The following is a 143,818-nucleotide window of genomic DNA, read 5'->3' as shown; positions in this document are numbered from 1 at the left end:
GACTGATGGAGAATGCCAGCTTCTTACACCCACAGGGATGCAGACACAAAGGGGAGGAGCTCTTACCTGAGCAACCAGATTAGTGATGTCTGTGTTACCTGGGGGTTGGATTTGGGTTTGGTTTGGCTTTGTCTTTGGACACGTGCCTAAAACCAGGGGCAGAACTTCCCTCCAAAGCCTTGCATTGCTGTCTGGCAAAGCAAAGATTCCTCCTCATCACTTCCCGCAGTTCCCTTGGTAGAAGCAAATTCCCAAGGCAGAGGCAGTACATGGTGTGCGCATGTACTGGGGGTGGCAGTGCAGAAATGAGTAAGCAAAGCACTGCCTCTTGCCCCGAGCACTCGAACATGCTGTCCCAGTAGCAGGCACACATCAGAGGTGGGGGGGTAACCATTGCTCTTTCCCTACCAGGCCAAAGCTGTCTTTAGCATCTGCTTTCCCACCCTCTCCATCTCCACCCTCTCGTCCAGGGCATTTGGACAGAACACTGTTTTGGATGGGATACAAGAGACCTTTTAAGGGTGTGGAGTTTTGCCTTTATAGCTGCAATTTACTGGTAAAACTTGCCTGAATTATGCAGCCTTTTTACAGTGAAACGGGTTCAAGAACCTCTATTTTTAGTCCACCTCTAAACAAGCGCAAGAATTACTGCCGGCTCCTCCTGTGCTCCTCTGTGGCCCTCTAACTCACCAGGGCTGTCAGCTTTCTGTGCCAGGTAGCTCTTTGGTGGCAGGCACAGTGAAAGAATCAGGACTGTTTAGTCCCAAACCCCCCCAAACCTGCTTCTACAGCATCAGTCTTCTTGTTCTGTCACAACAAGCCATTAACTGATGTTAATGGCCTGTCATGACAAGCCCTTAACTGAGGTGCCATTAACTAACAAGTCCAGGCTGCTCTTGGAACAGGGTGGTGAGAAGCAGGCAGGCTTTTAGAAGGTGGTTGACCAGGAGGTAAATGTAACCACAGAATACAGGGGCATTGAGGAGCGTGTGCCTGGCCTGTTTGCACATGGAAGGGTTTGTGCACAGCGTGTTACAGACGTTTAAAATGCACATTCCTTGATGGGAAGAGCTGTAGTTGGGAACCACTTGCAATCACAACAAGGACTCCAGCTGACCTGTGGATATGTTAACTGTGGTAGAACTCCTTGCTCCAGTGTATCTGTTTATATCAAGCATGTATGTGCTCTCCTTTTGTTTATATACACATTCACATGGCATTGATCCCAGGGAGCTTGTGATCTAAGCCTAGCAGTAAAGGATGCTGACTGTGGCGTGGGTGGGAATGGCTGGAAAGAACACGGAAGCCCCCCCTTAATGAAAGATAGTGATTACTATGAACCTGCTGGGCTAATCCCTACCTGCATTGCCTCTCTCTGTTTAACCCCAGCTCCAGCAGGTATCAAACAACCCCACAGCACCCTTAGAGCCAGCTGCCCCCTGCTCCTGTGAGGCAGGAATGGTGAGCTAGACTTCAGAAACAAGGTTATTACCTCCACAGCACACACATGCCTCATCCCAACCCACCTGTGGGTTCCTCATCAAGGGCTGAAGGCCCTACTGCAATTAATTAACCTCCTGATATATATCCCCTTGGAGAGCAGAGTTTGTAGGCTTTGCAGAAGGCATGAAAGTAGTTCTAGGTCTGCCTCTTGGGTGTACAAATGCAAGTTGCTTGGCTTCATGCTGCTGGCTTCACCACTGAGGCTGCAGACCCCCATGACTGAGGATGGTGACCTGAGAGATGGTAAGTCCCAGGCAGAGGGATGCTCAGTTTTGGATGGTCAGACTGTGTCCAGGGTTCCTTGTGTGTCATTGTCACCTGATGTAGCTTGGTCCAGAAAGTTTTGAAGCCCAAGTGGAGAGGCTTTTAAAGTGAGTAGAGCAGGACCTATGCAGAGCTATGGTCTTAGGGGGCTGAGATAGGGAGGTTTTAACACACAGAGGAGGTTGGTTTTACATTGACATGGCTCCTGAGGGGCTACAGCCCTCATCTGCTTTCCATTGCATGTAAGTTGTGGAGAGCTACATGGCATCGAGCAGGTCCCAAGTGAGCTCTTGTGCCTCCCTCTGCCCTTCCTGGGCCCATAAGCAGCTCCAAGAGCATGAAAGGAAGGGATAGCTTTTTGTCCCAGCTCTCACAGCCCAGCCATGCCCCATACCTCCCCAAAGGGATGCATCTAAGGGCTGGGAAAGCAACAGACATCAGCAGGGTGCACTCCCCCTATCCCAGCCCAGCTTGACACAATGCAACCTCAGGGTCTGGAAGCCCTGGGAGTGAGTCCAGAGTGGATGGATGCTTCCCACTGAGCAGCATTGAGGCATCTGTTGCTGCTTTTCTGCTTGAACTCTATTCATCTGCAGGCTGAAATGGGAACCAGCTGGTGGTTGTTTGGGATTGAGTTTGGAAAAAAACCACTTTCTGTAAAGCATTATTCTGTTTGGAGTTCCTGTTTCCTTTCCCATCTGTCTGAGGAGCTGGGGTTGTCAATCTCCCACTGTCCATGTGTCCTCACTCGCGGCATGGCTCCTCCGCTCTGGGTCCCAGCGTGCAGGCACGTGTTTCACCCCGGACTGTTCACAGAGGGGCTTGTGCAAACCCTTTGTTTTTTGGGGTCTGTTCTCCTCTGCTAATGGATTCTCCCCTCCTGCGTTTCCTAGGTTTGAGTGAACCCAGAGATCCGAAAGCAAAACAGCCCTGAAACACCATCTGCTTTCACATCAAACACCGCGCTTCCCAGCCAGCCCACTTGACTCCATTGCAGTCTGCAACTGTGAGTTATCACTGGCACCCGCACAAAGCGGCTGGTGGTGTTGGTGGTGTTATCATAGAATGGTTTGGGTTGGAAAGGACCTTAAGATCACCCAGTTCCAACCCCCTGCCATGGGCAGGGGCACCTCACACTAAACCATGGCACCCAAGGCTCTGTCCAACCTGGCCTTGAACACCGCCAGGGATGGAGCATTCACAACCTCCCTGGGCAACCCATTCCAGTGCCTCACCACCCTCATAGTAAAGAACTTCTTCCTTATATCCAATCTAAACTTCCCCTTTTTCAGTTCTAACCTGTAACCCGTTGTCCTACCACTACAGTCCCTAATGAAGAGTCCTTCTCCAGCATCCTTGTACCCTCCTTCAGGCAATGGAAGGTTGCTCTGAGGTCTTCACACAGTATTCTGAGCCCCCAAAGCCTCTGCAAAGGTGTGGAAACATGAGGCACGAGACCAGCTCTGAAACCGAGGCAGAGCACACCCAAAGGCCTTTAGCAATCTCTAGATTCAGTTTTACACCTTTCTTTGTTTTCTGTGGTTGACTTTACAAGAATACAAAACTCTGCCTTTTTTGGTTAAAAGGAGAGGCCTGATGCTGCTCTCAGTTGCACCAAAATAAATCCGGATTTACTTCATTTTGAATATATGCTCGAGTTCTGCAGAAAAGGAATGCTTGGAATGCTTCTGTGTCCTCTCTTTGGTTTTCTCCTTTCTCTTCAGCTGTTGGCAGTGATATAAAGGATTTTCTCACTGGATTTCTCATCTTTATTAAAGAAAGTGTGGCTTTTAAAAGTAATATTCCACTTTCTTTTGCAACTTCTGGTAGTCATGAACACCTCTTCCACAAGACAGCATCATTGGCTGTGATGCCTTTCAGAGGTCTTCGCCGTTCTTCCTGGGCGCTTCTCATGTTCTGAAGACTAGAGGGGACTTTGATTCCTTGTTCTGACAATGAATCTCACCCAATAATTTCTGCTTCAACATTTCTTGGTATGTAATGCATTTCTGCGCTAAAGACTAAACAGCCTTTTTGTTCCAAGACCTCAAATTGTGGCAGCCCTACCCCATCCCCGCGTAACTTGTTCTAACAGTTAATGGCTTTTGTTAAACAGTGCTCCCTATAGTTCATTGGAATTTGCTTGGATTCAGTTTCCAACCACCTCATCAAACGGTATTCCTGGTTTTTCTCTCTCTGCCTGATTAAAGTGCCCTAATCTTAATCATTTCTTCTTGTGCTGGCAATTACAGACAGTGCTCAAGTCCCCTTTTGACGTTCTGTTGGATAAACATGGGTTGACCTTCTTAGGTCTCTTGCTCAAAGTCTGTTTTCCAGATGCTGAATCTTTCTTGGCGTTCTTGTCTCAACTCCTTACAATTCCTGTGCTGTTTTTAAGTGTGAACACTGATATACAACCACACATTGCTCTTTTGATGCCGTGTTAGTAGCTTCTGCTGCTCTTTCAACAGCACTCTATACTTCAGTGCCATGTCTCTGCTATTACATGATACTCTCCTGCTTGGATGTCCAAGAATCACGTATGTCCTGATGACAGTGTCGTGTTAAGGGATTGTTTAACTGTCTACCATGACCCTTGGGTAGAGTCAGATCTGTAATGATCCCTTATGGAGATGCTGCTTTGCAAGAGACTGTCTTCCATTGTACACACGTAACCATCCCCATCCTTTGCTACCGTATGAATGATCCCAGTTTGGATGAATTGACCGTATTGTACCAATGAACTTAACATGCTGGGCAGTCTTCTAGGTGAGCCTGTACAGCTGAGCATGCTCCTTGTCTTTGCAAGCATTCTTAATGGCATGTGTTTCCTCTGAGCAATACTGGCTTTGCAGATTGCTCTTTGGATAGGAGAATGCCAAGTGAGGCTGTAAAATGCCTCCTGATGTAAGCATAGTGATACAGTTTATCTACATTAAATAAACCAGTGAGCTCACCAACTATGGAACCAAACAGGCTTTAATAAAACCTGGTCCCATAGAAAGATATGCACATTTTCCAGGGAAAAAGGGGAATCTCTGTCTCTGGAGATATTAAAACTGAACCATGCAACTCCCTAAGCAACCTGGCCACCTAACCACATCTGGTTTGGGCAGGAGCTTGGACAAGATGACTTCCAGAGGTCCCTTCCAAGCCCAGTTTTTCTGTAATTATATACTTAAGTGACTAATTATGTTACTGTTATTGATAATTGTCACTGTTCTCTATAAGCACCTTTCTGGCTTTCACCCTGCTCTGATGATGGGTCAACTGCAATAGGCCACACAGATTTAAGTATCCTTTATACTAACATCTGCTTAGAGCCCATTGTAATTATGAGGAAACAGAGAGCACTTCATCACCAGGTAATCCTGTCCAGACCAAGCACAAAACAAGGGTGCTTGCAGAAGATGCCTTCCTCTGCAGGCTGACAGCATCATGGAGATGATGTCTGTTACAAGGTGAGCTTCTTGGGGATGTGGCTGCAGAGGTTCCCCTCTCTTGCACTCTGGCCAGATGGAGGCAACCAGGGCCTGTGGATGGGCTCCTGCCATCCCTGGGGCAGCACTACTGGGCTGGCAGCCTCCAGGAGAGGTCACTCCTGCCTGCCAGAACCTGCCTGTTCAGGACACGGAGCTGCCTCCTCCCAGAGCGGGTTCTTACCTTCACCTCTGCCACCTGGGGCAAGATTCTTTACCAGGAGGGTGCTGAGGTGCTGGCACAGGGTGCCCAGAGAAGCTGTGGCTGCCCCATCCCTGGCAGTGTTCAAGGCCAGGTTGGACACAGGGGCTTGGAGCAAGCTGCTCTGGTGGAAGGTGTCCCTGCCCATGGCAGGGGTTGGAACTGGGTGAGCTTTAAGGTCCCTTCAACCCAAACCAGTCTGTGATTCACTCTATGGAAGGAAGAAAACCAATCTCTTGAAGGTGGGAAAAGCTGCTGCTCTCCTGCAGTCTGCCTTTCCCATTCAGAGTGCTCTGGATGGGAAACCTTTTGGCCACCTGTGTTACCCAGCCAGGCACTGTGCTCTGGCTGCCTTCCCTGCTTGTTTTCCTCCTGGTGGGTTCAGTTGTCTTGCATCCGCGAGGGCGAGTGGGTGGTTTCTGTACGCTCTGTTCCTTCGGTGGGTTTTTAATCTGTGTTTAAACACAGGGTGTGCTTTGTGAAAGGGACTTGACTGTCATAGAATGGCATCATCCAGCTAAATACCTGGTTTGGCTTTTACACCACAACATCCGATGAGATGCGATCTGACATTCTTGTCTTCATCTGCTTTGAAGGAATCACGATGTTTTTCCAGGGAAATCTCCATTCGAAGATCTGAAAAAGCATAAACAAGCAGATACTTCCTCTGCTTCCCTTTGTCAGGCTGTCAACATCTTCCCAGGCCACCCTCCTTCGTGGTTTTTCACTTCTTATTCCTTCTTTCAGATGTCACGGAGAGATGAGCTGACAGGCAGTGCTGTCTGAGGCAGGGAGCTGCTCTGGGGACAGCAACCCTCATCTCTAAAGCAAACTTTGCAGTGGTTTCGGCAAGGCTGGATCAGCGACCCTGCCACAGTGACTTTCATCCAAGGGGATTTCTGTTGCTAAAAGGCACAAGATGCCTGAAATAACTGCTCTCTGGGACTGAGAAGGTGTGCATGGGTTTTATCCAATGGATATAGCTAAGCTCAATCCCATAAACACGAGCATGTGCTGACTTTATGAGTCTGTCTCCTGCCAGCAGTACCGATAGCATAAGCTGCATAAGGCACCTAAGTGTAGGTTCACACCTTTACTTCACTCTTACTCTGTTATTTCAGCACTGTAAAGCATCAAGTTGGTAAAAGGGCAGGTTCAGGCCCAAGCTGCTCATCAGTTTGGTTCATTTGGGCGCTGGGAGAGCTGAGGTCTGTCTGGTTTTTGACTGTCAGGATCAGGCCTTAGCAAATCACAGCAGCTGACAAAAGGGGAGCAGGAGGATTTGCCTGGGACTTGCATGGTTGTTTTGTGTTAGTCTGAGCTTTAAACAGCAAAGGGTGAGGAGCAATGGCTGGTGGTGGTTGTACTGGTGTGTAATGTGTCTGTGATGGCTGGAGTAGGGGCTGGACATAGCTCTCAGTGGGCTGACAAGAAATCTGGAGGGAGACTTTACCAGGGCCTGTAGGGATAGGACAAGGGGGAATGGGTTTAAACTGATGGAGGGGAGATTGAGATTGGGTATATGGAACAAGTTCTTCCCTGTGAGGGTGCTGAGGCGCTGGCACAGGGTGTCCAGAGGAGCTGTGGCTGCCCCAGGCCAGGTTGGACACAGGGGCTTGGAGCAAGCTGCTCTAGTGGAAGGTGTCCCTGCCGATGGCAGGGGTTGGAACTGGGTGAGCTTTAAGGTCCCTTCCAACCCAAACCATTCTACTGATTCCCCTGGAGTTCGCACAGAGAGGCTAACGCTGGACCCTGGGTGGCAGCTACCTTGTAGAGGGCAAATTAAAGGGATAAAGGGACACCCTTGCTCCCTTGGACCCAGCACCAAACAGCACTGCCGTCCCGTAATGCCCAGGTGAATCCCATGGGTGTTCTTTCCACACATGACCAGCCCCTCATGGCGCAGGCTCACAGCCTGTTGCAGCTCACTGCACACATCAGCCTGTTATTGTTGTGACACTGCTCATGTATTTCTCCCTCTCACCCACTGCCTTTCCAAGAGGAAGCTGTGATAATGACGGGACTTCTTGTTCTTTGTCACAAAAATTGGGTATAATTGCTCCATTTCAGAGGCTTTGAGAAGCGCATCGAGGGAACAGGCTGGGTTCCTTCTGAAGACATCAGTCATCTGAAGCATTTGGTCGATGGCACATCAGGGCTGGGAAATGACTCAGCCGGCTTTGTTAAAAGCAGTCTTTGGGCTCTGGGAATAAAATCACAGGGAGAGAGCTGAGGGGGTGCGGGAGAGGAAAGATTTGAGCAGCAAACAGACGCTGTGCTCTGTGCCACTGTCATAGCATGAGAGTTTCCTCTCCAGAGCTCTGTCTGATTCACCCCTTCAGTAAAGAAGCTATTCATCAGCCCGCCTCCCCAGAGAGTAAAGGCCAAGGTGTTCCAGAGGGAGAGGTGGATGGTGGGTGCAGCCAAGCTCAGCACAGGCACTGATGGGCTGCAGCTCCTCCATGGCTGTGAACAGTCATTCCTGTGATGGTCCTAGCCCTCTGGGGAGGTGAGCACTCAGATGTCTGCCTGCATCCCATATACCTCTTGCTTTCAGCTTAGTGTTAGGACCTCACCACTTGAACCCAAGCCTTCCATCACCACCCAAGCCATGATGAGCTGTTGTTAGAGGAAAACCTCTTTGAGTGGATTGAGGGTTGCATTGAGCTTGCATGGTCTGATTAAATCAGCTCCCTGCTCTCAGCTGACATGGTATATAGGGACTAGGGTGGCATCGAGGGGAACCTGCTACTCAGGACCAGGAGCATCTCCCTCCTGATCTGCTGCAGCCTTGTCCCTTTGAAACAACACTGGGAGCATTCCCATTGAGATAACCCCAGCCAGGAGCCATTTCCCCTCCTGGCTGGGCTCACACAGACCCTGTTGAATTGGTCTTGCCCGCCTGTGAGGCTTTGCAGGGCTTATGTGACAAACTGCTGATGGCAAACCAAGCTGCTTCTCAGCGGGTGTAGCAGGGACTGGCTTTGTTTGTTTTTCCTGCTGCCAAGGCCTTGCTTATCTAACCTCCATTTCAGCCCTGTTCTGCATGGAAACATTCTTATTTATGCAGCTGAGGCAGAGGCCCTTCTTGTTTTAACCCTTCTGGGTCTGAGCTTGTGGAAGAGAAACCCTCTCATGGTGGCTGTCTCCTGCTGGATGTGTGATACAGGGATGGTGTAGGTGAGCACAGGTCAGTAAAGCCTCCTGTTCCCTGGTCAGTAATGAGCCATGGTAATGCCTTCAGTGCACTCACCTACTTAAATGCATCTGGTACAGCTAATCCAGGCCTTCTTGGTCCAGGAGTCACTACCATGACAGTAACATCCAGAGGCTTCAAGCCTGATGGAAGCCAATAGGAAGAAACCATCCCTGCTCCAGAGAGCACCCAGAGGTGTAAATGCTACCACATCTGGAGGACTTTCTGCAGAGCACCCTGATTTCATCTCAGAATGGGTCTGGAGGCCATCTTTTGGGGTATCGTGTGCATATTTTATAAGCTACTCTGCATTCAGGCTGGGGGCTGCCTGTGAGAGGGCAGGTCATGGAGCAGGCTGTGCTCATAGCTGCTCTCATAAGTGAAAATGCAGCCATGTATCTGGGAGACCCTGTCGCTTTCTCCTGCTCTTTCTGCCTTTACGCAGGGTACCAGCATCCCTGCTTGCCACCAATGACTCAGCAATGACTGTTGTGACAGTGGGGACTTGATGGTATTCATGCACTGATTGCCTTTCATCATGGGAACCAAGAAGACTATTACTTCTGTTATAAGTTAATAGAGAATTCAGTCATTTGCAGAGCATCTTATGCCTCTTAGGATGCCCCCTGTGTTATGAGAGCTCAATGGCTCTGATACTGTGGCTGTACCAAGTACTCTGCGTTCCTAGATGGTACTGTAAAAGGATGCAGAAATGAGATCACTTACGTATGGCTTCCTTTTATAATCTCTCAGTGCACTTCATGGTTTTGTTTCAATACTCCAGGCTCAGGGTCTGCTTTGCCCAGCACAGTCTGTTCCATGCAAAGGCAAGTCAGTCATTAGGAGTTAATTGGAACGTGTTGGTCTTTCTTTGCTCTCCTGTGCTTTTATGGACTGTTCAGGTGCCTGTTTCCAAAACAAAGTTGATCTCTGTGGCTCCCCTCTGAAGAGCATCTCCCTGTGCTAGGTTATGACTCTGCAGTAAGTCATGAAGAGCTGCAGGGCTGGTCAATGCTGTCTATTTAGTGTGTTTCTAAGCACCATGACAAATCAGTTAAGGGAGCACGTGTACAGCAATCTGCTGCAGCTGATGCTATCAGTGACAGAATTAGACAGTCCATCTGCATGCTCAAAAGGATCTGCACTGATAAGAGCCTAATGACAGCTCTCATGTATGAGGAGAAATGGCAATTTTTGGAGCAAGCAGAATGGACTAGAGCTCGTTAGGAATGTTTCAGTGAAGGTGATGCTATTAGAAAATGTGTATGTGCTGAAGCAGAAGTGTTTCATGGAAACATGTGGTTTGATTGTCAGTCTCTGTTGGATAACTTGCCTGTTGTATCATATGTTCAATCTCAGCACTGCACAGCAACAGAGCTTCTGAGGTTTGTGGCTGAATTACTGCCCTGTAGTCACAGTTCTGGCATCCTCTGGCTTCTCTTGTCCCATAGAACCTGGAAACTTGGCTCATGAGTGGAGCTGATGTGACTCTTTGGTTTTGTTGCTGCTCGCTCTCAGTTCTGCCGTCCCTATTCAGCGCTGAGTAACAGGGATGTTGGAAAAACCCAGCTATGCTAGTTTTACTCAACAGCTACTGAAGTCCAGGGCTACATCTGATACTTTGGAAGCACCATATATCTGTGTTCTGGAAACTAAATTTTACAGGACTTCTGTTTCATAGGAAACCTGCACACTTTTTTAAGCCTATTTGAAATAACATTTCAAGCTGTTGAAGATTTCTACACAGAGAGGGGTAATCCTATCATGCAGCTAGTCTGAGATCTGACTTCCACCTGACTGTCACTGAGACTTTGAGTAGATGTGTCTGGAGACCTTGTGACAACAGCTCTGCTCCTAGACAGCAGTTGCTTTTACTGCTGTATAAAATACAGTGTACACAGAGGTTTACTTGCACATGGGCTCTGGAGGCTCTTTCATACAATCATAGAATAGGGGTTGGAAAGGACCTCAAGATCATCCAGTTCCAACCCCCCTGCCATGGGCAGGGACACCTCACAGTAAACCATGTCACCCAAGGCTCTGTCCAACCTGGCCTTGAACACCACCAGGGATGGAGCATTCACAGCTTCCCTGGGCAACCCATTCCAGTGCCTCACCACCCTTACAGGAAAGAACTTCTTCCTTATATCCAATCTAAACTTCCCCTGTTTAAGTTTTAACCCATCACCTCTTGTCCTGTCACTACAGTCCCTAATGAAGAGTCCCTCCCCAGCATCCCTATAGCCCCCCTTCAGATACTGGAAGGCTGCTATGAGGTCTCCACGCAGCCTTCTCTTCTCCAGGCTGAACAGCCCCAACTTCCTCAGCCTCTCTTCATACAGGAGGTGCTCCAGCCCCTGATCATCCTCGTGGCCTCCTCTGGACTTGTTCCAACAGTTCCATGTCCTTTTTATGTTGATGACACCAGAACTGCACACAATACTCCAGGTGAGGTCTCACAAGAGCAGAGCAGAGGGGCAGGATCAGCTCCTTCGACCTGCTGGTCACGCTCCTTTTGATGCAGCCCAGGATACGGTTGGCTTTCTGGGCTGCAAGCGTACACTGAAGCCGGCTCACGTTCATTTCCTCATCAACCAACACCCCCAAGTCCTTCTCCACATGGCTGCTCTGAATCTCTTCTCTGCCCAACCTGTAGCTGTGCCTGGGATTGCTCTGACCCAGGTGTTGGACCTTGCACTTGGCATGGTTAAACTTCATGAGGTTGGCATCAGCCCACCTCACAAGCACGCAGACTCAGTTCAGGCTAAGAGCAGAACTTGGCTGGCCACTTGTAAAACTCTTAGCAAGGAAGAAAACTGTTTTACAGGCTCTAAGCTATTGCTGTGTTCTGTCTCGCTCTCTCTCCAGAATGAGTTTGAAGCTCAACAGCAGCAACAACAAGGAAAGTATTTCCTACATTCAGATGTTACTTTCTTGGGAATATGGCCACAGATATATTTAGTGGTTAAAAACCTACCCCAGAGAACCCAAACCTCTAGGGAAGTTTATTGCCTAAAGAGATTCAATGACCCAATTCTATGCAGTTTACCCCATAACAGACTGAAATCAAAGCTAAAATACAACTCTAAGGCCATGGCACGCCTCCCACCTTCATTTCCAAGTGGCTTCACAGGATTTTGAACTCCTACCAGCTGTAGGATGCTTGGTTTCTCTGTGCTGCAATTTTGCTGCCCATAAGTAAACAGACTGGGATCTTAATGAGGTGAATCCCAAGGACTGTAACCCTGCAAGATATATGCAAAACTTGCCCACATTTATCAGTGCTTACATTCTAGATCAAATCACGGATCAAGCTGGGAGGTAGGTGTTAAGGACCAGAGGAGGCCACGAGGATGCTCAGGGGACTGGAGCACCTCCTCTATGGAGACAGGCTGAGGAAGTCGAGGCTGTTCAGCCTGGAGAAGAGAAGGCTGCGTGGAGACCTCAGAGCAGCCTTCCAGTATCTGAAGGGGGCCTATAGGGATGCTGGGGAGGGACTCTTCATTAGGGACTGCAGTGATAGAACAAGGGGTGATGGGTTCAAACTGAAACAGGGGAAGTTTAGATTTGATATAAGGAAGAAGTTCTTTACTGTGAGGGTGGTGAGGCACTGGAATGGGTTGCCCAGGGAAGCTGTGAATGCTCCATCCCTGGCAGTGTTGAAGACCAGGTTGGACGAGGACTTGGGTGAGATGGTTTAGTGTGAGGTGTCCCTGCCCATGGCAGGGGGTTGGAACTGGATGATCTTGAGGTCCTTTACAACCCAAACTATTCTATGATTCTATGATTGAAGTCCTGAGTTAGGGACAGGCCAACTGGTTTTGAGCTGTTCTGCCATCAGTTTTATGTGCAAATCCGGGCAAACAACTTTCTTTCACCTGTTCTTGGCTCTCTTTTCAAAGCAGTAGTACCGGCCTGTCTCACAGGGTGGGAATACAGCTCTGCTTGTAGGGCACTTTATCATTACTGGTTTGGAAGTACAATAAATCCCCCTGTTCTGATTATACAGATAGCAAAGGCAACACAGAGCTGGCTTTGAGGCTGTGCTAGGAATGGTGGACTAGTCAGTCTAGTCCCAGATAACATGTTCTGATGCCAAATCCCTGCTTGGGCCATCCTATTGTTTGTCTCTGCTATGCTTGGCTTTGCATCTGCGGTGCAGGGGAGTTCCACATAAGGGAGCAACCAGAAGTAAACCCCTCTAGTTTCTCTCCTTTATACAATTCCTCTTTTTTTTTTTGGAAGCATTTCAGTTTAGCTCAGTCATTAGACTCTAATTCCCTGGAAAAAGAAAAAGGAGGTTTGTTTTTGCTTTCATATACTGACAATATGCTGATGCTTGTCACTTGACTTGGCTGCACAGCACTTCCCATGACCCCAGTAAGATGCTTTGGAAAGAATATTAAAACAAGCATAAATTAGCCCTGAAGGAGAAGCGTGCTCAGTAAGTGTGTGTTGCAAGCACTTACGTCAAGGAAGCTAGAAATCTCTGCAGTCGTCTCCCCCCAAAACCCTATCATGAAGTAACTTTGTGAGGTGCTGACTGCTGACACAAAAGGACCTTGATGCTGTTTATGCATGATTGGGTTGGCCTTCCCTCCAGCATTTACAGTGCCCTCACTGATCCCACATATTGCTGGAACAGAGGAGGCTTTGCTCCTGTCTTTTATGGAGCATCGCACATCTGTTTGGTACTGCACAACTGCCCCACAGCTGGTTGGCCTATTCACAGGGCACTGACAAAGCTGCATGTGGTCAACAATGTGTGTCCATCTTGGTCACACACCAAAGGATATTGTTAATAAAACCAGAATGTGCATGTTCCTGGTTTTTTGCTTATTTTTCCCAAAGGTTGCAGTACTAGATTGTTCAAAATGACTGACTAGTTTGGGTAAAAATAAGCAGATTTTCAGCTCTCTATGTCTCAAATATAGACTGACCCATTTTTTGACGCTTCTGCAGCCAGATGTTGCATATTATTCAGGCTGGGATCCTAAGCAGAACAGCTACCAGTTTCTGTTGGGTTTCCAGTCCACTTATGAAGGCAGAAGACCCTTTGGTGTGAGACACCCATGTCCAAGTCTCCTTTGCAAAGACTGATGCTGAGGTGTTTCAGGCACCAGGCTGTTGGGCTATGCTGTTCCATTATGTTTTGTTATAGAAATGGTGGGATGGCTTCAAAAGAGAAGCCTGAGTGACACAGGTAGTATATCTGATGGCTTGGTAATTGGGACCATCTAACGGGAAGGGTAACATGGGCACGTAAAAGTACATGAGCTTGGAATTCCCTAGTATATGATAAGCAACCGGTACCAGCGCTACTCTACCCTGGCTCACAGGGCTCTCCCATTGTCTCCATTGATGCTCTATTTCATTTCCAATAACTCCTGAGGTCAGAGGAAGTGTGGTTCCATGGCTAGCTAGTTCCATGCAGTACCACAGCTCTTCTGCACCCCCAGGAACAGCCTCTGCTCCCTCGGGAATCCAGCCATTTTGTCCAATTCTTTGGCTTTTGAGCAAGATGTTCCCCAAGGGAAATGATTTGTTTTCCTCTTAATAAAACATTTCACTTAATCTGAAGCCAAATGTTTTCAACTTGCCAACTATTCCAAAATATGTCCGTCTCGGGGGAACACAACAACACTTCTTGGGGTTTAACTTTGTTTTCTCTCCTGTTCCATGGCAGGAGCACAAGTGTGATGGGGAATGGCTGAGGGACCTGGGGGTTCAGTCTGGAGAAGAGAAGGCTCAGGGGGGGACCTGATCGCTGCCTACAACTGCCTGACAGGAGGATGGAGCCTTGGCAGTGCTGGGGAATGGTTTGACCAGATGGTCTTAAATGTGTTTTCCAACCTGGTTGATTCTATGGTTCTATGTAGAATGATATTAATGAGTGCCTCAGCCCACCTTAGCTCATGCTGTAAAGGCAAAGCAGCAGAAGTGTGGCAGTGCAATCTCCCCTCCTGGGTGCAGGCAAGCACGACAAATGCACTCAGGCTGATGGAATGATTGTGTCTTCGGGTAGAAATATGTGCCCCCACTGACCCTGAGGGCTTGCTTGTGTTTGAGAGGGTGATTCACACCTGCCTGTTTGCTTCCCAGTGAAAATAAGAGATGAGGGGTTCCTGGGCTCAGGGCTGTCCTTAGGCCAAGGGGTGTATTTCGCAACAGCATCTGTCCCCGCAGCACCTTCCTCTCTACCCACGGACAGCCCAACAACTCAGTTTATGTACCCTGATGTGCTGCTGCTTGGGAAGTATCTGTGCTGTGTGAACAGCACCAAGTTACCTGTATTGCTTGAACGGTATCGAGCATCGCGGTTCCTGCTGCATGTCAGTGACCTTCCTCCAGACACCAAAGGAAGATTCTAAGGATGGTCATGGTGATGTTGTGGCTTCAGTTGCTTTCCTCCCCTTGCATCTGCTGTCTCTGGCTCTCATTTCCCAGCACCTCTGCGTGCAGGCATGATGCCTATGTGTGTGCAATACGGATACCTTCACCTCTGCCTTCAATGTCAAATCTGTGCTTTTCTCTCCTCATCTGTTATTCAGCCCATAATAATGCCCTTATCCGTCTCTCAAAGGCTAGAGAGGGGAAAGGAGGAACAAGCTGTCTTCTAGCAACCCAGAAACATAAAGCTGCAGCCGCAATTGCAGTTACTAAGTGCATAAAAGCTTTATTCCTTTGCCAGTGCACAGTCCCCATCCAAAGACAAAGCCCTGCTGGCAGCCGCCCCAGCCAGAGACATCTGCGTGGCACATCCCTTCAGGGGTGTAGAAAGGAGGGGATGATATATCTCTACTCTGCAATTAAGGCTCTCATTTTGTCGTTTTCATTCCCTCCTTGTGGATCTGGCAAGGCTTCTTCCCATCTCCCACTCCCACTGCGGTGCTGTACAGTGCCTGGGAGCTCCCTCCTCTCTCTGCTGTCAGTCACCGTGTCCCCTGTCCCCAGATGCCCTAGCAGGGCTGGGTAACCTGCCACTACTGCTCAGCTGGTTGGATAGGCGCACAGGCTGCTTTTGGGATGCTCCTGATCTGGTGTGATTCAAAGGTTTCAGAGGCTGAAATCTGGAGAGGCACTGAAAGAAGTCAGATCTACTGCACTTGGCTGTCCACTGTACCAATGTGTCCTGTAGGTTTTCTCTCTTCTCACCTGAAAGGTGGTGTTGTGTATTACAGACTGGTTTGGGTGGGAAAGGACCTTAAGATCATCCCGTTCCAATCCCCTGCCATGGGCTGGGACACCTTCCATTAGACCAGGTTGCTCCAAGCCCCATCCAACCTGGCCGTGAACACTGCCAGGGATGGAACATTCACCCCTTCTTTGGGCAACCTGTTCCAATGCCTCATCACCCTCACTGTAAAGAACTTCTTCCTTATATCTAACCTGAACTTCCCCTGTTTCAGTTCTAACCCATCACCCTTTGTCCTATCACTACAGTCCCTGATGGAGTCCCTCTCCAGCATCCTTGTAGACCCCCATCTTTCACCCTCCCTCCTAGTGCACTCACAAAGATCACATCCAAGCAAAGCTGTATGAGGAGTCACCAGGCAGAATGAGTCACTGGTGCAATTTTCCATAGTTCAATCTGAACTTTTAGGGCCTGATTTCGTTATTGTTGCTTACATTGAGTGGTTTCTTCCTGCGTGCTGAAATCAGCAGGATTACTTGTGTCACTCAGGGGGGAAGGCTTTTAAAATGACACGGGTGGTTTTAGGTCAGGATTCGATTAGAGGAGTGAAGCACAGGAAGTGCTGGACAGGTGAACAGAGCTGGTGATGAAAGCTGCCTTCACGAAGCCTTCCCTCTTTCATGTGTGCTTTTGTGTTACTTGAGTGGTTTAGTAACTTCCTTGAGCTCTAGGCTGGGATGGAGAGATGGGATCCAGCAGGCAACTAAGAAATGCTATGTGTCTCATGGAAACATGCAGCGCTTTGGAGAGCAGGGATTGGGACGCAGAGCTGGTCTGTAAGTTCTCTACCAACAAATCCTCACTCAAGACAGGGAATAACTTCCCCAGACCATAAGACCTCCAGGAAAAAAGCATTTAGGGCTTCAAATTACCAAGGACTTGACACCCTTCCCTCGTGCACCACAAGACGGATGTCTGCTGTTTCCCAGAATCACGGATCATCCCTTTCTCCTCCCGTCCCTTCTTCTGTTAAAACAAACTCAGTCCCCCCAGAGGATTTCTTAGTATCTCAGCTGGTCTAACTTCAGAAATGCTCTTGCACTGAAGCTTTCAGACCTACTGCATGACGTGATTTTTCTTTAGTCATGCCTTTCTTCTTTTCCCTTTCTATTTAAGTCCTTTTTGAACGCATAAACCCCCTCTTCTGCTTATTTTTGCCATATTTGCAGACTCACAAGCATGTCTGTTTTGTGTCTCAGCCAAATGGCAGAGGCAGCTCAGTTCTGACAGTCCAGCTCCATCCCCTCTCTCCTGTTTGTTTCTCCTCTCTGAATTCCCACTTTGATGATGTCTTACTGGTAACGTGTTATCCGTAACTGAGCAAGAGTACCCCAGAGAACATCGCCCACAGTTCTTAACCAGGATTGTCCCTCCTCTCCTTCAGGACATGATGTATTTTCCCAGTTTCTGTCTTTCAGAGCAGCATCCCTCCCCCACTACCCCAGATCTGACTTTGCCAGGATAAGCTGAGGAAAGCTTTGACCCTGCCAGATCTAGGGCAAGAGAGCCCTGGGGGATAACAAATTGGGTCCTGGACCCCCATTGCACTTGCACCAGAGTACTGGCAAGTCAGGATGGTTACTGTGCTCCCCAGTGAGCTCTGTCCTACTTCCTTCCCTTCCTTTAGCCCTTTTTCTCTGCTCCTTTTCTCATGGCAGAAGCAGTTCAGCCCCTTTTCCTTGAGTTAGTAGCTTTCTTTATATAAACTCAGTTCAGTCTTCCCACGCTGCAGAGGTTTGTTTTCCATGCTGGCTGGGATATGGCTCCGCATGGAGACCTTCCTTTTCCTGTAACCCCTGAGAGTGGGGGTGAAATTGATAGCTTATATTCAAATATTTGGAGAGAGCGTATAATAATAACTAACAAATGGTTACCAGAGGCCTCAATGTTCTGATTTTCAAAGCAATTAGATAATAGAGTAGGTCGAGAATGTGCCAGTCCCACTGGCCCATTTTCCACTTTCCTTATGTCTTAGTTCTGTAGCTTTTAATCCTCATAATAGCTTATCCTCTGGGAGCAAGGATGAATCCCTCGAAACTAGTGTACTTAGAAGGCCTGGTGTAGCTTTTGCCTTTGGCTTTTCCCTTTAGCTTTACCTAACTGCAGAATCATAGAACAGTACGGGTTGGAAGGGACATTCCAAGGTCATCTAATCCAACCCCCTGCAATGAGCAGGGACATCTTCAACTCGAATCTATGTGAATATTCTTCCTGTAACCCATAGGACCTCCCAGGTTGTTATGTGCAATAGAAATTGTTGAGTTTAAAGGCTGTGTTTCAGATGGAATTGATCCTGGTTATTAAGCTGAGGCACATGGGATGGTAAATAAGAATTACCCTTGCACATCATCCCAGCTACTTACAAGCACTGATTGGTAGTGAGGCAGTAGCAACACGCAGGTGAATTCCAGAGCAGAGGAGAAGGGAAGGAAAGCAGGAGCTGAACAAAGGACAGGCTGGGTCATGAAGAATAGGCTGGGAAAAGGGAAAACTTTTCCCACCCTGTTTAGCACAAAGTGAATGAGGGATGACAAAGAGGGGTGAGCACAGTTGAGCTCCTCATCCCAGGTCTACAGGTGATGCCTGGGTCATTGGCAGGTCTCCTGGGACAGCAGCTGTCACTGCTTCCTCTTTGGCTCTCTGTGGATTCACAGCTGGAAGAGTCCCATGGACCACTCAGTCTCCATCTGCTCCCTGTTTATATTGTGATGTGCTCTGCTGGGCCATGCATGCGATGGACCCACCAGAGTCTCTGCAGAGCAAACGCCTCTTGTGACTCGGTGTCACGTTATATGGGATGGGGATAAAGCTGCTGCCTCCTGCCAGGACCTCTGTTGGCTCAGACCTCCCCTGAAAACACAACAGGCTCAGGTCAGGGGTTTGTTGTTGCTGTATCCTTGAGAAACACCTACTCAGTGTCTGGTGTCTGTGGGGGCCTGACACAGAGACTGTGCATGGAGCATCACCTTCTACAACATTTACAGGCAATAGAAAGCTAAAAGTCTTAGAGGAAAGGTTTGCTCTCACAGAGCGAGTGCCCCAGGGCCAAGAAAGCCCTGGAGATGGGGCTGAGCTTGCCAAGTTCAAATGTTCATCCCAGGCTTTGTTATTGCCCTGACGTGGTTGTATGTGGATGGGGACTTCGGGCAGGTCCTTCTTGCTTGTTCTTATCCAGGTTTTCAGGTGCCTGTCCGAGCTGTGACCTGTAATTTCAGGTCAGAGCCTGCCTCCATGACCCAGCCCACCCATGGAAAGAGAAGTGAAATTCCAGCATCAACGTCTGCCTGATCTGCCTGGGTATTTACTGAGTTCTCCCACACAAAATCCTCTGAGGAAAATCCTGGCTCCGGATCTCTCCGCCCTGCACATATTTCTTTTCCCTCTCAAAACAGACTTGATCGATGCTTAACCCGGCTTGACAAAGCTCTGAGAACTGGCCTTTGCTGCAGTTTGTAATGAGACCCCAAACCAGCAGCTCCTCGCTTAGTTCCAAGCTGGGTTTTGCTCAGCTGCTGGGTTCAAAGCAGCCCAAGCCAGTTGGGTTTAAGCGCTGCAGACGCCATACTCTGTGCAACGGGATGCTAAGTGGAAAACAGGCTTTCGCCGCTCATCCTCCCAGCAGACAAACAGGAGATGGGTCCAGCGTCTCCAAAGGGCAGATGGTTTGGATGGAATTTGCAGGGGGAATACTGGTGGAGCAGGGTTTGCACAGAGGCCAGGCGCATTCCTGGTGCGATGCTGTTGACGTCAGTGCCCCATGCAGCATCAGATCCTCATCCGTGTTTTCTCCCGAGCTCACAGAGCCTGGCAGCTGGTTTGTGCTTTTGTTTCTGCAGCTGTTTTGCTGGTTTGGCTGCTTCCCTAATTCCCCCAGTCCCTGGAAAACCCACCCGTGAGCCTGTCCCTGGAGTTCTGTGATTGCTCTGTTAGACACACGCTTCCCAGATTGGCTCCCTCTCCCCAGCCCAACGCATCCGACCCATTATCCCTTTTGTTGGCACTGGTTTGTTGTGAATACAGAAATCTGGGCGTTGCAGTTGGTTCTATTCTTGAAAGTTCCAAAGTCTTTGAATAATGATGAGCAGAAACAGCCTTTTATGAACTCATATTCAGCAGTGAATGGTGGCAGCCCCGCTGCCATGTGAAGCTGTCTCCCAAAAACATGAGGCTGCAGCAGCAGCAATCTGGATGCTTCACATTAGTTGAGTGGGAGGCTGTCCCATTGCCCAGTGCTGCAGCAGGTACTGCTCATACTGGTACTGAGAAATACTGGTGAATTCCTGGGAGATTTCCCGGTGGGAAGGATGAAGGAAAACCACTGGGATGTCAAAAGGAAAAATGGATTTCCCTTAGTGGAAGTGGTTTAGGAAGTGAAAGGGTCAGTCTAGCACAGGAATTGCCACACTGGCTTAGACCAAGGGCTCATCATTGTGCCCAGCCTTTGTTGCTCCAGAGGACAGCATAAAACACTATTAAAATGGCCATTGGTTAGCACCATGTTAATAATCATGTTTAAACTGTTGCTGTTTGCATAGATCTCGGCTGGATTTTTCCCATTCCCATGGGCGTTTTGTCCCAGGCTAGGTCTCAAGATGAGGGCTGTGGAGCCAACTGTGGTCTGCACATCGTCACTCAGCTCTATCTGTTTCACTGGTGGGTGGCAAGATCTGTTCACACTTGGAGCTTCTTTAACTGGGTGCTCCCTGGGTCTTACATTGTAAAGTGAGGTCATTAGATGTCCCTGAATGATCTCTTCTGCACTTATGCTTGTGTCTGCCCTCTCATATCCCTGCTCACCTGCTTTGTCTCGTAAGCAAACCGTTTCTTTGGATCCCTCTCGATGTTTTTATACAGATAATTTTACAATCTTCATAATTTTGTGTTTTATTTTGGCTGTTTCTCTTGAAAAAGAAAATGAAACAAAGTTATTTCAGAGCATGGGCTGCTATCATTCCTGTCTTCCATCGTATTTTCAGTATTATCTTTGTGATCCAGTACGTCTTCAGATTGGTTTTGACCACTTCTGAAACTCAAGCAATATATTCACTGCATCATTTGTAAATGGTTTAATTCTGGTTTCAAAGCACCAGCAAAGGCAATTTGCCTGGTCTCCCACTGTTGGAATCTCTCTGCAAGTTATTACCTCCTGAGACTCACAGAGTTGCCCTTTCTTGATGTCAAGAATAAATGATGCGACCCTTAGTTGAGATACTTGTATGCTGAAAATCACTGCTTATGCCAGATTTCCACCTGCTTTTAGATGAAACTGATATTTTGAATTTATCTGGGTGAGCATTTGTATCCCAATATCACCTAATTATGGGGAAACAGGAAAAATCACTACTGCACCAGTTTATGCATCTCTGAGAGCAACTCATAGACATTCCTGTTTTCTAGAACAAATACGGCACAGTGATGTTCTGGTTGCATGGAAAGTAAGCTACAGCCATAATTCCTTGACAGAACTGTAACACATCGACTCAAAGTCCAGGAAAACACTGTTATCTTAGGATACCTCTGTAATGAAAGCAGATCCATTTGCTCCTGTTGTCTCCTTGGCTCTGTCTTGAGGCCATAGCAATCAGGTTCTCACCCAGTGCTGTTTAGTGGCAGAAGCCACCATCACAGCTGCCATCTCATTGACCACATCAAAAAGGAAAGTGAAGTTTGAAAGAGAGATGGAGTTATTTGCCTTCTGATCTGCAGATGAAAGGTTGCATCCTTTCCCACTTGCCTTAAACATGCGGGTTTAAAAGAGTTCATGTTGTTATTAAAGTAAATCTGTTGGCTCTGGGGCTGCTCTTGGTGGGTCTCTGTTAGGTTTCTTCTCCGATACTGTGTAAGATTTAAAGTGAGTTTTGCTCAGAATACTTGCTGGGGTTAATATAGAGAGGACTTATGCATCCAGATTCAGCCAGGGGTGGGGAAAAAGACCAGTGAGACATAACTCATGCAGAAATGAAGGGAATTTCTGTGACTAGAGGATTTCCCATAAAAGGCTGCACACTGTTACCTGCTTATTTCCATTTGTCTCCCTGGCAGGTCTTTCACATTCTTTTCTGTGTATCTTTTTCCCCTCTTCCTCTGCCCCCTTCCTCCCATCTCCAACATCTGTGTTTGAGCTAAAGCTGGACACAGCGGAAGAGAGATTTGGGTTCCCCTCTCCTCTTCCCCTCTGATCTCTCTTATTTATGTCTGTAAATGCTTTATTTGATGTACAGTTGCCAGAGAAATGCTGGGCCCAGCTCCAGGCAGTCTCATTTCTCTCTTCCATCTTGAGACATTCCAGACCGGACCAGCATGAACTTGCACAGCTAAATATTTAGGAGAAAGCAGTGAAGCTGTGCCACCAAAAAGCTCTGAATATGAGATTATTTAGTATATAAAGAAAAAGATGTATCACACCTTTTCTATGAAAAAGATAGGGAAATTCAGCCTATACTGGAGCTACCAATCATTGTGATCAACACAGCATCTCTTTTGAGTCTCATATCAGAGGTAAGGTACCACCATACTCAACTCACTTCTAACCCCTCACCACTGAAAGATCACAGTGTGGTGGTGACTTCTCACTCCAAACCCCTCCAAGCACAGACCAACTTCTCCCACTGAAGATCAGTGTTTTGTGTTTCTTCATCTCTTTCCTCTTTCAGTACTTTCTATTAACATGTAGAGACATTATGGCCAAGCAGGTTTCACGTGGAGCACAGGCACTGTACTGCTCATCTTCGTTGAGACAAACATTGTCTGCTGCTATGGGTTCTGAATCTGGCACCAGAGGCTTTGCCTGCAAAGGTTTCAGGACACAAAGCCTGGAAAAAGTAGAGCCTTGGAGTACCTTCTGGACATTAGCACTTGGATGAATCAAACTCCAAGCCTTCAGTTTGGCCATGTCCATACAAGCAGCTCTTTCTCCTCCATTGCCACATGCCGTGGGTGCGATGGCAGTGGAGGAAATTGAAAGCAAAGGATTTTGGAGAAAGAGCTCCAATTTACCCTCAGTGATGCTGGAGTAACTTCACATGGAGGTTTCTTCATGACCAGATGAGTGAGACAAGACAAAGACCAGCTGCCTGCATGCGCTTGCCCTGCCTGGTAGTGGCTAGAGCATGTTGCATCTACCAGTTCACTCCTCCCATAGTAAAGGTTTTTAACACTTCTCTGATGAAGAAAACACAACACTGTATTTAATCAGTTGGCACAAGGCCTTGAAGTGGTTTGGGAGACAAACAGTGCAAACCTGCTTCCAGCTTCTGCCCAAGACACGCTCAGCAACGTCCAGTGCTCCCATTATGTTATTAAAACAGGGGTATTAGTTATACAGACATACAAAATCTCTGCATCAGCCCAGCATTTCACTTGTTAGCTCATTAGTCTTATGGTAAAGCTTGGTTATGCTTGAATAATATTCCCAGTGGATGAGAAGGAGGGAAAGGGAAAGCTAAGCCAGCAGCTTGACTGAATGCAAATGCGAAGTGAACCAGCTCTGCACTGCCATAGCCTGGATCTTTCGTTCAACTTTGTGATTGGTTTTGCTTTTCTTAATGCCTCAGCTCCATGGATATCAGTGTTTATTTATTCACATTTAAATAATGCATTCCTAGCTCCTGTGTTCGCAGTATGAAGCTCAAAGAGGAGCGAGTCTAAACTCACTAACATCCTGACAAACACCAAATGTCTTACTGCTTCTCCGAAGCTGAACCTTTAAGGTGAGTCCTGGAAAAGGAGAAGTCAGGATGACTGGTTTTGAATGTTTGCTTACTCAGTATCTTGATAATAAAATCTCTGGTAGAAAAGAGATGCTGGTTTTAACTTCTGGTTTTATTAATCAGAATGAGTGATACGCAAACCTCAGGAATTACATATATTTGTGTATATTAATATACACATTTTTCCAGTAGCTGATGGAGAAAAATCTATGAAAGCTGCACATAAAACTTCTTACTCCCTTCTTGCAAATTGCTCTGTAAATACCTACTATTGGTTTTGGACCAGAGGACAGACCTTGACCACTTAATCAGTGGATCAGCTGTGCTTTTTCCCCAGCATCACCTGGGAGCATCTGGCACGCTCTTCACGTGGGACAGGCACGTGGCTCGTACCTGTGTTTGGAAGGGAGGCAGCAATGATCTCTCACTCTTCCACCAATGGCTTGGAGCATGAGAGAGTACCGGGTGATGCAACACAGCTAAGAGGTGACTCCTGCTTTGGAGCTCTTCCATGCCAGTGCCTTCTGCTCCTGGAGACATGTAAGTAATAGATGATGCTGCTTCCTGGGTACCGAGCAACCAGTGCTGTCTAGCAAAGCCCCTGCTTCAAAGGTTAGTAATGCAGATGAGATCTGGAGTGGTTTAGAACCAGCTACTGCTGCTAAAGCAGACTAATATTAGCTTAAATAGGCTCTGGTGCTTTCTGGAAGAGGTATCCTTCTCTCTGCAAGGAGGTTCAAGATATGCTGATGAGGAGAGCTGGTATGGAAATCTGTGCTGAACATAACTATACTCTGAATTTAGTGATGTTTAAGGAGTTTCATAGAAATAGAGTGAATAAAATCCCATCCATCAGACTGAAGCAGCCTGGGCACAGGCAGAACACACTTCCATGTATGCTGCCACTGCTTGCCAAAATATTGCTTGCTTCCAATTGGAAAGAGGCCGGTTTCCTTGTGGGACAAACAGTCTGTTTCAGTCATGACCTTTGGGGCAGCAGCACACTTAATGGTTTTTCTGTGAGGTATTCATCGTTTCTAAATAACTGGCTGGAAATGTAATTAATTTCCTTTGTAAAAATTACTGTAATTTGGGTTATTTCTGAACCAAAACAGTTTGAGTCCAACTGAAAAACAGGAAAGTAGGGGGATGAAACATAGTGATAATGCACATATTTCAAAGGGCGGGTTTAGGTGTGTCTTCCTTGGTAATTGCCCCATTCCGTTGCAGTGGATCCAGAACTGCAGAGAAGGGCTGAAGGGGCATGAACTAAGTCTGGCCAGTAAGATAACTTCTTAAGGGTAGACTCATATTTGGGTTCAGTTAAAGTGAAGTCTCTTATGGGTGGGGAAGATGCAGCCAGATGATGACAGACTGAAAGGATGAGAAATTGGGAATGTGATGTGAAGGCTCTTGCATGCAAGACTTTTATAGTGCTGCAAGTGAGATCATGCTTCCCTTCTCCCACCTATCCTCGATATAGAATCACAGAAGAGTTCGGGTTGGAAAGGACCTTAAGATCATCCAGTTCCAACCCCCCTGCCATGGGCAGGGACACCTCACACTAAACCATGGCACCCAAGGCTCTGTCCAACTTGGCCTTGAATACCACCAGGGATGGAGCATTCACAGCTTCCCTGGGCAACCCATTCCAGTGCCTCACCGCCCTTACAGCGAAGAACTTCTTCCTTATACCCAACCTGAACTTCCCCTGTTTCAGTTTAAACCCATCACCCTTGTCTTGTAGCTACAGTCCCTGATGAAGCAGTTCCCTGTCTGAAGTCTTGCCAGCTGAACACTTAGAGATTGAGAGATTTCCTTCATCTCTTTCAATCACCCACCAGTTTCAAGCTGTGCAGTGATGATGGAGTGGCACAGGGAAAGCTTCCTTTGTCAGCTGAGCATGACAGGCCTCTTCTGGCTGTATTCAGGGCACGAGGACCCTGACTCAGTTCACTGGCACTACACTTACCTCCTATGTTAACAACTTACAAAACCCAAGCAGATTCTTTTGCTCCCACCATGTCTCATAGCTGGAAAATGATGTCAACATGTCTGCAGCAAGGACTGGTGCTGGGCCTCAACTGGCCAGGGGTTTATTAGCTTTGGAAAGAGAGGTCTCAAGTATTCCCTCAGGCTCTGCTATGGGAATTTGCTGTGGCAGTCTCAGGTTAGGAGGTGATCTCTGCAGAAGCCCGCTAGTCTTTGCAAGCCTGAAGGTAGGGGCTGGAAAACACAGCATGGAGAGGGACTCTTCATCAGGGACTGTAGTGGTAGGACAAGTGGTGATGGGTTCAAACTGAAACAGGGGAAGCTCAGGTTAGATGTAAGGAAGAAGTTCTTTACTGTGAGGGTGGTGAGGCACTGGAATGGGTTGCCTAAAGAAGTGGTGAATGCTCCATCCCTGGCACTGTTCAAGGCCAGGTTGGACAGAGCCTTGGGTGAAATGGTCTAGTGTGAGGTGTCCCTGCCCATGGCAGGGGGTTGGAACTGGATGATCTTAAGGTCCTTCCAACCCAAACCATTCTATGATTCTCCACGGCACTGACATCTGATTGCATCGACATCTGGGCCACTGAACAGCTGAACAGGCTGTCCCTTGAAGAGCTACAATTATTTCCTTACACGCGTTAAGAACGTTTTGTGGCGCTCCCTAGCATGAATCACTGTTTAACAACAGCTCAGTAAACATCACCCAGTCAAAATGACGGCACACGGCACAGGTTTGAACCGAGACTGAGGTCTCAAAGAAAAGGCTTGCCAAAACCCTGCAAAACAAACCCTGCTCTTTTCCCTCATGCAACAAAACACCCGCCAGCCTCCAAGGAACCAGCCTCTGCAGAACCTTCTAGCAATAGCTGTGACTTCTGCATGTTTTCTTCCACCCCAGAAGATGACTGATAACCAGCACGCACGCCGCCCTTTAAATACCGCAAGGCAGGCACATGATCCTAGCCAAGGGTGCAAGGACACGGCCTTTGACTGGGATAACCTTGGATTCTCACACATGCTTTTCTAGGAGCTCTTTGATGCAATCTGAGTCTGAGGAACACACCTGGCCAGGTAAACAAACACCAAAGGGAGCACTTCCTCAGCCTTTTGGCCAGAGTTATAACTGTGGCTGTGTCCAGGATCCTAAGGCAAAATCTGACTGACTGTCCACCACCCCGTTTCTGCTTCTGCTACCCAAGTCCGCAGGTAAGAGCAAGATAGGGGTATCTTACTCCAACTGTGTTTTGCTTCAGCTCTAAGGTATGGGGAAGCATTTCTGTTTGCTTTAGACAATGGTATCGTTCATTTCTGGGGGATCCTAACTCCGGGTAATGGCGCTGCTGTTGTCATGGGGTACTGGGCTTGGAGAAGAAAGCAAGCATCTCTTGGCTGACATGGTTTAGTGTGAGGTGTCCCTGCCCGTGGCAGGGGGTTGGAACTGGATGATTTTAAGGTCCTTCCCAACCCAAACCATTCTATGGTTCTATGATCTCTTGTTGGTACTTCTCCCCACATGTGCTTTTTGACCTGTGACAAGTCATTGAATTGCTCTGTGCCTCTCTTTCTTAGATCTAAGTGGAAGCAAGCTGTATGACTGTGTTGTAAGGTTACAGTCATAAACCCGAGGGAGATATTTGCCTAATCTACAGTAGAAAACAACATTGGGATGACCAAGAGCTATATTTTTAACAGTCATTTCCTCCCCTCTGCCAACTCATTTGGAATTCGACCAGTACAGTGGGATGACTGTTAGTCAACTCAGCTTATTTGGCTGGTAGAACACACCAAATATTGGGATGGAGAAGCTGTATGTTGGACCAAATCAACTCCTGACCAGTAGATCCAATGAGCTTTATGGCAGCCTCCTAGATGGGTCTGCAGATCCACTCCAATGCAGGGAGACAGCAGAAACAAGGGGGTATGGCAGACGTAAGGAGGTCAAACCTGGTATTGCATGGATGCGGTTGTTCTGCTTTGAGGGTTGGCTCAAGACCAGTGTTGAAGGGAATGGAACTCTGATAAATTGGAGCTGGTTGTGTGTAGCACACGGGGCAATCCAAGCATTGCTCAGGCATTGCTTAGATACATGTCTTCATGTTCACTTGCTGAAGGCCAGCACTGAGGGAGCTGGCTGAGACAGATGCAGAAGGGTTAGGAATATTTTCGGAGAGATCGTGGAAAATGGATGAGATCCCAAAATGTAAGGAAAGGGTGCACGTAATGATGGTCTTTGAAGAAAGGAGAGAAGGAGGTGAAAAGAACTGGGTAGGAGTCCTCCCAGTGCCAATTCCTGGAAAACATGGAACAAATGAGCTATATGTAAGTATACAGACGATAACAGGGTGATAAGTTGCAGGCGTGCAAGCCTGTCTAGAAGCAGTCCTATCAGAGCAGTCTGCCTTCTGTTTTCTGATGGAGTAACCAACAAGGGGAGAAAAAGGAGTTGCCCTGTATTCCAACTGGGGTAAGGTTTCCCATGCTTCTTCACACCACACTCATAAACCAGCTATGGATATACAGCCTAGGAGAAACTCGTGGAATATGGGTGCACAGCCCTCTGGAAAAGCCTGTTTACAGATCAACCCTGGGAGCTTTGCACCAGATGGGGAGGGAGCAATGAGGGGACTGCAGGATCTGTCCCAGGTCAGTCTCATCATTAATGGCTTTGTAGGTGCAGCAGAAGCAATGCTTATCAAGTGTGATGGCAGTGTTGTGCTGGTGGGCATGCAAGCACATGGGAGAACAGCGGCAGAATTCCAGGGGATCTTCAGGTGCTGGGGTACCAAATGGAAAAGTATTCCATACGGACAGGCACAAAATAGGAAGGAACAATCCACTGCACTAATACAAGGTAGGCAACAGCTTGCAGGGCAGCAGGTAGGGAAGGTTTTAGCGGTTATAAAGCACCACAACAGGAATGTGTTTCAAATGCTTTGCTGCTTGTTAAGAGACAAACATTATCCTAGGGCAAAAAAGACAAGAAGATAGTCTCTGAAACAGACTCTTTCCTCTGCTTAGCACTGCTTAGCACTTGGCTGGAGAGTAACACCTCATTGTGGATGCCAGATTGCCCCAAAGCTATAGATTTGATTAAGAGAGTTGAGAGAAGAAATACAAAACTAGTTGGAAGTCTAAAGAAGTTCTTCTCTGCATCTGAGTCTGCTGAGGATGCTGTGTGCTAACCTCAGCTTGCTTTGGAAGAAGAAAGACAGTCTTCTGTCAGTGGTAGGCAGGACAAGAAGTCTCCCTTATAGCTTGTGTTGTAGCAAGGGAGGTAAGTGTTAGCATTAGGAAACACTTCTCATGCCAAACGTAGTGAAGCACTGCTTAGGGAGGCTGGGAGCTTTTCATGGGAGATTTCAAAACCTTTGCATCTTCAAGGCATGGTGTCATGGTAGTGACACAGGTAGAGATGGAAACAACAGGAGGGAACAACGGGGAACCCAGAGACTGTAACTGTGAAAACCAGACAAACCTTTGCTCAAAGGAGTTTCTCTTCCAGCCTCAAGCTATTGGTAATCTTGCTGTGGAATGGACCAGGCATTCTGTGCCAGACAAGTGGCAGCGGTAGGAGAAATCACTGAAGAAGAAAAGAGATGCTTGGCAGCCCTTTTAGAAACAAAGAGAGCTGCAGCACCTGCACTCTTTCTGCCTTATTTTATTCTTCAATACTAACGATACGTTACACAACTGTCAGGTCAGGGGGATCCTCTTCCCTGGCCTCAGTTTAAGTGTCTAGGGGGAACTGGTTTTAAATGGATTTCAGGTTCTGGGTCCATGTGGGAAATTGGAATGGCATGGATTAGTGTGAGGCGTCCCTGCCCATGGCAGGGGGGGGGTGGAACCGGATGATCTTAAGGTCCTTTCCAACCCTAAATATTCTATGATTCTGTAAGATGGGGAGAATGAGGGAAGGGGAATGGAAACGTCTCCAGCTCTCATCCAATGTTTGCAAAGGGAAACTTAAACTTAAAAAAAAAACACAACAAAAGCCACCACCACCAAAAAAAAACACCAAAACCTGATGATTTATTAGCACTTACTGAGAAAGGGTAAATGGCACTGACAATGTGTGAGGGGAACATTCCCTTTTGAGGGTTATAATTGCTTCAGGAAAGCAGAAGCTGAGCTGAATCATAGAATCATAGAATGGTTTGGGTTGGAAAGGACCTTAAGATCATCCAGTTCCAACCCCCTGCCATGGGCAGGGACACCTCACACTAAAGGATGTCACTCAAGACTCTGTCCAACCTGGCCTTGAACACCACCAGGGATGGAGCATTCACCACTTCTTTGGGCAACCCATTCCAGTGCCTCACCACCCTCACAGTAAAGAACTTCTTCCTTATATCTAACCTAAATCTCCCTGGAAGTTTCAGTTTGAACCCATCACACCTTGTCCTATCCCTATAGTCCCTAATGAAGAGTCCCTGCCCAGCATCCTCGTAGCTCCCTTCAGACACTGGAAGCTGCTCTGAGGTCTCCATGCAGCCTTCTCTTGCCCAGGCTGAACAGCCCCAACTTTCTCAGCCTCTCTTCTGATGATGCCTTTGTAACCCCCTCCTCCAGGCAAGCAGTGATGTGAGTTTGGTAGCCCCAGATACAAGGCTCCCAGCAAATGTTAGCATCATTTGTTACTCTCAGGCCTGGCAGAGCAGAAAATGAGGTCAGGATGAGGACAGTGACCAGAAGGCAGCCCAGGGAGGCTGGAGCAGAATAGCTGCGGGGCTCTGGTACATTAGGGCTGAGTTGCACTGGCAGAGCCCTGAGAAAACCAAGGGTGCCTGGTAGCAGTGGGTGCTGCTGGCAGCATTACAGCTCTGTGGGGAAGTCCTCTTTATGTATGTGGTTTCCCACTGTATATAAATACTTACCCTGCACCGATGGCCCTCCCTCTCAGTTGGAAAAGACTCAGTATAGATGAACAGGTCTTGCTGGTGTCACATTTGAAGTATCCTGCTTGGCTTTCAGTGATGCTGCAGGAAATAGGATCCCGATTTCAACTCACAGTTATTTCAGATAGAAACAGTGTAAAATCCGTACTGTTATAAATGAAAACACAGAAGAATTCTCATCCATGGCTTTATCTAGGAATTTAATCCCAAATGCTTTCTGTATCAGACCAAACATGGAGGTGTCTGTGCCTATCTTTAGCATCAGATAGGGCAGCTAGCTCTTTCCCTTGCCTTTGGCTTTTCTCTTTTAAGGCAAATGTAACATCCTGAATACCCTTACTTTAAACTAGAGGGACAGAAAACCTTATGGCAACTGGAGGGCACAGCCCAGCCAACCACAGAGAGGGAAAAGGGCTGATTCCTGGTTTAATATCCCTTTCAGGACCAAGGGTAATACAACCAAAGCGCACAACTTCCTGTGATAAAACCCACCGACCTTATCTTGTCAAGCTGAGATTTTACGATCTGCAGATGTGAGTTGGAGGCCACAAAAGGGGCTTGGGGGTTCTTGGCTCGTCTTCTGTGCGTTCTGAAATGGCCCACGTTGTTTGCTGGCAGCGGAGAGGGAAGAAGCCGTTGCGGGTCTCTTTGTAAAGAACTCACAGTGCAGACCCGAGCCAGCAATGGCCACAACAGAAAGGAACCAAACAGAAATGCATGACTGGCTAATGCAAACAACGTGTCAAGAGGGACACAGATTGAAGTGCTCATTCTCCACTAAGAGCCACTCTCCATTCTCTCCAATGTGATTTTCCCCTGCAATCCTCTTCCACTATCAGTGCCCATCAAGAAGCTGCAAGCAGAGGTCGCTTCGTTGGCTTGCCAAGCTGTGTGTCCTTCATGGTGAAGCCTCTCAGGGTTTCTTTCTCTAGGGCAATGCAAACTCTCTGCGCTTAGAACCAGCCCTGCAAGGAAATTCAATGTACACGTGAATGTGCAAGTGATGAGTGCCTTTGCTTGCCTTAGTAGAGACGCTGCACAGGTCCTGAAGCACTGCAAGAGCTTTGGACATTGAATGACAAGTGCCAGTGTTATAGGGAGAGTTAGATTTATTTACCCTAATAGACACATGGGGCTTGATTTACTGCCCATGGCATCAGCCACTGTTACTTAACCCTGAAGAAGAAAACCCAGACCCTGTCACTCTCTGGTTAACTGTGGTGTGCTCATCAGTTTAGCAGAAGCTCAATCTGAATTGGGCACCGTTTCATCTGCAGCACAGACACTGAGTCACAACTTCACAGACATTGTACTATGGCAGCTGAACCTACTGAAATATAGATAGCTTTGAACAACAGAACTAATCTCTCTTCATTTTAGCCCTGTCCAGGCCTGCAATTGCAGAAGTAGGCTTGGTCATAGGAATATAGACCCATTTCCTTTCTTGAACCCCTCTAATGTATGAATTTAGACACTATTCACTTTCTGTTTGTTATTAGTCACAGGGATAGCCAGATCTTAAAACACCCCCAACCTAATCACTGCTTCCTGCTCCAGGGAATACCATTAACCAGTTACATGGGATGAGTCTTTTGGCTCTTACCAAAGCAATTTGCACAGAAAGTTGGGAAAACCACAGTTTTTCAGGTTTTGTGTGGATGTTGCATTGACTGTGAGGGTGGAAAACACAACACTTCCCATAGCTCCTTCTGCCTGCAATGGGACAGGTCCTGTGGATCTGCCCAGAGTTTCACAGAGAATGAAACATAGAATGGTCTGGGTTGGAAAGGACCTTAAGATCATCCAGTTCCAACCCCCCTGCCATGGGCAGGGACACCTCACACTAAACCATGGCACCCAAGGCTCTGTCCAACCTGGACTTGAACACTGCCAGGGATGGAGCATTCACAACTTCCCTGGGCAACCCATTCCAGTGCCTCACCACCCTCACAGTAAAGAACTAAATCTAAACTTCCCCCATTTAAGTTTGAACCCATTACCCCTTCTCCTATCACTACAGTCCCTAATGAAGAGTCCCTCCCCAGCATCCCTATAGGCCCCCTTCAGATACTGGAAGGCTGCTATGAGGTCTCCACGCAGCCTTCTCTTCTCCAGGATGAACAGCCCCAACTTCCTCAGCCTGTCTTCATACAGGAGGTGCTCCAGTCCCCTGATCATCCTCGTGGCCTCCTCTGGACTTGTTCCAACAGTTCCATGTCCTTTTTATGTTGAGGACACCAGAACTGCACACAATGCTCCAGGTGAGGTCTCACAAGAGCAGAGTAGAGGGGCAGGATCAGCTCCTTCAACCTGCTGGTTGTGCTCCTGTTGATGCAGCCAGGATACGGTTTGCAGTGGTTGCTCATGGTTGGCATGCTGTTTGATCAGTTAAAAAATTGACACTTTGGGGGAAAAAAAGGAGTAATCTGCCCCAGAAAATCCAGATGCTTAATAACGAATCTCCTTTAATTCTGCAGTTTTCCTTGTCCAACTCTGCTTTACAAAAGGTTTTTAAGACTGTCCTACTGCCCTCTGTGGGCTTTACTGTAAAGTACCATAAATAATCCTTTGGGAACGTGTTGGGAACATGAGTCCCTCAGAAACTTTTACTTCTCTCACGTCCAAGTGCTGAAGCTGCTTATTAAAATGATGTCTTCATTTACCAAGAGAGACTATACCCCTGCTGTGCCTGCCAGTGCAATGAGAAGCCTGAGAGAAGGCATCTGTAATGGTTGTTGGGTCTTACTCTGAAAGCCAGTGAGATATAAACCCATCTCCAGACAGAGAGTTGGAAGAGTTAGTACCGAGTTAGGAAGGAAGATCCTGGTACATACAGGATCCTGCCTTAGTTTTGGTTTAGGTGCTTTATTTCAGTCCTCATTTTGTGGTGTTCAGAGGGTTTTTGCAGGAGATTGAGTGGATAATCAGCATTACTGATAAGATTTACACATCAAAACCTCTTTGTGAAGCTTAAAGGTGTTTTCCATCACTTCTCTACAATAGTCAGTTTGTAAGTAATGTAAAAGTAAACGTTGTTTGATGGCTTCCACTGCTCAGTGCCTCTTGGCAATGGGGCAATGAGCAGAGCAGTGAGTGCCTGGGGGAGCTCTTCCTATGGCCAGGGCATCAGTTCCTATCCAGCAAAACCAACAGAATGAAGAGTTTGAATTTGTTGTGGTGTGTTAAATAACGCGGCAGAAATCTCCCATTTATTTACACTACCTACTAAAGAAGGGAGATTTAAGAATGGTTTTGTCACAAAAGCCTGTTTGAACTTTCATTTCTAAGCTGCAATTAACAGCAAAGGAGTTTTACCAGTGTCATCTATAGGAACTAGACCTTCAAGTGAGTATGGAAACAGGCATCAGATGGTCGTGACTTCATTGAATCACAGAATGGTTTGGGTTGGAAGGGCCCTCGAAGCTCATCCAGTTCCAATCCCCCTGCAACGAGCAGGGCCACCTTCCACTAGATTGGGTTGCTCAGAACCACATCCAGCCTGGCTTTAATGTCTCCAGGGATCACAGTGCTGCTGGCCTTTAAGTAAAGTGCTGCCAGCAGGCACGACTGGGACAAGGAGCCACAAAAGCACAATGTAATCAGTTCTAAGTAAGGTTAAGTTTGATGGCTTCGTAATGGAAAATAACTGCGGTGCTTGAAGGCAGTTGACACAGTTTTAGATCCTTAGGACCTTAGTACAAAAAGTGTAAGAAAAGCGGGATAGAAAAACAGGACCTGGAGGTGAGGCTAGCAGATATCCGTGATGGGAGCAGTTAAACTAACTGGTAAGTAGAAGGAGAGGATGATTGCTGCGTCTGTAAGGTTAATTGAGCTGGTGCTTCAAAGGCTACCAGAAGTGATGAAGATTGTTGGGCGAAGTAAACGACCACCACCGTATTTTGGTACCCATGAGGGAAACTTACTGGAAAACGATGTAATTCAAATATAGCCTCATGAATATGTATGTCTGCCCAGAGGCCATGTAAGGATGGCCTGTATAGCAATACGGGAACACACATTAGGAGGAGCTATCCCTCGTGTCTCCCGGCGCCGCAATAAAGGATACCTGCTTGTCAGCTTGGAACTCTGTTGGCGAGTTTGTTCCTAGAGTTTTCCCTGTATCACTGCACATCCCGGGGACGTAACCTTCCTCTGACCCACAGCACTGTAAGAATCAAACCAGCATCCTTTGCCATGGCCGAAGCTGTTGAAAAGAGCTGTGCTTTACTCGACTGCAGCAGAAACTTCCTTTTACCCTGAACTGTGGAGAGCCGTGTACTGAGCTGGAAAACAGCCTATGGGCAACTGACCCTGCAGTTAAATCTCTCACTGATGCATTCCCAGCCTGCTCACATGTGCTCCTTCCCACCCTGGGTTTCCATGAAATCCTTAAGTAGGATACAGACCCAGCTGGAGGAAGGGCTGGAGCACCCTCTGCAGGGACCTTCATCCCATCACCGCATCAGCAGACGAGTGCCTACCCAAACCCCTCCATCCCACCGTATCTCCTCCTGCAGAGTCGCAATGGGTATGGGCTGAAAGACCAGATAGGTTTGGCTTGGCAAAGCTTCAGCTCAGGGTGTTTCAACAGTGGGAACTGATAAATGCCCTCTCTGCAGGGAAGGGGATGTGAATCGCTTTCTTTGGGAGAGGGGTAGAAAGAATGGTTGTGGAGATGCTAACCTAAAATGCTGCTCATTATTAGCCACTGCCTTTGCAGCATGAAAGCCTCTCTCATATTAAGGCTATAATAATAATAATGATATAAAAAGCTGCTGCAGTTACAACAGAAGAATGTATTGTTACCACCTGACATTTAACTGATGGCAAATCACCTTCTGCGTTTATGAGTTTTCCCTACCAAAACCACTGTGATGGTTGTCACGTTTCCCAGCTGAAGGCCTGTTATTCCATGGGCCCTTTCCACTCAGGTTGGAGACGTGCTGTAAGTAAAGAGAAATTTGGCTTTCAGGGCTTTCATTTCAGTGCCTTCTGTGGCCACGGAGCTAGACTCCAGGTTTAATGGAAATGTGAGCATCAATGCTTAGGGCATGGCAGGAGAGCACAGTCTCCTGCTCTGATGGCCTGCAGTGTGTAGGGCAAAGACTGTTGTCCAAGGTTAGCTGATTGCTGACTAGCTGCACCAAAGACTATAGACTAGGCTAGACTAGAATGATTGGGACTGGAAAGGACCTTAAGATCATCCAGTTCCAACCCCCTGCCATGGGCAGGGATGCCTTACACTAAACCATGTCACCCAAGGCTCTGTCCAACCTGGCCTTGAACACTGCCAGGGATGGGGCATTCACAACTTCCTTGGGCAACCCATTCATTTATAGGACTTGGAGACCTATAATAAACCGAACAAAAGAGTGAAGCTTCACACCACTTTTTAAGGGGGTATTTTGAGGATTATGGGTCCTGGCTTGTTAGAAAAGGAGTTGTGGTCTGAAGTTTGTCCTGTAACTGCTGCACTTGGCTGCCACCCACTGCAGTGAAACTGAGTGTCGTGGTTTAAACCCAGTCAGGTAACTCATTCACTCACTTCCCCCCTTCTTTCCCCCCCCCTACTCCCAGAGGGATGGAGAGGAGAATCGAAAAGAATGCAACTCCCACGGGTTGAGATAAGAACAGTTTAGTAACTAAGGTATAACACAAATCACTACTGCTACCACCAATGATAATAATGATAAAGGAAATAACAAGGGAAGAGAATACAACACCTCACCACCAGCCAACTGATAACTTGTCCCCCCCCAAGCCCGACCAAGCACCGACCCATACCTCCTCCAACCCTGCAGTCTCCCAGCCCTTCCGGCTCACTCCCAGTTACATCCTGGGCATTACGTGCTGTGGTATGGAATACCTCTTTGGTCAGTTTGGGTCAGGTGTCCTGTCTCTGCTTCCTCCCGGCTTCCCCTCCTCCCTGGCAGAGTATGAGGCTCACAAAGTCCTTGGCCAAACCAAAATATCATTGTTATCAGCTCTGTTCCCAAGCCAAAAGTCAAAACACTGCACTGCACCAGCTACCAAGAAGGAGAAAAATGAATGCTACTGCTGAACCCAGGACACTGAGGCATGAAATTCTCTGAGGATAAGGAAGTTGCTCTGTGATAACATTCTGTTTGCATTCCTGAGCTTCTGGCATGAGAATTAAAGGTAGAGAGAGGCTTTTGTCAAAGGAGTCTTAAAAGAGCCTTAGATCATTGAATCATAGAATAGTAAGGGTTGGAAAGGACCTTAAGATCATCCAGTTCCAACCCTCCTGATATGGGCAGGGACACCTCACACTAAACCATGTCACCCAAGGCTCTGTGCAACCTGGCCTTGAACACTGCCAGGGATGGAGCATTCACAACTTCCCTGGGCAACCCATTCCAGTGCCTCACCACCCTCACAGTAAAGAACTAAATCTAAACTTCCCCCATTTAAGTTTGAACCCGTTACCCCTTGTCCTATCACTACAGTCCCTAATGAAGAGTCCCTCCCCAGCATCCCTATAGGCCCCCTTCAGATACTGGAAGGCTGCTATGAGGTCTCCACGCAGCCTTCTCTTCTCCAGGCTGAACAGCCCCAACTTTCTCAGCCTGTCTTCATACAGGAGGTGCTCCAGTCCCCTGAGCATCCTCGTGGCCTCCTCTGGACTTGTTCCAACAGTTCCGTGTCCTTTTTATGTTGAGGACACCAGAACTGCACACAATACTCCAAGTGCGGTCTCATGAGAACAGAGTAGAGGGGCAGGATCACGTCCTTGAATGGACACATCAAATTATGTGGCACCTTCACTTTTGTCATGGAAATAGGTGCGATGTCCAACCCAGCTCAGAAAATAAGTCTTCCTTTTTGGTTTTGCAGTTGTCAGTGGCTTGCACTGTGCACACTTCAACACCATCACTCGGGGAACACAGCTCCTGTTAGTGCTCTTCCATCTGAATTGGAAAAGCAACTCAAAGAACTGGCAGCTCAATTACCTCTGCGATAGAACAGCACTGATATGATTGTTCTCAATGCTGTGTGTGCCTGACACATGATTGCAAGGGAAGCTCTTAACTCTATTTAAAACACCAAGTTTCCACTTCAGGTGGCACAAAAAGGTGGAAACAACCGAACCATAAACAATACCTCAAGGTTTATTATTATTATATTATGTCATGAATCTAGGTTCCATCCCTTTTAATGCTTGTCTTGTGAAACAGTGGCTCTTTCTGAAGCCAGGCCATATGTCAAGTTACTTCTGAGAACGCTCTGCTGCTGCCTTGCTAAGTTATGGCATTCAGGTATTCCAGGCTGCAGCCAGGCTCTCTGAAAGGCTTTTAAAGAGGCTATTTCGTGCTGCCTTTAATCTATTTATATTTACTATTAAACCTCTATCACCAGTGGCTTTATTCATTGTTGCCCTGGTCTTTGTGGACTCCAAGTACACAGCCAACATCAATGTCCTTACATTATCTAGAACATAGAGTGCCTTTGCCATGAAAAGCCCTAGGAAAGGAAAAGCACATCTTCCTTATGGGGGTGTGGAAATACAAGCTCTAGTTAAGGAGACCACTAGAAAGAATCCAAACTAATATCTAATCATAAGTTATATGGAAAAGAAATGTATAAGATACATATAAGGAAAGGTGGTATCATTTCTTAAAGCTAAGCTTTGTCTTTTTTTTTTTTCCCCATAGAGACAGTATTCAAAGTATGTCCCAAAATCTAATGAGATCAATATTGTTATTTCCATTCCACGGAAATGGAATCATACAGGCTGGGAATGAGCTATTAAAATCCAGGAGGAAGTTAACAAGAGCTGGGTATGAACACTACAGTGCTGCAATGGAGCAGATCTTTTGATCTCAAAGGAAAATCATGGACCCAGTATGTGCTACACAGCCTGTACGCTTACCCATACAGGATGTGGACACACTGTGTTCTGTTCAGGTTTTTCTCATAAGTGACTGGTTTTATGCTCATATTCTGCCTTAGGGCTCAGGCCTTATTCTGCCAGGCTCAGGGCTGGACTGAGATTTCCATACCATCTGATGCAGCAGAACAGCTCTGTGAAGACCTGAGTTCTGCCATCACGGATCCCTGTAGGGAGTTTGACCTGGTGATGCAGAGGGAAAGCAGGAACTCCTGTATTCATTCTCTACAGTCCCTCCAGTTTTGTTTGCAATGAGGATAGTAAAATACTGGCATAGGCTGCCCAGAGATGCGGTGGATGTGCCATCCCTGGAAGTGTTCAAGGTCAGGTCGGACGGGGCTTTGAGCTTCATCTAGGTGAGGTTATGCAGATGCACTTGATCCCTGCTAATGTAGGCGCTTTAGGAAGGCAGCAGTAAAGGGTTCAATGGGATAGAGGACAAAGCACAAGATGTTTTCTCGGGTATTAAGACACCCCCCCCCCCCCCCCCCCCCCCCCAAATTGTGATGATGTGCAACACACACCCGGAGAGGTTGTGAAATTCGGGGAGATACTTGAACTGAAAGAGGGGAGATTCAGCTTGTACATTAGGAAGATATTCTTCCCTGTGAGGGTGCTGAGGCGCTGGCACAGGGTGCCCAGAGAAGCTGTGGCTGCCCCATCCCTGGCAGTGTTCAAGGCCAGGTTGGACACAGGGGCTTGGAGCAAGCTGCTCTAGTGGAAGGTGTCCCTGCCCGTGGCAGGGGTTGGAACTGGGTGAGCTTTAAGGTCCCTTCAACCCAAACCAGTCTGGGATTCTGTGATCCTATTCAGGGATGTAGCAGAGGACGGGGGACACCTGGAAGGATTTAACGCACACAACAAACCGGTGTGGGGTGATAAACAGAGGGACGAACCGATACAACACCTGCTCCCTCCAGCCCTGCTGCTTCTAAGCTCCAAGGCATCCCCACTGGATGCACAACCCCAGGGTGGGCAGGCAGCGACTTGTCCCTAAGCCCTGCCCTACCGACCCCGGAGGGGGGCACCGCAAACACCCGCTGCTGCTGCTGCTGCTGCTGCGCACCCCACGGCTCCAGCCAAGGCACGGGCACGGTGCCGGGCGGGCGCGGGTCCCGGCGGCGATGCTGCAGCCCGGCACAGCCCGGCACGGAGCGCGATAGCGCGGCACAGCGCTGCCTGGCGCCGGAACGAGGGCGGAGCGGAGCGGGGCGGGCCGGAGGAGGGAGCCGTCGGCGCTGCGCGGAGCACGGCCCGGCCCAGGGGAGCCCTGCGAGTGCCGGGCACGGACCAGCGTTATCCCGGAATAGGGCTGCACGCATGTGCGTCACCCCGGATGTGAACGGCCCGGCCCGGCTCCGCGCTAGCTCGCTCCGCCCGGCTCCGGCGGATGGGCTGAGCCGAGCCGAGCCGAGCCGAGCCGTGCCGGCCGCCGCGCAGCCCGGTAGGGGCTGAGGGGAGGCAGGGTCCCGGGCGCCCTCGAGGGCCAAGGTGCGAGAGTCCCATCCCAGCGGGGGGCCCGGGCCCCCCGAGGGGGCCGGGGCAGGTGCGCGGTCCGGGCGGGATCCCCGGCGCAGCCCGCCCCGTCGGGGCCGCCGCCGCCGCGTCCCCTTCCCCGGCCCCCGTGCCGCCGGTACCCCCGGTGCCGTGTGGCAGCCCCGCAGGCGGGGCAAGGGGGCGATGGATTTTCGCGGTAAGAAGTACGAGCGCGGCAGTAACTGGTCGGACCCCGAGGTGGTGGAGCTGCTGCAGCTGTGGGCCGACGAGTCGGTGCAGATGGAGCTGGAGAGCTGCTTGCGGAACCAGCACGTCTTCAACCGCATCGCAGAGGTGCTGCGGGAGAAGGGCATCCACCGGACGGGCGACCAGTGCCGGGAGAAGATCAAGAAGATGAAGCTGGAATATCGTCGGATCAAGGATAACAGCAAGGCCCCGCGGAGCGGCAGGACGTGGAAGTTCTACGAGGTGATGGACCGGGTGCTGACCAGCCGGCCTGCCCTGGCTTACAGCTCGCTGAGCGGCAGCATGATGGCTCAGCAGGTGCTGCAGGGCAGCATGGTGGAGAGCTACCACCACCACCAGTTCACCTCCCCGGCCCTGCCCTTTGAGCACTCCCAACACCCTGAACTGATGGAGATCAAATGTGAGGAGGTGAACTCTGATGAGCACTGCTTGACCCCAGAGCCCCCAGCAGCCATGTCTTACCAGCAGGGCTCCCCTGAAGAACATGAGATGGAGAGAGCCTTCTTGGAGAGGGCCCAGAACAACTCTCCCATCTCCAGGGTGGAGATTCCCATTGAAACCAGTGTCTCACCTTCAGGTAGGGAGAGCCTTTTGCATTCCAGCATCAGGTTTCTGCCTGGTTTCCCCAGAAAGAGAGATCCTATTTTCTGGTGCAGAGATAGACACCTGGTTTTCACGCTGATGTTCGGACCTTGGTTTTCCACATCCCCAAAAGCTATAAAGTAGAAGGCTGGAAGCTGCATTCATAGTCTTCTGGCCATTCCCAAAGTGTATCCAACTGCAGGTAAATGAAACCTTAAATGAGCTGGGCTAAACGTTGGGTGTATCATCCCAAGGGCTGGAATGTCTGCCACAAGCTGGGCTAGGCGTCTGTGGTAGATTCCTGCATATAATTCTGACAGTGCTTAGCCTTATTGAAACAAACAAGAAATTGTATGCTCTTTGCTATCACTGGAGCATCACCAGGGCTGTCTGCGGTCCTCATGCTGAATTGTATCAGGAGACTCTCTTCTGCCATGGCTACGCTATAAACCTGCAGGTGGAACTTTCCTTGTGTCCTTTTAAACTGTTTTCTGGGTCTAATCTTTTAGGACGCTCAGTGATGAAGAATACTTGGGAATGCTCATTGCCTGGCTTTCTAAGCTATTTGTTAGGACATGGAAAGATGGTTTTGGAAGTCACTGGCAGAAACAGCATTGCCTGTTACTGGAGATGAGACTTCTCCACTGATAGTGCATTTGGCCATTGCTTGGCTGCCAGGAAGGGTGCGGCCCTGGAAATCCTGGGGATTTCAAACCAGTCTAGGACAGGCAGATGGAAGAGCATGGCTTGGGGGAGACTGGCACAGGTTACCCAAAGAAGTGATGAGTGCTCTGTCCCTGGCAGCGTTCAAGGCCAGGTTGGACAGAGCCTTGGGTGACATGGTTTAGTGTGAGGTGTCCCTGCCCATGGCAGGGGGTTGGAACTAGATCTTAAGGTCCTTTCCAAGCCAAACTATTCTATGGTAACCCCTCTGAGGTTTATATCTGAGATCAGAAAGAAATGGTTTAAACTGGCTGGGTTTAAACCACTACACTGCGTTCTCTTTGCCACAGTGGTTGTGTTGTTAGTCCATAGAATGACAATCATTCAGGTTCGTTTGGAGGCTGAATGTGACTGGGGCTGGCAGCATAATGGGGGCCCAATATATAAAGTTCAAAACTTCAAAGAAAATCTCAAACTTCAATATGTACCTGACAGCTTTTACTTTGGTTTTCCTATAAAACCCTACAGTGGATTGAAGTATATTTCCTAAGGAAGGCAGCAAAGCATGTCCACGCCGCTGTACTTGCTGCACATTTGATTTCTCTTCCTTTCTTTTCCATATCCACAGGTTTCAGTGAGCCCAACATGGCCAACTCAACCCGCATCCAGAACGTGGCTCCCCGGCCCGGCTTCTCCGCCTTGCATCGGCTGAGGAAAAGGCGGAAAGGGCAGCGTGTGAAGGACCCGCTCGATGACCTCTTGCTGAAAACCCTGACATCGCAGCGGGCCATGGAAGAGCGCTTTCTGCAGATGGAAGAACGCCGCTTCCAGCGGGATTTGGACGTGGAGGAGCGCCGCATGCAGCTGGAGCAGCGCCGGTTTGAACTGGAGCGCGAGCATGAGTTTCGCATGTTCAACGTCTTCGCGCAGATGCTCAGCATCCTCAAGCAGAGCCATGGCGGCTCCTCCTCCTCGGTTGCGATGCCTCGGGGCTTGGACTTCAGCCACGCACTGTCTGAAATCACGGGAATGGGAGGAGGAGGAGGAGGAGACCTGCCGGAGACGAGTGCTCGGCCGCTGTCCGAGAGGAGGGTTGACATGCACGGCTTCTGCAGCCCCAGCGACTTCCGGAGAAGCCCCTACCTCTCTGCTCGTGGCAACATTGCCAGCATCTTCCGTGGCTCCACGGAGGAAGGGTACAAAGCTTATCATGCTGACAAGTATGATGAAGACAAGAACCCCAATGTGAGTGAGCACCTCAGAGTATCCTTGCTAGGATTAAAGATTTCCTAGACGTTTGCTAACAGATATGCTAAAAACAGTGGAGTTTTTGTGGTCTCAGTAATACATGGCAGGTCAAGCTGTTTGGTTGGGGAAGAGAAAACGTAGTGTTTGCGATGACCTGGGTATCAGAGATGAACACCATGTTCAGCTCAGGTTTGCAAGCTCCTGGTTTCCCTATAGGGGAAATAATAGCAACAGTAGACCTTGACAGATGATAGAAATCTGCAGGAGCAAACAGAGCTGTTTCTCCTTGACCATCTCTGATTATATCAGATTATTGCAGGTGATGGGTGCCGGAGATACAACTAAGTAGACCTCTTTACATTACTTTTAACTAACGGTGCTTTATCTGCCTTACCACACTCGCTGCTCAGCTGTAAGTAGCTCATCGGACCCCCCCTTGTGGCACAAAGGCAAAGTATTACCTGCAAGGATAGGAAATGTAAATAGTGATCTATCTGTGCATTACTTTTAAATAGATCCTATGTTCAGGTACTGAATTGCCTGAAACTTTTAAAATGTTCTATTATTATCCCTGATGTAGTCACGCTGTGTTGGGAGGTGCAAACTAGGTCTTTAAGATAGGAAAACACAGTGAGGTTTCTGATACAAGGGGGAGGCACAAACTTGCTCTTCCACCACCTGTTGTCCATGTAGGAGACAGCTTTTTAAACCGATAACTAAAACTGGATTTGTACTTCAGTAACATCATAAATGTACAGTTGCTTCAATTTTCCTTTCTTTAAAGATTTATTTACCCAACTTATTCTAATAATGAAAATGTGCTACTAGGTTTGAACTCTTCAAGATCTGATGTAGTGCTAAATAAGCAAGGTCACATCCTAAACCTGGAGCTTTAGGGACATCTCTCCGGAGGGGAAAACCTGTGTTTGAACCACTTTTCATGACTACTGTTCAGGTGGTTTCTGAGCAACTGAGTGGAGTGGAATGGTAATGACTGATAAACAAATGCTTTTAGATAAAGAATCATGGAATTGTTAAGGTTGGAAGGGATCTTAAAGCTCATCCACTTCCAACCCCTGCCAACCCCACTTTCCACTAGAGCAGCTTGCTCCAAGCCCGTGTCCAACCTGGCCTGGAACACTGCCAGGGATGGGGCAGCCACAGCTTCTCTGGGCACCCTGTGCCAGCACCTCAGCACCCTCACAGGGAAGAGCTTCTGCCTAAGAGCTCATCTCAGTCTCCCCTCTGTCAGGTTAAAGCCATTCCCCCATGTCCTAGCACTCCATGCCCTTGTAAAAAGTCCCTCTCCAGATTTCTTGTAGCTCCCTGAAGGGTAGCAAATTATTTAGTGAAGTGATAGCTAAAGTGATTTGTGCACCTGTTTTTGTATCTATAAGCAATAAGTTACTTCTTTTTTTTCTAGGGTATAATAAACTTTGGTACCAGTGAGAATAAACTCTGCTTTGACCTGATGTCTAAGCGGGTAAGTCCTATTCCAAACAGAAACATTGAACATTGAATTTGCTCTATAGTTCCTCCTTGGTGCTTGCACTTTCCTGGAGTCATTGCTGTTGCTTAAGTTTGTCTGGCAAAGCTTTTCATTGTGAATTTTTCAAGTGTTGGAAGGCACTTTTGAATCCAGCTATTTGTACACTTATGTATGTTATTTCTCCAGGAGGAGAGGAGGAAGGGTGTTCTTTTGTTCCTCTTCATGATGAGTTTTCCCTTTGAGGATGTATTTGGCTCAGAAAGCTAAATGAAACTAAAATGCATTTTATTTCCTCCTGCTGACAGTAGTTAATTTAATACAGAGGTTTTCAAATCAGGTTTGAACTCAGTTTCAAGGATCTTCACATCTGCCCATTCTAAAGTCACATGATTTGTTGTGAACTTACCCAAAGTGTGTGAGGGTGGCAACAGCGAATGGTGGCAGCCTTTGAAACCTCTTAAAATCAGGCTGGGTCAGCTGCTCCCTGCTCCCTTTGTTCAGTTGCACACTCAAAAATCAGGGAAAAGAGAAAACAACAGAACTGTGCTGTAGAGGAATGTTTCTTGGCTTACATTAAAATCACTGCCCAGGAGCATCCTTCGAGGTGGGCAGGCAGCGCTTTCTCCTACCTGAAGTTGTCTGTGGGGAGGGAAATCAGTCTCTGCAGTTTGAAGTTCATGGTTGCTCCCTTTCCACCATTTCCCACCCTCAAAATGATCCTTGTTTTATTTCTGCCTGCCATCCACTGACTGGGGGGGACGCTACCCCGCTGCTCCGCCTTCCAGCTAAAAGAACAGGTAAGGCAGAGCTGCTGCCTGCACGGAAAAGGTGCCTTCTAGGCTGCATAGGTGGTACCTTCCTTCCTTCACTGTCCTCTCCCCTTAAACTAACACCAAGCCAGCAGTAAGTAGTGCAGAGGGAGATGGTGTCAGCTGCATCTTAATTAGCCTCCTTATGAAAATGTGTCTTTGTGGGCTGTAGTGAGATGAGCCATCACGCTTGTGACCACAAGCTGAATGAAGATATTGTTGCCAGCCTCTCAGTTATCACAGCCTGGCGTTACAGTGTGGCTTCACTGAATGCAGCACCATGTGGGATTGTAGGCAAGTGATTTGTTGCTGTTTGGGATAATAAATACTTACTGTTTCCACTGAGTAACATAACTTATCAGACTCCTGTCTTCAACTTTTGACCCTAAAGTTAGAGAATGTTTCGTGGCATGAGATCTCAGATGATCTTCCTTTCATAGAATCATTGAGTCAGCCAGGTTGGAAAAGACCTTCAAGATCATTCAGTCCAACCATTCCCCAGCACTGCCAAGGCCACCTCTAACCCATGGCACTGAGGCCTCATCTCCACAGTGTGTGAACACTTGCAGGGACGGTGACTGCAGCCCTGCCCTGGGCAGCCTGTTCCAATGCCTGAGTACCCTTTGGGGAAGGAATTGTTCCTCAGCTCCATCTAAACCTGCCCTGGTGCAGCTTGAGGCCGTTTCCTCTTGTCCCATCCCTTGCTCCTTGGGAGCAGAGCCCAGCCCCTCCTGGCTCCATCCTCCTGTCAGGCAGGTGTAGGCAGCGATCAGGTCCCCCCTGAGCCTTCTCTTCTCCACACTGAACCCCCCAGGTCCCTCAGCCCTTCTCCATCAGACTTATTCTCCAGACCCTTCACCAATTCTGTTGCCCTTCAGTTGACCCATCTGTTTTCCTTACCCTTTAAGGGTTCTCCTCTTTATTACAGTAGCTTTTGGAAAACTCTGCTGATACATTTTATGTTGCATCCTCTAGATAAGTTTAGGAGGGAGATCTAAAGGAGGCACAGTTCTGTGCTACATAGGCTTCAAGAACATCTGCAGCACAGTAAAGGAGTTTAATCCTATACTACCAGGTTGTAATTCTGCATGGGATAAGGACAGTGTCTTTAAGCTCCAGAGCTTGACACCATTAAAACACCAATACACTAAATATATAATACATTGTGAGTTTGTTATCACGTGAGAAACTTTTACACTGCATGTTGAATTTTCCACCTCCCTCACTATTACCTATTTCTAGTGTCCTCCACCCTCACCTCTTCTAATATTAACTCATAGATTTGGTTGCCATTAAGTATTTAGAAGGTACATTGTACGTAATACTTGTTTATGCCTTCATGTAGAATGTTCTTTCCTCTCTGCCTCTATCACCACTGTGCTTTCTCTTGCAACTTCATAGAACTGGATTATGCAAAACCCTGATATTTACAACCTTGAAAATACTTAGATGAAAGCAGTATGTGTACTTTGTCTAAATATGAATATTAAGAAGGGCTCCACAATTTGGGTGAATCTGGTTTTGAGGTCAGAATGAACTCCTCATAAGGAACAAAGTGCCTGCCCTAGGGAAGAATTATTAAGAAGATTATTTCATTTTTCTCCTGTCTTTTGAAAGCTCCTGTTATACTGTAACACTTACCAAAACTTACCGGAATTACAGATCTGAAGGAGCTGCAGTTAACTTGGAACTGAGACAGAAATAAAAGCTAGACTTCATTAAAAAACACTATATTACAAGTTTATTAAAGACAATGCCTATCTGACTGTGATTCAAACTCCTTTCTGTCTTTTTCTGACAGTCTAGAGCTGAGCTTTCACAACTGTGACTTCCTTTTCAGCTGAAAGCTCTTGTCCTCAGAGCTTGGCTGAAACATGCTTTGGGACTCTGGGTTGCTTCTCTTGCTGACAAAGTCTTCTGCAGGCATCTTCCTTATGGGCATCATGTGTGTTGCCCGTTCTGCATCCCTTTTGTATATCTCTGTGTAGAGAAGTTTTGGCTGCAGTAACTTAGCCCATACTTCATATAACCTGAAGTTATCACTGATCAATTTGCTGGTCTTTGCTTCTCCAAGCTGCATTAATTTTGATGGTCAGTGGCTTTCTCAATCCAGTTTTACAGCTGTTGAAGGTTGCAGATGTGTGTGTGTATGCACAGGCATGTACCTGTATATGGATCCCGTCTATCTCCATGTTTCCAATGTCACAGGTTAGGCTTTTAATGGCTCTTCTTGTTGCTCACAGCTGACACAGACTGACATGAATCTGATAGAGCCTCCACTGCTTCAGTATCCCGACTGGACAGGACATATGTTGTAAGTCTTCTCTATAACTCTTTTTGACTTCATGTCTGATAAGCAGAATGAATGAATATGCATCACTTTTCTGGGTCATTTAATCATCTTTTTCTTTGCAAAACTGTAAATTACCCATTTAAAAATCACTTTATGTGACAGAAGATGCAGATTTTTCTAAAGCAAACACAGTTGTAAAAGCACTGTATGCATTAACAAACTCGGTAGCTCGAAATAGTTCATTGAAACATAGTGAACACTTGGAGACTTTAATCCTTCTCTTCTGTGCCTTGATTAAAGCTCATCAGAAATGTATGCACCATTATAGACGTTATCCATGACATCTTTGCTGTGTATAAAAGTAGTGTCTCTGGCACGGGCCTGAGCTATCCTGTTTTCTAGCTATTTTCACTAGTCTTCACTATACCCTGGCTTCATTTACCTGAGATGTGGACCTGGGGAAGCTCAGTCTCTTGAAGAATAAGCTGAATCAGTGTTTGCTTTTGTGTCTTTCTCAGTTTACGGGAGGAAGTGGCTCGGTTTTTGACCTATTACTGCAAGGCCCCTGCACCTCTTAAGGCAGAAAATGTGGGTAACCCACTTTCCATTGGTGTCTGTTCTAATGTATTGCTATTTGTTGTCAGTTTCATCTTCCTGTTTTTTAAAACAAATGATTTGGTAAGATGACAGCCTCTAATCGTGTAAATGGGATTGATTCGTAGCCACTGTAGTAGCTTCTGATGCACACTTCAGCCAAAACACTTTGGGTCTACTGACTATTTTCCTAATGCTTCACTGTTGTGTGCCAGCTCCTTATGCCCGTGCTCTCAGTGGGACTTTGTGTTTGTATCTCCTTATTCTTTCTGGGACCTAGTGTGCCTGTATCCCTCAGCCTTGACAAAGAGCGCTCATTGCTTCAGTTGAGTTTAATTTGGTCCCATTCTGCTGTTATACCTCAGGACAAAAGTCAGTTTTATCCTGATGCAGCCATCGCTTTTCTGGCTGCAGTAGCTCAGCAGAAGCCCATACTTCATGTGAACTGAAGTTACCACTGATCAGTTTGCTGACCACTGCTTCTCCAAGGCAGCAGATTCTGCCTGATGCTTGAAGCGAAACTCATAGGATGTGTGAGCATCTGTCTTCTGGAAGCAGGAGTCAAACCTGCTCCTGTACAAGACAGTGGTCCCACTTTTGCACACGTTTGGCAAGAGGTCTGAGCTGCTGTTACCATGAAGAGATGATAACAGAATATTAGATGATGAAAAGTAGTTTGCTTTTCCAGCAGTTTAGAACTACTCCCAATTTTTTTCCCTATTTAAAAGCCTACTCTTTTTCTATTGCTTATTAGAATCAGGAAAGGCACCAGGACAAAGTGTCTCTGAAGCAAAGAACAGGATGGAAGTTATTTCTGGTGGAAGTGGGATTCAGCAGGAAAATGCTTGGAACTAGAGGAGTGGGGAGAAAATATGTTTTAGTGATATGGTCAGAAATTACTATATTATAGTGTTTTCTTTCTGTGGACAGATGTATCACTAACCTCTCTTTCTTCTGTAGGTCATCGTTTTAAATGGTTGTGGGTCTTTATTTTCTGCATTAGCTACAGTCCTTTGTGATCCAGGGGGTAAGTGGATGGCTGGGAGATGTTTTTAATGTTTATTTTTGCTGGGAAATAATGTGTCACTGTTTCAGTATTGGCTATTAGAAGTGAAGTAGTGGAATTGGCATTGTTCTCAATTCATGCAAGATTGTGCTGTGAAATTAATCATCTCCATGATCTACACGTCATGTACTCACACCTAGTGTTTTTACCACTGTTTTTGTGGTTGTTAGGACTAGACGTAGGCTGTACTCATGTTTTACCTGGGTTCTTGCAGAAGATAAAAGTATTAAAGTAAGAATAAAGTTCAGGAAAAGGCAGCAGCAATACAGTGTTTCTAGAGGGCACAGCTATAAAACAGCTTTTGCATTTAGCTGAAGTACATTAGAAGAAAGAGAAGGAGAGTGACCTGCTGATTGTTTTCTTGGTTCCAGAAGCTGTTCTGATTGCTACTCCCTTTTATGGTGGTATCACCCAGAGTGTCTTCCTCTATGGTAATGTCAAGCTGGTGTATGCCTATTTAGACAGTAAGGTAAGATCTGAAGGAATACCAGCCAGTTGACAAATAATTGATACTGGAAAGTGTCAAGCTTTGGGAACCTCTGAAACCAGTCCTCAAAACAAGAATGGGCTGCAGCCTGTGGATGTTTTCCCAATTTATTGCTGGGAAGTTGGGCACATAATTTGCAAGGAATTTGTTTGAGACCACAAATCTGGATTCCAGATTTTCATAGAATCATAGAATACTTAGGGTTGGAAAGGACCTTAAGATCATCCAGTTCCAACCCCCCTGCCATGGGCAGGGACACCTCACACTAAAACCATGCCACCCAAGGCTCTGTCCAGCCTGGACTTGAACACTGCCAGGGATGGAGCATTCACAACCTCCCTGGGCAACCCATTCCAGTGCCTCACCACCCTTACAGTAAAGAACTTCTTCCTTATATCCAGTCTAAACTTCCCCTGTTTAAGTTTTAACCCGTTATCCCTTGTCCTATCACTACAGTCCCTAATGAAGAGTCCCTCCCCAGCATCCCTATAGGCCCCCTTCAGATACTGGAAGGCTGCTATGGGGTCTCCACGCAGCCTTCTCTTCTCCAGGCTGAACAGCCCCAACTTCCTCAGCCTGTCTTCATACAGGAGGTGCTCCAGTCCCTGATCATCCTCGTGGCCTCCTCTGGACTTGTTCCAGCAGTTCCATGTCCTTTTCTTGTATCTTACTCCCAGTAATGGTTCTTGAGAGGGAAAAAATGGCCGTTTTGAGCCTTGGAGACAGAAGTATGTATTGTCCTACTAAAAATGATCCCGGGGTGGAAAAGCAGATGGAGATCTTGCATTGTTTTAGTTCTTCAAGGATAAGCAGAGAATTCTGTGTGTGGCCAGCCTATGGTGAACATATTTCTTTGACTTTATTTGTTATCTCTGTGGTATAAAAGGGTAAGAAGATGTTCCCAGGTCATTATTGTTGGGTTCTTTTGGGGAACATTTCTCAGGGGATTGGCTCAAGACTCTATTGAAATAGATTGCCTTTTTTTTACCTTTATGATGCCTTTCAGATTACTGGAACAAGCACTCGGCCTTTTCAGCTTACAGTGGAAAAACTGGAAAAGGCCTTACAGAATGCCCGGGCAGAGGTGAGTTTAGCTGAACTTCACATCACCAGTTAAGACTACAGTATGTTTGAGGTGGCACGTCCCAGAAGTGGCCTTGAAGATCAAAACCTAGCCCATGGCTTTCCAGGTGTCCTTGTAGACAACCTAAGATCAGGCAAACTCAGGGGCAGTTTTAGGAGGAACCCCCCACTGTTGTGTAAACCAGGAGTACCAGGCCATTCACAAAGCACTGGAACCCTTTCATATCACACACAAAAAGTACTTGGGCATGCACTAGAAAGTAGGCACTACCCAGGGTTTATCCTTCAGGAAGGCCAGCTGAGTTACCGCAAGGCTCACTGCTCTACGCAGTAGTGCACATGATTCCACTAAGAACACCAAGAGATTTTGTAGGTGGGTAAGAGGTGCAAATCTAGAGAATAAATGTAGATGAGTATCATCTTTCTGATGAGTTATTTGGTACGTTTTGATGCTGTCCTAAGCCCTATATATGTTTAGCTGCATCTTTAGATCATTACCAGCTCTGACATCTTCATAGAATTGTAGAATCACAGAATACTTAGGGTTGGAAGGGACCTTAAGTTCATCCAGTCCAACCCCCCTGCCATGGGCAGGGACACCTCACACTAAACCATCTCACCCAAGGCTCTGTCCAACCTGGTCTTCAACACTGCCAGGGATGGAGCATTCACAGCTTCCCTGGGCAACCCATTCCAGTGCCTCAGCACCCTCACAGGAAAGAACTTCTTCCTTATATCCAGTCTAAACTTCCCCTGTTTAAGGTTTAACCCGTTACCCCTTGTCCTATCACTACAGTCCCTAATGAAGAGTCCCTCCCCAGCATCCTTATAGGCCCCCTTCAGATACTGGAAGGCTGCTGTGAGGTAGCTCAAATTCCCATCTTTCTTGCCACATTCATGGACAATCTTCAGTAATTTGTGACTTCCCAATTACTGGTACAGCTGAGAGCATCTTTCTCATCATTGGCTGACCAAATAGTTGTGTCAGTGTCCCTCTTTTCAAAACCATGGATTCATTCTATACACTTGTCCTCAGTTCACTTTGTAAGTGATATAATAGTAAACCCCCCCAATTTGTGGTTCAGAGCTTTCTCATACAATCTAATTTCTGAGGTGAAAAGTCACATTGGAGGCTTAAGGGAATCTTGTGTCACACTCAAGTAAGAAGTCCTGAAAATCTCTCCCATGATGTGTGCTTTCTTATTACTGCTTTATTTGTGGTCTGCAGGGTGTCACTGTAAGGGCCTTAATTCTTCTGAATCCCCAAAATCCCCTTGGGGACATCTACTCCTTGTCAGAGCTACGGGATTACCTGGAATTTGCTAAAAGGTACGTCAGTTTGGGAGGCTGAGGCATCCTGAGTCAGATACAGCAATCTGATGGATTACTCAATGTCCCTGACTTTATCTGTGAATATCTTTTAAGTCAGGGAACCAATCTATTCTTGACACACAACAGTGGGCTTAAGAGGGGAAGGAGTACTGGGAACAAGGGAACGCGGACCATTCAGCCATCTGGAGTGACAAAGCAACTTGCAAGAAGGAATGCAAGTTTTGTTTGGTGGTGGTGCTAGCAAACACTATGGTGCTGTGCTTCCCTGGTAGGGATCCGAGTTCTTTTCCTCACAATTTCTCAGTGCAAAGACAAAGAAATGCATGAATATGGGTTCCCAGTTTTGTCCTGGATCATGAATGCTCTCTGAGATTCAGAATCTGAGGGGATTGCTGATACAACTTCTTATTACAGTCAGAATTAGCATTAGTATCCTGTATTATTAGCACAGGAATTAATATTCATTAATGCATTAGAAATGACTGAATTTTTGTCTCATTACATGGTTGCAGTGGGTGACGGGAATATGTCTCAGATCACTTCAGTGTACATACAATGGACTTTCTGAGTTGTGAGAAAAATGCTTTACTGCTGCAAAATTGAGTGTCACTCTTCTTTGTGTAAAGCAAGTCTTTGCAGGCCTGAATTTATCTCTGCTTCTAACCCAGAATCAGCCTTCTTTTGTAATCTCCATTTTGTCCTTTTGCAGACACGAATTGCACGTGATAGTAGATGAGATCTACATGCTGTCAGTTTTTGATGACTCAGCCACGTTTCACAGTGTCCTGGGCATGGACAGGTAAAATCAGCTCCTACTTCCCTAGCCGTCTTCCAGTGACAGTTCCCCATGATGCCTTGCTGAGAACTTGTGACTGGAAGTTAAGGCATGAGCTCGCACACTCTGAGTCTGCCTTATGCCCATTCCTTCCTTTTTGTCATTTCTGAATGGCAAATGCATTTTGTCAAGTGCCATCTGGCAAGTGAAAAATGGTGGTTAGTTTTCTGTTGGGGTATGCTTTTCAGTGTGTGCTTTGGGATTTGCCTGTGACAGTCCCCAAAACCATAAAGAGCTGTTTCATGCGTTGAGAATGAGGCTTTTCTTCCTACCTAAACTTTGTTATCTCTTTCCCACACTTCATTTGATGCCTGTAAGGACTTTCTGTTGCTGTTTGCTTGCTTTCTTCACACAGTAGTCATGGATCACGGTGTAATTACACGTTGGAGGATTGGTTTTATTAGGTATTGATTTAATGAGATCAGAAACTTCAAATCTCACCTTTTAAAAATATGGTGGATTTTTGTTTGATTTTCTTTGGGTGGTTTTGTTTCTTTGCCTCTAATTTCTAGTTTTCACCCATTACACCATCTTTTTGTTCATGGTCAATTGCAAGGAAATAAAATATACTTGGTTATGTGTTAGCTTCATTTTGCTAGGCTTGGATGTAAAAGAAAATGACTTAATTCTTGGCAAATACATTGGCACAAGCCTGCTTTCTGGCATTCTATGTACAAGCTTCAGATGTGCAGGAAATCTGCTCATGAAATACAGCACTTGGAGGTATCTGTACATCTGAAATACTTTAACTTGTGTCTAAAACTAGTTCCAGGGAGTTCCTGTCTTCTAAGGTTAGGTCAGATTTGAATTCTCCCTACTTGACTGATTTTCTGTGCTGCACTGTCATTGTGTAATGCTGCCTCTCTGTTTCTGCAATGCTGCACTGGTGATCCAAAAGCTTCAACACCTATGAAACTAACTGCCCATCTGCATCCTTCTACATACAGATTGCCTGATCCACAGCGGACTCATGTGATGTGGGGCATAACCAAGGTGAGTGCTGGTTGCCATCGTGCCATGGCTCCCAGCTGGTAGCATTGGCCTGGTGTCCTCAGGTTCTTTATGCTGGAAGGAACAAGGCAGTAGTAATAGGATCCTGGTCTTCCTGTGTAATAAAGTAGTCTCTCTCTGTCTTCTTCAGGATTTTGCTGTCTCTGGGATTCGTTTTGGTACTTTATATACAGAGAACCAAGATGTTGCTAATGCAGTGGCTTCTTTGTGTTATTTCCACGGGGTATGTGGACCTGTCCAGCACAAAGTTGCACAGCTGCTTAGAGACAGAGGTAAGTCAGTAGCTCCATGTATGATCCTGTGCTGTCCTGTGTGTCTTTGCACCTGGGGCATCCCTCTCCCCCTTTCCTTTCCAAGTGGTCTCCTGTTTGTACAGCTTAATGACAGTCTTATGTAATCCTGAAGCTGCCCATGTAACACAAGGGTGATGTTTCTGCAGAAAAGGACCATTTCTGCAGAGCTCCTGATCAGCGGAATTAAAGGAGCAGCTTGTTGTGATGGCTGTTTATAGAAATAGCCGGTATTGTGTAGTACCACCTGAGCAGAAACAGCATACAAGCTTGTGAGGTGAGGGAGATAGAACTGGATTTCTAGCTTTGCCCTGGATGGAGTGTTAAACACTCTGCAACAACTAAGAGCTATGAATGTAGGGTAACTTCCTTAGGGAGGTCAAGAAGATACTCTTCTGCACAGACTTGAAACTGCTAAATAGTTCTTGCTCCTCTTTTTTCTATTTGAGGAAGAAGGAAACAAATAGAGGAGGTGAAGGGTGAGATGAAAAAAGGCACTGTGAGGGCTTTGGAAACTGAAACAGATGTGAATTCTTTCACAGTTTGTGATCTGTTTTCTTTATTTTCTCTCTCTGGTCAGACTGGATCAACCAGGTCTATCTGAGGGCCAACCGTGCCCGTCTAAAGGCTGCTCATACGTATGTGACAGATGAGCTGAAGACTCTTGGGGTTCCTTTCCTCAACCGCAATGCAGGCTTCTTTGTCTGGATCGATTTCCGAAAGGTTGGTAGTCTTAGGACAGGCTTCTCCTGGGGTGAGGGCAGGCACGTGGTGCAGCTGCATCTAAAGGAAAGCTTACTGTTGTGATAAGCACTTTGTTTCCTGATGAGCAGAGGGACAGCTGCCTGGTATTGGTGTCCGTTCTTTTCCTTCCGTCTCTGTGCATTTCCCTCCCTGCAGGAATATCACTGCTCTCAAGCCACTTTCCTCCCCATTTCTTCCTTTATATCACAACTGCTGTACATCAGAGGTAAAAGGTGTCTCCCTGGCCTTTGCAGACCTCATGGGAATCACAGATTCATGAGGATCTCAGTGATGTAGCATATATATTATTAATCTGGTCTTTCTGCTGACTCTCCTAGTACCTTAAGACAGACACATTTGAGGAGGAAATGCTGCTCTGGAGGCGTTTTCTGGATAACAAGGTCCTCCTGTCCTGTGGTAAAGCCTTTGAGTGCAGTGAGCCTGGATGGTTCCGCATCATCTTTGCTGACAAGACCCACCGGCTGCAGTTAGGTCAGTAATCTCTTTTTCTTTCATCAGTATTTGTATTTCTTCCTCTCTTTAATGCCAAACTTACCCTATTGTCATTATCCTCTTGTCTCCTCAGTTTTTCCTCCCTTTATTATAGAGTCATAGAATAGTTGGCGTTGGAAAGGATCATCCAGTCCCAACCCCCTGCCATGGGCAGGGACACCTCACACTAGACCATGTCACTCAAGGCTCTGTCCAACCTGGCCTTGAACACCACCAGGGATGGAGCATTTACAGCTTCCCTGGGCAACCCATTCCAGTGCCTCAGCATCCTTGCAGTAAAGAACTTCTTCCTTATATCTAACCTGAACTTCCCCTATTTCAGTTTGAACCATCACCCCTTGTCTTATTGCTACAGTCCCTGATGAAGAGGGAATCTCTGAGTCCCTTTCCTTTCATCCTTTGAATTTTTTTCTGGATTGGATGGATATGGGGACACTTACGACTTAAACTAATCCACTCGTGTTTGTCCTTATATCACTGCAGGTATGCAACGGATCCGCAAGGTATTGGAAGAGCGGGAGCAGGAGATACTGGCTGAGGAGAAGGAGCAGCCTTGTCAGTCAGAACAGGATGGCAAAGCAGATAGCACAGATGAAGTCATTTTTGTGTCTCGCCACCAGGAGCCTACCAGTGCTGGTAGCTCCAACCTTGGTGACCTTATTGGCCTCCTGCAGCAACAGATGCGTTCATCTGACTGGTTACAGAAGAATACAGCTGAGCAGTTTGCCCAGGAAAAGCCAGAGATCTATGATGTGTTCAGCAAACTGGTGGGGAAGCAATAGGGATCAGTGTCTTCAGGAGTTTCCTGAGCAATGACTGACCCTGGGCCCTTAAAAGCTCAATAGTGACTTCCAGCAAATAATATATTTTCTGTATAGCAAGAAGATCACTTTGTAAAACCCCTCCTCCCTGTTGGAGATCTCTAATTTGTATTATATAGGTGCATTCCTTGGATTGGGGTGAGGGTAGGGAATGGGGGGGTCTTGTTCGCCTGCTGCCCTCTGACCTGCAGCATCATTGAATTTTGTATTTCATTTCTAATGAATACGGTCTTAACTCTCTTATAAGGTCCTGTGGTGTCATTTTTTTGTGCTGTTTGTTTTATGCTTTCCAGAAAGATGGAGACTTGAGATGGTTAAAACTTGTAAAGTTTGCCTTTTCCTCAGTGATGATCAGGTGTAACTATTTCAAGGCCATAAGATGACTGCTTTCTCAAGGAGGTGTTTTTGGGTGCTAGAACCCACTGTCAGTCCTAACCTAGCCTCAACTAAGGGTAGACAAGCACGTGTATGGGTTCATCTGCATGGGTAAAGCTTTCCATCTTGAGCTGGTTTCCAGTCTAACCTCAGGTCAGACCATATCCAACACCCTTGGTTGGTGAAATGCCTATTTTTGTTTCTATCCTTCTTTTCTGTATTCATATAAGCAGACAGCATCCATTGGCCACTTGGCACAGTGTCCACCAAAGAGCTAAGAATGGAGAGGTGACTGAAAGTAGATGTTCTTTCTGCAGCCCGTGGGCTTCTAAGGTGGCACCTCCCACCATTTTCAAGGTAACTAAGGCAATTTTTTAGCTATGTTTGTCAATTTGCAGGGTAATTTTTTGACTAAACACTATTCTTCGGTCTCCTTCCTCCCTTTTCCATATTAAAAGGCACTGTTTCCTGTATAATGGTGACATAGTATTTCAATTGGGAAGTCTCTTTCACAGTTACAATGCTCTAATTTCTGGTACTATACAATTTTAGCTGTTTTAAAGTAATTTAAGATGTTTTTTTCTGCATACGTATTAATCCCATACATAGTAATCCAGAGTTCAAGGAAATTGCCCATGAAAACTGAATGGAAGTGTGCCGTTGTCCTTTAATTTGTGCTGAGTTTCATCCTGGTGGCATTATGGAATCTGTATGTAATGAGTTAAAAGAGGTGAAAGATAAAGTTTAGGCTAAATTCTGTGCTGTCAAAGCGGTTGGAATATGCTCATCGCAAGTGAAGAATCGTCTTCTGGTCAAGCCTCCAATATCAAACTGGAAAGGCATGGAAAAAATCTTTGCATTGTCTGGATAATTTAGGAGAAGGACAGTATTGAGAGGTAACAGGAAATCCAGATTATTATTTGGTTCAATATTCAAGTAAACCAGTTTTCATTTTATAGTTACTTTGTGAGGTGAGATGTCAGTGCCTGATGCCTCACAGAGGTACCATTGTGGCTCTGTTGGTTTTGTTCTTGGGCACTGTAGATTTTGGCAGGTGGGCATATCATAATGAGCGACAAAAGCATGTGTCTGTATCATAAACCAAATTGCCAAGGCATAGGTAGCAAACAATAAATGCAGCTGAACTTTGGTGAGGTGATGGTGGAGAATTGCCTGGACAGAGATGGAGTCTGACCAGTGGCTGAGGAGAAGATGGCGCTGCATGTAACTGGTCCCTCTCTTGGATGCCAGCAATGAGGCAAAGCTGGTGATTGGGAAGATGAGTACAAGCAGTAGTTATAAGCATCATATTTTTAAATACATTCATTTTTGGACGGGGCCTTGAGCAACCTGCTGCAGTGGAAGGTGTCCCTGCCACTGCAGAGGATTGGAACTGGATGAGCTTTGTGGTCCTTTCCAATCCAACCCATTCTATGATTTTATTGTACTTTATTTTCCATTTGCTCTTGGGTATTCACAAAGAAAGCTATAGCACAAGACAGGTCTCCTTAATAGAATGAGAGGTGAGATGTACAGCTAAAACACCAATGGACATACTGGTTTGCCCTCACTTATGTATCCAAAGGGGTCTGAGCAACAAAAATTCAGGGAGAAAGCTCTGTGAAATGAAGAACCAGGTTAAGACTCTATAGGCATTAGTTGAAGTGGTATTTCAGGGAATTCCTATAACTAACTCAACCCATTAATTACTCCTCATTTTCTTTTCTGCTGGTCACTCCTATGGTTGGAGTATGTAATTACACAAGAGTAACAATTAGTATAATATGGTTTTCACCCATCTCTGTGTGAAAGCAGCTAGTAAAGCACACCTCTTTGTAGGAAAGGGTTTAAGACACTAAAAATCCTCACAGCTAATATCCTATGGCCCACAGTCATATGATATTGCTATAACACAGAATAACCAGACAGACACACACTTTTGCATGGAATTTTTTCCATGGGTGTTTTTTCAGGTTTAACACCTGCCTGAGGAGCTCTCCACTGGGGAATGTCAGCCTGGTCACAGAAACTGAAAATCCAACTGGAAATGGTGCTGGAGAGAAATGTGTTATGAGTCTGCTGTTGGAATAAGCAACATTCATTTTGAAACCCCATAAATCCTGGGTGGCTTTATTGGTTGAAATGAATTGGAAAACATTCAGAAAGTCCTGTGTGTATGTATATAGAAGTTAAATCTGCTCTTATTTGCTGTAAGAATACCCTGACAGAAAAGAATACACAGGCTCTGTCTGTACAAATTGTTTGTTCCTTCTGCTACCTCCATGTTAAGATATTCTCTCTGCTCACTGTTTCTCATCATTATTATGAATGGCCTTTTATTCTCTGTGGCAAATCTCTACAGGAAAAAAGATAGAGAAATGACTAAGGACTGTGTCTGTCGTCGTCCCCCCCCATTTCTTCCCTTTTTTTTTGTCAAGCAATAGGCAAACATACCTGAAATGATTAAGCCAGTCAGATCTGTATTTTTAAAGCCTGCTGCATTTCATTTCAAATAAGAAATGCCAACAAGATGAATCTAACACTGTGCCTTCACTGCTTGTGTCCATTGTAATTCAATAAGATGATAAAAGCCACTTGGCATACAATTTTTGTGTTCAGGTTATCATTCGTTTGAGCACAGAGAGGATCCTAAAGGGTTTCATGGTCCTTGCCATGTTCCAGTCTCTGTTTTCCTTCCCCTCCGCCCCCTTCTTTCTCTATTTCAAGGAAATGTTCAGGATTTTTAAGTTAGAGATGGGAATTTCCAGTACAGCAGTGCCCTTGGTCATAGACACTTCCCTAACATACATTTCAGGTCTATCCTTGATGTGTCCATGTGGGAGGGGAGAATCTGTGAATCTCCGTATTATTAACCTGTCTTACATTGCAGTTAAGTGAACAGCATAGGTGGAGCCCATTCTAGCTAAATATTTCTGAAGGATCATGCATGCTTAAGGAATAGATCTGTAAAGATGAGTTTTCCCTTAAGGAAACTGAGTATATCCTGAGCAAAATATCCATAAGGACAAATGCTCGCTATTAGCTTAATAGTTCCCTACCTTCAATGAAGAAGGGCAGCTGCTCAAATGTACTGTATGATAGATATCTTCTTTTCTAAATAAATGCTAATACTTTAATTGTTGTCTTTCTCTGTTAGAATGTATGCAACAGAGTATGTAGCTGGCCTGACTGGTGTGTGCTCCCCCCATCCCCATAGCCACCCAGTTACTTCAAACCTGCCTTGGGGTCAAATTATCACGTGTATTGACAATTTCTCTGCAGCCCTCCTGCAGTTACTTGGTTACAGAATCCCTCTGTTGCTCTCATGCTGCTGGCAGAGCGGTGATTTCATTTCATCAGCGAGATGGTGGCACACAAGGGTAAAAAACCTTCTCATGGAGGAAGCTACACAAATCATTCCCCCCCCCCCCCCCCCAAATGTCTGCATCTGAAGTATCCAAAGGGTAAAGCTGCTTTTGCACTTTTAATTGCATATTGCATGTCCACTTTTAATTGCATATTGCATATGCAGCTATTTTTGTAAGATCGGCTGACCTAATGGGATTGCTTTGGTTCTTTCTGAATCATGAAGAGCAGGGCAAGGTAATCTACAAGTATATATGTATACAAAGAGGTATGTATTCCACCTGAGAAAATCAGAGTGGCAACATACACTCATTTCTTCATTCCAATTAATGTTCATTTTATTAGTGACTTACATAAAGCACTCCCTGTTGACAGGATCCTACATTATCTGCAGCTGACAAATGTACTGAAGAGTCTGAGATGGTTATAAATACTCTACTTTTTGTCCTCAGTTTGCCGGGATCAGTTATTTTTAGCAAATAGCCAGTCGACCTTATCAAAATGGGGAATCAAAAATAGTCTGGAAAAACACTGCAAGGAAAGGCTATTTTTAGCTGTCTATTCCCTGCTGCTATCCAGCAAGGTCTGATGGCACAGCTCATGCTCGAGCGCTTAGTTATTCTAGGAGAATGCTTGTCATGACCTGTTCTTTCCCTGAATACTTCGCTGCAGAAAGCAGCCAATTGATTAAAGATTAATGCATCTGCAAACCGTGACAGCTGAAAGCTTTAGGGAGGGGAGCGATGCACACTGACAGAGTGTTTCTACCTGCATGTTTCTGCCGCATTATAGCTTCTTTGAAGGGAATGCTTGCCTAATTGAATCTCCTCAGTTCTCACCTCCTCCAAAGTATACTTACACTTCTTTCTCCTTTCAATTCAGGAAGGCAGTAGAGGACATAGAGTTACAGGCATCAGGCAGAGATTGTGTTGACCAGCACTATCAGTCACAAACCAGCAGCACTGGAGGTGTATGATGGACTGACTCTAGAGGTAAAACCATGCAGTTGGCTGCCAGATACAGTTTATTAATCAGACTAATTATAAACTCAACTGATATAAACGAGGGTATCATCTGGGTGTAAGACATAAACCAAAAGAGTGAACCAAGGCAATGACCTGGCTGTTGCAATATCTTATTTCCTCTTATACTAGAAACTCTTTCCTTTAGTCCACTACTTTATATATTGGTAGTAGCCATTAACAAATTTCTCAGAAGAAAAACCCTGAGCTATGATTTTGTAGTTATGCTATGCCATAGGTTGAAAATAAGGTGGAAAAGATGTCCCCAAGCCATTAGTTTTCCCCTCCATGTTTGACTTCCACGATGATCTCCTTTTATTATAAACGTGTTTCCAGAATGTGCTGCTTCCAGCACTGACTGCATAAGGCAGGAGGCTCTCAGAGCATTTCTTTCTCTTCTATATACTGATTACCCCAGCATAAAATACACGGTGTTGGATGTGACAGCAGGCAAATGTACGGTGTGATGGTAAAGCCCTTAAAGACGAATTCCCAGGTGATCCCAAAGAGTCATAAAAGGCAGGACGTAAAAGGTTAAAGAAAAGAGAGGTGAAACATCTCATTTCTCTTGTGCATTTATAAAAATTGATAGCCCGTTATCCAGATGCTGATGAATATTTTTACAAGCTATAAATGGCAACCAGGAGTCTAAAAATAGACGCTGTGCTGCAGACTTGTCTGGCTTAGCTACATCACTAGAATATAAACAGGCTCCCTGGTGTCGTTTCAGGGAACTCTCTATCAAACCAGACTGCATCCTCCATTTTTCTTGCTATTTTAAAAGAAAACAGCTGATGCTGCTTGCATTTCTTTTAGTCCTAGCTTTTAATATAATTGCATTGCTTTCCCAGTTTTCCTACAGGCATGAAATCATCATCAAGCCTCAATGAATATTTCAGCTGCCATTGATTTGATGCACTTTCTTCTCCCTGGCAGAGCAGGGAGGCAGGGGAAGTGCCTGTCAGCACTGCATGGGCTGTGCTCGGTGTTCCCCAACCACTCTGGCCACACATGGACCTGCTGATGTCCCCATTACAAAACAGGGCTGTGGTCCCCCCTCCCTGGATCAGTCACACCCAGGCATAGCTCATGCTGAGATGCAGAGATGCAGTTCTTGTCCCAGCAGCCCCAGCACATGAATGCTGCCCCTTCTGATTCATAAAATCAGACATGGTCCATTCACCCTCTGGAAGGAGAGCTCCTGCCTCTGATTTATGAATGGGGCAGCTCACAGCAATTTCAAGCTGATGTGTTAAAGCCATCATATTAAAAGCATTAAGTGCTCTAACAAGAGCTAGTAACTTGCACCAGCATGGGGGAAAAAGCCAGTATCAGTGCTCAGAAAGGATGCTTTAAGATCTTTGAGTCCTTTCTGTTAATGGCTTTGAATGTCACGGGCAGTACGAAGGAGGCAGCAGTGAGTCTAAGGAGAGTGCTACATCACCTGCTATGCAACGTGTTTGAGAAGAGGTTGGGAGAAAGCACACAAAGCACTGCAGTGACAGCATTTCTCCTTTCTTGCTGGAGTACCAAGATGCCTCTGTGTGTGCATGTGGATGGCTTTGCAGAAAGTGGTTTTCCCGAGGGCAGGTGAAGGGAGAGAGAACTAACCCTTTGCTGACAGGCAACACTGCTTGAGGACACTGTGCTCTGAGAGACTCATGTTAGAGTTTTAGAGCAGGGATATGTACAAATCGCACATCCTTTCACAAACAGACACAATAGTACACCATCACCTCCCCAATGTATATGAGATTTAAATACATAAAAATCGATACATCAAAAATTGAAGGGGGAACACCTTTCAGGCCAGCAAAAGCTGACACTTTAGGATACATGTGCTAAGAGTGTTCTAAACAACCAAGGATTACAGGATCAGAGATGCTTCTGGACCAGGTGACTGACGGGGCTGCAGCAGGAGATGTTAGCATGGCAGGGTCTCACTGAGCTCTGGTAGCTCTGTGGCTGTTGTGATGCTCACTGGAGACCTGTGGCTCTGCAAAAGAGAGGACTAGCTCCTCAAACAGACGTATCCATGCTCAGACTGATAGAGAGGAGAGACAGTAAACAGATGAGAACTGTTTCCAGGGAGGAGATGTGAAGTCATCCTTGTTTCACATTCAATGGCACTGAACATGGTCAGGGGCTGCTGGTTTCAGCTTAGGGAGCAGAGAAAGATAAAGAACACGATGCCACATACAGGGACACAGCACTGCTACTGCTGAAACATCTCCACTGCACCACTGCAGCAGCGCGGTTCCCCTGCAGCATCTTACCTCCTGCTCGTTTGTTTGGAAAGGGTCAGTTTGCCTGCAGACCAAGTCAGCTCCCATTTCTGGGACTGAAACCAGTGTCTGTGATTACCATTTAGCTGGGGTTTTGTGCAACCAATTTGTCCTGCTTTGCCTCCTGTCAGGAGAGAGACTGGTTCCAGTTCCTCTTGAGAAGGGTTTGGGAAAGGTGTGGGTTTGGGTTTTTTTCCTCCCTGCAGCAGGTTGGAAAGTGACACAAGGCCCTAAAACCCTTCATCAATGAGAAAGCCTAAAATAGAGTCACAGAATCACAGAATGGTTTGGGTTGGAAGGGACCTTAAAGCTCATCCACTCCCGACCCCTGCCACGGGCAGGGACACCTTCCCCTGGAGCAGCTTGCTCCAAGCCCCTGTGTCCAACCTGGCCTTGAACACTGCCAGGGATGGGGCAGCCACAGCTGCCCTGAGCAAGTTTCCATAGTTCTGGAAGAAACTTCCACAGGACTGGAAGAAAGCAAGCCAGGAATGTAAATGTGCGGAAAACCAGGGCAGTGGCATCTTATCGGTACCAGTTTTGAACACCAACACTGTCCCAGCACCCTTCCTCACTTGAGAGCATCCCTGCAGTGGGAAGAGGCTTTCCCAGATCCCACGTCCAGGCTTTAGCGTGGGGCTAAATCCGGTGCAGTGTTAGAAGGAAACGAAGTCCCCAGCAGGCAGGAAAGCTGCTCTGGGTGTGAAGCAGGTTCCAGGGGAGCCAGGCTGAGCAGCCCGCTCCTGTGGTGGGTTGTATGGGTGTAGCAGCCGCAGCTGTGGTGGCAGGAACATGAGGTGCGGGAGGACCAGGCACACAAGTGCTTACCTTTGAAAATGCTGGTTTTATCCCGCTAAAAGAGGTTGGAAGCCCCACGAAATCCAAAGGGAGCTGAGGGGAGGACGCCCTTCACCCCCTCCTTCCCCCTGACCCCCCCCCTTGCCGCTCCGCCCTCCCGCCGCACGGTGGCGCCCTTCGCCGTGGCGGAGCTGGGCCGCGCCGATGGGTGGCGGCGGCGCTGCCCGGCGGGCTCCGCGCATGCGCAATCCGCGCTGCCAGGCCCGGAGGCGGCGGGGAGCAGCTGCCGGTGCCGGGTGAGCCCCGCTGCGAGCGGCCGCGACCGCGCGGGCGGGTGGAGGTGAGTGTGGGCGGCGGAGGGGAGCGGCCCTGGCCCGGCGCCGTGCGGGGCCCGGTGTCCCCGGGCGGGCCGTGTCTGTTGCCGCTTCCCGGCGGGCAAGGGCCTGGCTGCCGCCGGTTGTGTTCGGGCGGCGGTGTGCGCCCTGCGGTGCTGTCACTCACCGCCTCAGGTTCGTCCCGTAGCGGTTTGCCCACCTCCTTTGGCTGCTGTGTCCTGTCCCTGTTTGTTCCGGTACTCCGGATGCTTGTCCTGTGCCCGCAGGTGGCCCGAGCGGATTGTGTGCTGTGTGACGGTGGTTAAACGTTTCCAGGGGTGGAGAGTTATGTTCCATTGAGGTTTTCCCCCCCTCCAGGCTTAGGGCTATACAGCTTTGCTGAGTGACTGAAGTGCTTGCTGCCAGTGTGGAAGGTTTGTCATCACACAGGTGGTTCTGGTGCTCTGTCAGGAAGGAGGAATAATGTGGTTTATATTCCTCTATCAGGAATATAAACCGCCAGGAAGGAGGAATAATGTTAATAGTCAGAGGTGTATGGACAGCTTTTAGTTATAAAACTGATAGTAATGAAGCATTGAATCTGTCTAGAGGGTGCTGAGGCGCTTGGCACGGGGTGCCCAGAGAAGTGGTGAATGCTCCATCCCTGGCAGTGTTCAAGGCCAGGCTGGACGGGGCTTGGAGCAAGCTGCTCTAGTGGAAGATGGTCCTGCCCATGGCAGGGGTTGGAACTGGATGATCTTAAGGCCCTTTCCAGCACAAACGAGTCTGGGATTCTGTGATCCTGATATCTGTCACGCTAACAGCATTGTACGTGTATAGTCCTGTACAGTAGGTTTTAAAAGCTGTCTCCAGAATCAGAATGTGAATATAAATTGATGAAAGCAGCTGTTAAAAGTGGAATATCTGTTAGCATCTGGGATTGTTTTTGTGCTGCTGTAAGTGCAGTTATTTCATGCATTACCCACCCAACCCAGTCTTTTGTTGAGCACTGCCAATAACCATAACCCAGTTCATTACAGAGATCATTTAATGCCGTATTAATTCTTCTTTTATTCATATTTGTTGTCTACTGCACAGTTGACTGTCAGAATTTCTTTCTTTATCACAAAGCAAGAAAACATCCCATTTGTCCAAAAGGAAAACACATCATTATACCATCCACCTTCTTTTTCAGGAAAAAACATGCTTACTACCTTTAAAAAGCTGCCACTGTGGAGAGTTCAGGTTGGATCTATTTAGTATGGAAGCTTTACCTGAAAACCTAAGCAGGTTTTTGCATGCAACAAGTAGCTGATTCTTCAGTCTGTAGTTAATATAAATTGCCTCTTGCTTGAACCTCAACTCTGTGTGTAAAAGATGAAAAACTGCTTTTTTTTTGACAGAAGAGTGGCATCAGTCTAGCTGGATATGGTGGGGCTCCTGCAAAATTCATTTTGAAAGCAACTTTACACTGGGAGCAGCGTTCTGATTCTAAGTTCTCTGTGATGCCCCATTATAAGCCGTTTGTGGCGTATCCAGGTTAAGATGAGCAGTTTATTGTTTTACCATGAATTTTTTCATCTATTCACCATGAATTCACTTAGATGTAGATGGAGTGGTACCTACACGGACTTACCACTTCTGTAGTGTCTGGGATCTTCCTCCCCTCACTGACCAAGCCATGTTCTTTTATGTCTGTGCTTGTTAACTAACCAACATAGAATCATAGAATAATTAGGGTTGGAAAGGACCTTAAGGTCATCCAGTTCCAACCCCCCTGCCATGGGCAGGGACACCTCCCACTAAACCATCTCACCTAAGGCTTCGTCCAGCCTGGTCTTCTGTCATTCCATTGCAGCCAGACCCAGCACATCAGCCTCCTGTTGTCCTTGCCAGGTAGCAGCCCCAGTTGGCATCTTATGTTCCAGAGGGACATAGGAGCATTTGAAGATCCTAAAACCTCTCTCTTTCTGTTTTGTAGAGACAAGAGATAATTGATTCCATTATGTGTGCCTCAGCCAAATACAACACCCGGGGTCCAGCCCTCATCCCAAGGATGAAAACCAAGCATCGCATCTACTACATCACGCTCTTCTCCATAGTTCTGCTTGGCCTAATTGCCACAGGAATATTCCAGTTCTGGCCTCACTCCATTGAGTCATCCAATGACTGGACCGTTGAAAAACGCAGTGTCCATGATGTGCCTGTGGTCAAGCTTCCTGCTGACAGCCCCATTCCTGAGCGGGGAGACCTCAGCTGCAGGATGCATACCTGCTTCGATGTCTATCGCTGTGGCTTCAATCCCAAAAACAAAATCAAGGTATACATCTACTCACTGAAGAAGTATGTGGATGAATACGGGACCTCGGTGAGCAACACCATTTCCAGGGAATACAATGAGCTGCTGACTGCCATCTCTGACAGTGAATTCTACACTGATGATGTAAACCGCGCCTGCCTTTTTGTGCCATCCATAGATGTCCTTAATCAGAACGCACTCCGTATCAAGGAGACAGCTCAGGCTTTGGCACAGTTATCCAGGTATTTCCTGAAACTTCAGTGTGTGAATTTAAAGAACACAAAGTGGAGAAAACTAAGGTTAATGCAGGAGGGGAGGATGCAGTGAGTCAACGCCAGAGCTAGGCTTTGACGGAACTTACCATCTGTATGTGGAGAATACCTTTCTAATTGCTGTCTGTTTCTTCTTTTGCTTTAGGTGGGATCGAGGCACAAACCACTTGCTCTTCAATATGCTGCCTGGAGGGCCACCAGATTATAACACTGCCCTAGATGTTCCTAGAGATAGGTATGAGTTTTGTTTTGTTTGAATGCACAGACATTTAAAAATGCCAGTGAAGAAACAGAAGTACAGAAGCTGATGCTCAGAAGTGCATCTCATGACAAAGGATGTGCTCCTTAACCTTTACAAAGCTGGAATATGACTTCCTTCTCAAAAAAAGGGCGTAGAGAAGTCCTTGTCTTCTGTAGGACTTCTGTTTGCTCCTGAAATCTGATGGTTTAGGCCCATCCTTAATTTTATATGGGACGTAGCTGACAGCATTTACTCTTAACTGTTGGGCTTGCTGTAAGGATGGAGAATCTTGAGGTTAGACATGTATATTGTGTGTTACTAAAGCTGAATGCTTTACACAGTGTCCCATTTGATGCAAATTAGAAGTTAAAAAATGATTGTAACTGCAGCTTTCTGACACCAGTCTTCAAGGGCTTTCTAAAGCAGCTGCTCTGCTTCATAGAACTGTGGTGAATTTCAGTTGGTTTTGTTGTCTTAACAACTACACTGTGTTAGTAATCGAATAAATGCTCTTAGTTATTCTCTGGCAAGTGTGTTATGAAAATATTTGCCTGAAACTTAAAAGGCACGAATCCTGAGCTCAGTTTGCCCTTCCAGAATAGTTTCCTTTTGGAAGAGGAAAAGAGGTTGTAAGGCAAAGAAAACTGGAATAACAGTAAGACAAACGTGTTTAGTTTAGACACCATTACTGAATGTTTCTACTGGATTAGCCTGTATGTGCTTAGTTCTGCTGCATTAGGTCCCCTGTAACCAGTCCCTCTCTTGAAGGTCAAGGTTAACTTTCTTCTGCCAAACGTCAACAAAATCTTGCCTGACATGAGATCTTTGCTAAGATCATTGTGTATGGAGTATATCTTGATTCATTTGCACCAAAGGTGATTTAAAACATCCTTCAGTGCCAGAACAGAACATGTTTTTTCAGGATATGTTCAAAGAGTAAGTTTACTTATTGTAATTACATCACTGACTGTGAAGCAAGGCTGTAGGTTTTTACTTCTCTGCATGAAATTGTGTTACTTTCATGTGGTTTAGCCTGAAGAGGGCAGTAAAGCATCATTCCTACATAACCAAACCTGTTGATCTCTTAGTAAATACTTGCATGTGTTATCTTAAGATTTATACTTCTTAAGGGGAATTTTCACTTAATGATGCTCTGCTTATTGGAATAGACAGCTCTGGGACTGTGTATTTGCAGATGCACATGTCTATTGAAGAAATAAATTCATTAATTGGATGCAGTAGAGTTCTAACACTGTACAACTTGGGTTTTTTTTAACTTCTTTTTCTATGTCAGATGTCCATTCATATTTGGTCTTACGTGACTTGGCTTAGTATGCAGGAAGTGTATCATTTTGGTAGGTGTTTGTTCTAAGGGTTTGTTGTGCTAACATGGAAAGTAAAGTAATTGGAATAAAACACCCAAATCTATTTTGGCATGCAGCTGTTGTCATAGCTTGCCAAACTGACTCACCCTGCAGCTGTATGATCGCTAGCTATAACACATAAGAGAGGCAATAACAGTGCTTGGGATGGAGAAAATGTGGAAACTCCTTTTTGTAGGCAGCCAACAGTTAGACTGTATTCAGTATAGTACAGAACCTGTACTACAGGGAACTGATGGTGCATGAGGTTATGGTATGATTTTGGAGAACTCTGGAGTTCTTAGTTCGTGTCTAACAGAACAAGCAACCTGTGTGTGTGTGTTTTAATTTGGGAATGTCTACACTTACAGAGTGGGTAGTTAACAAAGTGGTGTAGCGTCACAGTTGTTTGTAGCATCACAGGGTGAGAGGCTGCGGGCCAAGATGAAGGTACATTGGCAAAGTTCACTTGGTTGTGAATAAGTGGTCTGAACTGCATCAGTACAATTCCAGAAAGACTGTATTTGTGGGATTTTGTGCATCACTCATGAAATACACAGGTAACATTTGTGAAGTTTGCATAGGGAGCATGGCCTTTCTTCCCTATTTGGCACATATCAAAGGTCATACATAGCTGAACAGGAGTGAATCGAGAGGTTTGATAGAGTTGTGTTCTGTTGATTTGCTGCAGAATATTAATTCCAGGTAAAACAAGACCTTATACACAAAGGGGAATTCAATTATATTTTTACATCTGGAAAAGCCTTTAGCTAAAAAGTTACCTCGCTGAGGGGTTGTTTGTTTATTAAATCTTTAAATCCAATTTCCAAAGACAGTGTAAAAGCATTTCATTCCATAATTTCAAAGATGGAAATCTGCCTTGTGGGCATGGAAGCTGCGTTGCTGGTATTAGGTGCCAGAACATATGTAATCTCCTGCCATAAAACTTAAAAAATGAGCTCTTTATTATTTGTTAATAAGTACTATTGAATTTGGTACACTTATGAGGATGAAAGGATTTCTTTTGCAAAGCCACTCGGTCGCTGTAGAATTGAACATATGAGCTAAGGTAAGTTTTTGTTCTGCTTCAGTTGATGAATTGGGTTTCAGTGACTTGTGAAGTTTGGCAGAAAGCTCATGGTGATGGCAGCTGGGTAGCAACATTTACTGCAGAGGCCAGTTGGGGCACTTCCTGCAGAGAGAGAAAGAAGGATCAATACCTGAAAAGTGGCAAAAAGCTGCTCAGGACCAGGCTTATTTCTTGCTGATCAGTGCAATTTAAAGGTTATTTGTCTTGAGTACATTAGGAGTTAATGTCTCTACTCTCTTACTGCACAGTACAGTGAAAATCTGAGTGGAGTTATTTAACTGGTGTTGATTCCCTGTGGGTTTATTTAGGTAAAAGTCTGCATGACACACACCTGCTTTCTCAAGGCTGATGAGGTGCTGTCATGTTTTCACCGGATCCAATTAAAACAATCTGGTTGTATTTTCCCAATTAGGAGGGGTTAAAAAAGGAGGAGGGGGATATGAAGTGCAAGACCAGCAACACCCAAGCCAGTTTTTTCTCCCTGCTTATAACTGAGTTAATGTGGATAAGACATGGAACATGTGGCTTCAAGGGTGAGAGCTAGTTATAGCAGCATTGTACATGTCACCCAAAGGGACACTGGGAAGGAATCCAATATAATCACTTGATTTGGAACATAAATTCTCACTCAGCAACATAGCTGATTTATCATCTCGTTCTCAAGTTGATTTCTGTTGCTCCTATAGTTTGAGTTCTGAGTGAAGAGGAATAAAAGGGCAAGTTGTTCTGATTTTTGTAATTGTCATCAGGCTGAAATGCATCTCTAATCCAGATCCTCTAATCCAGAGCCTGGGATTTTCAAAGGGCTTCTTAAATGACACTTAGGACTGCTTGCTTGACTATGTAGGTGAAGTCACATTTATGGCAAAGTGTGCTTGTGGTGTTTGCACGCTGAACAACTGTACTGTAGGTCAGAGCAGGAAGTGAAGTATCCCATGGGACATCTGATGGGAGATAGAACAGGCAGAACATACCGGTGTCGATGTTCCAATGGGAAAAAATGATAGGTATTGGATTATAATTAGGTATGATGATAATTTGTTGTGTAACAGCTGTGGAAAAACGGCTTCTCCAAACACTGTACTAAGGATTTCATTCAGTGATACCTGAAAACAAGGATATCAGCTGATGTATTGTCAGTGTGCCTACTGTAGTGGTGTATTTGTGTTCTGCTTCCTTCCACAGTGAAGGAGAGAAATGATTTGGAGAAGCATTTTCTCCAAACTACTTTGTATGGTACCTTAAGCAGACCCAGTCTCCCTGTGGCAATGTGAAGTATCACACACCCTGCTGTTTGGTGACAAAGGACTGAAAGGTTGATCAGCTGTTTGAGAAGTTTCACTCAAGAAGCTGAATCTGAGCTTTTGGCAGTAGGATGATGTGTTCGTGGTGCCACCTGGTCACTGGGGATGACATAACAACTGGAAAGTGATGTCCTCTACTAGCGTGTTTCAAAGCCTGATTTGGGGTAGGGGATAGTAACAAGCCATTTTTCTGGCATTGTGAATGATGTATTGCTTTATTCTATACACATTATTCTCTTCTGTTTCTTAAAGCTCTTCTGTGTTGCAAAAGGTTGTCCCATCTAGGAAAAGGTCCCATCAGGGTCATCCTGTTGGGAGGTTGAATTACATCTTAATTTATCGGTCTTGGATAATCCCCATGCTTTCTGGCACACAGTGTCCCAAAACAGTCTCTACTGCTGGGATTTAGCTTCATAACATGCAGGGTTCTTATTGTCATGTTTTCTGTGAATAACATTTCTTACTAGTTTGTATAATCCCTGTGAAAATACAGTTGCAAATAACTCCGTTTTCTTTTCCAGCCTGAGAATTTCAGAGTCACTGAAACTGTTATTGTACCTGAACTTATGTCTGGAATACAGCTTGTCTCTGACACTTTGAGAGCTGAGCTATACCCTATTTTAGTGCAGGCATCGAGGGGTATTTTAACTAGTATAAATAATTGACAGTGTATTTCTTTATATTAAAATTGACTTGGGACATATAAGCTTGCAAAAATGCAAAGTTATCACAATGACTTCAATAAATGGTCCATTCCTGAGTGATCATACACAATCATAACCCTGATGACTAGATCTAATCTGGCACTAAGCCCAGTCCATCAAAACTCAAGTGAACCAAAAAGCTGCATTGAAAAACACCGCTGACAAAAACTAAAGTCACAACTTATCTCCGAGCATGCATCTTCCTGATGTTCTGGTAATGAGAATCAGTAAATCATGCTCTGAGTTTGAATGGTCTGCGTACTCTGTTTAAAGCCATTTTCTTGTGTTTTTTCAGAGCTCTGCTGGCTGGTGGAGGCTTTTCCACGTGGACTTACCGGCAAGGCTATGATGTCAGTATTCCTGTTTACAGCCCCTTGTCAGCAGAGGTGGATCTGCCAGAAAGAGGACCAGGGTAAAGGAACTACCATGAATTGAGCAAAGTATATTCAATATCCAGTTTAATATTGATGCTGATAAAATAGAAGTATAGCTACTAACTGGTTGGTGGGCTTGGGCAATGTTGTAAGGGCTGCTTTTAATAGCTCTTACTGTTAAAATATATGATGGTTCCAATGCTAAAAGCTTTGGCTCATCTGCCAACACGTGGTTTAGCTATAAACTGCGGATTTCTTTTTGAGTGATTCGGGTTTTTTCCACTCCAGAAACTGAATTGTGAAATACTACAGCATGACAATTTTTCCAGTAGAATTAGAATCAGTATTTCCATTGAACTGACAAGGTATTTAGCATACAAAGAAAAACAGTTGTTATGTTTGGTTTCTTTAAAGTGTAAGTAAAGCTGGGCAGTAATTCAAAGCCATACAGATTCCCTAATACATGATCACGTCAGGCAATTTGCTTTAGGATACTTCAAAGCAAAGTAACAGCAACAGATCACTAATGCAATGTTAAAAGCATCTTTGTGACTTTAAAGAGATGGAAGGGATCATGGGGATCAACATGAATGCCTCAGGTAGTGTCGGCCAAGCCAAACTGTGAATGAGTAAGAGGAGGATAGCAGTGAGGATGTGATCTTTACCTCTGTGTGTCTTACGGATACATTCTTCATAAATCAGTTTAGATGTTTTTTGTGGTTCTGAAGTCCTTTCAAAATGACATTGAGAGTTTGGAACAGGAGAAGCCTGCAAATACAGCTCTGAAGGGAAGCAGCTCTTGCAGAATGAATCTGAAGGAGGTTAGTGTGGTTAGCTCATGAAAAAGAAAAATGAGAACTGATTTGATTATGGGACTAGTTACATTCAGAGCTTAGAATTCTGATGTTATCTTTTCTAAAGTAATGGAGTAAGACATAAACACAAACAACACCCCCTCCCTGACCTTGTAGCTGGAAGTAAAAGAAGACAAGTGGGAAATAAAGCACTAATTTTAACAAGGAATGTAAGTAGCCATCACACTGAGCTACCGCGGAAAGTGGTAGCTTCTCTACTACATTCATGTCTTCAGAACAAGAGTAGGTAGTTCAGAACAGGTAGAAGTCTGAAAGACATGTTTTGATTGATTATGGAAGACCCTTTTAATATTTTATAAGCCTCTTAGAGTGAAACATTGTCAGCTGTGTAATTAACAGTCTTACCTCTGTTATAGTTTAAAAGATGGGCAGACTGGAATAATGGGGTAAATGATGTGTCAGCTGATAGTAAAGATCAAGTTTAGAAGTGCAGGAACTTTAGGTCCTTTTTTCTGATAGTATCCTACAGAGAATATGAATTACTGAAGTTGAAAACTAATTGAAAGGGTGCTGCCACTATTGGACACAAAAAGTTATTGTACTTTGGCTTCAGTTGTCTTCTCTGGTAAGGGCAGTGCTCTTGCTATGGCTCTGAGCTGCTCCAGGGAAGATACCACAGTCAGCTACAGGCCAAACTTGTGCTGCAGTGGTTTGCTTTGCTTGCACCCTCTATGGTCCTGCTTGTGATGCTCCTGGACCAGGCCAGTGTAGAGACATCTGGTTGCATCTCAATTGATTCTTCATAGGTCTCGAGTATTACTACAGTCTACTACTTTTACTGCTACTATTACGGAGTGAAAGCCTGGTTTGTATTTCTGCCTGGAAAGCATGAAGGTGATGATAGGCATCAGCACATACAGAACCAAATGTAAGGAGAGATGCAGTCATACTGTTCACATTCGTGTAGTCAGCTAAATGCTTTGTCTGGTTTTAGGTCGGATAAGGGAAACTGTTACGTGGGAGCTGTTGCAGTGCCTGAATCTGTGTTCAGTGAAGGTGCTGGAGCTTCCGTATTTCTCAAAGGTGGTGGTTCTTGTGTGTGTGGAACAGACTGTTGTCTCCGGACTACCATCTAGTGGCCAGTTAGCATTACTAATTGAAACACATTCACGAGTTCGATTGTTTTATGCAGGAGTACGACAAGGGGATGGTGCTCACTTCATGCAGGAGTACGACAAGGGGATGGTCTCTCTTTATGCAGGAGTATGACAAGGGGATGATGCTCAGAATTCAGGCTTGCTTGGGATGAATTCTTACATTCCACTACACCAATGTGTTATTTCCTGGGAGCTGGGATGTACTTTTGTAGCAAGATTTGATATAACAATTTTGGAGCATCATAGGATGATGGTTGTTTTAAGGCAAAATTTGGCTTTAAACATGGCGCAAACCTGCATAATTTGTAGCTGGTTACAGGCATTTATTATCACTCATCTGCAGCAGTAGTTCCTTTGTTTTTAAGGCAAATCCTTTTTTATTCCCCTTACAGAGCTGAACTGGGGGGTTTTGATTTACTCTCCTTTTTAGTTGGATTGTTTAAAACATTTTATTTCCACCTCTGCTGGAAATATATATTCAGTAGAGCTGCTGGTAGCAAGTTGGTAGCAGCTGGAGGCTTGCTAAAAAGAATGTCTCATCTGTTAATTGGAGCAACTAAAGTGACCAGCATGAAAATGAGTAGAAGAGGTGAGAAGAGCAGCAGGAGAGGTCTGACTTTATGAAATGTGTGTTTGTATGTGTGTTTTCAGAGCTGTAAATTAAAGATAGCATCACGTGGAGTAGAACTGGAATCCTAAGTGCAGGCTTCGTGTTTCCTGTGTTCTTTTGGCAGCGTGAGGGCAGGCACTCGCTGTGTGTTCCTTTCAGGGAGGAGCAGTGGAGCAGTCCGTCCTGTTTAAAAGGGAAAGGAAGGTAGATGAGAATGAGTAGATATTACATGAAATGCTGTTTTCTAGCTTTAACATAACTTTTTAAAGCATTGAGTACCTAATTTGAGGCTGTATTCCTGTGTGTTTTACCTCCAGCATTAATTATGTCTTGAAACTCTTCAGTATTAAGGCACATCTTAAATATTCATGGGTTTGGAACATGGTAGGAGTTGAGTGTGAATGGGATAATGGGTCTTCAGCTTTGTCCTGGAAATGTTGCTTAAAAGGGACAGAACTGAATCACAGCTAATGAGATGAGCTTGTCCTGTTAACTGCTGTCACTATATCAAGACTATATAAGCGTAGGGTAGGTGAGCTGTCAGTTCAGTATCTTCTTTTTTCACTTAAAATTGATAAAAAAATATGTGGGAGGAGAAAGTAGCAGCAGCATTCAGTGTCCCATCTACTTTGTTACAGTACACAAACACCAAATGAAAGAATAAACAGTCCTGACATCAATGACAAGCTGTTTTAATACATAGCTAAATAATGTTTCTTTCCATTTGTAATAGAGGTTACAATGCAAATGCCTGTTCTAATGTAATAAGCGCTGCTTCCAAGTATTCAAAGTTGTAAGTTATGCTGAGCCACTTACTATCCAAGATTTAATTATATTACATTATTACTCTTTCCAGCCTTGTCTTGAATATTACATGGTCTTGGCAGTGTGTCTACATCTAGTTAATCTTGCTCTGCTTTTCCAGGATGGAAGGAAATGTGTTCTAGAGCATCTTGGAAGCAAACTCCCAGTGCTGTCAGGTAACCCTGCTGTGTTTTTTCAGTCCTCGCAGGTATTTCATCCTGTCATCTCAAATGTCCCTGCACCCAGAGTACCGGTCTGAGCTGGAAGCACTTCAAGCTGAGAATGGGGAATCAGTGTTGATCCTAGACAAGTGTACAAATCTGTCCGATGGGGTCCCTGCTGTTCGCAAACGCTGTCACAAGAATCAAGTCTTTGATTATCCTCAAGTGCTTCAGGTGAGGTTGCCTCTCCTTCAAACTTCTCTTCCACTTGGTGATTGTCTTAGAATTATAGAATCATAGAACGGTTTGGCTTGGAAAGGACCTTAAGATCATCCAGTTCCAACCTCCCTGCCATGGGCAGGGACACCTCACACTAAACCATGTCACCCAAGGCTCTGTCCAGTCTGGCCTTGAACAGTGCCAGGGATGGAGCATTTACCACTTCTTTGGGCAACCCATTCCAGTGCCTCAGCACCCTCACAGTAAGGAACTTCTTCCTTATATCTAACCTGAACTTCCCCTGTTTCAGTTTGATCCCATCACCCCTTGTCCTGTCACAACAGCCCCTGATGCAAAGTCCGTCTCCAGCATCATTGTAGCCCCCTTCAGATACTGGAAGCTGTGAGGTCTCCAGAGAGTCTTCTCTTCTCCAGGCTGAACAGCCCCAACTTTCTCAGCCTGTCTTCACACAGGAGATGCTTCAGCCACTGATCATCCTCGTGGCCTCCTCTGGACTTGCTCCACCGGCTCCATGTCCTTTTTATGTTGTGTACACCAGAACTGCACACAGTGCTCCAAGTGGGATCTCATGAGAGCAGAGTAGAGGGGCCGGATCACCTCCTTCAACCTGCTGGTCACGCTCCTCTTGATGCAGCCCACGATATGGTTGGCTCTCTGGGCTGTGAGCGCTCACTGCTGGCTCATGTTAAATTTCTCATCAACCAACACCTCCAAATCTTTCTTTGCAGGGCTGCTCTGAATCACTTCTCTGCACAACCTGTAGCTGTCTCTAGCTGATCCCATTTAGCATTGATAGGGTCCTTCCTTGATTTGGGTTGACTTGCTGGCTATGTTTTGAAACTGCAGAATTCATTATGTTAGCTTGGATATTGTATCCTAACTTCATTCTTATTTTTAAGAGAACCCAAGGACTCTGTACTTAAGCTGTGCTGCAGTTTGAAAACACGGCTTACGTATCACAACTTCATGAGACGGGTCATGGTGGTCTTCTAGTAACACACGATAATGTCATGTAAACTTAAAAAATGATACAAAGATACTGCCAAATCCAGCATCAGCGAAAGGAGAAAGTTTTGGAGGCCAGACAGTTATCGCTCACTTCAAAATTGGGGAAGAACATTGGAATCTACACTTACCAGAGAATAACTGGTAAAGTGACCTTCAGCAAGCATGAATTTAAAGCTGATTCCTCACATATGACAGTCCCAGCCTTGCTAGATAAAGCTTGGAGCAGAGGATGGCTTTATCAATTGTGGGGAAGATTAAAATGGAGTTATGTGAGGATTTATCTGGAGGCAAAAGAAGAGTCTTCCACTTAAGGAGTTTTGACAGATTTTATTTTCTGTATGCAGCTTAATAGTTAAACCCTCCAAAATGATCTGTATAGATGTGACAGACTGAGCTAGAAGACTTGTCAGCATGCAGCTATGAAAACATCTAGGTGAAATGTGTTTCATGGCCTTGGCCCAACTTCCAGAGGCCTTTTGATGTGTCAGTGAAGATAAAACTAGATACCGTTCTCAGCCCCCTGTGTCTCTTGGCGATGCATGGACACAGAGGTGCTTTGGCATGCAGTGTGGTGAAGTGAGCTGTGCCACAGGCCACTGTGCTCTGTCTGTGGCCACCAGCACATAATGTGTCTTTGAACTTAAGCAAATGATGATAAAACAACAAACAAGCAGAGGAAAGGCAAAGTTTCCACCCCTCCTGTTATGTTTTGTAGGAAATATGTTTAAAATTCCTTGTGGAGGAGGGGTGTCACCCTGAGTCCTAAACTTTCAGCCAAAGGGAAAAAAAAACCCACTCCTGTTTGCTTTATTTAAGTACAGACTGGATTACTCAAGGGTAGCAAATTGGGGAATTTATATCTATATCTTGCTATATATGATTTTATAACTCGGAAGAGAGCTGGCACATGCAGAGATTGTTAAAATACTTTCCTTTGCAGAGCCCTCCATCTCCCTTCGGAATGTCTGGCTGATAACAGTGATGATGCAAGGAGATGTATTTATAGTAACCTTTGTCTAGACAGGAAAAATGGTTATCTGGGCAGATGAGCATGTGTGTCCACATCTGGGCTGCTTTGTTTTTTTTCTCTCCCAGGCCGTACTAGGGTTTCTTCCACCTGCTGCTGTGTGATCCAGTGAGTCAATGGTTAAAATGTGTGTTCTTTCTCTCTGCTGTTTCCATTCCCTGCACTCTTCTTTTCCTTCTCTTCCTGTCTGAGAATGGGGGAAGGGGGATTGCAATCACAGTTCATCCTTTCCAGCACTGCCTTTATAGGTTTCCTACTAGACAGGCTCTTGGGCTTCTGGGTTGCTAATGCTTCCTGTTTGCAGTCTTCTCTTGGAGGAGTTTTTCAAGGCTTTTAGTACTTTATGAGTATGAACACAGGTCTTAACGACTGCTTTAGGAAACAAGTGAAGAGCCAGCAAACCCCCTTGTGTTTCCTACTTCCATTTTGATGTTTTGCTGCCCTGCTGAGCCTTCTGGCTCCTTTTCCTCAGGCCACAGAACACAAGCTGGAGAGATGTTTTCTTATCTGTGGGAGCCCCTCTATCAACTTTATAATTTTTCTTTCTTAGATTTAGGGATAACACTGACTTGGGCTTTTTCCTTGTTTGTGTAGCTGAACTCCACAAGCATTTATTTTGCAATCTGTAGAAAGATTCCTCAGTGGCATTGAGAACTAAAGTCCCCATTTACAGGGTGAGTGCAGTGTAGACAAGAATACTTGTTTGCTGCAGTTCAAACTCATGGCTTTTTGCCTTGTGTGTTGTGGACATGAGTAAGAGGATTATATTCTTCCTTTTTGCAACAGCTTTTTATATCTTTGAAGCTCTGTTTCGCCATCTTCCTTCTGCCCTCACTTCATCACAATAAGTTGCACTGATATAGTCTATCTTTCCTTGTAGATCATACTTTCAAGGTAAGTAATCATGCTTCTTTTTTACCCCTGGAAGTGATTGCCCAGGGTTGAACACACTGCTGTGTCTGAGGTCTTTTATTACTGAGTAAAGTGAGTGATTCCTTCAGGTTTCTTCAGTTGTACTTCTTTTTGATTCTAATACAACCTGTGGGTGGAGTGGTTTGGTTTTAAAACAGTGCAACATTGCTGACATGTGAATACTCTTTCTTTTCCCATCCTTAGGAAATGTCTTCTTCTGCAAAGTGCAAAACTTAGCCAGTTACTTCATGCTTTATGTTTATGCAGTTGGTTATTTTTATCTAAGGGTTGAACCCTATGGCTATTTTTTTAGTCAATTTATCCATATAATGTCAAACTTTAATCCCGTAAACCATTATTCTTGCTAATCCCACCAAATTTTAAGTATTGAAAGGTCTAATAACTATGGTCCTAATTCTGCTACTCAGGTAACTAAGGAACACATGGAATATTGTTGCACGTAGGAAAGCTTATTTGGTCCATCACTGTTTTACCTGTGAGCCACTGCAAACTGCTTAATACTTAGAGTTCTTTCTGTAACTACAATTTATGTAACTGTAAATACTGTGAGGGCTTTATCTAGCCCATGATTTCTTAATTTGCTTATGAAAGTACTATCAAAAATGTCAAATGCCTTTTGAAGTTGAGATGTGAAATCTATTGCTTTTCTACTGTTCGCGGAGATGGGCTGCCCTGTGACAGAAGAAAATCAGGTTGGCTTCATACAGTTTGTACTCAGTAAGTGCATGTTGATTGTTGCTCGTCCTGTTATGCCAAACTTTCAAAATTTAACTTATTTTTCTTCTCAGTTTAGAATTCTGAAGTTTGTCTGTTAAAACAAAGCACAGAATGGAAATACAAACCTAACATTTCCCTTTTTATCCTCACCTGTGTGTTGGATACCGTTTGTTGACAGGAGTCTACGTTCTGTGTTGTTCTACGTGGTGCCCGCCTGGGACAGGCTGTGCTGAGTGATGTTCTTCAAGCTGGCTGTGTCCCAGTGATCATTGCAGACTCCTACATTTTACCTTTCTCTGAGGTTCTGGACTGGAAGAGGTTTGTACCCTCACTGTTGTACTTTGAATCCCTGCATAAGAGACTTCATTGCATTCAGTGATTTCAATAAGATCTGTATGATAAGTGAAGTGTACTGGGCACTACAGGGAGTAGAATACAGACTAAGATACATGCAGTCTTTGCCCTTGATATATTATGCATCAAAAACAAGAGAGGAAAACAAGTGAGACAGAGCTGACAGAGTGTTTGATTATCTTGTAGCTGATCATATGTTTTCTAAAACAGACTTGCTTTATTATCTTGTGCTTGAATTCAGTGAGAACTGGTCTGCATTCAGGCTCTTTTAAGGAAGGTGTATGCCTCACTTAAAAGCTAAATTCACTATATAGTATCATGGTTTCTAAGTTCATCTGGGACTGAAAGGTACAATTATTCTGTAGCTGAGTACACTGTGTTAAGAGCTTAGATTATTTTTCCAGGCATGCACTGCACCCAGTTGCATGATCTTGGGATAATATGTACAGAAGTTACTAGTTTGCATACATAGCACTGTATATGCTTTATATGACTCTTTGTATGTGTATTACTCCTTAGTCACTTCAAAAATCTCAGCTGACAGCAAGGCAGTGGCAATCCAGAGATGAGAAATGAGGATTTCTGCGTATCTGTCGCTTCCGTATTTATCAACTTGTCTGTGCAGATCAGTCCAGGCTTTTGTGGTGTTATCTGTAGGCAGACTGGCTGGTGCTGCCAAGGAACAGCTACAGAATAATCAATTACACTGAAAGAAGACTGCTTCTTTCTGCTAATATCTTCTGAATGTGTCTTATTAGAATGGGATAAGGTTCTGGATTGGAAAAGTAGTTGACATCTTTTAATGTGAAACTTCTTTTTATCTTACCATTTATTTTCTGTGTTTTTTTGCCTGTAGGGCCTCTGTTGTCATCCCTGAAGAAAAGATGCCCGAAATGTACAGTATTCTGCAAAGTGTCCCCCAGCGACAGATTGAAGAGATGCAAAGACAGGTAAAACAATGTACTGTGTTTAAATGATTTTCCTGTATATATGGTTGGAGTGTAGGTTCATGTACCTGCCTTGCTGTGAAATCTGTTGGAATGCAGAAGCATCTGTTGTACTCATGTTAATACTTTATTTGACCCCCTTTCTTTATGCTAAGCATATGCATTCACCATCACTTTTCAATGTGGTGTCTCTACCCATCACTGGTGCAGCTGTGTTGAACAGCAGCTGTTGATCAGTCCTACATTACCCATCAGGTGAGGGAAGTAAGAATATTGCTTATGGTTGTGGCTGCAGAAGACCACTTCAGTAGGCAGACCTACTATATTAATGTATTTGCTGTTGTGAAATACAGCATAGGATCTTTAGCATCCACAGTGAACGATGCCCAGTCATTCTGGGTTGCAGCAGAGCTCCTGAAGAGAGAAGCTGAGATTTTAACTAGTGCTTTTTCATGTAAAGATCAGGTGGTATTTGTCATGTGTGGAGACTGCCAATTTCTACCAATGTAGTCAAAGTCCACTTTCTACATCTTGGGATGGAAGCTCTCACTGAATGCAGGTGTACTGCCTACTCTCATATATTAACATACTTCTGATGAAATCACAGTGCATATTGGTTTCTTTTCTTCACCATAGTATTGAAATTATATTAAAAAAGAAGTTCAAGAGTCTTGCCTTTATCTCAAAAGAAGTTTTGGTTTGTAAATAAATTTTAATCACTCAACACGGGAGGGAAGTATTAAATCCATAATATTCTAAGTATTTTAACAAAGTTGACAGTTTCTCTCAGTTACTTCTTTGGTGACTGAAAGAGCTGAGGTCACAAACTGTCCAGAGATCACAAACTGTCCAGACTCATGAATGAAGTCCGTGTTGGCTGGGTATGTAGTCAAAAGGAAATGTTTTATAGTTTAGTCCAGCTGATGCTGATTCCTGTCTGTTAGCTTTGCTGTTACAGACACTATTAGTTGCTTTAATTCTAAGCTCCACAGATGAGGACTGTTAGCCATGTGAGGATTTTCACAAAGTGTGAAGAGTTTTGTTGTCAGATCAGGGCATAGAATTCAACCACATTGTTCTTCCGGTGGCTGGAATATATAGATTACATTTTGAGCCAGTGAAGAAGTAAGAAGTTAACATATACTGTAAACTTAGTATCTAGGATCCTTTCATCCTTGTCACCTCATTGTACCCAAGCGTGTACTGTTACAAGGTGAGATGGTGTTACTGTTTTTCCTGATGAGGAATTGAGGCATAGAAGAAGTAAGAGCTGAATATGTAGGTAAACAGTAAACTGTGATTTCAGGTGACTTTTAAAGATGCAAGAACTGTGGAGGCATGTTTGTGGAATTCCCCCACCCAGCCTTAGTTGCAGTCATCTTTTGTGTGGCCCTTACAAAAAGCAATCCAAGGTGTGGTTTTTCAAGGTGTAACCTACAGCATTCTAGTTCTTTCTACCTAGACAATGCTAAAACTGCACAGTGCATATTAATACTATGCGGGAGAAAATAGACTCTCAAATTTAGCAGTAAATAGCTTTTTGCACCTGAATTCTGTTCCCAGCTTCACTTCATCCTCTGGATAGAGAAGCTGCAAACATCACAGCAGCCATCAGAGGTCTCCTTTCTCTTTAGTCGCATCACCCAATGAGCTCTTTTGGTGGGGCCCACTGGCAGCACCGAAAGTTGCTACCAGGGGATGGCAAGTGAAAAAGTAGCTTTGCTCTTGCAGGTCCTAGAAACATGGTTTTGCTCTATTTTCTATCTCTGACATGAATGTAGTAAATACTAGGGACTTTTGCCTAACAAAGCTTTAAAACTGACATTAACAATCCCTTGAAGTGTGCATTGATTTTTTTTCTTACTGTCCATTTTACTAATATCATAAAATAATCATTGTGGGATAGTGTTCTCCTACAGAGAATGCACTTGGCATTATGGAAAGCTTACACAGTAATTTTAAAGTAGGAAATCAGGAAACAACACTTGTTTGTTTTAAGAACAAACAGACAAAACAAGCCAAAACCAACCAAATAACATTCACAATGAAATAAATCATCAAAACCCCTCTTAATTCAGGTGATCAGTAGGTTATATATATTGTCTGTAGCTCCATAAAATTAAGTTAAAATAGAAGATATTTTATTACCCAGCATGCAGTCGTAGCCTGTGCCTGGAGTGAATTTTGTTGGGTTATAGATGGTTTGCAGTAGTCATTGGGTCTAAAGCATCACTGCAACTATTGGAAACAGTAATTCTATTGACCAGTGGTGGGAAGGATGTTTTCTTACTGTCACATCTTGATGCTTTTGTTAAGGATATAGATGTGTGTTTTGGTAGCAAGAGTATCAGGATGAAATCACAAGGTCTTTCTTGTCATTGTGAATTTATTTCTGGCTGCATATTGAGGATACTTAAACATGTTATCCAGGCATTTCATGTCCTGGCAGTCTTATTTACAACGCAAAGTCCCAGTGTAAGCATCTGTGAAATTCCCTTGCTGACACATGGTTCTATGTTGTAGCTATCTGATAAGGTGAAAATGTACTTAGTGACTGATATTGTGTGGACTGCCAGTAACTTGATTGCTTTTCCTTATTGATAAATATGCACTAATATTCCACCTGTGCTACAGATTCTTGTTTCCTTCCTCCTCATCAGTGTCACTGTTGCACACTTGCTGTCTTCCCGTTTAAATGGTTTGGGAAAGTGTATTAGGACTTTCTGGCTAGACAAAACGTCTTCCCAGTATTTTTTTAGTGTCTTCACTTCACTGACAATGTGCAGGAATCAATGAATAAAGATTCACAAAATCAGGCTAAAGGGGTGATAGTATAGTAGAAGAGATAATCTGAAGTGGAATGGACCTTTTGAGGCTGGTGCTAAGGGTAGTTCAGGAGCAAAGTGAATTTGGGCTTGCTTTTGCTGGCTCTGCTTAAACTATTAAGTACCACTCAGCCGCCCATGTGGGATGGGGAGGAGAATCATCTTCTTGGGCAGGGAGTTACTAAAATGAAACTCAACTAATACCCATGTATAGAATGAATCTGCAAATGAGCTGGAGTGATTAATACATGTTTTCAGATGTGATCTACAGCACTTGTTTATTCTGTTTAGCCATAGAAGGGCTACAGAAACTTTTGCAGGTAACCCATATGTCTCAATAATATTTAAGCAGATTTCTTTGCTGCTTCAACTTCAACTTGAGGGGCTAATCATGTAATTCGTATACAATATTTTGATGCTTGTTTTTTCTGTCAAGTGGAAGAGGACTGACTTGGAACTGGTCTTGTTCTACGTTTGTCTTGTGGTTCTAGTTTTCTCTGAGCATTGCTCTTATCGAGATGGAAACAGATAATCACAATGATAATGTCTGTTCTTGTTTTTACACTGTGAGACATTTGGGTTTGATGTAACAGTGACAAAAAGATTGGCCCACAACTGGTGTTAAAATGAGGAAAAAAAGATCTTTGCAAAGCGCTTTTATTAAGCCGGTGTCAAAGTTGCTTTGCAAGACCTCACTGTTCCCTTTGCAGTGAGGATGTGATTAGGTTTTTCAAATAAAGATGGTTTTGTTGCACATAAAATTCTACTAGGGGAGACAGTATGTTTTTGGTGAAGACTTGTGAAACATGCTTTGCCAGTACCTGCCAATTAATGCACTTTAATGTAAATTAAGAAACCAGTTGACATGTTCTGACATGAGTATGGTTGAGATCATCCTCTTCTTAGCCAAACAACAAATCCTTGCTCTAAATTTCTCCTGGTTTGAGTAGGATAAAGCATGCATTCATCTTACCTATCAGAACTGCTGGGTCTGATAACCTTTGTGAGATTGGAGCCTTGCTGTCCGACTGCTTTGGTTTCAGTGGTTATCTAGATTATGACTTAATTCTTAAGGAAAACCTGTCAATTAAACCAGATCTTATTGTAAATGTTAGCTTGTCAGGTCTCTTTGTTGATTACGTGCTCTCTTTGCAGCATTTTATTGCAGTTGATACTCCGGTAATCATGCATCAAGGTTAAAATATATAATATATGGAGGTACTTCTGGCCATACATCTGTTGGAGAAGAGAGCAAAGCTCTTAAAGAGAAGTCATTACATTTAAAATACCTCAGAACCCATATTTGAACGTATTTTCCAATAGCTTGTACAGTGATCAATGCAGACATGGTGAGGATGAAATACAGGTGCTTTAGCTTTGGAGTCATCTGTGGCTGGTATGACTTGGGCTGTGATTTCCTTTCCAGTTTTACACAACTTTGTTTTGCTCAGTTGTTTTGTATATGGTATAAACCAGGAAAGAGATTTATTGGTTTGAGCAGTCCTGAAGTGTGGGAAATCAAAGTTAATTTCTACTGTCCTGCTTTATACCTGATTGTGCTGAGATCTCTGGGGTTTAACTATATTAACTTACACTTCTGTTGTTCAAACTTGCAGAACGTTTTGCCCTCAACAATTGCTGGTTCAGTTCTCTGTGTTTCCTCCCAAAAGGGAATGGTTTATGTGCTCATAGCCTAGTCTACACTGTAGTGAAAAGTTGTTATTCAGTACTACGTGTACAGCCTCTGTCCATGAGAACTAAGGACTGGCATATGACAGCTCTTACAAACTGCAGTGTATTGGCCATCAAAAAGAGCCTCTGCTAGTCGAGCTGCTAAAATTAATAGCAGTCAGGTTGAAACTTTTGCATCTCTGGGGTTGCTGCCTTGTCTGTTTTCTACAGTAACGTTGTCATTCTCATTTTCTTTGAAGCTTCCTTGAACCATCCCCCTCTCACAAATAGTTCCATATGGAGTTTGAAACACTGGCAGAAGTGCCCAGAGGCAAGTCAATAAGCAGCTCTGCTGCACACCTACTGATCCAGCAGACTTGATGCTGCATCCTTAGGCTTTCATTTTTGCTGATCCCAAACCAGCACCTAGGTAATAGCAAAGTCCTAGGAGTGGGGGAGCAAGAAATAGAAGTAATAGACCTACATGATAGAGTGATAGTTGACATCTTGTGTTGCTCCTGAAGAAGAGTGAAATAGGTAAAGGAAAAAAGCAGAACAAAGCTTTGCTGCTGTGTGCTCATACCATGCCTTGTATAGTTTCCCTCTCAACAGAGTGTTTCTGATGTTTTGCTTTGAAAGCCTGTTAATCCCTAGAAACATATTTCACCACTGTAGTTGATACAGAACCGTCTTAACTGTGTGAAAGGTTTCCACAGTTCGTATTTGAGCCTCTGTGCCTTTTCCCCCTTCTTTTGAGGAGAAGAATCAGTCTATCTGAATATACAGATATACTGTAAATGTTTTTCCTCACTAAATATCAACATACTTGGAAGTCTTTTACTACAGATAGACTCATGCAGGCATAGGATCAGAATATGAAAGTCTGTTCAATGGGAAGAGTTATTCCTCTGTTTATTTAGGCATTCTTTCTCACTGAACAGATTTTAGGTAAGGAGTTTATTTTCAAAAGAAGGCTTTGTGTGCCTGTTCCTTTTTGGCTTTATAACACTCCCCACCTCCTCAAAATAAAGCTTTTGAAGTAATATCTAGTCTGAAAGACTGGGTGACTTTGTGTGCTCTAATGGTACAAGAATGAAGAGCTAGTGTTCTTGAGTGCAGGAATTCTTTTCATCCTGGTTTCCTAGGGAAACTAGGCTATGATCACATACAATGTGCATGCTGATTTCTCTTCTGATTTCTGTTACTGCCCAATTTCAATCAAACTTACAGAGAGCTGGAGATGCTGGAGATAAGAAATTCCATAAAATCAGGTAGCTGTGTAGAAGGTGTTCCCAGAACAGGATGTTTTTTAAGGGAAAATTTGCAACTCAAGCTAACAGTAATAGAAAATAAACCCTTATGAATGATTCTGCTTTGGGAAAGGTTTTACTTTGAACTGGCACATCTCAGGCCAAAGAAATGTGGGCACAGCATGACCAAGTGATAAAGTGACAAATGAAATTCAGTCCACAGTTAGGTTCTCCCAGCTTAAAAAGGATATAATAGAACGAGTCTGATCAGAAGTTTCAGAAGAGTGATTAAATAACTCTTCATCTGACAACGAATGACTGGGGGTAAGGTGAGTAGCAAGAATACAATACAGATCTATAAAATAAGAAGGTCCTGAAGAAAGTGAATGGATAGGACTGTACATTGTTTGAAAAAAAATTATTTGAAGTTTCCTAGGACTTGTATTGTTGGGAATCTAGCCTAAAAAACTGAAGGAGGAGAGATGATCTTTTCCCAGAACTAGCAGGTAGTGTGTGGGACTCACTGCTTCAGCATTTTATGTGAGTGAGGGGTTTTATTGACATTAAGGGTGAATGAAGAAATCCAGAGAAGGAAAATCTGTCAGAGATGAATGCAGGGATACACCCTCTGGCTTAGAAGTTCCTGAGTTGCAGAGTCCTGGAAGCTGGAGAGTGGTTAAGGGCAAGAAGAGAGGGGAAAATGGGAGCAAAAGGTACCTGCTTACGGACTGTTGTCAGAGACAGAATACAGGAGCAGAAGGCCGCTTGGTCAGACATGGTGCGGTTGCTGTGATGCAGCTTCAGGACTCAGCTTTGTGGGAAACCTTGGTATTATAATACCTCGTGGAATAACCTTGTTAGATTGTCAGTGGGTTTTTTAAATGCATCTTAACTTCACTGGCTGCTAAGCACTTCAGTGAGAGAATATTGACCATGATGTATAGGTTCCTCCTTTGTATGAATGGACAATTCACTCTCCTGAAGCCCCACAGGGTACTCTCAAATAGTGGCCACGCAGCATTCTTGGGTTTTATTAACTAAAGTTTTAGATAAATCTTGTCTTTTCAGCCCATGTAGACAATTAAAAGCTACAAAGGCATGTAAATTAAAGTTTAAAAATGTGGACAGAAGACATGTAGTTCACAGTGTTTGTTTCCACAGTTGGAATACCTGGACAAGCTATTGTGGTTTTTCTAGTGCCTGTCCCATGTGCTTCAGCCCTGACCTGGAGAAAAGTTCAGACTCTGGGTCAAACAGAGCTGAAGACACATGCATAAATCAATGACTTGTTTTAGTGCCACGTTAAAACAACATGAGTGGCTGGCTTTTCTGACCCCTCCTCTCTTTCATTTAATGTGCTGCTTTGGCTCTTCTTTAAAGAGGGCTCTGTAGAGTAATTTCAGCTCTTATCAGCTTGCTGACAGCTATATGAGCCTTTCTGCTGGCTCCAGGCAATCACTGCTGGTGTGTGAAACATCCCATCCTTACAGTGAAACAGTCCTGGGGAGAGAGTTAAAGCAAATGGGTGGTGGAGTTTACCTGTGGGTGGTGCAGCACACATAAAAGAGATGGGATTTAGTTCTTGTTAGCCAATTAAACACAACTTCAGTATCTGAACACTGGAAGCTCTTTGAGCATAATGAGATTTTTTACAAGGCTTTTAAATTAGAATATTCAACTTCCAGCTGCAGTTCTTTACCTGACAAGGGTACAGCTTCTGTCTCGGGGTTCTTCAGACTCATCATTATCAAACCTAAACCAACTTTCATCTCTCTGCCATTTGTAGCATTTTAAGGAGCGCGATCGGAGAGGCTCACCCTGCTTTCATCCTCTCAGAGTGCTTCAGTGGAGCTCCGGGTCCCCCATAAATGTCAGGCCTGGACAATTTGCCATCTTATCAGATGCAGGGAAGTTCGTTCCAGCCCTCTCACCCCTCCCCCAGAGGGAAGATTTGTTGCTGCAAACGGCAGAGGAAAGAGAAGACTTTTTCCTGGCTTACAGCCAGGATCACCATGGGAGTTGTAGAATCCTTGGCATTTATATACGAGCCTTTCATTGCTCCCCCCTCCCCTCTTCATTTCTTGCAGAGAGTATCCTTATCCTACTTTCCACCCCCCGTTGCCTGTCGTGCCCTGTTGCTTTTCAGAACGAAGCAAGCTCTTTTCATGCTTGTTGTATTACAGCAGGATCTTCGTGGCATATCTGAGAAAGAGCTCTTCAATTTGAGAGCAATCGGCACCTCAGTGAATGGTTTGTATAGGATGCGGCTGGGCTGCCTTTGTACCTGGGTTTGCAGCCTCTAAACAACACAAGGGTGAACTTCAAGTGTAAGAGAGAAATGATGCTGGTTGAAGACCATATTATTACTATGTTTTTAAGATTAGATTTTAAGTCTGTGTTTTATGTTGTTGCAAAGGGGACTTCTGGTACTTACCCCTTGCAAATTGCTATACGTAGCTTGGATAGACTGCAGATAAACCCAGATGATCCAGAAATTGGAAAGGCATGTACTTCTTTTAGAAAGAGTATTTGAAAATACTCTGTGTCATGCACATGAAGCAGTGCAGATAAGTGGATGATTGAGCATCTCTCCTGGTGTTCCACTCACGCTTTGTTACTCTGTGTTCTCCCTCTGCTGCTGCTTAGTCTGTACCACATCATGTTTCGTTATCAAATTCACTTGCTCCCCTTACCCCTTCATTACTGAACGTGTTACAACCCATAGTATAAATACACTGCATTGCTGTAGTAATTTGCATGTGAGTATATTACATAGTAGCAGTACGTACTCCTTGGTCTTGTATCCATTTTACTGATGAGTGGATAGAGGAATAAATAACATATAGGGAGTCAAATCATAATACTAGTATAATACTAATAATGGAACTTAGGAGTCCTGGTTCCTGTTTATGACTAAATCAAATGTATCTTACAATGGAGTAGAAGCATTTGGCTTTTAAGTTAGAAAGGTTTTACATGTTCTATAGAAACAATCTGCTGCCAGATAATCTTCAGATGGCTTTTGCTTTAATCATTGTACATTGTGAAGAAATATGTGACAGTTTCTTAGATAGATGACTATATATGGGGAAATTATCTATCTCTCTTACAAATGGAGAAGTGGGCTGTGCTAGGAATACACTGTAATGGCTTTGGTTTGCAAAAGAAGCAGCCCCCTTGTATCTGAGGGTTGGCTCCTTGCTTTTCCTTCTGCTCCTCTTTTTTTGTCTTTCATTCTCCATTAGCTGACAAATTTGAATGATCTTCAGGAATGAAAATGGCACCTAGCATTAGTTGTCTTTGAATGCATATGCTATCCTGGTGGCTTAAATCTGTACAGATGCTCTGGAAAGGAGGATTATAGAGGGTGTGCATCTGCTGGGATACTTATAGTGGAGTAGGGAACCATGGATTGAAGTTGTTAGATTATGGTTAAGCTTAAAAAATACAGTTTCCTGTAGCCAGACTCGGCCAGTAATGGAATTCTGTTCCCAGGAGATCCGCAGGATACTTCATTTCTGTTTCCCTGCATAGGAGATTCTACCATAAAATCCTTCCTGGCACTGTAGGAAACAAAAGCAAAAAACAGCAGTAGTGTCTGTTGAGGCATTGGGGAAACTTTCCTGATCCTGAATCTAGTGTTGAGGTGAAGCCTGAGCATGAATGCAGCACCCATTAACCAGCTATCTGAACCACTTCGGTAAGCAAGCAGCACCAAGCCTGGGCTCTGAGCTCTTCCTCTCACCACTTGTTTTGTTTCTATGGGTTGCTACCTGTGTTTAGTAGCCAGTGCTTCAGGGAATCTCTGTCTATTCCCTGGGGCCATGTTATAAATGTATCGAGGGGTGAGGGAAAACAGCTCCCTCCTCACAGTTTAATACAGGATAAATATGCAAACACTGGTCAGTGGTGTACTTTCCATCTTTTTTGGGGATGGCAGGGGCTTCTGTAATAAGCTTTAATGATTATCTTTGAGATTACTGTTTCTTTTTTACAAACTTTGGCTTCATGCAGTAAGGAATATTCCTCTTTAGCATGTTATTTCAGATGTTTACCAAGAAGAACTACATAACTAACCCTTATTGCCATCCATCAATTATTTTGTCCATGAAAAATTCTCAGTCCTGCTCACTTGCAGTGTAACCACCACGTAGTAGTATCACAACCAGCAGTTAATAATCACCTTATCTATTCAATCAGGCAGCCATACAGCCATGCACAGATTTTGAGTCATAAAGGATAAGCTTTTTACATAGCTTGAGCTAAGATCAAGGTGTGGGGTTAAAAAGCAGCACCATGTCCTAAACTGAATTTTTCCTCTAGATGCAGAAAAAAGCCCCATAACTTCCAGTCCTTCAGCTTTTATCCTTACAGAAATCAGTAATACATATCAAGCAGTGCTGGCAGTAATGTCTGTGGTTAAAGTTGTCCAATGTTGAAAACTGTGTGTATGGGATTAGCGTATGTTTATGCTTATATAAAATAGAACTATATAGCTTACAGGAAACTGAGCAAAACATGCCTTCATCAAAAGGGCAAGATCTTCCTGGCAAAGAGCTTAAGCTCTGAAATTAAGGTATGTGCTGATTTTTGACTGCTGTAATATGGTGGTAACCCTACCTAGAGGTTTTTTTTCCTTGCTTCAAAAAGCTGTCCTTTCATGTGTGTGATTGGCACTGGGCTCGCTTTGTGTTTAGCTTCTCTAATCAAGGGAATTTAAGCTTCTATTCTCCTAGCATTAGTGCAGCAGTCATGGGAAATCTCAAACAAGACAGATCTTGTTGCAGCAGTTGACACAAATAAAAGCAGTTGTGCTTTTATTTATTTATTTTTGATGCTGGATGCTGATTAAAAGTTTCCAAGCATCCTTTAGCCATGTTATAAAGCCAGCCAGCAGAGAGCAGGGCAGCTGTTGAAGAGGGGAGATGCTGGTGGACACAGGACAAGATCACAGTGGGAAGCATCAATGTGTGTAACTCAGAAAGCTGGGAAAGGTGTAAACAGATCCCCAATTTATCTGTAGAGTGGGCTCTCCAAACACTGGTTTATTGGCCAGTGGCTCCTGCTTTACTAACCTCTAACCTCTGCAATACTCGGAGGTGCTGCCCACCAGCCAGCCTTGTCTTTGAACCTCCCTTGGCTCCTGCCACCTCAAAGGCTTGCAGTCAGATTCCTGTGTTTTGCTTGGGACCTCGCCTCTCGGCGGGATGCCTGCAGCAGGGAAAACTGATCTACCCTGAGAACATAGACATATTTGAAGGCAATACCCCTAGGACTAGAAACCTATTGCTTTCAGTTTCAGGAGCTGTCCATCACTTGTCAAGAAATGTGGCTAATACATCCCCCTACCCCTCAACTTGTGGTCATACAGTAGTTGAATGTTCCCTGCAATTACATACATGTATTTGTTTTCTGTTGTTTTCTGGATTACTGTTGGATCAATGATGGCATAAACTGGCCCACTGTAGATCTGGTTTTGTGTTGGTAACAGGGAGTGTGCAAAGGAGAAACCATAAAAAAGATGATACAGATCCAAGTCATTTTGACTACTCAGGTTAGGTGTGCTTGCGCCTTCACAGTTAACAGCCTGGTGATAGTGGAGTCATGAAGGAGCCCTGTAACCCCCTTGGAAACTGGAGGGATGAGGGTAGGCTGTTTCTTGTATCTTTACATCATTTTCAGTGATGATTATGCAGATAGGACTATGGAAGCCAGCATAGGATCTATATTACTCTTTTACAGCTGTGTTATTTCTGTGGTGTCAACACATGTCATTTGCCTGTAAATAGGAAGACAGAACTGAAAGCTCTTTGGGAGCAAAGGGAATTGAGGAGATGGTAGTTATTTTACAGTTCATGTTTTTAAAGCTGTATGAAACTTGGCATTTTAGCTCAACCTGCTGCTTTCTTTGCTGGCTCTGTCTGTATGCTTTGCAGCAGTATTCTGGGAATGGGGTGGTTCCTTGCTGCTCATAGTGCTGATGCCTATTTGTTGGCTCTATAACTTGAAATGTCTTTTGCAGTGGAGTTTTAGGGTGCCAGGACAGTAAGTCAAGTTCCCTGACTGGTGCAGTGTTGCTGTCTGCAACAAGGTTGTGAAACTGATATACTCAGTAATCAAAGAAGCAAGTTTTAGGTGCAGAAATATATGGAGGGAGGGGACACCACCAGTGCTAAGTGGTATTTTTATCTAGTCAAGTCTTGTGTTCTTGCTGTTTTTGAAACTAGGTTACTATCACTAGGACAAGGAATAGCAGAAATCTGTATTTTAGGGGTCAGGATAAAGCAGGATTTCACCACCATATGAAATAGTACCATTTCATGAGAGAGAATGAGTGCTATTCTGTTGAAAATAGCTGCTTCTGTGTCATATAGTTGAGCCAGGTTTTAGGCGGAACAAGGCTCTTGTTCCTAATAGAAGATGAAAACCTAACACCCCCCCCCCCCCCAAATCTTCAAAAAACCCCAAACAAAGAACCCCAAATCTCCACAAATTATGTGAAAGTATGAAAGCAAGACTCAAAAATGTTAACTTTAATAGATAATGCTTCAAAGAACCATTCTCATACACGCATAGCACGTGTTGTTATAGATTACTATGACTGATATAAGTGATCCTTTTCAAAGCACCAAAGAGCAGAGTCTGAGGAAGACTGCAATGCAAGAAGCTGAAAATTATTATGTGAGCTTGCACTAACTTTTTCCTTTACCCTTAGCTCTTATGAGTCAGCATTTGTCAAATAGTTCACAGCAGTAAAACCGAGAGCCAGTAGAAGTGAGTTACTCCCAAGTGACTGGTATCTGTAGGGTAAGACTAGCATTTTGAACTCTGACCTCTGTCCCCTTATGAATTGCAACTTCAAAAAGAAAAAGGGGAAAAAAAAAAGGAATTTTGGATAGGGGAAAGATTTTATTTTCATTCTCTGTTGTACCTGAAGTGGGCAAATGTGCTTGTTTCGTGGCTGAAATTACTACAGTGGAGAATGTTGAGCGTGGTGATTAAATCCACCTCCTGCTTTCCTTTTGAGCCTGAATTGCAGTAAAAACCAGCACCACAAAACGTATGTCTAGAATGTATTCCTTAAAATATAGGGCTGTAATGAGACAAGTTATGGTTTTGCTTGCTCATCCTGCAGAATCTTCCTTGTAAATAAGGAATATTCCTCTATAGGCCACTCTATAAGTTGTATAAGTTAAATAGATGGATATTTTCAGGGCTTTGCCTGGGACTCATGCAGAGCTCAGAAACAGGAGTTGAAAGATGGAATGAAAATTCAGGAACAATAGTAAGAGAACGTTGTCATGTTCCATTAGGAGCAAACCTTGGCTAACTGGAAACAACTGTATATGCCCTGCATTGTTCTGCGCATTCCTCCTTTTTCCTTAGAGAGAAACTTCTGATTTAAACTTTGGGAAAAAACTATGTTGAAATATGGATTAGTCTTTATCTGAAGTGATCAGAGACCCCCAAAAGTGTGTTTCCTTGCTACCCCCAGTTTTTAGCTTTCGAAGTGGCATACTGGTGTTGTAAGCACTCTTTATACAGTTTATATATATATATATATGTGTGTGTATATATATATGTATACACGCACACACTATAGCTTTTCTTGGGTAGGTCCTTACTGACAGATAGACACAACACAACCATCTTAAGTCAAACTTGAAAGATGTTTTTAATCTGGTCTTGTATAAAACACAAGCGTAATTAGAGAAACTCTCCAGTTTTAGGCAAATTATCATGATTTTACCAGTATTCCATTGATTTAATGGATTAACTCTTAAAATTCCTACATAGTAGTCTATGTATGGGGACAAGCATCTAATTCTTACTTTCAGATTGCAGTTTCTAAAGAGATAGTCCCCGGTTTGGGTAACTGCACGCCAAAAGTGAGCCAGCTTTTCAGAGTGGCTGTCTTGCATTTTTCTGTAACCTGAATCACATGAAATATAAGTGAAAATGTATTCTTTTAAATGTATTCTGCATTCTTGTTTGTTCTCATTTCAAATCTTCATGGCTGGCTGGGAAGGAGAATGCCTTCAGGTCCATTTTGAAAATAGTGCTTTAAGGGGCAGAAGGATCATGGCTCACAGCTAGTGATTTACTCTGCCCTCTCATGCTCCCTTAATACAAGGAGAACGGATTGTTCAGAGGGTATTTTAAGGTACCAGAGCTCTAAATTTCTCTCTGAGTGACCCTATTTTTTTTCCCTGCACTGATTACAGAGAGAAGATGGAGCCAGCCAGCTTTAGGAGTGTTGAACCTGGTTGTGTGATGTTATTAAGGGTCCTAAACCAAATAAGCACTTTAATTTAAACTCAAATTCTTACAGATTTCTAGAAACAACAAATTACCACATAATTCTTAATAGTATAAAATCTTCTGAGGGTTTATTTTAAGCCTGTGTGAAGAAACAAATATAGCAGTGATTTTAGCTGACCCAGCTGGTATCATCTTTGATGAAGAACCACATACAAGTGGTACCTGTGATCAGCAAGGAAGTTGTTTGAACAGGGAACCAGCAGTAGAAACAGTAAAGCAGTCCAGAAAGAGGGAGCAGATTACAATTCATAGGCAGAGGAATGTGGGAATTTGGGGTTATAGGGTTCTCAGTCTTAACCCAATATTTGGCTTGGGAAACTTGTAAAGTGCTTGTTCCTCCAAAAGAGGAACTTAAGCTTTCTCTTCAGTCCCATTTTACCCTGGGAGTGGAGTAGGAGGATTGAGAGCTCAAGCTTGCGCTCTGATTATTATGTATCATCAGCTATCCTCATAGGCATCTTTACTATAGGTCAAATATATGATAACTCATTTTATCTTGAACCTCAGTAGCATAACTAATCCTAGCACATAATGGAAAGAGGTTATGGTGGGGGTTGTCTGTGACCAGTTATAGTACTTTGCTTGATGGGCAATAAGTTGCTAGGTCTCAGTAACATAAAAAGCATTTGATTATATTGCAATATCCCTTGTAACTTAGGAACCTGAAGGTCTTAGTGGATGAACTTCCATGCCCAGAGCTGTTAGACGCACAGGAAAGCTGTAGGTATCTCTTGTAATATCTTTCGTATCTCTTCTCAGAAGTACACTTTAGCAAAGTGTTGCTGCAGTCAATTACAATTAGCACTGGTTAGCTAAATAATAGTTTTATTAGTTTAAGGTGTCTTTGTAAATAGTAAGAGAAGATAAAAGTTGTTAATGTTTTCTGTTCTTCTATCCACCCCAGAATTTGAAAGATTAAATCTTACAACATCTCTGTGGTGAATATTCATACTGCTGAAAAGCTGAAGTAGGAGCAAGAAATCAAATCAATGTCAAGCATTAATCATAGAACCAGGATTTAAAGTAAGATCATCAAGCTCCCAGGCCGTTGCTGGAGTCTTTGGCCAGACTTCCCAAACCCAGCTGGTCTGAGGGTAAAAACCAGGAACACCAGGGCCATCTAGAAGGGAAAGCATTTAAGTAGAGTCGCCCCTGTGTGAAAATGGTTGTATTTCAAAGCCTCGTAAACCTTTTAAAGCATTTTGGAAACACTGAACTCCTGCAGCGGGGCAAAATCTTACAGCATCATGGCGCCTGACCTAAAAGCTGAGAGAGGTGGTGGTTTATTGGCAGTTAACTTTTACTACTCCTCTGCAAACCTTGTTTTCTCCCCTTTTGCTAACTTTACCAACTCCCACCAAATCATAGGCTGTGAAAAGACAGGAGGCTAGAAAGTTCCTTTCCCAGTCTGTTTTCCCCTTGATCCAAATGTTACAGAAAGTATTCCTTTCCCTGCCTCATGCCCAGTGTTTTTCTTTTCACAAACTAACCAAAAGATTTACATTGATCTGTCTTACACTCTACACCGGAGCACCATTAGTGGCATTAACACTAGAACTTATAAACACTATATGAATGGAGTCTGTAACCTGATGCTATTCTGGCTTGTAAAGAGCTTATAAAAAGATGCTAGGCCTTCAAGTGTGTTTATTTCTAAGGAAAATAACACCTTACCTAAATAAATGTTACCTTCTGTGAATAGGCTACCCTATTGCTGTGTGCTCCTGCCTGTTGTTTCCTATGAAAATAACTGCACATGCTTCCATCCCAAGCTCTTGCCTGTACCAGTATATGCTGAATACTGTCAATTTAGTTTCTTTGGAGTCCATTTGACCAAAATCATGAAACTGAAAATATGTGGAATTTAACTTTGGGATTGGATGTTTGCTTAATTGATTGAAAGAGCACAGAATTCCCCATACCATCTACAGGTTTGAGGAAGAAAACAACATTTCTGTACTTTTTCTTCTGCCTTACAGGTATGGTTAGTGTTCCTCAAGGTGTGCATATATATTTGTAGGGATAAATGAATACCTCTATATTACATTAAGCAATTTTAGCCTTTACAGAAAGTCATGGGTTTTCATGGCTGGTCTAGTGAGGATGCAGCAGTTGAAAGTGGTCTGGTGAGGAAGGAAGGGATACAACTTAGAGCTGCTTATTGATACGCCTGAGTTTGTGACCTTGGTCTGCAGGGTTCACTGCTTGGAGAGAGAGTTTGGTCTCCAGTTCTTTCAGTCTTTGGCTTCCATGGCGAAGCTGTCTTGGCTTTGTAAAATGTTATGCAGAAATTGAACTCGGGTAAATTAATTTCATGGGGAATTTATTGTATTATTAGAGATTCAAGTCACCCCTTGGGCAACCTAATAATATAACGTATTTCTCATTCTCATTCAGGTCATGCATTATGCTATGCTTGGTTCTTACACACGTCGGTAGAATGTTACAGAAAGTAATGTTTTCTCATCTTTTCTCTAGGATCTACCCTAGATTTTCTATTTATCTAGAAATCTAGAAGGGAAAGAGAAGCTGTGTTTCTTAAATACCTGTTTGCAATTTCTGGTAAGCTATACACCCAGAGCAAGGTCCCATAGGTTGACATCCATTCATCTGTGCTGTTTTAGAAGTTGTATAAAGTATGCATTTGATCTGTATGTACAATTTAGATTGCTCATGACCTAATATTTAGGTATATAAAAATGTTAGCATTCTCTACAAGTCTGTGGTCCATGTAGTGTGTTCTGAAACCTGGAGTACTAGAAGTTAATTTCAGTTCAGGTTGAAAGGAATGGCAGCCTGACCATATCATAGTCATAGAATATGTGTATAACCAATGCTGTGTGGAAGATAAGATCTGTACTTATGGATGATTTATTTCAAGATCCTGGAAAGCTTTCAGGTAGGTCTGATTAGTATGCTATGATTGCCATACTTTAAAACCATTGCCGAGTATATTAAAGCTGCTCTCAAGTATATAACCATTAGTCTTCTGAATTCATAGATATGGAAAAGAGAAATGGGCAGCTCAGAAGAAAGTTGGTGCATGAGTCAGGAACAGATCTCTTCTTGTTGTTTCTCCTGTATCCCAAATATATTAATGGGATTTTTATCTCCTCTAGTTATTACATTCCAACAAAAGCTTTTCAACCACACCAACTACAGCAGAAAATACATTTCAAATGGAACCGATGTATATCTTCCCAATAGAAAACTTTCCCAACATGTTTAGTAACTCACATGCTGAGCAGCAGACACTGGCAAGCCATGTTAATCAGTTCTGCTTTATAAAAGCAAACAAGGTGGGGAGGAAGTAATGAGACCCTGAAACATCTGTTTGGAGACTTCAAATCCCCTTGGAAGGTTTTGAGTTCTGCCTTAAAGAAACACAGCTCCCAGAAAACTTAGAGCCAACTGTGGGAACATTTTCTGGCTCTGTACAAAAAATGAATTACATAAATATTAGTCTATAAAAAGTAAATTCCCTCTGCCCGTCTCTCCAGTTTTGCTTCTGGTATAAAGGTGTAATCCTGCCTCACGTTGCAAGTGTTCTTTCAGCAAAGAGACGCTAGAGCAGATCCATTCTGGTTTTGCTGAAGGGGGAAAACCAGCTTTGGTTGTTACGAAGCTTGATGTTCATAGATATTACAGTATAAACAATCTGAGTTAGAGCAGTATAGGAATGCTGTCATTTAATAACAGTGACATAAAGTCCTGTGTGTATGACACACAATTAATAGCTACTTAATTGCTATATAAAGTTACATGTTAAAAGGCTACATAAAATAATTTCTCCTTTCTCCTTAGTGCTGATTGTAGCAATGGTTCTAAACTGTTGTCTAATGTGAAAATGAAATCTGAAATCTGTGTTCTTACTTTTGTTTATTTAGGGTGCTTGAATAGAGAAGTTTATTGTTCTGGTCAATTTTAATTCTTCATCTGCTGCTGGTTTTACATCAGTTGCTGTATGAGTTCTGGATAATACATTTTCTCTTAAGAAATGGAGCATGGGGTAAGGAGTACTTACATCCTGTGCTTAACATGTGGTGTTTCCTTGATTTAAGGTCTTTTTGGTATTTTAGGAAGGCAGACATTATTCTTGACCTGTTTGTATAATTCTCCTTTTACAGGTGGACATGCATAATACTCATTTTGGATATATATAATCATAGAATATTCATTTTGTTCTGTGTTCTTGGTAATCAGCTTGTTAAGTCCTACCGGGGAGAGAAATAAGGGAGAGGGAAGTGATTCTGTTCTAGAGTGAAATGGCTTTGCATTGTCTCTGGATGGCAAGCTCCAGAGAGGTGTAAATTTTGCACATACTCTGATATCAGTCTCCTTAGTAGAATTCTGAAATACTCTGAAGTAGTGAGGCTTACGGTTGTTCATGTTTTCTCCCAATAAACGTAGCGCTCCACAGAGCACTTAACTCTTTTCCAGTTTGCTTATTTAATTATAACTTGGCTTATTTTAATCTTAAATGTTTACAGGACTATTTTGAAGAGCCTGTTTTGGAAAATACCCATAGAGTAGAGTTTTAGGGCCAGTATTTCAGCAATAGTCTTTAGTTCGGAATCCCATAGCTTGCACACAAGGTACAAGGTAGAACATGTGTGAATATGTGCATATTTGCCTGTTGAACTTGTATTTTCCCTATTTATAATCTTTCTTGTATCCTGTTATGTAGCATAGGAAAGCATCAGCACATGGTCTACATATTGGAATCACTCTTTGTCTTATATTAAAGTACTGTCTTGCAGAGTGAGACACACTGGTAACTTGTTAACAACAGCTAAATGAGAGTTATTTTTGGTTCATAGTACCAAAGTCTGGTATTCCTCCAGAAGCTCAGTATTCCATCAGTAACTTAATATGCTAAATAATATGGCTTAATATTATCATAGTATATGATTAAAGCCTTTTTGCTGTTTAAGGAATCTGTGGCAAGAGTAATATAGCACTAGCCCAAATTTGCATGTTGTCTTCAGTGGTTACATTCTGGCTCTGAAAGCTTCTTATGCTTCCAGTGAATGAAAAAAAAACCTTTTAATTGCTCTATGACTAGATGCAAAACACACTCTTACAGCTGATACTGAACCATAAGGAGATTGCCAGTTTACGTGCTAGATGCTTCAAGGTGCTGAAGTTTCCTCAAGGAAAATTACATTGAAATGAATTCATATCTCTTGGGACGAAACTCCTGAACTGCATTTACTGGCAAAGTGTGTTTCCTCCTGGGTTGGTTGGGGTCCTACAGGATCGTTGGATGGTTCTAGGCATTTCAAAAGGCTGTTTACATCTCTAACAGAGAATCAGTTAAGTCAGCATTTTCATTGCCAAAAACCTGTTTTTCTTCCAGCATTTATGTGTTATACAGAAACTGGGACAAGATTAGAACTTGCATGACAGGGACTTAGCTGGAAGATGACTCATCTGTGCGATTCAGTGCATCTGTGTATAAGAAAATCCCGTTTCGTTTCAGTGGTTTTACACTATCTTGTAAATCAGATGAACAGTTGTAACAAATTGGCACACACATGTACTTTTATGTAAAAATCGTAGCATGTACTTGCATAATATTTGTTTTCTGGAAGACTTGGGAAGGTGTTAGTTTGGTTCATGAGCACTGACATTCTCCAGCTGATCAGCTGTCTCGAATACTGATGTTAAAAAGTGGCTTCTTTTAGGCTGCATGCTTTGTTTGGCTGTTTAGCTGCACTTTGGATTCCTCTGCCTTGGGAAAACGGAGTATAATAGCAATTTCTTCTACTGTTAAACTGCTTTTGACATTTTTCAAGAGGGAAACATACGACTAAAGTGTGAAAGTGATTCCTTCATGTATTCTCATTCTATTCAATCACTTGCAAAGCATTGCTGCTGCTTCCTTTTATTGGTTGCAAATGCTGGGTTTTGGGGAGTGGAGCTGAGTTTGAAGCCTTCAGGCTCTATGGAAATATCCTAGCTACAATAAACATGCCTCCTAATTTAATCTCCACCATACACATTGACTGCATGGAACATACCATGCATGGCAAGCCAATATTGATTATTAAGCATTGGATCTGTGCAGTGTGACAGTGAGCTTTATTCTCTTTACAGGCAAGGTGGTTCTGGGAAGCATATTTTCGATCAATGAAAGCAATTGCTCTTGCTACTCTTCAGATTATCAATGACAGAATTTACCCATATGCTGCCATTTCTTATGAGGATTGGAATGATCCCCCAGCTGTGGTAAGCAAACTCGTTCGATTTACTCATAAAACAAATTGTAGGTTTGTTGGGGGTTTTGCCTTGTATAAAAGGTATGTGCTATGAAACTTGGTAATAATTCTGTGGGTGCGTGTTTGTGTATGTGTTGTGTTGTTGTGTTGGTAACTTGCACAGATGAAGCTAATATATTTTATGACAACTGGCAAAATAACCAGCAGTGCATTTTATATCCTGACAGTGAAATGCGAACTTTTTCCTTTTGCTGTTGCACACACTAAATTGCTTGCTTATTTCTTTCTTTCTTTCTTTTTCATGCCTGCATCTACACACACATGCTTCTTTATTCCTATTGAATTGAGAAGCTGAAGCTTAGTCGTCTTAAAAGTGAACTAACTGCAGTGGAAATACTGAAGATCTTACACAGTCTGCAAAGCTTTTTCCTGTAATTCTGATGAAATAGCTAATTCTTCCTCTGCCTACAATTTTCTCCATGTTATTTCTCCATAATTTCTCTTATAAAGGCACTGATGATCAAAGTTGTGCTGGGGAATTTTGTTTTCCCTTTAAAGAAAAAGAAGTTTCACTGTTTGAACCCACCTCTGTTCAGAAGAAACACTGGAGTGTTAATTAACCTTCTGCACCAAGCAGCTGGTTCTGATTTTTTTACTATATAAAAGCCTGCAGATGATTTTCACTCATAATCAGTTAATTTTCTCTGTGTCAAAATATAAAACATAGTTTTGTTTTACTAATAAAACCAAACTTGTTAACTGTTTGGCTTTATGATGGTGTAGAGAGAGTTTCTCTGCAAGCTGGGTAGGAGCTCTTAGGAGTAGAATGTGTTTTACTTTAAACCCTTCATCCCAATAGTGTGACCAGTTGCTGACTAAGAGTTAGAAGCTCATTGCTGGCTTTCAGAAGATGATTTTCTGTGGCTTAGCCAAAGGCATTAATAATCTATTGTTTCATTGCCTAAAGAGAAAATGTGGCACTTGGCAGTAATTAAGGAAGAAATTAAGCTGCACAACATGTGCTTTCATAAGAGGAGATCAGAGCATCTTAATACCATTAGATGATGTTAGCAGAACACCTTGAAACATCTAGTAAAAGGAAGAAAGTAGGTTTAGGATTACTCAGTCTTTATAGGGGATGCAAACCCATCTTCTCCTGGGTTCTCTCTCTCCATTTCTGGGGAAGCCAGTCTTACTCTGAACAACAAGCAGGCTTCTTTTTGTTCTTTGTTTTTAATATACACTTGGAAAAACCATTTATGTTACTCATTCAACCTAGAGGTTCTTGGGCAGAAGGTTTACGACCACAGACACAGCAGCATACAGAACAGAACTCTGTGGAGGAATACATAACAGGAATACCCTGCTAGGGCAGTACAAGGAGTGGGCAGGGATATTGTGTCAGTGTGCAGTTGCAAAGAGAGGTTAAAGGCTGTCTGCAATTACACAGGCTGGAGTTTGTCCAGGACGTTGGAGTTGACACCTCATATCGTGATTCTCTCATGCCACGAATGGTCAGTTCCTTGGTGGTTTTATGTCTCAGCTGAAAGAATTTGATGTTTATTCTAGTCTATGAACATTGCTTAATATGTGCATGAATTCAGTTCTTGCTTCAATATGAAACAGCAATGTCATTTAAAGTTCCTTTATGGGCTGTGTAAGTTCCATATTAGCCAGCAACAGAGAATGCTTGTGATTGTTTCTCAAAGGGTCAGTTAAAGCAAATGGAATTCAGATCAGGAATTGTTCAAGGGCAGTTTACATTTGTAGAACAACAGTACCCAATTCTGTGGCATCTTTAGCTGGGGGGATTGATAGCTACTCCTTCCATCAGCCTCTTTTGTTTTTTGTTTAAGGCAGCCAATGCTGTTTGGGTTTGACCCTTGTTCTTTCATTCGAAGCAAATAACAGGAGTCTTCTCCAATTTATCTTTGAGATTTTTAGATATCCTTTCTCTGACTTTATCTCTTTAAGAAGAGAGCATATTACAGCTGTGATCTATAGGAGAGCATATTTTTCAGGACTTGGCTGATTTGTAACTTCAGACAATTTAGAATATAGAATAATTTAGGTATATACAGTATCTGCTAATAAATACAAAGTCAATTTCATAATAGTTACTTTAATTCTTTTAAATATTTGGTTTATTTTTAATAGCTGTGCTAGTCAAAATTCCACAGTTGGTGTCTGCTTGTCAGGGCAGTCATGGTGCGCTTGAGCCTGAGTATGTTTCTCATCTAAGCTTGTGCCTGATGTCCATTCACAGCACTGTTACAATTTCTGGTAAGCCTGGATAAAACATGATAGCTGGAAAGTAGGTACGTAAGTACATTTGAGGTAGGGGAAGATGCCAACTGTATCCTCTAACTCTGATAAGAAAATAGAGTAACTAAAGATGACTTGAATATGTTCCTCATTTACAGGAAAATTGCCATATTTTTCTGTAAATAAACTCCAAGACTGAAGTTTTTATAGAGAATTATTTCAGTTCAGCCCCAGGGCCAGGATATGGGTAACTTTTAAAATGAAGCCCCTTTGAGTTAACATTAACACAACAGTGAAATGTGTGAATAACTGAGTGTCATAAATTCTTGCATTACTGGCCAGAGCGGTACCTCCAGAACTTGCCACGTATATTCTGCCTTCAAACTTAGCCAGCTCAGCACCCAGTTCTTCCAGCTCTGCTTGTTGTTCCTTGTGATGCTGTGGTCAGTAAGGTTTAATGCAGTGCTCATCTGTATTGCTCTTGTTTCTGTTACATGGCTTAGATAGAATCGTGGAGTTGCAGAAGACTATGTAGAAGCTGTTGGCAGATGATCAGAAGGTGCAGAGGTGCAATCACCATTTTAAGGCAAGATGCTTGCAGCACAGAGATCCCTGTGCTCTGAATAGTGAGGGTTGAAAATGAGAGCATGGATTTGCCTATGGAATATTTACACAGGAAATGCCAGCTTTAATGGGTTTACGAGCTTACTTGCTAGGACAAACACACCTTTCTGACAGATAGGAGGGCTTGCTGTCTGTGCAAGATCATCGTGCAGAAGAGGATCCTTACCTAGAAAGAATCCCTGGCCATGGTTGCTTACCTGCCTGTCTCCTTGGTTTAAGGATTCTTTTTCTTTGAGTGCTTATAGGTTTTAGTTTTGCTTAGGATGTCATTAGCATCCTGAGAAGTAACAGAAAACAGTATCCTGGTTGCTAAATGTTTGCTTCCAATATTAAGATTCATCATCTGATTTCAGTCTATTTCCTATGATTTCGTGTAGTACTGCCTCTTGTTATTTTGCTTACAGTTAAGTTAGCAAACACTGAAGAGATTACAGCCTGTAAGTATGATAGGTAAAAGAGATTTTTAGGAGCCTCAAACACTGGATGACATTTGTAACAGCAGCACCTATGAAGAAAAAGCTGCATCTTTCACAGAAGACTGCCTCGAGTTTGATGTCACTTGCAAAGCAGGACCAATAGGCACTTATGGTTATTTTCTGAAGCTTTTCTCTTTGTTTTATTTTTAACTCTTGGTACTCAAGATTTGAGTATCAAGAGTTTGACTCTTGATTCCTCAAATTAGGAATGAGGACACATCTGCAAACACAGTAATGATTGCATTCTCTTTTCAGCAAAATTACACTGATTTCTTTGTATCTGAGGAAATGACTCTTATCTTGGACAGCGTGGAAGTGATATTTGCGCGTTTAAAATCAGTGAAGCGTGATCATGGCTAGGTCTGCATATAGATAAGGGTGATCAGAAGATGATCAGGGGACTGGAGCACCTTTCATGTGAAGACAGGCTGAGAAAGTTGGGGCTGCTCAGCCTGGAGAACAGAAGGCTTTGTGGAGAACTCAGAGGAGCTTGCAGTGTCCGAAAGGGCTACAGGGATGCTGGAGAGGGACTTTTCATCAGGGACTGCAGTGATAGGACAAGGGATAATGGGGTCAAACTGAAACAGGGGAAGTTCAGGTTAGATATAAGATGGAAGTTCTTTACTGTAAGGGTGGTGAGGCACTGGAATGGGTTGCCCAAGGAAGTTGTGAATGTTCCATCCCTGGCAGTGTTCAAGGCCAGGTTGGACAGAGCCTTGGGTGCCATGGTTTAGTGAGAGGCGTCCCTGCTCATGGCAGGGGGTTGGAACTGGATGATCTTAAGGTCCTTTCCAAGCCAAACCATTCTATGATTCTATGATTCTATAAGCCTTATTCCTGTTCTCCAGATATTTCTCAAGTCTCAACACAAAGAAGCACCAGCCTGCCTTGTGTTGAGTCTGTAGTTTCCCAAACACTTTTAACCACACTAAGCAGGTACTGTTGCCAAAAGAAGCAGTCCTGCACTTTTGTGCACTTGGATGACGACTTCTCTCTCAATGTGCTACCTTCTTTTTAAATTTTCTAATTCCCTTGTGGTGAATTAATAAATTTCATGATATAAAAATGAAACAGCAAAAGAAAAAAGGTTGGAGGGGAATGGGGGGGGAAAGGGAGTGGGTGGCTGGAAAGCTGCTTTATTTGGCGTTAGTTTGGTTTATATTGGCTCAAAGTTATTAGTGAGACTGTTGCCTGAGTATCTTCACCACCATGTGGATACAGCAGCAGTACAGGGTGTTTTTTCAGCAGGAGGGACTATAAGGTACACAGAAGATAAATGGATATGCAGTTAATTCTGTAGTTAGTACATTGCATTGAGGAGCTGATCCGAGCAGTTTTAGGTGTTTGTATGGGTCGACTGAAGACTCCTTGGCTTTTCTGTGCTAAAAAAAATGCATTCTGAAATGGATTATTTTCCTACTCACCCATTATCCTGTTGAGGAAGTGGAAGACTAGTAGCATATGACAGACTAATATGTTATGGAATAGTACTTCAAAATAGTACAACAAAAAAATGCACTACAAGCTATTTCCTCCTTTTAATGAAGAGGTGCAAATGATGCTTTTGGGGCCTGAAATTCATTCTTGGACCACTTGAATCCTTTATCTCAGACAGGCTGTTGCTGCAAGCATGGGAGTTTAGTGCTTCTTGTATTTCTTGGCCCTAGCATTATCCGTTAGGCAGAAACAATCAGTTGTATTCAAGTAAACCAGAAAATGGTCACTTCCATGGTGCGCACTGTGATGACTACCAGTTTGGGCTGGATTTGAACTAATGACCCGGGTTTGAGATGTGATCTGTTATCTTCAATTAAATACTTTATTATGCTCTAATAGAGGTAATTTGCTTTCTCACTTGTGCTTCTTTATAGATCATTTCAATTCTCCTCTTGCTTTGCATCATTCCTTGCCAACGTGTGGCTTTCTGAAAAGTGAGGAACACAAGGTTTTTCCAAAGTTTTTCAGTTGCTTTTGTTGAAATTCTCTCAAGACTGTTTAGAATGCAGACCTATAAAACATGGAAGGTTTTGCTTGACAGGGGCTGCTTTTGAGCTTTGACCTTGGATGATACAGACCATAGTCTGAGATTCACTTGAGAATATCAGTATGCCGAACAATAAACATACCAGATTTCATTTCTTCCAGCAAGGCAGAAAACAGCATCATCATTTGGTTTAAACTAAACCAGCCAAATTAACTTGGTGCAAAATGTGCCATTCATTTAGCAAAGCCTAATAAAATGTTCATTTACACAATACTTCGTGAGCTTCTGCCAATGACCAGGCACTTGACACTTGTTAAACAGCTGAACTGTTTCTGAGCTATTTGGCTAGGATTTTACAGCCCTCAGCCTCCAGATAATGCCACTGTTACAACTGTACTTCCATCCCAGTGCCATTCTTCATCTTCAGAGCATTAAGCAAATACTGACCTACACTTCTTTATTGACCTGTAAGTGAAAACAAGCTAACACCTTTCTGGGCAATGCTCATCTTCTTTCCATTGTACAATATTAGGTTTCCGTTCCTGCTGTATTTCCAGTTACCTCATTTGAATCAGCTGCATGAAATTTTCCTTTATTTTGTTAGAAGGTACGTATTCTTTCTTATGCTAATTAAAGTTCAGTTTATCAGTATGTTTTTTCCAGTGTTAGTATTAGGGAGAAGTTGAGTATGCCACATATATTCCGCTACAAGTATTGCCATTTCTCTGTCTCTGTGAAACATGATTTAACAGTTGGTTCTTTAACTTACCTGCAGAGATTAGGATTCTTCTCCTACCCAACGGTAGATAACCTCACAGTTATCCTATGGTGTGTGGCTAGTATCTAATGTGTCGTTTTATTTCCATTGTAAATAGTAATCTTTGAGGCATGAACAACCGATTGTTGAATTCAGTTGACAGAACCAGAAGCTAGATTTCATGGAATCATAGAATAGCTAGGGTTGGAAAGGACTTTAAGGTCATCCAGTTCCAACCCCGCTGCCATGGGCAGGGACACCTCACACTAAACCATGTCACCCAAGGCTCTGTCCAGCCTGGCCTCGAACACTGCCAGGGATGGATCATTCACAACTTCCTGGAATGGGTTGCCCTGGTTCCATTCCAGTGCCTCACCACCCTTACAGGAAAGAACTTCCTCCTTATATCTAACCTGAACTTCCCCTGTTTCAGTTTTAACCCGTTACCCCTTGTCCTGTCACTACAGTCCCTAATGAAGAGTCCCTCCCCAGCATCCCTATAGGCCCCCTTCAGATACTGGAAGGCTGCTGTGAGGTCTCCACGCAGCCTTCTCTTCTCCAGGCTGAAAAGCCCCAACTTTCTCAGCCTGTCTTCATGCGGGAGGTGCTCCAGTCCCCTGATCATCCTCATGGCCTCCTCTGGACTTGTTCCAACAGTTCCATGTCCTTTTTATGTTGAGGACACCAGAACTGCACACAGTGCTCCAAGTGGGATCTCACAAAAGCAGAGTAGAGGGGCAGAATCACCTCCTTTGACCTGCTGGTCACGCTCCTTTTGATGCAGCCCAGGATACGGTTGCTTTCTGGGCTGCGAGCGCACACTGAAGCCGGCTCATGTTCATTTTCTCATCAATCAACACCCCCAAGTCCTTCTCCACAGGGCTGCTCTGAATCTCTTCTCTGCCCAACCTGTAGCTGTGCCTGGGATTGCTCCGACTCAGGTGTAGGACCTTGCACTTGGCATGGTTAAACTCCATGAGGCTGGCATCAGCCCACCTCACAAGCGTGTCGAGGTCCCTCTGCATGGCATTCCTTCCCTCCAGGCTATCAACCGAACCACACAGCTTGGTGTCATCGGCAAACTTGCTGAGGGCGCACTCAATCCCACTGTCCATGGCAGCGACGAAGATGTTGAACAAGACCGGTCCCAACACCGATCCCTGAGGGACACCACTCATTACTGGTCTCCAGCCAGACATTGAGCCATTGACTACAACTCTTTGTGTGTGGCCATCCAGCCAGTTCTTTATCCACCAAGCAGTCCACCTGTCAAATTGACATCTCTCCAATTTAGAGACATATATTTAACTTGAATGACATTTTAGTTCCTAAGATTATACAAAACTATTTAATACCACTGGGTTTTATATTCCCTAAGAGCATTTTGCTTTGTGTTTAGCTTAGAAGCAGGCACTTAAACACACAATTGAGAGACATGTCTGTCATCTTAGCAAAGCTGTTTTTGAGATGCACCCAACAAAAGATTTTGCTGGCCAAGGATGAAGGTCTCATCGCTGTTTTCTTACCTTATTTGTTGCACTGCCTGGTGCCTCCTGTGGCTGCACAACTGGGCAGCTTTACTGTATATAAGGGGAGCCATTAACTAAAAATTATCATTGTTAATGTTAACAACAATAGTTATGGATGATGATAATAATATTAAATGGATAATGATAATAATAGGGCTTTGTTGCTTTGGCTTCCATAAATCATCTTTTCAGTACTCACTGTCTTTTCTGGCTTTGAGAGTATTAAAGGTATTTTAAGCTTCGTTTTCCCAATTTATATTATACCCTGGATTTTTTGGGTCAGGGGAAAGGGAAAAAAAGAAAGAGAGAAAGAAAGAGAAAGAGAGAGAGAAAGAAAGAAAGAAAACCCATGAATCTTACTATTTTTCTCTCTCAAATTGCTCAAATATTCTCATAAAGTTATAATATTATAATATTCTTCCAATAGAATGGCAAGAAAATTGATTGAGGGATTCCAAAAAGCATAACTATTACGTCAGCTGTAAATATGAACTCAGATCTTGACTTCTCACTCACTTCACAAATCTATTCCTTTGACACATTACTGAAATCAAGGAGTTGAAAAGAAGAGCCTGAAGCTGAGTGTTTTGTTATAAAAGAATGTGTTCAGCCAGTGGATTCTGTCAGAAGGGCTCAGGCAGCTGATTAGATTTAAGTGGCTAAAAACAAGTATGCTGAATAACTGTATTATAATTATGTGACGTACTTTGGCAATCATAAGTCACCATTCGTAGCAGTACCAGATTTTATCACTCAAGAAGGAATAGGTAGAAACTCCTGTCCGTCTCGTAGCTAATATTTTTTGGAGGAGGGTTTATAATCTCCATCAAAACATGAAGTGGTGGCCACTGCAGCTTGGCTTGTGATTTTGCAGAGTGTAAGCACTATGGTTGGTTCTGGAGAAGGGGGTGAATTCCTTTGGTTTTGTCCTATGACCATTTGAGGGTGGGAAGCATGATGAAATACTTTCTGAAAGTGTTCAGTAGAAACTTATCATGAATAACTGGAGCAAAATAGAATAAATCAAGGCTTTTTTTTTTTCCTGGTCTGGTAATTCATAATTGAAACCACATTGAGGTTAGATTGATATTCAGAACAAACCAGCTGAAAAAGCCTTACCCGCAGAGGCAGGGGATATACCTCTGTTTTGCTTAGGTGTATAGAACTGCTTAGCTACTGTTGAAGTTCAACACAGTGTTGTCCTTACTTCTGTGCTTTTAAAAGGCAATTGAGTTGTTGCTCAAACTGTGTGGTTTCACTAATCTGTGGTTACAACAAGGAGTCTAGTTATTGAGAATAAAACACATAAGGAGGAAAGCCCACTGTCCTGTTCATGGGAGCAATGAAATTCTGTTATTCTAAAGTGTTGCTGCTGAGTTTTCTCATGAAATGATAGCTGGGAAGTTCTTGACTCTCTTCTGTAATACAGGACAGCCTTACACGGTCTGGTTTTTTAGAGACCATTCTGGGATGCAGTTTATAATGTGTCTGCTGCATCTTTCTTCAGGTCTCTTTCAACGGTGCTCAATGTGCATCAAAGTAATTTTGGGATAGGATCCTGTGTTATGTCTAGTATTTTGCCAATACCTTTGAGGCTCTGTGGCATTTGTTATGATTAACCAGTTCTCAGGCCAGTTGTGTTCACTGACATCTTGAAGCTCCCATCTATCTCATTTGTGTAACCTGCTAAGAACAGTCTGTTTAGAACTTCTCTGCTAACTTGAGCCTGAAGACTCCACATTGAGTCCAACCTTAAGCATCCCATGCAATGAGAATTCAGCTCCCTTGCTACCTTGTCTTTAATGTGTTAGCTTTTCCTAAAATGGAGTCAAGTTGGTTTTAATGATAAAGAGGTAGGGCAATATTTGATGTATCTCTAGTAAAGGAAGGTGCCTTATTTCTAAGGCATTATTACACATGCACTTTGGTGGATAGCGTGCACAGGACAGCTGCAGCAGTATGGATCCTTCCTCGTATACATGCCCATTCCTTAATTCTCTCTCCACTGCTTCAGGTTATACCTAGGTTCTTACTGTCATTCAGGTCCCACTACTATGGATATTCATGTGAACTGCAAAGAGCTGTCAGGTGATTGAGACTGTAAGACTTAAGTGACATGCGATTACTCTTAGGAAACTGGCATTTGAACTTGATCCTTTTTGCCTATATAAGCAACCTATTAATCTTAGATTAATTATCCTGGCTCTTCTAATGATATTAGTGAGAGTGAAGGGTTGTCTTATCCACAGCTGAGTGTCAGCACTTTGTCAAAGAAAGGTGATGGATGATCAGTCCACTGTTGCTGTTTGCTCTTCTTCCTGAAAGTTCCTCTGAATTCCCATCAGGAATGTTAATAAAACTGGGACTGGAGGGAATGTTCCCTCACCACTTGGTTTCTTGACTACTGACTGGGAGAACCCATCCCTATGTCATTATCCACTTCATGCTTTGCTGCCATAATAGAGATTTAATTAGGTTGCTGTTGAATTAATCCCCTCTATGGTTGCTTTTCCCAAGCAGAAATCTGGAAGACTTTAGCAAATTATGGAGGCTTGAATTTGCCTGATTTCCTGCAGAAAGTGGGGTCAATAGGTCTCAGACTGTAGACACACTCTTCAGGCAGGCAGCAGGGGGTTGGCTCTTAATGGCACTTTAGAGATGCTTAATTGCCTTTTTGAAATGTTTTTCTCAAATGAGAGGTATGGTTCTCCCATCCATTAGTGCGTCTACAGGCCTTTCCCTCCCACTATCATCCCTTAGTAGGTGCATGAGCAAAAACACCTCAAAAGTTGCTTTAGTTTTCCTAAGTTATAAACAGCAGGGGAGGATTTTCATACCTGACAGTAGTAAAAGTTGGAATTTAAGTATTGTACCTAAAACTGAAGGTTTTAAGAGAAAGCATGATACTTTAGGCAGATGTGCATGTGCTCACACATTTGCATCTGTAAGTAACCAAAATACTCTTAGATGGCAGAGAAGGATTAGTCCTTTTCCAGAGGTATTATAGCAAGCAATTTGTTAGGAAATGCTGTTGCCAGAGATAAAAAGTAACTAGAAAACCTTCAAGTGGGAGATACTAATTTAGGTGGCAATATTCACCCGTAGTAAATAAAGCACTGTCCATAGAGTGTTCTACCAGTTACTACTACTTGTAGGGCAGAAACACAAGATTTTCTTGGCTCTCTGAGTATGATGTTAAACCTCTGCTTCAAGTATTAATGAAGAGAGGTTTCTGAAAGTTGTTTTAAGAATGATGTTAAACCTCTGCTTCAAGTATTAATGAAGAGAGGTTTCTGAAAGTTGTTTTAAGAATGATGTTAAACCTCTGCTTCAAGTATTAATGAAGAGAGGTTTCTGAAAGTTGTTTTAAGAAGCTGATCAACGTTACAAGGGTCATTTGGGTGATAGCATTCTTGGAGTGGGGGTTGTGTGGAAATGAATCTGTAACATTTTAATGAGATGGATTACGCTCTGGTAGCATTTACATTGTGATTTGCTGGAGCAAAGTCAGAGGGCTGTCCCCATCTGCCACCAGTCATCTTGTAGAATTAGCCAAAGGATGTGTAATAGATTTAATTTTAGAAAATGCAATAATCTGAAAGCAGATTTGTTTCTGCACATATCAGCTGCTGGAGTAATGGATGTATATTCATTTCATCAGGAACTGTAGCGACAGGACAAGGGGTGATGGGTTCAAACTGAAACAGGGAAGTTCAGGTTAGATATAAGGAAGAAGTTCTTTACTGTGAGGGCACTGAGGCACTGGAACAAGTTGCCCAGAAAAGTGGTAAATGGTCTGTCCCTGTCAGTGTTCAAGACCAGGTTGGGCAGAGCCTTGGGTAACATGGTCTAATGTGAGGCATCCCTGCCCATGGCAGGGGGGTTGGAACTGAATGATCTTAAGGTCCCTTCCAACCTTAACTATTCTATGATTCTATGATGTATTTTCTAAATTGCCGAGTGCAGTCCTCTGCTGTCCCAGGTAGCCAACGTCCTTTTCATGAACCTAAGTTCTGCATTATTCTGTTACTATTCCTACGTTATCCTATTACTCCTGTTGGGTTGAAACCAGAACTTCATGCTTTCCATTAGGAAACTCACAAACAGCTTATGCCAAGTGTTACTTGTACCAGACCTGATAAAGTACGTGTAGCTGAAGACTACTCTGCCTTTCCAACTATTACAGGAAGCCTACTAAAAGGTATTACTCCTACTGACAAATCCTTGCCAGGAACATACCTTTAGACCATCCTGGATAAAACAGTATGTCTGTGCTGTGCTTAACTTTAAGTGTCTTTTCCACCTTCAACCTTCAATGTTGCTGTGTTTGTAGAAGGAAATCATATTCACATCATATTTTTCTCTCCTTTACCAAAATGGTCCAAAAGTTATGATCTCTTTTAGTAAATAAGCTCTCTATATCCTTGTCCTTGAAGTTACTCTATTTAGAGGTGTCTAACCGCTAAACATGAGGAAGGTGTTTGCTGGGTGTATAAAGTAACCTAAAGTCTAAATAAAGAAATGGAAAATTGCAAAGTTTATTTCCTGCTAATATGAACAGATAACTTTGAGTCTATAAAACTTGCATTGCCTTTTGATACAAGCAGTCTTGTGGTATGAATTTAACTGGAGAGTCTTGCAGTATTTCTGTAAACTGCTGGCAGTTCCTAACCTCTTCTGAGTGTTCATAGTTTTTACAGGCTGGGATTCAAGACTTCCCTTCAAAACAGCATCACTCAGTTTCTGCTTTCCCAGCTCCCCTTTTCACCTCGTCCCAAAAGGTCCTGTTTTTCCCCTTTGCTTCTCTCTCCGACCCCTGCTTGGAACGTCAGCTGGAATGGAAAAGTTGAGACTGAAATGCCGACGCTTTCATTCCTGTTGAATGGTCCCTGCACTGCTTCCTCCCCCGTGTTGTCAGCTCCAAAGGAGGTTGGCACATCTAGTGAGAATTTAGTTGTCTGTCTTGGCTTCTGCCAGCTGAGCTGGCTTCCTTATACTGGCAGTATACTGAAGTAAGACCTTTTAAAGTCTTAAAAGGGATGGCTTAGTTAAAATTCATGAGAAGTAGATCACTCTCATCTTTGCATCTCATGCCTTCTTTTTTTTTGTTTAATGTAATAGGTGGTTTTTTCCATCATTAAATAAACATAGTTTTATAGAAGCTAGTACATTATTCTTTTTAGTGCCTGCTTTTGCCTTTTTGCTTGGGTATACATTTTATGCCAGGTTTATGATTTCATTGCTTTGGTTTTGTTGTAAACCCTTTTTTTTTTTCTTTTGAAATGGTGCTGATTAAGTTTCTCTTGGTTTATTGAGTCCTGACTATAAATAAGATTGTCTTGCAATAGTGATTAGTAAATGAGAATTGAGTCGTGCTAACTGGGTTCAAAATGAACCTTGGTTTTCCTTCTCTACAGGTCTATCTGCCCCTTCCACTTTATTTTTTACTTAAAACCCCTCTTGTTTGCAACGTTACAGCTAGGCAAAAATGAAAATTGAATTAAGAAATAAATTGGAATAAAGGTTTGGAGAAGTCAACCTGCTTGAGCTGAGCAAATTCCAAATCTGATGGTCTAGTCCTGGCTACATGATATACTCCCTAACGTAATAATTACTCCCTACTGTGGTAAGTCACTTCAATCCAATTGTTTACCTGTTTTCTTCTTTTCCTTCACAGAAATGGAGCAGTGTGAGCAACCCACTCTTCCTCCCATTGATCCCACCTCAGTCCCAAGGATTCACAGCCATAGTTCTGACCTATGACCGGGTGGAGAGCCTTTTCCGAGTCATCACCGAGGTGTCTAAAGTGCCTAGTCTCTCCAAGTTGTTAGTTGTCTGGAACAACCAGAATAAGAATCCACCAGAAGGTAAGACCCCCTGGTAGGTGTGGTGGAGGCGGGTGCATCTGGTGGTAGCATGCTTATTTTCATGTGTTACAGAATGACCCCTCTTCTACTTAATGTGTCTTTGAGAAGTATTTCATGGATACCTCCAAAATAAGAAATTTTGAAATACTTGCATAAGAAAAGCCAAAGTAGATTAAAAGGGAAAAGCATTCCAGTGGTTGTGCTGCTAACTTAAAACCGTAGAATGGTTTGTGCTGGAAGGGACCTTAAAACTCATCCAGTTCCAACCCCCTGCCATGAGCAGGGACACCTTCCACTAGAGCAGGTTGCTCCAAGCCCTGTCCAACCTGGCCTTGAACACTGCCAGGGATGGAGTAGCCACAGCTTCTCTGGGCACCCTGTGCCAATGCCTCATTACCCTCACAGGGAACAACTTCTTCCTAATGTCCAGCCTAAATCTCCCCTCTGTCAGGTTAAAGCCTTTCACCTTTGTCCTGTCACTACACACCCTTGTAAAAAGTCCCTCTCCAGATTCCTTGTAGGTGCTTTACATGTGAATCTCTCACTCTAATTTGAAAATGTGGTGGTTTTATGGAACAAGAAATGTTGTCTGCTAGCAATACATGTTCGAAAAGATGCTAGATTGTGGATTCTGTCTGTAGGAACAAAGCGTGTTGTAAGGACTCTTCAATTTGTCATTATCTAGTCAGAAGCTTCAGCTGCTGTAGCCTTCCACTCTTGGAAGTTAGCTCTTCTGCATAGCTGCAAGACACAATGTAAAAATGAATCCCTGACCACTAGTCTCAATTTACCATCTTCTAACAGCTTCTCAGAGCCAAGCTATTGCTACCATTCACTTGGATCATTTGCCATTTTGGCAGCTTGCTCCAGTTATGAGCAGAGCAGCTTTACTGTTTGCTTTTAAAAGAGTCCTGAAATACTGCAGTGCAGAACACCTCAAGTTTAGTGGTTTATTCAGTGTTTTGCAATCCTTTAGAATGAGAGGTGTTGTAAATTGATGATAACTGGAATTTTTGCAGTACGAAGGGTTTGTTCCTAAAAGCAAAAATGCTCTGGTGTTATATTCAGTTGTGTGAGCACTGGATGTGCGTGGATTTAACCCAAATGGATTGTTTCCACATTTCCCTTGAGTGAGTCTGCGATACAGGAGAGTCAAAGGAAATCAGTCATTAGAATGATCTTTTTTTGTTAAATCCTTCTATTAATTTTGTATTTAGAAATTCTTGAAACTTGAAGGGTGTTTGATTTTTTACCACTAAGTCATAAACTAGTTAAAAAACCCCACAACAATAAAAAACCCAACAAACTTTGCCTGTAGAGCTTAAAATCGTGGGTTTGAGAGCACAGTTGAAAGCAGTTTTGCCTTTACATTACCCTAAGCATTGCACTGAAGCAAATAATTGTAGTGTCCCTTTATTGCTGTTATAACCATTGTAATCTCTTGGCCTATGGCTAGAGAGGTCAGTTTGATTAAATGAACTTGTTTTATTCCAGATCCATGCAGGGCATTCCACTTGGCTCTTTGGCCAGTCTCTCGTTCAGTCTGTCTATTAGTGATCCTAATCCTTGGACTTCAAAGCTTCTGCTGTTTATAGCCTGTTAAAGCCAGGAAGTTTCTGATGGATTAGAGCAAGGAATGAGTTTGAAGTTTGTAATGTGCACCACTGTCACTGATAAGGTCTGGTTTATTACCCTACAGTAGTATCTGCTCTTTTATGGCTATTCACTTTTAATTGGTTATAGTAAAGCTGAGGTGCTTAACCTCCTAGAGCATCAAGAGCTGTATTTCCTGGTCCTTTCCACGTAAGGGATGCATTTGGGTACAAAAGCAGATCTTGGCTTTTGTTATTGCAGCCGTTTTGCGCATTTGGTTTGTTTCGCCTGTGTAAGTGGGAGGGCTGAGTGAAGGACATCCAAGTTGTCTTCCTTAGTGATTATGTGCAGTAAATTGAGAAGTGGATTTAGGTCTCCTGAGATGTAGCTGGCGTAGTGCCACACAAATATGACGTGGCTGCTCTGCTCCTTTCCTTCCTCTATCAACACCAGCAATACATTAGAACTGAAAATGACATTGTTAGTAAAACAATATATATTGGAAGTAGAGGGAGTCCATCCCTAGGAATGGAAAGCTTTAAAGTACATGCAAATTGTAAAATTAACATTGATTTGGGGGGATTCGGTTTATTTATTTTTTAATGAAAGCTTACATACTTTTAATAATGCCTGTATGTAATGCAAGTCAGCAAACTCAGGACTTGAGGTGAAACTAGAATAAACATGAAATATTCTCTTCTAAATATTGGACAAAAATGAAGATGCTGTACTGCTCAAATATGCCATTCCATAAGATAAAAATACTTTTTTGCTTTTCCTCAGCATTTAGTACAGTTTATATGAAAAGATGCATTTGTCAGCATGAGAAATGTTCTGTTGTGGGTGCCCCATCCCTGGCAGTGTTCAAGGCCAGGTCAGACACAGGGGCTTGGAGCAACCTGCTCTAGTGGAGGGTGTCCCTGCCCATGGCAGGGGATTGGAACTGGATGAGCTTTAAGGTCCCTTCCAACCCAAACCAATCTATGATGCTATGAAAACACTTCCAAATACGTATGTTTTCTGGTTTCATATGCATTAGATTAACTGTTTATTTCCATTTTGCATCTTTCGAAACTGGGGTACCCAGAGGTGAAGTCTTCACCATCACTCAGTAACGCAGCTTCAGGGCAAGGAGTTGATTCAAGAAGGTCCTGTGCTTTGGCCTCTGTTTCCTTAGTTGAATACACCACCTTCCCATACTTTCTCTATAGGTACATGTAGAGGGGTGGAAGCTTTGCTGTGTATTTTGAGGTTTGCTGAATCTGTGTGCCAAAGTAGGAGCATTGTGCTTTGGGTGAGCCTGGGAACCAAGGGTCTAATCTTTTGGGTTTGAACTCAGAATATCAGCAGAGCCTTAAAAAAAATAAATATCACAGGAACAGATAAATCTATGAGCAACACAGATACCTTGTAAAAACATTTTGAAACGTGGAGTGCTTGTGATGGTAAAAATCACAGAGCCATAGAATGGTTTGTGTTGGAAAGGACCTTAAGGTCATCCAGTTCCAACCACCTGCCATGCGCAGGGATGCCTCATGCTAGACCATGTCATGGGATCTTATATGTGACATAGCAGAAAGAAAATACAAAATGCAATGATGATTTTGATCTGGAACCTTAAAGCTTTATATAATGAACTTGCTGATCTTAAGTGCTCTCTGGATTCAGGGGATTCAATCTCTGCTCTGTGTGTTTGGCTGAATTTTGCATATGTTCTCAGCCATACAGAGTGTGCAAGAATCCTCCCAACCCAGCAGTTAAGTCAGCAGGCCCACAACTGCGTATATGATATTAATGGAGAGATTAAATCCTTTGAAATACTCTACATCCAGGGAAAGAAACATTGTGGTCCAGGTGCCTGTGGCTGGGAATATTTGTATAGACAGGATATTTTTCATTGTCTCCATCAGCCAAATACCTTTGCCCTTTCATTTGTAGCTGGCTAAATGGCTAGTTCTGAAAGTCAAGAAAATAGTCTGATAGGAATTTCCACCAATGTTTCATTGCATTTGTTTCAGATGATGGAAGAAACCATTTTGTCTACTACTTCAGTGGTATAAAAATATCTAAATAGTAAATACTCAACAAACTACAAATCATTTACCTTGATTCCTTCCTAGGTTCAGAGTCACAGAAGTGAAAAGTATGTTTTAAAGCATGTATACTTTCTGTATAGTTCTGTCAGTGGTGATTCCTGGAGCTAAGTTTCTGATACACTTGGAATAAGATGGAGACTATAAGGAATAAGATACAGACTGTAATGATTATGGGTATTACTGCAGTAATCATCTTGTATTTCAATTTGATACTGTTAAAGGATGACACTGATTTGAAACACTGGGGATAAGGAACCTGAGCATCAGGAACACTTTGCAATGTTATTTCCAAGGAAACCTAGAAATCTACTGTAACAAACCCAACTTAACAAAACTGGACTTCAAATACTGTCCTAGAAACCAATATTCTGGTTTCTTTTATATAAGAGGAATTCTGTGCATTACAGTAGGCCAATATAAACATTATAATGTAAGTAGAAAGCACCAGATCTGCACAGATCTAAGTTGAAGCAGGTGAAGTGCCTGAATAGACTTTTTTTTTTTTTATTTCATTATTGCCATTATTGAAGGAATTCTGATAATAATTAAATGTGATATAGAATCATAGAATGGTTTGGGTTGGAGGGCACCTTAAAGCTCATCCAGTTCCAACCCCCTGGCCAAAGGCAGGGATACTTTCCAGTAGATCAGAGGTGCTTGATGATGTTTCTGTTAGTGTTTTGAAACTTCAGATTCCATCTAAGTTCTGCCATTCAGCCTTTGAGACTGAGATAGTACTTATTAGGCTTCCATCATCCATGTTCAGTTTGCTGAATTCATACAGATTACTACAGAGCAATTAGAATCTAATCAGAGTTTATCAAAGATCAGGGAGGAGACCTAAGCGTGGTATATGGGATTCTCTGCAACTGCAGGTATGTACAGAGAAGCATATTTAGAGATGTTTTCTGCCAGGGTTTTTATTGATCTTTGTCTACCTTACACTACTTCTGGCAAGGGTTTTGCTTTTTACAGTTCCATGTGGGCTCCTCAGAAGTTGTGGGAAGTACATGAATTAGTACTCTGGTGCCAGGTTATCAGTAGTCATGAGCTATTGCTACCTGTTATTACTGAGGAAGTAAACCAGGAAAAGCATATTTGTATGAATAATCAAAATGCCATTGTTTTAGATAATAAGTGGATTTTTTTTTTTTTTTATTTTAATTTGTCATATTGCTCCTAATACTGTCAAGCATTCAGTTCTTGCCATGGAGAGTGGAAACTGAATTGCCAGATCCTCCTCATTATCCTTACCTGCTGCTTCCAATTGCAGATGCAACAAGCCATCTGCATTCAAGTATCACTTCCTATTTTTGAACTTGATACTGCTTAGAATGGGTATCCCAAGAATATTGGGTAGCTCTGTACAGCAGCTGTATTGATTCTCACTTTCCCTAGGATGAATGTTGAAACTGGAGCCCCCAACACAAGAGGGGTGTGGAGATCTTGGAGCAAGTCCAGAGAAGGCCATGGAGCTGCTACGAGGGCTGGAGCAGCTCTGCTCTGGAGCCAGGCTGAGAGAGCTGGGCTGGGTCAGCCTGGAGAAGAGAAGGCTCCTGAAGGGGAGACCTTAGAGCAGCTCCAGTGCCTAAAGGGGCTGCAGGAAACCTGGAGAGGGGCTTTGGACAAGGGCCTGTAGGGACAGGCCAAGGGGAATGGCTTTAACCTGGCAGAGGGGAGACTGAGATGAGCTCTTAGGCAGAAGCTCTTCCCTATGAGGGTGCTGAGGTGCTGGCACAGGGTGCCCAGAGAAGCTGTGGCTGCCCCATCCCTGGCAGTGTTCAAGGCCAGGTTGGACACAGGGGCTTGGAGCAAGCTGCTCTAGTGGAAGGTGTCCCTGCCCGTGGCAGGGGTTGGAACTGGATGAGCTTTAAGGTCCCTTCCAACCCAAACCAGTCTGGGATTCCATGATTATGAAATGGATGATTAATAATTACAGCAAGGAATTTCCTATATAAATGCACTTCTGTCTACTCACTAGATAGATAATAATCCACCTGCTGTTAAAGGACCCCTTCAGATACTATGAGCTTCCCGGTTTCTCAGAAGCAAGGATGCAGAGAATGATACTATTTAACATGATGGTGCCATTTCTCTTTGAAAAGGCATAATACACTTCATAGAAATATTACTTTGAAAGGCCTTTTTTGATATGAGAGAGTATTCCTTTAGTTTATAATGCCTCTCTCTCATGATTGGCCTTCCTTCTCTTCCTTATGGCTTTCATGTAATTCACTGAACATTGTAACCAAGAAATCCATATTTAGAGGATGGGTGTTTTTTTCTGCTCTTCTATATATGAGTGGTTTAAATGGGAGTATAATTATGAGACTTCTTCGATCCTGCTGTTTGTGGAAATCATCTTGAATCATGCTTGGAAAATTTGCTGTGAGATATGGACTTGCCCCACTTCCTGGTGGGATTGTGGGTTGGCCAGATACACAGCCATGTATATTGTTGTTAAGGGATTGTAAGCCCATTGGAAGTGAAAGCTGCATTTGGCAAAGCTGGGCAACACTGCTGATTTTGTGTTTAGAAGACCACATGCTGTTTTCTGTGGGCAGCTCCTGCAATCAGTGCCAAGAATGCCCTTGAGTCTTGTTGCCAAAGAACAAGTGTAAGTGTTATTCAAACACTCTTCTCTCATAATTATTTCAGTACGATGTGCAATTGGAGGTGCCTGTCATTCTCTTTAGACTCTGCGTGTACGTAGACTTTTATGCACTCCGTTTTCATATTTTACCTCTGTAATCTGCATCATGGAATGTCCTCCCTGGTTTTGAGAGAAGTGAGGGTAATTCCCAGGGCAAACAAGCATTTTACTTTTGCATCATAGAATCATAGACTGGGTTCAGTTGGAAGGGACCTTAAAGATCATCTAGTTCCAACCCCTATGGGCAGAGACACCGCTAGATGAGGTTGCTCCAAGCTCCATCCAACCTGGCCTTGCTTAAAGGCCAAACCTATCCAACCTGTGCTTAAAGCTTCTCATCCCATCTTTATGACTTCATCTGCCTTCTTGTCTGGGCTTCCTTTATCTTTGTAATTCTTTGTTAAATGATGTGGTACCCACGTAGTGTAAAAATAAAGCATAAGCTTTTTCTTTGATTATAATAAATTCTACTGAACTAAGACTTTATCCTGTATAAGTTTTGCTAGTGCTGAGGTTTCTCATTGCTTCCAAGCAGTATCTGAAAAGAGCATGAGTATCTATGAGAACATGGTCTTACAGAAGTGGCAGACCCTGTGTCTGACTTCTTTTTAAGCCACATTCCTGCTATGTGTGGAAGTGTATCCACTCTTCTTTTATGTTCTTTTAAAGTAAGTGCAGACAGTTTTAACCTTCCCCATGGATTATAAAACTTTGCCTTCTGAAGTAGCTGTTGTCTGTTTTGTTTTATTGACAACATATTTCTTTTGGAGTTCCTGCTTCAAGGCTAATTTTGAACACTTGGATCTCTGAGTGGAACCTGCTTTGTGATAGTCAGTTTTGCCCAGGCTACCACAGTGGTTACCCAGTGGTGTTGTGACATGCCATGGCATTTTCCTTGCCCATGGCAGGAAGCTCGGTACTAGATGATCTTTAAGGTCCCTTCTAACCCAAACCATTCCATGATTCTATGCTTTTATGACATCTCCCATGGGCTTTCATCTCTGTAGGTGCAGCAACTTTCAGTATCAGGTCAGCCTCTAAGCATGCTGCATGTAGTCTAATGCTTTCATTTCGCATGCTGCAGAGTAACTGGTACCCTAATGTCTTATTCAGAGTTTCTCCAAACTGATGGTATTTTACCATTTACCATAAATTACTTCATTATCTTAAGTGCAAATTCAGAAGCTCTGGATCATGTTTCTCAGTAACATACCTCTTTTTGAGAGCTGGTCATTTTGAGAGACCTTCCAAGCCCTTAGTAAATCACGTGGATTTAACAGGATTTGCTGACATCTGAGACGCATGCTGATGAGAATTAGATTACATCTTCATTTTTCATACACTTTTCATTACCTTTTCTTCTGTTACCACATTTTTATGCAAGTGGCATGTCTGTTAGTGAGCTATCAAACAGTGGATTTTCCAGAGAGCTTGAACTTTAAAGTGTCCATGCTTGCTTGCTTTTCCAAATCACTGTTTTTCAATCCTAGTGACTTTTCAGCGCATTCTTGAACTGAAATAAGATCTTTGTCGCAATTTGGTTCTCTTCTTTTTATGTGTAGCAGATCTGTTAACCTGTATAAAATTGTAAACTTTGTTGATGCTTGTAAATACAAATTTACAAATGCAGGCATAGCTTTGGCAATTTTGAATGCTACCAAAACCCTTATGACATTGTTTTGGGCATCTAGCCAGCTGCTTAGAATTACTTGATACCAATACTGGGGTTATAACTGGATAATTATAGGCTATTAGCCAAAGGTCTTTATGTAGCTTGGAAGTGTTAAACAGTCTACATTATGAGGCCATGATACGTCTTTGTGAGGTACCCGTAACTGTCTTGTAACTATGAATACTTGCATGTTGTATGGTAAACCAGTGAGAAAGCAGTGAGTTGACTTGGAAGTAATTTGCAATATGTGGTTGTAGACATCCAGCGTTACTGCCTCCTGAGATTAGGATGAGTAGTAAGATGAAAACTTTGGAATTCTACTGGAATCACTGTTTCAGGTTATGGTTCAAGCAGGGGATTTCAAAGACCTTACAATGCTGAGAATAAAATGAGTTCATTGCACTCTAACTGGAATCCACAGCTCTTCAACAATAGTCTTGTGGCCCCAAGGCTCTTGCAGTGTCTCTCCAGCTGCTGGCTGACTGTAACTTCCATTGGAGCACATCAGTAACGTGATTGAATCCTTCCAGCTGGATTCAATATCACACGCCACTCAAGTGTGCGTTAGTGTTTGAGTTGATGCCACTTGCCTCCTTCTAGAAGGAAAAGAGCTAGGTAAAAGTGGACAGGAACCTGCATACATGTTAAATACAGGCTGTAGTCTACAGGACCAGCCAGATAAAGATAGATTTTACAGTCATTTTCTCAGTCTCACAGGAAAGAACTCAGGGTAGGAAACTGAATACAAATTTGACCAATAGCTATCACTCTGTATTTCTTCTCCTTCCTTTTGGCCACCCATGCATGCCAATCCATCTTTCTAAACTTCAGCTCCAAGAAAAACTGACTTTTGAAGATTCTTTCTGTGGTTTGGAAGAACTGCTTTGTTTTCTCAGTAAAGCAGTATTTGGACTCTGGGGTGCCTAAGCAGTGTGCAGTTCTGTGTTTCATTTGAGTGTTGTGAGAGCTGTTAAATCTGAGAGACTCAGTGGCAATGAGGATGTGGACGCTCATTCCTGGGAGCGAGTTTAACTTGTACGTGTTGGAATGAAGCAGCAGCTCTTCTTTGGTAGTAGCTCCCTCGTGCAACAGATTGACAGTGGAAAGAGGATAAAGCCTTCTTGGAAGCAGACCTGATTCTCAGTTATCATGGGATTGGAAGTCTGTGTATAATTGTGTTGCTTTGTAACCTGTTTGGTTTTGGGGTTGTCTGTCATCCAACATTTCTTTGGATCCTTTGGCTGAGAACACTTCCAGAATTTGATTATATATTGTTATTGACAAACTAAACCCATTTTCTCAGGTTAGGGCTTCTCTTTCCTCAGCCCTTACAGTGGCTTTTTTCATTGACACCAATTTTACCTTCCTCTTTTCATTCTGAAAAAACACAACCATGAATCGTATTTCCTTGTGCTATCTTCTGAATTTCTGTATTCACTTCCAATGTCCTAAGAGTTTACATTCAAGCTTCCTATTCTCATCCTGGTGACAGTCAACAGTCTCGCTATCTATAGAGTTTGAGGCAAAAGGGCAGTCAGATTATCTGGGTTGACCTGTAAGTTTTGAGTCACCACATCCCAGAATCATTTAGGTTGGAAAACACCTTTAAGACCATCTTTTCCTTTCAATCCAGTGACTACTAACTTGAGTGCATCTTCTATTTTAATACCCCGTCTTGTTGAAAGCCAAGACGTACAAAATCAGCTGCTGTCCTTGGTAACTTCTTCCAGAGGTTAACCACTGTTACTGTTAAAAATGCCTTCCTTATTTATACTTTGAATTTGCCTGCTTTAGATTCCAGTCATTGTTTTTTGTTATGTCTTTCTCCAGTTAGTTGAACATATGTGGCATTTTTCATCCTGTGTAGGTACTTGTACATGTTAATCAAATCTTCTTTCTGTTCCTTCTTTTAGTAAGCTAAACAGATTGATCTCCAAGTTCCACCGTAAGGCATTTTCTCCTGCCCTCAAATAACTTATGTGGGTCTTTCCTGCACCATTTCCAGTGTTTTAACATGCTTGGAAAAATACAAACACCAGAATCAAACAGTATTTTAGTATCTATGTGGCTATGTCTGCATGCAGGGAAAACTGCCCTTCCCTCTCCCCCCCATTTCTTACTGCTTACCATCTACATATGCAAAAAATGCCTTAATCCATTTTGCCCCAGAGAACTAATTTCCACTCCGACCCCTGAATCCTTTTCAGGAGGGAAAAAGTCACCTTGGTCCTAGTGTTCAACTGTGTCGAGTTGTGTCAGTCTGTCTTTTTGTTCACCTAAACAGTTGCAGCTCTCTCAGCCTTTCCTCACAGGAGAGATGCTCCGATACCTTCATCATCTTCGTGGCTCTTTGCTGAACTCTCTCCAGTATGTCCACGTCTCTTACACCAAGGAGCCCACAACTGGACTTCAGGGGTGGCCTCACCAGTGCTGAGTAGAGGGAAAGGATCACCTCCCTCAAGGTGTATCCTTATACATGTTTTCATTTGACTCAGAGAACAACTCATGGATTCTCTGAGTTGTTGCTTTGTAGTTAATAAAATCTGTAGTTAATAAAAAGTGTAGTATAATAAAACTTATTTTTCTCAGCACTTGATACAATTAACATTCCTCTTCAAATTGTTTGTGGTTGTAGGCTTGCAGCTAGTGATTGTGTACTACTGCTTCAGGGCTTTGGAGCAACCTGCTCTAGTGGAAGGTGTCCCTGCCCATGGCAGGGGGGGTTGAACTGGATGAGCTTTAAACTCCCTTCCAACACAAACCATTCTTGTAGAGTTGGCCATTAAGAAGCTTTGGTTTAAGATGTGAAGAAATAAAGAGTAAAGGGAAGCTAAGACAGATGTGAAGACTTGTTCAGGAGTATACTATTGCCTTTTATTTCTGTTAATTTTTCTCTCTAGAATCTCTCTGGCCAAAGATTCGTGTTCCTTTGAAAGTCGTTCGAACAGCAGAAAACAAGCTCAGTAACCGCTTCTTCCCCTATGATGAGATTGAAACAGAGGCAGTGTTGGCTATTGATGATGATATCATTATGCTAACCTCAGATGAACTCCAGTTTGGCTATGAGGTAAGAGAACCTTTTTTATGCCTCTTCTTAGGCTGTCCTCTTCAACATTGCATGTGTGTATAAGGTGGAGGAACCACTGCAGAGTCTGCTGATTCATATTGTTGCCTTTCTCTTTACTGTAACGGTTCAATGCTGACTGAAATATTCCTGCAGATAGTCATTGGTTTATGGAAAAAATGGCCAGCTAACAGAAAATTTTCAGTAACTGGCACAATAATGCCAAGAGACTCCAGAAAATGTTGTGTAATTGCTGTAATGGGAACAGTCTGGAAGCTGAATTGCATTCTTCTTAACAGTTTCAAAGAGTTTTCAGACAAATCACAAGTGCTGTCCAAGTTAATGCGTCCTGATGGACATGACAAGTTTCAGAGATTAAGTGTTGGGAACAGAGGAGGCCCTTGAGGACATGCCGAAGTAAGGTGGAGTACAGTGAAGGGAGGAACTGAAGAATGTCAAGGAGGGGACGCATGTATCATATGCTTGAAATGGCAAAGCTTCAACAGCTGCTGTTGTAATGAGGGTATCCACAAAAAGAAAGTTTGTCCAAATCAGTAACCATGGCAGTAAGAAGAGGTTGACAGTCTTCGTGTCTTCATTGGCATTTGTTTGTTAAAAAGTATGCTTACTTAAAAGCAACACTCTTGTTTGCCTTCCAAAGCTTTGCTTTGAATGACTTAATTTTTGTCTCCATTTGTATTTGAGTTTATGGCACAGTTCATAATCTGACCTGATTGTTACATGTGTGTATTTAAGACAAACATGCTGTATTTGTACATAAATCAGAATCGTTAGGAAATGTAATGTTACATTTTAAGAAAGGTTTGAATTATTCAGTCACTCCTGTACCTGCAATATCAAAAGTAAAACAGCACTGGGCTTCATACATGAGAGCCAGAACACACAATTATTACCCAAATAGAGTGAAATAATGAAAACCACTTTTCTAAAGGGCAGGGAGCAAACTAAATGTGATAGTTGTCTCATTTTTAACTATCTTAACTGCAGTTGTTAACACAAGAAGATGGTTTTTAAGAGATGTTGGAAGTATTTCTTTAATGTGAATACATATGTGGTAAAATACGGCTCTTTCTCCCTCTCAAGTGAAAGAGACTGTTAGCGAGTAACGAGCTTTGGCCTCCAGAAATGACTTGTGGTAATGTAGATATGCTGATGTAGCAACAAAGATGTTAAGTAGTGGAGACAGAGTTTTAATCTATCATGTGTGTCTCCAGAAAGGAAATAATTTCCATGCCTGGTTAAGAGTAACAGGTTAGAACATGAAGTATGAAAGATGAAATGAAGAGAAGACAACTGAAGGAAGAGGGTTTTGGCGACATACACCTTCTCACTACTTTGTTGTCTGCACTGAATGTTTTAAGCACTGCACTGCAACAGCAAAGCAATGAAGTGTTGGCAGTTCTGCAAGCTGACTTATTTTTGCCTGTGTTGATGCTCATAACTACTAGTTTTCAGGGTGAAGTGATGGGATGAAAGATAACAAAGCCATAACGTGCCTGCCGTGTAAATCCTGGCTCCAGTTGCAGTTTGATTTTGATTTTCATCGAACTGTCTCCAAGTAAATAAAAATAAGTTCTCTAGAAACCTAAGTGACTGTGTTAAGTAATTCCAAATGAATCTCTGCTACTGGCAAAGTAGGCGTGAAGGGCTTCAAAGCAGAGATTCAAACTGCAGCTGAGCTTCAGCTGTGTCAGCCAGAAGTCGTGAGAAATAGAAGGTGTGGTACTCATGTGTCTGAAGCGTTAATTTAAGCATCCTCAGTGGAGAATGTGTGTGACTTCATATCTGTTGGGTCTGGTTGTGCTAAGGCAGGAAAGGGTTATCCTCATGGAAAAAGAAAAGGCAAAGAGAAGGTGATGTGAATTCCCCTGTAGTCAGTGTGATTAGGTGGCAGTTGGGACTTGCAACTCTTCATCCCCGGGTCTAGCTGCTGGACTGTGCTGCCTAATTTATTGGCCTTCCGTGGACCATATGCATTGGTTGTAGGGACTATGTGAAGAGCAGTCCTTATATTCAGTGTGTGAATGTAACTGTTGGGACACAAGATTGTTTAATCTGGCAGGCTGAAGGCTATTGCTTTTGCAGGGCTTTTTTGCATTTTATTATAAATCCTATTACTTCTCGATTCTGGGAGTTGAACTTAACTGCACAGCCACATTGATGGAAAATTGAAATGCTTTATAGAGCAGATAGCTGAGTTTGAATCCTTCTGAGATTGCTTTTTATTTTTCCCCTGTAAATGAAATGAAATGCCTAAATACAGCAGAGTATTTTATAAATACAGCAGAGTATTTCATAAATACACATTTTTCCTCATATGGAGGGTGGGTGATGTAGTTCCTACTCTCTGGCACAGAACTCGGGGGCTGAAGATTGATCTTTCCTGTCCCTGAGTGTCTGTGACTTGCTTGACAGGCCTGAGCTGGCTCCCAGATGTTTAAATTGTCCTCAGCCTGTGATAATTTATTTATCTGTTTATGTGTGTTACCAGAAAAGTATCTCTCTTGGTCTTGACTCATTTGCAGGGGAATCCAGAGGGAACAGTAGCAGCATATAATGTTACTAGAAAGTTTTCCTTGAAAAGTATGTCTGCTTCTGCTTTGGGCATAAGGAGGGCCGGAAACGTGACATTCAGTAATTTTCTTTTCTCCTCCTGACATCCTTGAGACTTTACATTTAAACATGTGGCAAAACCCCCTCTGTCACAGACTTGTCTGAATGTATAGAGCAAGGCTAAAAAAACCCAGGAAACTTTGATCTCTGTGCACTTTCAGCCATAAAAAATTATAGTAACACTCAAAGTGTCAGGCATTTTTTACTTGTTAAAAGTGAACTATTACGGTGCAGTGATTTATGGCATCGCATAAATCTATTGGAGCAAGCAGAAAAGTAGTCCGTGTGTGCTGCTGTACGAAGGTAGCAGAAGAATACTTACGACAGTCTTGAGTTTGGAAAAAGCATTTCTGTTAAGTTACGTGGTGAAATCACAGGCATGACTTGGGGCACTGGTGGAAAAAGCTGTTGGGGCTAAACAGCTTCTTCTCCACATACTGATCTTTGTGTCCACAGAGGGAGTATCAGAGAGATGCAAGAAAAGCAGCAAGTATTTAGATTACCATAATTTAAACAAATGAAAACAGAACTATTGGCTTCTCCTCAAGTGTTTGGTGTCTGAAGGTGAGACTGAAAGCAAGTGTTGTAGTGTTCCCACCTCTGCATATCAACTGGCTTTGGGGCAGATGGCTTTGTGTTCTTGTCACCCGGAAAAGTGGGGATAACAGTTTCCAAGTATGAAGTTCATAAAGATTTCTTATGTACTTATGCAGCACTTTGTCCTTACAGAGTATTTTCATTGCAGCAGGAATAGAAACAGTCTAAATTGGGATTATTGCTCTAAGTCCCTGGTTTTTTGTTCACAAAAAATATTGTTTGGTGCATTGGTAAGTTTGTGTTTTATCATTGGAAGCTTTTTGCCTTCTGCTGGTAGATGATCCTAGTCTGTCCCAGAGCTATTTTTCAATGTTTCATGTCTCTGGCATTCTTTAAAACCAGTCAACTCTCTTGATGAATTACATGTTTCAATAGGCTAAAATCATCCTAAAGCTTGAATGCCTTCTTTAGAAGAATTCTTCCATACCCATTCTGACTGTTAAAAGTAGATTTTTCAGCATTCCTTTGTAGGAAGAATAATACAACTCTGTTTCCAAAACACTTATTGATGGTTAAGTGCTGGCTGCTTTCAAAGCTCTTTTTGGAATTGATGTTATTTTACAAATTGAGTACATGTGAAGCATCATTTATCTTTTAATGGGCTTTGTGTTGCCATATAACTTTGGGTTTTAGCAATAGCACAAGCTGTCCCTTTGAGGACCAGGGTAGACCTAAGAGTGGATGTGGCTCTGGCAGAAGAGAAGGAATACTGATTGGTTGGTATTTCTTTCATTCGTAGAGGGTAATCAGTGATTCATGCTTACAACGTTGTCATTGGAAATGCTTATCATTTTTCATTGGAATTTTTCTTTTTTTTTTTCATATTTTTCATTGGAATATTTTTGTTTCATTATTTTCACTGGAAATGCTGATTACAACTAGAATTTCTTACAATTTAATAAAATAATTAGCCATTTCCAGTTGCATGTGACTTCATATAGTCTAATACATTTAATGCATAAATGTTGGAGTTTATTCTGGAAAAGAAAATGCTTCTCTGTTGTTCTGGCTACATGGAGAATGAGTTGTGGCAGCTGTCCTGATGGCATAGAGAAACAACATGGAATGGTTGAGGCTAGGAGGCAGAAAGAACTGTGGAGGAATGAGACTTTATGTGACTTGGGGAACTTGACTTGGAAACACAATTGCTATTGTTTTCTCTTAGTATCTCTTACAAGACTTTTAGTAAAGCTACCAAGTCAGAAAATCTCTTTGACTTTTCATCTGGGAGATGCTTCATCCAAAAATACTGATGTTCAGGGTTCTGTAGCAAAGTCACTGTAGTGGTGTCTGCAAAGAAGCATGCCTCCTCTTCGCTTGGCAGTATGTTTTTCTTTGGATGTGTCCCTTACCAGTATTAAATCAGGCTATTCTCCTTTAGTCTGAGAACATTAATAAGATCACTGGCTAAAATGGAATGTATTCCTAACAGACTAATAAATTAGAGGCAACCCTCAAACCAGAAAATGGACCCTGGTACAAAATAAAGGATAGTATAAGAGTCATTGTCAGTATTTTCATTCTGAAAGCTTCCTTATGAGCAGTAGCTGTATATATTAATTTTGGCACAAAACCTGCGTATGGATTTGGGCAGTGAGCTGGATGCAGCTATTTGGGGTCTTTCCAGGAGTTACCATTGAATGAGCTAGTGATGAACATTATGAAAAAGCCAAGCTTTTCCACCGACTCCGATAGCACTTTCAAAGGAATCTTTGTTTAAAGCAACCAAGTTATTTTTTAGATGCATCAAACTCACAGTTTTCAGAGGCCAGTATCAGGGTAGGGTTGGGTTTTACAAAGAGATGTTTGAGTAACATGCATTATAGCTTTTATTTTATGTATTTGGACTCCTGAAGATGACAGCAAGGACAAAAACTAGAAGGGGTATGAATCTGTGCTGCTGTGTTGTGAAGGCACTGAAGTCCTTTGGGAAGCAGTAGCTGAGTTTAATCTTTCTTTCAGCTGCCTTTAAGAGCATGCCATTCCCTCTACAAGCATTCATAGCCCAGTGCACTGCAGATTTGTAGTGTTCTGTCAAATCCTTTCTTGAACTGCCGCAGTAGCTTATGTGGTGGTACCTTCTGACAGCTGGAGATGAGCATTTTAATAGTCAGGTTTCAAAATAGCTAAAATTAAATCATTAATTTTTGTGTCCTGGAGAGCAAGGAATAAAATTTGGGAAGAGGGATTGGTCATCCCTTTGGTTTTGTGTTCTTTATTCATGTTTTTGACATGTGAAATGGGTATTTCAAGACCTCAGTGGCTTGCCTGCCAAAAATCTGTGCTTTTAATTAGCTGATAGCACCAACTTGTAACAATGTCCTATGAATTCTCTTCCTTGAGTTCCAAATCATCCCCGCTTTCAAAACCCCTCTGTGTTAGAGGTTGTCCTGTCTAAATACACTCCCACTTCTTGGGCCCTAGAACTGTCTAGAAAGATTGATTTCTGGATAAAGTGCAAGTCAGGGAGTCAGAAGATCTGGTTCCCATTCTTTGTTTCCTGTATGATTTTTGGCAGGTTTCCTCATCTGCACGTTTGAAATAATAACTGCTCTCATCATGGGATTCTGAAGCTATATTAACTGACAGCAATAGAATGTGTTGAGATGTCTAGATGAAAAGGTATATAGTAATGCAAAAATCACAGAAATATGGATACAGGAGCAGGAATTTAAAGCTGATTGTTTTATCATATTTACTTTGATAAAATACTTGCATGGAGTCCTTGGAGTCCAGGCCTTCCAACTGAAACTTACTGACACATAGAAAGTGCCCCAAGTGAACTGCTGACAAGGCAAGGTTTGTAGGATGGTGGACTTCTAGCTAACACTTTCTATAGTGCACATTCAACCGTAGGGTTCCCTTGCCTTTATATACAGAGAAAAGAGGTTTCCTAGTGAAGCGATCATTGGGGATGTGTGAGGTATTTTGTTGTTGATTTTGCATACACTATGAAATTTGGGGCTGTATGTGTTTATTTATACACTAGCAATCTAAGCCAGAAACTCTGTGACCTAACACTGAGTATCAGAGAGTCAAGGCTTGTATTCTTCCAACAATCCTAGCAGTTATTTGGATTAAAGGACAGATTTGGAGCAATTTGTCTGCAAATAACACAGATAAAGACTTTGTTAGTGATCAGCAAAAAGACAAACTGTGCATTCAGCAAGCAAATAGTGTTCAGACCCTTCTAAATAATTATAATCCTTTCTCCCTTTTTTCCCAACACAGAAATTGTCCATTATTTAATGTGGCCAGCAGTGTGGAGAACTGAGGTTGCGTTAATGATGCTCTTCTCCTTGTTCTTGTCTACCGTGTTTGATCCTGTAGTCAGCTACAAAATAATGTATGGAGTGACAAGGATGGTATCTTGATTGTATCCAGCTGTCTGGAACAAGTCAAGGGCAAAGAGGCCTTGCATGTAGCAGTAGATCCATCCAAGCACCCACTAAAGAATACCAGAAATATTAAAATGTAAGCCTGTTCTAAGCCTGTTCTTATCAAAGGAAGCATGCTGGTTAGATCCAAAGCCAGCTGTGAAAGTAGTTAGGTTATAGCCACATCTACTGAAGTTAACATCAAAAGTTCCATTTTAATCATGCTTGGGTTTTGTTAGTGTTAAAATCTTTTTGAACAGTTGGTTGTATTTCTTCACAAGGGAGTTAGTATTGCTTTTGTGGCCTTTTGCTCTGGTGTATGACTTCCCTGAGTTGTAGGTTCTTTCCAAAGCAAGCTTGGCCTTTGTCATACTGCTTCCAGGCACCTTTCTATTCCAAGAATTAGGACTTAGAAGAATTGAAAGTGATCCTTGCACCACTGTGCAGATGTGTTGCAGCGTGTCGCATCTCTTTCTCTTCAGGTTTGGCGTGAGTTCCCTGACAGGTTGGTTGGTTATCCAGGCCGCCTGCACCTTTGGGACCATGAGATGAACAAATGGAAATATGAATCAGAATGGACCAATGAAGTCTCAATGGTGCTCACTGGGGCAGCGTTTTATCACAAGGTAATGTACAACTTGTAGTATACTAATGTACAACATGAACCTTTTATAAAGAGCTGTATGTGTTTCTGTCGTTATTCTGTGTTTTGTGGTGCTGTGAATATGTTTTAGAATAGTTAGGGTTGGAAAGGACCTTAAGATCATCCAGTTCCAACCCCCCTGCCATGGGCAGGGGCACCTCACACTAAACCATATCACCCAAGGCCTCGTTCAGCCTTGTCTTGAACACTGCCAGGGATGGAGCATTCACAACCTCCCTGGCAACCCATTCCAGTGCCTCATCACCCTTACAGGAAAGAACTTCTTCCTTATATCCAATCTAAACTTCCCCTGTTTAAGTTTTAACCCATTACCCCTTGTCCTATCACTGCAATCCCTAATGAAGAGTCCCTCCCCAGCATCCCTATAGGCCCCCTTTAGATACTGGAAGGCTGCTATGAGGTCTCCACGCAGCCTTCTCTTCTCCAGGCTGAACAGCCCCAACTTTCTCAGCCTATCTTCATACGTTGTTCTACAACATTCAAGAGTGCCAGTTGCAAACTAACCCTAAATCTCTTGCAACTGCAGTGAAAACAACTGATTTGTCTCTGCCTATAGAATAAAACCATTACCTTCATGACCTTCCAGGAGAACTCTTGCCAGTTTGCATGAGCTGTAACTACACAGTAAATTCTGCAGTGAATGTAGCTTTGGAGCTAGCAGTTCAAGAAAAGAAAACAGATTGTAAAGAAATTTGTATAGTGGTTAGGAACTAAGCACCCAAAAATGATTTTGTATCTGCTGAAGTAGTCCTTGCCTGAAGGCATTATCGCAGTTCGCCCATAATCCATCCTTACCTGCCTGCTGTTCAGTGACTGAACCATTTAGTCTTACAGTTACTGCATCTGTATTTAACTGCATCTGTATTTAAAATTGTCTTCTCTCTCCCTCTATCCTACAGTATTTCAACTATCTGTACACCTATAAAATGCCTGGGGACATCAAGAACTGGGTGGATGCTCATATGAACTGTGAAGATATTGCCATGAATTTTCTAGTGGCAAATGTCACTGGAAAATCAGTTATTAAGGTGGGGCATTCCTGCAGTTTAGCTTTACAAAGTCTCAAAACATGATGTATATACTCATATAAATGTATTTAGTAGGCTTCAGTATATTACTTAATCTTATTTTTTCTCTCATTAACCCCTGGTTTGGTGTCTTGTTCTTACATGGTAGAAAAGCCCTTTTGGTAAAACTTTGATGCTAAAGAACAAAGAATTGTTGTTTTACCAGTTGTTTCTGGTGGTTATTTTAGCCATCTAGATGAGGTCTGAAGAAGGTGATTTAAATGATAGCTATGTATATGTGTGTGTGTATGCATATATGTATGCACACACCCACATATATATATTTTAACTATTTGGGATCACTAGCAGAAAGAAATTGCCAACTGTCCGCAGCTCTCTTTGTCATGACCTGGCAACAGCTGATTTATAGGAATGTTAATTGCAAGAATGTTAATTGCAAGATCAGCTTTAAATGAACTTTTTATCCCTGAATTAATTTCCTGACATGTTTCGACACGTTTTCAGGTCTGGACATTCACTCTGTACATTCATTTCCAAGTGTGTCAAGTTGGAATGAGATTTAGAGGCCACCAGGCATTACTTCAATTAGCAGGGTCCATTTTCTCCTCTGTCCATCATCATTTACTGGGGCTGGTGGCTGTGTTTCCTAGAAAAGCCTTTAGAAGATAAAGTGTGTGTTTTTGCTGAGAAAGGTTTTGAGCTATATGAGGGCACAGCAGAGTAATTTGGCACCTCTGTGCGATTCGGAGAGTCTTGCAGGGTTTGCCAGTCAGCTCTAACTGGAGTGAGCAAAAGAGAGTCTGTTGGATTAACGTTACGGTGAAGTATGGGAAGCTATATTTCATCGCTGTTATGGCTGCAAGAACAAATGGTGTTTATACAGGGACCTTGGCAGTGAGAAAACAGTCATTAAACAGGAATTAAGGAGCTTGTCATCGCCACTTCTTTTCAGTTACAGAAGGAAAAAAATCCTCCGAGCCGCTTTTATTGGGCCCCTGTGAATTTTGCAGTCAGCCGGGCCAGATGGAGCTGAATGGAGGAATGGAGTGGCTTTTTTCTTCCCTTTTTTTTAACCCCCCTCCTTTTTGAGCCAGCTCAGCTTACACTGCAGGCATGTTCAGAGGTATTGCACTGCTCTCTGAGCAAGGAGATTAATGTCCCTTCTGTTGCTATTTGATGATATCTGGCGTGCCTTTCTGCAGGTGACCCCACGGAAGAAGTTCAAATGTCCAGAATGCACAGCAATTGATGGGTTATCACTGGACCAGACACACATGGTGGAAAGGTGAGTGACCACCCTTTATTCCCCTTGATTGCCTCGTTCTGATTCCTTAGACTTTTATCCTGTGTCTCATTAAATTAGGATCGAAACCACTCACTGATTGTATTGCTGTAAATTGCTCATTTTGAAAGAATGTCGCATGGATATGATCAGCAAAAGTCATTCCTACAATGGATGATGTGACACTGAGAAGCGGACTACTACAAGAAAAGACTTTAGAAGGGCACAATTTCTGGCAGCTTTGCTGTAAAGTGTATAGGGCACATAAATGAAATTCACTACTTTCAGTAATACCACATTTGTGTTTTTCTATGGCACATCAACTGTAATGAGTATGAGATCTGTTTTCTTTTTGAACCAGGCTAGCTTACCAAAGAGAAACAAAAGTATAAGTTATTCATAATGTTATTTGCATTGATATTTGTACATTGTCTTTCCTATAGAGATTGTGAAGCACTTTGCTTCCTCCTGTGAAGGGCATTTGCCTCTCTATTGCATGTCACATTTTTTGACAATCCCAGCATTATCATATTTCTGTGAGAACTTAGTTTTGAAATTAAGTTTATATTTGCAAGGCAGTGAGTGTTGAGAGAGAATACTGGAAGTTGATAAGAATTGCATTCTCTGCTTTGCAGTAAAATGGCTTACCAGCCTTGACCAAGACACTAACCTTCCCTCTGCCTTGGCTTCTGAATGTGTAGAATAAGGGAAAGTCCTTTCACTTTTACAAAGCTGTTCAACACCCGTGTTTGAAAAGAACTATGTCATAGAATAGTTTGGGTTGGAAGGGGCCTTAAAGCTCATCTAGTTCCAACCCTCCTGCCATGCTAGTTATTAGGTGAAACTAACCTGGGATCTGGAATTGACAAATGCATTTCACCTCAGGCTTCTTGTGTGTTTGCAATCTCTCCTGCAAACTTTGGGAAGAATAGTTTGCAGCCTTAGGATTGATGGGGTAGGTAAGCAGGGGTAGCCATAGTGCTGGAAAAGAGCACCTGGAGAGGGGACAGAATAAAAAATACCTGACCTGCATTTAAAATAGGCCATTTCAGATTTGTACTGAGACACATAAGATGGATATCTTACCCATTACCGATTCAATAGTGAGGCTTTTTCGGTCCTTCTCTGCAGCACTCAGCAAATTTAAAGTGTTCTATCCATTTACTGGTCTTTAGTGATGTAAATCATATTTATGGATTGTAATACATGCAGTGAACTAATGCAGAACTGATTAGTAGGTTGGGGCTTATTTACAAGGAGAGTACATACATGTGTCTGATGTGTAAACACACAAGATACAACACGTATAAACACATATGTAGTTTGGCTGATTGATTATTAACCAAACATCATGCCAGATATTGAAGAGCATAACCATGAAGGTTAGTGATGAAGTATTTAGATTGGATGTATAATAAGTAATTAAAAAAGGAGTATGGCAGTCAGAAGTAAAACATGCATCATTAAGATGGTGGAAAATACTCTGCAGAAAACCTCTTAAAGGAAGGAGTTGGAAGCTTTGTAGATCTTAAATGTGAGCTGAAGGGGAAGCACAAGAGGTTGTCCTGCGCTAGCAGTTCTGCACTGGCTTTACCGGATGCACTACCTGAAGCCAAATGAGCTTTCCTGTGATCGTACTAGTAGCATTACAACAGCATGTAGGAATTTTGATCATGAACTAGGTTCTCATTAAGATAAAACCTATGAAAACAGAAGATGGAAAAATGCTTTTTGCTCCTCAGTGCATTATGATGCAGGATAAAGGTCATGTTTCCATGTCTATAGCAATTCTTGTATCCTCAGAGTGAAGTATCACTGGCAGTTTATTGAGAACATGTTGAAACTGTTGCTTTGCTTCTCTGTAGTTCCCAACAGTCGAGATACCTGGGTTGTGGGACATGTTAGATTGACTGCAAATCCACATATTTTTATTTGCCCAGCCAAAGGAGTACATGCTGGGGTAGAGTCTGAGTGCAAGAGAAAATGTGGGGGGATGCACAGTTTGCATGTATTCATTCAGGCTTCATTTTGAAGATCATTAATATACTGAAACAAGATACACCCAATACCTTCTCACCCTGTGTTGTTACTACCTACATATATCTGCAATACAAAGGAGTTAATTGAAAATCTGAAAGGGTTTCTTACTTTGAATCTTCAAAGCTAGTTATTAATTTTAAGTGGGTAATGAATGATAGTAATTCTAGAGCAGTAAGGCTCTTATGGCATCAGGGAATCCCTGTCATATTATCAAAGAATAACTTTGTACAGATAACTTTACAGTCTTGGGTAAGAAGAACAATACCTAGGGTATCAGGCAAAGAGCCATTATCAGCTCTACTTACAGCCTCCCAAAGTGCCTGACTCCTTGTTCTTTAGCGTTCACAAATAACAAAGCAGGTGGTCTGAGCTGATTACTTACCTGGATATTCAGGGATGAACCTGCTGTTTGTGGAACAAGTATTTTAGTGGGGTTGCCGTGGGCATGCACAACATTTAGTGTTACCTTTCTGGTTCAGAAATAACAGAGAGATGCCCAGCAGCTCCTGATGATTGTTGTGTGAGTGTGAGATGTTTGAGAAGTCATTTGTAGAGGTCTGTCCAGGAGAGATATGTAATTAACCAGTTCTGTTGGGCCTTTTGACACTTCCAGCAGAGACAAAGATAGATGGCACAGTTGAACTCTTATCTTCAGTATTAAGAGAGGGCTTTTAGACCAGTACTGAAGTATGTTTACAACAACTCAAGGGAAATCCAACACTGCTGTTCTTCCTGCTGTGTAATTTCACTGATACAAATAAAAGACTTCAGTCCCCAGGGTTATCAAGCTCCATCATTAAAATACATTAACCAAAGAAAGCTTTGAACCAAGAATCTCCTTCTTGCCCTGGGTTAGCCTTTACATCAGGTCACAGATGAAGCTGTAGGAAGATCTCATAATCCCTGTATTTACAGGTGCTGTTTAGCAACAAGTTTTCTGCCTTTAGCATCTTTGCATCTGGCTCTCAAAAAAGAGAAACTCTGTAAAATGCAGCCTAGAGGGCAACTGCCTGTACAGTAAATACAACAAAGGGCTGAGCTGCTTCTGCAGGCACATTAACAGCAGCGTCTTCTTTAGGACATGTGTTTATTAGAGTCAAAATAGGAAGCTGTTCCCTTATGAAGCAAATGGACCAGGTAACAGCTGGCCAAAGGCTGCAGGTGCACAGTTACCCTGCCAAAAAAATCTTTAGGTTATAAGGGAGAGGAAGCTGATGAAGAGAGGCCTTACCAGACATGAAGTTCACCCAGTCTGCCTTGGGCAAGAGGGCTCTTGAGTAACTCACACAGTCTTAATTCCTCATTGAGCACAACTGCATGGTGTCAGCAAAGCAAGTTAAAAACCCAGATAATTCTTGGAAGGAAGCATGCCTCTTAGTATGAATTTGCAAGGCGATTGACACAGCCAAGAAAAACACCTTCCCTCCGTATGAAGATGGCATGTTACATTCTCTTGGATATCTAGCTTTGAATGTTTAATGTTCTAGATACCCTTTCTGGTTTCTAGAGTCATAGAATAGTTTGGGTTGGAAGGGACCTTAAAGCTCATCCAGCTCCAACCCCTGCCACGGGCAGGGACACCTTCCGCTAGAGCAGCTTGCTCCAAGCCCCTGTGTCCAGCCTGGCCTTGAACTCTATCAGGGATGGGGCAACCACAGCTTCTCTGGGCACCCTGTGCCAGCGCCTCAGGACCCTCACAGGGAAGAGTTTCTTCTTTATATGCAACTTTAAGTGTCCCCTGTTAAAGTTTAAAGCCATTACCCCATGTTCTGTCACTACAGTCCTTGATGAAGGACTTATATTGTCCAAAAGTGGCAATGGTTTTGGAATTCAAGTGATTTAGTTAAGTGCAGGAGATGAAATTTTTGGAAGGAAGCACTTTTCCTTCAAAAACATTTTGTGGCTTGTGCATGACATTTCTTTCACCTAAAAAAGCCTGTTTCTGATCTTTGAATTTGGTATTTCCTGAGAACTAACTTTTCTAATTCAGCCAGAGTGGTTAGAACATACTGGGTTTTCCATTTCTCGTTTAACAATGAAGTGGTTTCTTGGTGGTTAGAGATGCACTGTACTGGTCTTATATGGTCTTGCCACTAATGGTCTGCTGGAATGGTCTTGCCACCAGAATAAGTTTGGCTATATCACAGCATCATAGAATAGTTTGGGTTGGAAGGGACCTTCAAAGGTCATCTAGTCCAGCCATTGTAGAAGGATTCCATCTCGATACTTTCTCCTAAGACCTCATCTTTGATGTGGGAGTACAACCTTTGGAGGGAAGAGGTCACTTTTGTCTCCATTATCCATTTAGTCCTGTCTTTTGCTTAGTTCCGGTTGTGACAATGGCTGGTCTGATGTGGCCATCTGCCTACCAGGCAGCAGGCTGAGATAACTAATTCATTTCACACTGGCCACCAAGCAGCTGTTACATTACAATGTCTTTCAGTCATTACTGTCAGAGGCAGGATTTGACCCAGTAGACTGGAAGTATTCTTGTATTCCAGAGACCAGTGAGGGCCAGCAGCTGTGCAAACTCCTCACATGAGCATCACTCAGTGCATCTACCTCCTTGCTGTGAAGTCTCTGGTTTTCCTGCCACAAGACTTCTCCAATGCACACACCTTGGGTTACAGTTAGCCACGTTTCTCAGAAGTAACAGATCCTTTGGAAGTGTGGCCTTACCTGAAAATCAGATGTGTTTAAGTTATCTCACTTGGGCGACAGACTGGTGTTCCAGGAGGAAACACACAGTTCCTGGTGTCCATATTTCTGCAACCTTTCTGTGCCTATGGCCCAAAGCTCACCCTCCTCATGGTTCATCTTGTTATTGAAGAGACTGAACTTGGGTCTCTTCACTTAAGTCCTGACTGATGGCTCCTTTGCTGTTCCAGATCTGTGCTACCTGGGAGCAAATAGTGCTTGAGCCAGATCCAAAGGTTGCTTTCCACTGCACTGAGTTTTCTCTTACACTCTGAATTCCTTGCTTGTTTCCAAAGGTTTGAATCTGGAGGTAGGAAGAAGTATGAGGGGATGAGAACACAGCAGGAAGTGAAATATCTGCATTTACCTGTATATAAATATTTTATTCAAGTGTCACCCCATATGAATTAGTTTTCTGCCACTTTTCTCAAGCCATAAAATGGTCTGAAAATATGCCCATTGTAGCTTAAAACAGCCACGTAGTGATGCAGCACATTAACAACCTGGACTTTGTGCTTTCCAGTCATTTAGTTAAGGAGGGAGCCATGGGATGGCTCAGAGGCTGAGGAATTGATTTTGAAAGCCAGTCTTGCTGTCCCATCTACTTCAAAAGAGTATTTGGGGCAGTGCTGAGCAGTCCCCATCACAAAGCTGTCACACTCAGTTGCTGTGATTGACCGGGTCTGTTGAGGAAAATTATCCTGGAGCCACAGTGACCCCCTCACCCTTCGAAGGGGTCGGGAGAGGGTGCAGTGGTTGGAGAGCAGGGGACCTGCTCTGGGACTGCCTGCAGCACGTCAGCCTCTGTATCTGAGTCAGAATGCTCATTCACTTTGTGTTTTCGCTTTTGAATGGCAAAAGAAATGTGACCTGTTTTCTTGTCTCAGTCTGATATTATGTCTTAGGGACTGTTGTCATGGTTCTTGGTGTCTCAGGTTCTTAAAAGCTGGTTTATCAAGTACACAGCTGGTGTTAGCTGAGCTGCAGGGGGGGTGAGACAAGCTTTTCCCTGCCTTGCTTCCGCAGGTAGGGAAATCCTTTCAGTGAAAGAGTTAAAGGAGCAATGTAAGGTTACACATCTGTGTGCTTGATTTTTGAAGCACATAGCTGTTCCCTTCCGCAGCATTACTGACACCTGAGGTTATTAAAACTGAAAGAGTCATCAGCGGTCCCATCTTTTTTCTGCTTATGTGCCTTAACTGCTCAGGATCTTTGTATTTAGACAAGGAAGATAAACTGATTGCTTTCATTTTAGAGATTTAATTCAGCTTCACTTTTAAGTTACAGTGCAGTCAGTGCTGACCATACACGTTTATTTCTGTGGGAAAAGATAGAACTTCTGAAGAAGCCTGAAAAACCCCAGACTTTTACTTCGAACTCCATTTTCACAAAGGCTTGGCTTTTGCAAAACCCTTGTTATGAGCCAACCTGACCCAACAGTGGCCCTTTAAGAGACATGTTGGCAGTTAATCTGTTCTGGTTTACAGCATGTACATTGCTCTAAGAATGACTGGAATTTTAGGGGGAGGGAGAAGGGAAGCTTTGACCTCCATGTGCACATGTGCTGCTGCCAGCATCCCCTTGCTCGTCTCTGTGATTAAATGGATAAATCAAAGAACACCAGTTCTCTCTGCAGTGGGGCTCTCTTTTTTAGTTACTAGTAGCCAGCATGACTGAAATACTTCCAAGCACAAGAGGGAAGGCTTCTCCCCGTTATGTTGGTGTGGGAGCTGATAGCCAGCCCAGTTGTTGGGGTTCTTAATGACGCTGCTTTTCCCTTTCACCAGGTCTGAATGCATCAATAAGTTTGCCTCTGTCTTTGGGACCATGCCTCTCAAAGTGGTGGAGCACCGTGCTGACCCCGTCCTGTACAAAGATGACTTTCCTGAGAAACTGAAGAGCTTTCCCAATATTGGCAGCTTGTAAAGGCAGCTGTGAGACAACCCTGAGTGATGAAAACGACAGCTGAAAAGGTGCTAAAAAGGAATGAAAAGGAATATGTGGCCCTGAAGAATCGCTAGAGAGTGGGTTACATCTGAGGGAGATGGGAATGCATGTTGCATTCTGGTATGTTGTCTTCCTTTTACACTGCACAAAGGTGTAATGGAAAGCTGAAAAACTGCTTCTCTTTTGGTCACAGAGGATTGAATCTGTTCATGGGCCCTCCAGAAATGCCCCCCACGCACTTTTCTCCAAAGGAGACTTTATGCATCTGGAAGAATAAACCAGAATCTCGCCCTCTGACTGGCATGACTGACCTCTCCTGTCAAATGTCCTGCAGCTCTCTGGGTTGTAGCATCCACCCAAAGCAACTGTCTGCAGTGTATAGCTGCTCTCTTTTCAGAGGAGCTTATTGCCTGTGTGGTTGGTGAGCCTCTGTCTTTTGAGCTTAATTGTTGGCTTAAGCAACTGTGTAACAATCATTTTTCTGCATAGTGAGACAAGCATTTATCTTTTTACAACATCAGCAACAAAAAGGCGTGCGTTGTCACATGCCTTAAAGGGCAAAGCATTTTGTGTTTCCTAAATGATGTTGGTGCAGATTGAGACATGCAGCAGCTGGGTGGATGGTCTCCTTCAGAGCAGAGACCTGCAGGAAGAGAACCCCAGTTGCTGCATCTCTTCTTCTCAGGTTTTCTGTTACATCCATGCAAGAGACTCTGACTCCTTGTCAAAACTGGTTGTGTTACAATGGAAAAAATATGTGTCTTTCAGTCTTACTGTGTTTTCTGTTTTCATTATCAAAGCAGTGGCCAGGTCACAGTTTTATGTCACAGCCATAGGTAAGAACAGTTATAAAGTATGTTTCTTCTCATCTGAATCCTCTTCAGCAAGCATGTGTTGTAGTATTGATTTGTAAAACCCTTAAACTTACAAAATTTCTCAGTTACAGCTTCCATGTGGAGGGATGTGTGTATGTACAAGACACTATTAATGCACACTTACAAATTCCCTTGAATTACCATTCAGTCTTCTGCTTGTAGTTTAAGGAGCAGCAGGCTCCCACTGAAACATGCAGCACTGGAATTGTTTCTCAGTGCTGAAATGAACCTGAATTAGAAAACTGAATGCAACAAAACGAGAAGTAAAATTTCCTTTAGTGTTAATTTTGCCTTTTAGTGTTAAAGAGGATCCCAAGTTGGGGTGAGAAAAGGATCTCTTTTCCATCACCACTGATAAAATGTTTGTTACCAGATACGGGTGATTTCACTGTCTCTTGAAACCTCCATTACTGCCAGCTACAGAGACAATCCTACTTGATGGGCTATTTTTCTGTTTCACTGCAAGCAACCTTATTCCTCAGATTTTGCCAAACCCCAAACAATAGGACAAGTGTTAGGCATCACGGTTCACCCCCTCTCCTAAGCTGGATACGCAGCAATGACAGAAACCAAATGAAAGTCAGGCTAGAAACAGGAAACATCTGCTCCTATTTGTCTCACCCCCACTAAGACTTATCTTATTGCCCAATGCAGTGGATGTGCTGTGAATGAAAATCATATTGGAACAATAGCTCTGAGGGGATGCTTCACTTCATAACTCCCCTGGGATGTGCCTGTAAACTGTATCATCTGATTCTCTGGGAACATTTAATTACTAGTAAATGTTTTTCCCTGCAGTCTTTGTTTCGTTCCTAAGTTGCTGTGGGAGGGGGCATTGGGAAGCTAGGATAGCTGTTGCAGTGATAACAACTGCTGTCTGCACAGTGGGTGTCACAAGAGAGAAGGAGGTTTGTCGCTTGCTGTTTCTCTTTTACAGCCTCTCAGGTTCATTGACATGAACTTTCTTTCTGGATCTTCCCACTGATTTATGTCGTGGTGCTTGAGCATCAGGAGGTACCACCATATTTCCCTTGAGTAGTTTGCTTTGAAAGGGTCATTGTGACAATGCAGTAGTCACTTCAGTTTTGGCTGCTCTTTTGGGGCTGATCTCAGCTTGGCAGGCCAAAGCAGTTTAACTGAGTTACAACATCTTCCTTACACAGAGCAGTGAAGCTGCTGTGATTTCCTGGTTCTTTCTCAGTGAGGCAGTTTTGCACAGTGTTAAAAGGCACACGGAGGCTTTGAAATGTTTGGTGGAATATTATTAAGTGGGCACAGCCTAA

The 143,818-nt window shown here is 43.5% G+C and overlaps 2 protein-coding genes across 4 annotated transcripts; both read left to right on the top strand.

The window, feature by feature from the left end:
* Window positions 1-24,051: 24,051 nt before the first annotated feature.
* On the top strand, window positions 24,052-56,187 carry ACCS (1-aminocyclopropane-1-carboxylate synthase homolog (inactive)). Of its 3 annotated transcripts, none has more exons than XM_057408720.1 (15): window positions 24,052-24,160; window positions 41,961-42,577; window positions 44,004-44,063; window positions 47,122-47,192; window positions 47,690-47,759; window positions 48,726-48,792; window positions 49,203-49,300; window positions 50,325-50,402; window positions 51,630-51,730; window positions 52,443-52,532; window positions 53,516-53,561; window positions 53,710-53,851; window positions 54,450-54,592; window positions 54,952-55,105; window positions 55,610-56,187. In XM_057408720.1, the coding sequence occupies exons 2-15, from the start codon at window positions 41,978-41,980 to the stop codon at window positions 55,906-55,908; spliced, it is 2,019 nt and encodes a 672-aa protein (XP_057264703.1). In that variant the 5' UTR covers window positions 24,052-24,160; window positions 41,961-41,977; the 3' UTR covers window positions 55,909-56,187. The 3 variants fall into 3 exon arrangements, with proteins under 3 accessions (XP_057264703.1, XP_057264702.1, XP_057264701.1); XM_057408719.1 differs by lacking the exon at window positions 24,052-24,160 and adding an exon at window positions 26,589-26,746; XM_057408718.1 differs by lacking the exon at window positions 24,052-24,160 and adding an exon at window positions 39,920-40,664.
* Window positions 56,188-66,070: 9,883 nt separating this feature from the next.
* On the top strand, window positions 66,071-143,332 carry EXT2 (exostosin glycosyltransferase 2). The gene is made up of 13 exons (XM_057408721.1): window positions 66,071-66,648; window positions 66,824-66,913; window positions 71,674-71,790; window positions 75,338-75,533; window positions 79,403-79,542; window positions 80,435-80,528; window positions 100,693-100,824; window positions 114,127-114,316; window positions 125,231-125,397; window positions 132,485-132,628; window positions 133,566-133,694; window positions 134,897-134,979; window positions 141,501-143,332. The coding sequence occupies exons 1-13, from the start codon at window positions 66,113-66,115 to the stop codon at window positions 141,637-141,639; spliced, it is 2,157 nt and encodes a 718-aa protein (XP_057264704.1). The 5' UTR covers window positions 66,071-66,112; the 3' UTR covers window positions 141,640-143,332.
* Window positions 143,333-143,818: the final 486 nt, after the last annotated feature.

The sequence above is a fragment of the Pezoporus wallicus genome, unplaced genomic scaffold, assembly GCF_028554395.1.
Source record: "Pezoporus wallicus isolate ANWC-B61680 ecotype Strahan unplaced genomic scaffold, APGP_CSIRO_Pwel_v1 contig_6382, whole genome shotgun sequence".
Classification (NCBI taxonomy): domain Eukaryota; kingdom Metazoa; phylum Chordata; class Aves; order Psittaciformes; family Psittacidae; genus Pezoporus; species Pezoporus wallicus.
The sequence above is the reverse complement of the archived record's forward strand: the minus strand, read 5'-3'. Positions and strand labels throughout refer to the sequence as shown.

Excerpts from the sequence above, each read along its gene's own strand:
- EXT2 (XM_057408721.1), top strand. The coding sequence starts at position 66,113 with ATGTGTGCCTCAGCCAAATACAACACCCGGGGTCCAGCCCTCATCCCA. Across the intron at positions 114,317-125,230 it reads GAATAAGAATCCACCAGAAG|AATCTCTCTGGCCAAAGATT; the intron begins GTAAGACCCCCT and ends TTTTCTCTCTAG. Across the intron at positions 134,980-141,500 it reads CAGACACACATGGTGGAAAG|GTCTGAATGCATCAATAAGT; the intron begins GTGAGTGACCAC and ends CCCTTTCACCAG.
- ACCS (XM_057408718.1), top strand. The coding sequence starts at position 40,025 with ATGGATTTTCGCGGTAAGAAGTACGAGCGCGGCAGTAACTGGTCGGAC. Across the intron at positions 40,665-41,960 it reads AACCAGTGTCTCACCTTCAG|GTTTCAGTGAGCCCAACATG; the intron begins GTAGGGAGAGCC and ends CCATATCCACAG. Across the intron at positions 42,578-44,003 it reads ATGAAGACAAGAACCCCAAT|GGTATAATAAACTTTGGTAC; the intron begins GTGAGTGAGCAC and ends TTTTTTTTCTAG.